Below are 144,179 nucleotides of genomic sequence, written 5' to 3' on the forward strand. Positions count from 1 at the left end.
TAAAGATAGTATCATAGAACTTCAAAACAGACACATTTAAGGATGCTAATCAGATTCATGTCATTGGAGAAAAACGAGTTCGTTTTATTACTTTTTGTGGCATTTAGTCATATTGCAATTTATAATATCTAAACATTTCCTTCTGGTTCTACGTCTCCCTAGCTAGACTGTAAGTTTCTGGAAAGCAGACCTCCTCCCTGTACCTAAAGTAGTCCCGTGGATTCTATCACCTACATGTCTACAGTCATCTTCTTTCTAGCCCCATCAGCACTGTCCTCCTTTATCTCCTCTATAAATGATTGCCAACAGCCTTTTTACTGGTCTCCAAAATCTTACAATATAGCTAGGGAGGCACGGAAAACCAAATGGAAATATTTAAATAATATAAAATGTTATACAAACATATAAAAATATAATATATAAAAATAACTGCTATTTTTCCCTTGAATACTGACATTTTCTTTATAGCTCTCCTCCCATCTCTACCTATATTTTGACTTTGAATTATAATTATTAAACTGCACACACAGACTGCCAACACAGAGGGCTGGAGGGGCCAATGTTGCATGAAAATGCAGGGTCTTAAGTTTTGTTTTGTTTTGCTTTGCTTTCTGAAATTACAGTGGACTACATGGAAGCTACAGCAAAATGCAAAGTTTTAAAGTCTCCTGAGTGACTCATGTAGACGCACCAGGCTTTACACATGCCTAATGAAGTGTGAAAAAGTCTGATTACAAAGTGTGACGTTGCAGTGGGAAGAGAAGGAAACCTTCAGGTAAGCTAGAGAATTGGGGTGAGGGGTGACTATTTTCTTTTAGAAAAGCAGGGAGATTTTAGAGAAAAGAGGGAAAGCAGGGAGCAGCTGTTTAGGCCACAGTCCCCTGCCAGGACTGCAGGGATCTAAGTGTGAGCAGTGGGCTTAATCCAGAGATGAGCAGAGAAAAGGTGCTGAGTGGTCCTAGTCACAGGCCAGGAAAAAGAGGCTAAAGGAAAACAGGAATAAAATTCTTGTTTCAGGGTGGGGAGCACAGAAAAGGGCTAGAAATGGTGATGGGATTATCTGACCTTTGTATACTTGAAGGCTGGACAAGCTTGAAGAACAAGGTTAGGAAGGGATACTATTAAAGATAAAGGAATTACTTACAATGGGGCTTCTTAAACTTTAATGCACAGATGAATCATATGGAGATATTGTTAAAATGCAGATTCTAATTCAGAAAGGCTGGAGTAGAGCACAAGAACCTGCATTTCTAACAAGCTTCTAGGTGAAGCTTTGCAGCTTTGAGTGGCAAGGATTTGCAATATTAAACATGAACACTTAAAGCATTTTTAGCCAAGTGCAGTGGCTCACGCCTATAATGCCAGCACTTTGGGAGGCCGAGGCGGGTGGATCACGAGGTCAAGAGATCGAGATCATCCTGGTCAACATGGTGAAACCCTGTCTCTACTAAAAATACAAAAATTAGCTGGGCATGGTGGCGCATGCCTGTATTCCCAGCTACTCGGGAGGCTGAGGCAGGAGAATTGCTTGAACCCAGGAGGCGGAGGTTGCGGTGAACCGAGATCGTGCCATTGCACTCCAGCCTGGGTAACAAGAGTGAAACTCTGTCTCAAAAAAAAAAAAAAAAAAAAAAACATTTTAAAATGCTGGGCATGATGGCTCACGCCTGTAATCCCAGCACTTTGGGAGGCCGATACAGGTGGATTGCTTGAGCTCAGGAGTTTGAGACCAGCCTGAGCAACATGACAAAACACCATCTCTATGAAAAATACAAAAATTAGCTGGGCGTGGTGATGTGTACCTGTAGTACCAGCTACCTGGAGGTGAGGTGGGATCGCTTGAGTCTGGAAAGTGGAGGTTGCAATGAGCTGAGATTGTACCACTGCACTCCAGCCTGGGCAACAGAGCAAGCAAAAACCACCACCACCAACAACAACAAAACAAACAAAAAGCATTTTTTATAAAATAAATCAGTCAATGAATTTGTGCTTCCCAGTATAGATATCTTCTGTGGGTTTATCAGAGACTTATATATCAAATATCAAAGATAGTTACAAAATTATCCTCCCTTTTACCCTTAGTTAATGGCAATGGAGAGAGAATCCGCAGTGCCCCAGTTCACACCAATAATATATTTGAGAGCATAATCATTGTTACTTGTCTACTTTAATAACGAGATAACTACTTTTGTTATTTATAGCAACACATTTGCCCATTAATGTGTCCAAGAAAACATCCTGTGATGACAGAAATGTTCTATATCTGGATGTTCAATATGATAGCCACTAACCACTTGTGGCTACTGAGCACTTGAAACATGGCTAGTATACCTAAGGAATAAACAGCCACATACAGCTAGTGGTTACCATGATCATCAATATCTGCTAGCATCACCCAAAGACAACCAGATGCAATTTGCTTCCAGATTGAAGTAGTCTTCCTACCAAGGCTCTAGATTTAGCAACCAATTTACAAAACAGACTCCAGATGTTCCCAGACCCTGCTCTAAAAATTGATGGTATAAGGGAACTTATGTACCTGAGGCCCACAAAAGGCAGCTGGTAACAGCCAAGGAATTTAATTCTTTATCTAAAAGCAGGATTCTCCTGTTAAATCATTTTCCAAAGTAGGAATGACTTGAAAGTCTATCCCACCAAATATCCCACCATTGAGAAATTATGTGTAACACACACACAGACACACACACACACCCATGCACACCCATGCACACAGAATTTTGAAGGAGAGGATGATATGGGTTTGAGCTCGAGCCATGTCTTTACTACTGTGTAACCTCTGGGACCTCTCTGATCTTGTTTACAAGTCACTTTGTAAATTGGAGTTAATCATAATACCTACTGGCCAAGGGTGTTAGGAAGGTTAGTTCCTGAAGGGCAATGTACATTTTAAATGTAATCCTGTTGTAATCCTATACAATGGTTAATTAGTAGTCATTAAAAGAGAAGGCAATGCCATACTTAAAGCAAAATCCAAGGAACCAACTTAGAATCTTTTGTTATACAAAATTTGTATTGCATGTGGCCTTGGATTCTTTTATGATGGGTATTTCAATCCTTCACATTTGTTGTAGTGGGATATAACCTTTAAAGAATGAGTATTCTAAAGCCATTTGGGAGAATAATGGTAAGTGCTTTATTTAGCAGTGTAGGGTCTGGTAAGCATCCTCCCTGCTAAGATTATACAGAAAATAAAGGAAATTGCAGACTGCTCATTTCCCTTGTACTCATCCTAATCTTGTGGAAACTTCCTGTAAAAGGCAGTTATAGCATTAAAAGTAAACTGATTTCACACTCACCGGATACTACCAAGCCAACAATTGCAGTCCTTAGGGATAAAAGGAAAATAGCATACTTATCCTTTATACTTTGTATTAGTTTGGAAGAACATGGAAATCCTAGTGATGGAGCAGCAGACTCATGCCAGAGGCAAGGAAACTATTTAGAAACATGGTTACCACTTAGTAATTCCACTGAGAGGCAGGGCTCATTAGCCATGAGACTGGTTAAACTAAAAAAAACACAAAACATTTATTAAACAAAGTACACCATGAAAGTAGGAAGTTCCCATTGATCTATGCACACATTAACTACAGTTTTAAAACACAAAGTTTTAATTACATCTGCTAAGGAGTAATGTTAAGGGTAACTTTAGAAATGGAAATGTGCACTTGTATTTAATGTACTTTTAGAACCTCACATGTTGGCCTGGCTGTCTTTTGGCTTCTCAAGAATACAAATATCTGCTGAGAGCTTATAGTACAAGGCACAGTGTATGTCAAATGCTAAACTGCAGTAGTATTAAATCCCAAAGGGAAGCCAGAGGGGATGCCTGAGTTCTACTCCAGTGTGAGTCAATACAGCTTCCTTTTTATACATAGTCAAGGCCTTGGCATAGTATTTCACCTAAAAAGCATCTATTACTTAAAACCACTGCTAAAAAGGATGCCAAAAATACGGGCAGCCTCTACCTTCCAGTCACTAAAATTTAACTGGGAAAACAAATATAAACTCATAAAAAAATGAATCAACAAAAAAAAAATAGTAATTAGCAACACAAGTGTAAACAGCAAAGGGAAAAATAAAAGAATCTGAGAAGACCAAGTCTGAATTCACAAGAAAAATGATTACTATGGCCTGAGCAATGTGAAGAAAAGAAAAGCAACTGATTTGGAGAAAGGCATGTCATCTGCCAGTGTCTCAGTGAGGACAGCCTACATTTTGCTGTCCTTGTGAAGAAACCCTCGTCTGATACCTACAAGGAACTCAGAATCCACTTGTACCTTTCTTAACTTGGATCATATCCTATACTGGTAATTACTTGGCAATTGTGTTCCTGTTCCTCCCTCTTTGGCCCATGGATGCTATTGATAATTAATTACCTCTAACAGGTCATTAAACGGTTGTGGCTAATTCCTAAAGCTGAGCACAATAATACAGATAGTCAGTTGTGATAACCAGCTTTTGTGACTAGCTTCCTTCCCACAGGTCCACCTAGAAAACACAACTGAGCATATGTAAGTATCTCTTTTCTTGCTGAACCCTAATGTGGCCATGGAATTCTTCTTGACTAGTACTAACTGAATGGAGTTGGAACTTAAGACAGAACTGTGATCTGTATTTAGCTTCTCACATAGCTTTTCAAGTTTGGCTAGATCTACCTTTCCTAACTGAACTAGCCCTCTGGGCTTGATCAGTATCTATCTAAGCTTATGATATACCATGGGCTACCCTTTTCTGTGTTGCTGGAACACAGCTTTCAATCAGGGATGTGCTGGGGGACAGGATGACAAAAATGGTTGTCAAGGAAATCAGGAGTAGACAATGAAAGACTAAAAAGGGCCAAGTACCTAGCATACTTACAAACGCATGGTTGGCCCCATTATAGACCTAGTAATTACAATTTTTGAGCTGAGGTCTAGGAATCTGCATTTTAAGTAAGTACTTGCAGTGTATTTTTAAAAAATTATTACAAAACATTTTAAATTATAAAATAGTAAACAGAATGTGTTCATCATTAATCTATTATCAATCTTGTTTCATCTATATCCTTACTCATTCTTCCTATGCCTCACCCCAGTGGATTATTCTGAAGCATAACACTTCATCTCTAAATATTTTAGGGTACATATTTCTGAAAGGTAAGGACTTAAAGAAAATGTAGCCATAAACCAATACTTAAAAAATAATTCCCTGTTCTCGTCAAATCTCCAGTTAATGTTCAAATTTCTCCCATTGTCCCAAATTTAAAAATATTTGTTCAAGTCATGATCCAAATAAGGTCTCACACATTGTCTTTGGTTGCCATGCCTCTTTACCTCCTAAGGTCCAGACACCCAGATAGATCAGTTGAGGCCTCTAGAGTATAGAGCAGCCAGTGATTGACAGTCAGACTAGAAGATCTCTTGGCTGTAAGCAGTAGCATCATTTCTGACTGCTTCAGCATAGGAGACTCTGAGCTCTGCCAAACCAAAGCAGTTAAATAAAAAAAGTTGGTAAGATCTTTAACAACTGGTTGAGAGAAAGGGTACAAAAGTATCCTAGAAATGGCATGGAACCACCAAAGTCTGAATGGTTTGGAGACTATGTCTTGGTTGTGGAGTTGAGAGAAATCTTTAAAGCATTAATTTGGGCTATTGGTCATATCTTGCTCCCTTTATGTAAGTAATGTGTGTGGAAGTAGCCAGCACAGTGCCTGGCTCATGACAACCAAGATGGTTTTCATATCTTCTCCCAAAGACTGTACTGGCAATTTCCTTGATACACTAGAACCTCGAACACAAGCAAATCTTCTAAAGAGAAAGGCCTTTGCAAATGACCAACTTTCCTTGTATTTACTTAATCATAATAACTGTGACAGTTTCATTTATTGGTGGCTTACTGAGGACCAGGTCATGTGTCTAGCAACTGACAGTTATTTGTTGAATGAATGAACAAGAATACTGAATGCTTTACATTTAATCCCCAAAGCACCTGCCACTATTTTGCCATGGAGTTTCTTACTATCTCTAACAAAATAATAGTTAGAGCTAAGACTTATAGAGCTCTTACTGTGAATTCTTAATCTGTTTTAAGTAACTATGTATATTATTATCTCGTTCATCAGCACAACAGCTCTATGAGTTAGGTACTATTATCCCCATTTTATGCAGGCCCGGAGTTTTAGTAACTCGCATAAGAACACAGATTATACCTGATGGGACTTGATTGAAACTTGAGCAGTCTAACTGGTTAACAGTAGTCCTGGAAGGGGAAGAGGCCAGTATCAACATTCTCACGTATAGGTTCTTCACAAGAATAAGTTCAAAAAGGCAGGTTTAGAGCTCATGTCTAGTATAGACCGCCGTTTCTCATCACCAACATTGCCCCTTTCTTTCTCAGAGTAAGGACAATGCCGCTGATGAAGCAGGAAGCAAGTTACATAATCAGACCTCAGAAATCAATGGGATGGTTTTGGGGCACACTGACTGGTTTAGTGCCTTTGTTAATTTGTCGAACATTTATTAAGCACCTGCTACGTGCAAAACACTGTTATCAGTGTGTGCACGCTCATTCTCAGAACAACAATCCTGCGTTTTCTAGAGGGATGGCAGAGTGCTGCCTTGTTGCCAGGTTCTCTCAACTTCATTTCTTCCTCGGGAATTGTTCTCTTCAATGTGGCACCAGCGGCAACCTTCATTCTTAGCTCGCACAAACCTGAGAAGGAAGAGAAAGACCTTGCACGCAGGGCTAGACTTAAATCTGGGAAGATGCATCAGGAACTTGGGAGCGCTTGGGATTCAGTCCCCTAGGCCGGTTCATGTAAAGGCTGGCTTTCTAAGTAGAGAAGAGATAACAGAATTTGCAGAGCCAGGAGCTCTGACTCCTGTGGCTGGGCTGACCTTAGGCTCCAGCCCACAACCCCAGTAGACTTCTGTGCAAAAACCTTTTGAGATGAATGCATACATTGTCCTCTAACGATGCATTCATGACAGCTGTCTATCCAATCGGTCCGCCTCCGTTCGGAGCAGTTCGTGCCATAGAAGCATCTCCTGCGGTATAGTTATGCAACCTCACTCGCAGCGGGAGTTATTTCCTCCGTTCTGGCTGCGCCAGATTCATGTAATACGCCTACCCTGGGCTTCAATGGAAGTCGTTCTCCATTAACAATCACTCCAGCTTTCGGAGATGAATGCCCTGACAGCATACCCCTTGCGCAGTAAGAATCCAGGCAGGGAGGCGAGGTGTTAAAACTAACACACATACATTCTCATATTCTCTCTCTCTCTCTCTCTCTCTCTCTCTCACACACACACACACACACACACACACTGTGCATGCAGCTAGGGAACTGCAGCAATGCAAACAGGGGGACAGCAGGAGGAGCTCTTTTTGCACAGACCCTGCTTCTAACCCCCACTAAAGATGAACTCATGCCAGTTCCATTCTTTGCTCTGCAAGGAACACACACACACACACACACACGCACACGGCAGAAGAGAGTGGTCTCCAGATTTCCCCTCTGAGCACACTGTCTTTCTAGCCTCTTCGTTCAAGCAACCCGGATATTCCAAGCCGAGTAACGGGGAGTAACGCGCCACAACAATGCAACCTCCCAAGCAGCTCCTCTCACAGCTCCCACCCCCGCCCCCTTTCGCGGCGTGCCAAGAGTTTGGAGGGCGCGCACGCACACCGAGCACAGTGCAGGGTGGATATCCCTCCGCCCCCCTCCCCCTCTTTCCCAGCTAAGTGGCTCGACTACGATTTGGGAAATGCAGGGAGGAGGGAACTACTTTCCTGAAACTTGCTATGCTGCACACGACTTCGAGTTGCAGTGATTCGCCCGGAGGCCGCGGCTTTTAGTCCTACCCACACACCCTCACGGCCCGGGCACCCAGCTCGGCAGCCCCACCCCGTGCCCGCTCTGGCCTCCGAGGGAAGCGGGCGGCCGGGAGAAGTCGCGAGGGACTACTTCGCCTCCTTCTCTCGCGGGCGCCCCCGGTTCGGGCAGCGGCGGCGGAAGGAGCGGGCGGCGTGAGCGCTTCCGCCACCCCCCTCGCAGCTCCCCTCTCTCGGGCGTGAGGAGCTGGCCCGCCGAGCTGCTGGTGGGCACCGGCTGGCGGGGGACCTGCGGCCGCTCTTCTCCTCTCCCGCTGCCTCTCGGGATCCTGCCCCCCGACCCCGGGCCCGTCCGCTCTTCTCCGGCCCGGTGGGAGCGATCGGCTCGCCTGCCCCTCGCCTCACACGCTCCCCGCCGTCCCCTCCTCCCCCCTCAGGAGGAGTCCCGGCTGGAGCGTGTCTGGAGGAATCCGCCGCCACGGGGCCCCAGCCCTGCTCTGCCCGCGCCTGAGGATCGACCCAGGCGTCGCCGGGGGTTGAGGGGCAGCCGGCGGCGAGGCGGGAGATGGTGGGGTGGACTCCGGCAGGACCGCGCCGCCGCTGCCCGGAGCCTGGGCTCGGCACCCCCCCGCCGGCCCCCACCAAGTGGAGCTCTGCTTCCTCCTCGCCGCATCCCTGAGGGAAGCGCCGCCTCTGCTCCCGGGTTCTCCGCCTGCCGGCTCCTTCCTGGCCGGACCCCGCTGCGCTCCACCCCAGTGGCCGGAGGAGCCGCTCTCCAGTCAGCCTTTGCAGCCCCCTGTCTTTTTCCCTTTCTACCGGGCCTCCTCGGATCCCTTGTTGGGCGCTGAGGCGGGGGAAGAGGCTGGGGTCGCCACGGCGGAGGTTGCTGCCGCCACCCCCCTGCGGGGGTGGCCGGGGTTCCCGGCTGGGGGGGCACCGTTCTGGGTGAGGCATCCACCATGGTGAGGCCCCTGTGCCGCTGCCCCCGCGCCCCCCCGGCCGCCGCTGCCGCCTGCCCCTCGGTGCTGCTGCTGCTCCCCCGCCTGCTGTTGCTCCTCCATCTCCAGATCGGATCACGGTGAGGGAAAGATGAGCGAGGAGACGGCGACTTCTGACAACGAGTAAGCGCCTCATTGATCTCGATTGCTAATCTCCCTCCCCCAGTCCGCCCTCGGCTCTCCCCCAGAGCCCTCCGAGACTTGGGTGCCGGAAAGCTTGGGACCCTAGAGAGTTCGGTGCATCTTGTTCTGGAGATAACTGATTTCGTTAGCCATTTTTATTGGCAGCACCCCTCCCCACCCTCCCACATTTAGTTGCTTTCTTTTGGGGAAGGGTATTAAGTGTTGGGAGAGGATGGCAATTGTACGTCCATGAGATGCAATAATGTGGATGGATGGAAGTGGAGTAGAAACTATCCCTTTGCCGTTAGACCCGTGTCCTGTCCGTTTTCAGTCACATACCAGTCACCATACCTTCAGTATCCATCCTGCTTCCTTTATAGCTTGTTTCACTTGGAAACTAATGTGTGGGAGCACCTCCTGCAGCAAACTGCTCTTGAATCTTAATTCGATGAGTCAGTGACTCTTAAATACCGTTTAAGCCTTCACCCTCTCCCCCTCCTCCTTTTAAACTTATGACCTATAAGATTCTTGTAAAAAATAGTTAGGGAAATATTTTTAGAATTTAATAGGATTAAGGGCACTTGGATTGTGGACGATGTTGAGCTAGTTTACCTTTATGAATACTGGACGTGTCTTCTGGAACGGAGAAGAATTTTGAATGCTAATTTTTACCTTTCAGCTATGTGAAAACACATCATTTACGTTGATTTAACCGAATTTACATTGCTGAATATGTTGGTGATTTCATCAGCTTCTAGAGCATTCCGGTTTAAGTTTTTGCCTATTTGGGCTTTCTCCTTGCTTTCCAAACGAAATACTTCGTCTTTTAAACGTTTAGCTTTAACCTAACAGCTGCGTGGAGAAATAATGGTTGGCAACACTTTTGTATTGAGAAGGGATTTAATTCCAAGCAGAATATTAGCATCCGTTTTCTTGTAATTAAGTTCAACTTTTGTTTATCTTTGGAGGGCTGGAAAGAGTTAAATGAGTTAGGACTTAGTCCTTCGGATGCATTCCTTTAAATACAGTGTACTACTGAAGTCAGACCTTTTTGAAAGAACTTTATATAAAGTCTAGTGCCGAGTCCTGTTTAACATAAAATAGCTAGAGAAAGGCCAAGCAACGTTTCCTACCCCCTTGCTCCCTCCCCACCCCAAAACGCATGCTTCTGCTTAGCGGGTGTAGAAGGAGGTACTTTGCTGCAGTGTCGGTGCAGTGTAGAAGCAGAAGTGGCAGCCATGTTCTCTCTCTTTTTGTGAATCGCCCTCATTTGCATAGCACACTCCTCATTCATAAAAAAAAAATAATTAAACATCCATCACCTTGGACATCTTGAAAGGATTTCCCAAAAAAAAAAAATCGCAGTTTGTTTGTCTGCGTGTAGATTTTTGAGTTCAGAAGGTAAGAAGAATGTGAAATTTTAGGTCACATTTAAAAAACATACGCACACACAAACAACTACCCCTGTTCTGAGACTGTTGACACAGTTATGTGGGAAATATCAGTTCGGGGAGGTGCTGGGATCACGTGATCGCCTCCATTCATAAAATACCTGGCTGTCCATTCACAGTGCAGTACAGTGTCTCCCTGCCTTCTGCAGATTAGACCTACTTTGAGGGAGATCAAGAAGTCTATCTCAGATAATGGTTCTTTAGGAGAAAAAGTGGTAAAAATGCTGAAAGAAATGACGATAACTTTTACTGGCATCTTTCAAACAAATAGTTTGGATCAAAAATGTTAAGTTTTCTTTTAGAGATGGGAAAAGATTTCTTACCAGCTTAATTTTTTTCTTAAAGTAGTGAATATCTCCTTGTTTCCTTGTTGCAGCTAATAAAACAGATGATGGAATGTGAATTAACACAAGCAAAATATATTTTTTCTAAATGGCTATTTTTAAAATACTTGCCATAAATAAATTGACAAAGCAGGTTTTTTTGTATAGTGGTAGTGCATTCTACTGCTGTTACAATAAATGAGAAAATACTCTGAGTGATTTAATTCCCAAGATACTGATATTTGAAACACCAAATCGCAATCTTCAGTGGGAGGATTGCTTTAAACATTTTTCTTTTTAAAATCCAGATGTACTTAGTATGGGACAGCATGAAAATTATCTCACTCACCCAGACTTTTAAAATCGTTTTTTCACAGAAATGTATCCTGCTTTATTAATTAATGCATCATTCCCCAGGAGCTTTGTAATCCTATTAATTTGGTAGGGCAATACTAATAAGCATAATATTTTGGTTAACTCTTCATAGGATCAAAATCTTGGGGGTTTTACTTTAAAAAACTCTTTTATATTAGAAAATAATGTGCTGTTCTGATAATCAGTTTTACTAGAGCCAGCACTGTTTGCTTGTGCTTTAGATAAACTACAAAGAGTGAACTTATTTGGAATGTAGCTTTTAATATGGTAATTTATTTTTCATCTTTAATAGGTGAACTAATGTTTTGAAATGGCAATTTATTATTTATAATCATATATTATGAAGAAAGAAATGTATCATGGCAGAAGCCATTAAGGCCTTAGTACAGTTTAAAACTGCCGTGTAATATGGTTTTTATTTAGGCCTTACATTTTTTTTCCTTTTCTTTTCTCTTTTTTTAAAGTCATTGCTCATAGGGATTTAATTACAGTAAGGACTATTCTTAACATTTTTTAGTTTCTTTTTCACCTAAGTTCAACCTTCAAGAAAAGTGAAAATCCTCAGTTTCTTGGGAAACCATTAACCTTTTCTAGATAGCCATTGTGGTAAAATCCTCTAGTACATGCTCTATTATTTGAAAGTAAAGCTCTGTGTAGTGAAATGGATAACTCCTAGGTTGATAGCGAGAATATATTTAATCAAGAATTAGTGGGGGATCTACTATATGTAAGGCTTTGCTTTAGTGACAAACCAAATAAGGAAGAAATAAATTAGACTAGAATAAAGCATTTCTTAGATTGTTTCACATTGACATTTAAAAATCATACATTTCAAAAATAGCAAATAAATGTACTCTAGAGCAAAATACTTTGTGTTGTAAATAGTAGAGGGAATAGCCACACGTATGTTTGTTTTGTAGGTAATTTGTAGAGGTTGTTTAACTTTCCAGTCAAATGTTTGTGATAGATACAACCGGACCATATTTTACATTGAATTAGCCTTCTAAATAGACTTTTAAACATTTAAAGGCATATTACATAATACTAAACAGTCTTTGTCCTTCTATATTTAGTGTGTATAACACTACATGTCCTTTTGTTAATTTGGCCAAAACATTTGGAGAAGTGAAGTAGCTAAAATGTAAGCATTTGTCTTATTAGGCTCACATTAGCCAGAAACACTTGCTGTGTCAGTATTAGGCTTTCTAATAGCAAGTTGGGATTATATTAGATTTTGGAATTAGGTTAGAATTAGACCACTTATGATAAACTTGCTGTGGTGTAATCTGAGTTTGAACTATGTTTCATAAATAGTAAGTAAATTTTTGTGGTAATATTATTTAGTGCCTCATAAAAATTATACCCAGTGGTGAGTTAAGTTTGACGATACATGTCAATAAACATATGTTCACCCCATACATTTTACATATGTATATGTATGTACACACACACATAATTGGAAATTGGAAAACATTCTAGAAACAAATGGAAGCATTGGAAAGCTGTGTAATATTAAGCCACCTAATGTTTATTTATATAGATGTGGTGTATATGTAATATAAAAATTTGCTTATTAGTCAATTGGCCTGTGTAAAAATTAGCTAAATGACTTCCTAGTTGCTTCAACTTAATTTCCCTCTGCTTTCTCACTTAAAAGTTTATGATCATGAATTACATATTTTTAACACATTATACCATGCCTAGAATTCCTCTCCTTACAAAACTTTTGTAAATTCTTCATTTTTCCCCAGAAGACCATCTCTCTTACCCTCATTCAACACTTTCCCTCTGTATTGCCTCAGTACTTCGTACATATGTATATCAGTTTTAAAATCATATACTATTGTGATTGTTTACTTATTTCTATGACTGCTATTATGTAATCCCCCACTTTTGTTTGTATGCCTAGCACAGTCCTTGATGGTAAAGGCTCTACAAATGTAGTTGGATTAATGAAGCTATATTACCTCATTTTTTTGTTTTCTCTGAATATATGCATTTGAGATCATTAGCTGTGTTAGAAAAATAGGTTAAAAAAAGTATGGGAGAAGTAAATTATTACCTGTTTAAGAAGGCTTACCCTATTTTTTTTAAGAAAAGACTAAAATTGACCTCATTTTTGACATGTTGTGTTTCTGCAAGTTTGAGAAATAACTTAGATCAGGTTTCAAACTGTCTGTTGTCATGTTTGGATATGCTTGGCCTCTGAGTTACGTGATGTGTCTGAAGACCCATGTTATAGCCACAAGGAAGTGGACATTTGTGTCTTTTCTTTTTTGGCATAGGAAGCTCAAAATTTAGAATATATATCTCCAGCTATTTATCAATTTTAAGTTCTTTAAATTGCTCTCCCTTTCCTCCATGGTTCCACATTAGTGCCAAGGGTGAGGAACTGACTAGGGATAAAGAAGTGAAACTGATCAGGAAAGGGTAAACAGCAGCAGATTCCATGATTTTAAAATGCAGCTGTTGGTGACTGAGAAGTGCCTAAGGGGAAAGTGTAACAATCTAGCCTTTTCTGTGGAGCTGTATAACTTGAACTTGACTAGTCTTACTCAGTTTGGGGAAATGATTGGTAAAGACAAGTCAGCTTTTCTTCTCCATCTTTCAGTAGGAACTGGAATGGCATTAAAAATGCCAGTTTAATAAATGCTTCACTTCATGTAAGACTCGTAGTTTATTTCAGATAATGTACAAAATGATTTCTAAAATGAATAATAATTTATTTGTAATTCTACTGTTAGATAACAGGTGTTAACATTTTGGTATACATGAAAACCTTTCTTATGATGTTGGTGATGAAGCATATTCATTTATTAGATTTTTACTATGTGCCAAGCACTTTTATAAATGCCTTATCCAAACATTATATAGTGTGTATGTGTGTGTACACACACACACACACACACACACACACACATTTATTCTCAATGGAATGCAATTGCACAGTGGATGCAATTGTAGCTTAATATATTGTGAATATTTTCTAATGTCATTAAATATTCTTGAATATAATTTTTAGTGGCTACGTTATGTTCAGTGTATGGTATACATTAGTTTTAATCTGCTGTTGTTGCATATTTTAGTTAGTTTTGAATAGTGTTGCATACCATCCTGGGTTCTGTCTTCATCCAAATCTCTTACTTTTATAGTCTTAGGAATGGAGTTAAAAGAGGTGCAAATACTTGATTTTATTCTTTCTGCCTAATTGTCCTCTAGAAAATAAGTATTTAGTATATGTGAGTGCTTGCACTTTGAAATATCTATACAGTTGTCAGTTTTTTGTTTTTTTTTTTTTTTTTTTTTGCCAATTTTGAAGGTGGAAAATGAAGTCTTATTTTCAAAATGTGGTTTATGGTAAAATAAAATGGATTAAAAACTTCTTAGGTTGTTTTGGGGTAACTAGAATGTTTTTAAATACTATATTATACATATAATTTAAATACTCATGAAAAGCCATTTGTACATTGTTTTACCATCTTCTGTGCAGTATGGTACAGTCTGAAGAACACTGGACTTGAAATTGGGAGATGCATTGTTTTGTAGCTATTTTTAATCAGTAATTCTGGGCTCTGTAGGCCTCAGTTTACTGATTTGTAAATCAAGGAATTTGGACTGAGGATCATTATGGGCCCTTCCTTTGTTGATGGCATATGATTTAGACTTTGTTAATTTTATTATATTGTTATTTTTGACATATTTAAGCAAACAAAAGACCTAGAGTAGAAATGGTAGGATAATGAGGTAAAAGCATGCATTTTGAACAATTAATATTCAAAATTTGGAAGCAGTTCATACGTTCATAATCTTTTAAGACTTTCTCTTATGTTGGGCTTAATAGCCATGTATCTTTGATGATGCAAAATTTTGTACTACTCAATTTTGATTTTTATTTATGTATTTTTTTTTTAAACGGCCAGGTCTTGCCATGTTCGGGTTGGAGCGCAGTACAGTAGTTTGATCATAGCTCACTGCAGACTTGAACTCCTGGACACAAGGGATCTCCTACCTGAGCCTCTTGAGTAGCTAGGACTACAGATGTGCCACCATACCTGGCTAATTTTTAAATTTTTTGTGGTGATGGGATCCTGCCCAGGCTGCCCTCAAATTCCTGGGCCCAGGTGAACCTCTTGTCTTGGCCTCCCAAAGGGCTGGGATTACTGGCATGAGCCACCATGCTCAGGCTTCGTTTTTTTTTTTTTTTTTTAAGGAAAAAAAAGCATGGCCTCCATCTGTGAATGAATAAGTGAACAAAAAGCTACTGGGCTTAAACACCAACTGGAGTAGTTCTACATGGAATATGCTAACAAGATACCAGTCTTTATGCTTTACTTACAGAAGTAAGTAAAGCATAGGTCACTTATACAAATCAGTAATCTAACACTACAGGATAATTATATATTAGTTTATGAAGTTAATTCAGGTAATGAATTTTGTTATTCTTGAATGTTTAGATTTATGATAAGTTTTGTGTCATAGCAGCATCTCAGAATCCAGAACCAAAATTATTACAAATCTGTGAGATTTTGTTTTTGCAATACTAGAATGAAAAACAGTTTATTAATAATGGATCTTATGCCAAGGTGTTATGTTGCTGTAGACAAAGGGTTCTTAAAATTCACAGTGTTAGTGAGATTGAAGGAAAATGAGACATTATTTATTCTTACTAATCTCTAACTGAAATTTGTTAACATTCATATTTGAAGGAAATGTTAACAAGCTATGACAGTATTAGAGATACTTGTGACAGCAAATATATTAGTTTATATGGCTGCTCTAACAAAGTGCTACAAATTGGGCAGCTTAAAACACCACCACCACCACCACCTAATGTATTGTGTCACAATTACCAAAGGTCCAAAATAAAGGAGTTAGCAGGGACATTTTCCCTCTAAAACCAGTAGGGGAATCCTTTCTTGTGTCTTCCCATCTTTTGGTGGTTGTTGGGAGTCTTTCACATTCCTTATGTTGCAGCTGCATAACTGCATGCCTTCATCATCACGGTGTTCTCCCTGTGTGTCTCTGTCTTCATTTGAATGATACCAGTCATTGGATTAGGAGCCCACCTTACTGTAGTATGACCTCATCTTAACTAATAAAGTCATGGGGCTAGGACTTCAACATATATTTTAGGGAGACACAGTTCAGCCCATAACACCAATAGAAACTACAGTTTTTTTTTCTTATAGGACAATTGGTGTTAGCTGTTACAGCTATCTTGTAAAACCATTTATAGTCATCACTAATTTGAAATTATAGTTATTTAACCCATTGCTAGAACGTATATTTTAATGTGTTAATAAAGAACCACATTATTACCATATCAAAATGAAAAATATTTTGATAACTATGTCAATATAATTAATTTCTTTTGTAATACTGTATATGTTGTTTTAGGCCCCTAATACTGTTCTGAGAAAGGGGTGGTAAGCTTTACCAGACTGCCAAAAACATCCATGACACAAAAGGTTAAAATTTCCTGGAGTGGACAGAAGCCCAGAAGCCTAAACCCAAAGACAGAGATATAAAATAGGAAGAGTAAGAAACCTGAGGATAAGATGAATAACTCCAACATATAGCTAACAGTTCCAAAAGAAGAGAATATAGGAGAGGAAATACTACAAAATAGTGGCTGCAGATTCTTAAGAAGTAGCAAATCAAACCCCATTCAGTGAGCTAAAATGAAAACAAAGCCTCATAGTCAAATGGGGTTTATCTTGAGGATGCAAAAATGGATGAATATGAGAAAACCAATGTATTTTGTCACATTTGAAGATTAATGGAGAGAAATGATATGATCTTAATAAATGCCAGAAATGTCATTTAATCTCTGCCCATAATAAAGTAAATGTTCATAAATACAGAAACAAATTATGACAAATTTCTGCTTTCTAGAATTTTAGATTGTTAATTTTTCTGATTTAAAATGAGAGTATGGGATTTACTTTAGGGTTTTAGTCCAAGAGTTCTAGAATTCTAAGTGTTTTTTTTTGTACTTCTGAAATACATATTTAATATATCATTTCTGTTACTCAGATGTAGGGTTGACTGGTGGAAATTTCCTTGTGTCTGAAATTTCTGAGTTACCTTGCAAGGCATTTCTTTCTGTTTTTGAAGAGCAAAGAATAACCTTTAGTAAATTCAAGAGTAATTGGAATTAAATTTCAGTCTAATATCAGTTTAGTAATTTTGTGTCTAAATTTTATCTGTATAACAGAAATTGTAATTTGGATAAAGGACATTATGAACTTGGAATGTGGAATGTAATTCTTTTTCCTGGTAGTATTTAGTGATACCATTGCATGATTAAACATATTTTGCTTGAGCTGTTCATGTGGTTAGAAATTACATTCATAAATACAGTGTTTTTTAATAACTTCCATGTATTAGCATCCTGTAGTAGGATTACCAAAAATTTAGGTAAAATTTAGTGAGTTGTGTCTTTTCTGTTGCCACTTTTTCAAAGTTACTGTAATTTTTACTGCTTCAGAGTGTTTTATTAATCTCAACACAGTCACCAAACTTTTTTTTAAACTGTTATTTATTTATTTATTTATTTATTTATTTTGAGATTGAGTTTTGCTGTTGTCACTCAGGCTGGAGTACAATGGCATGACCTTTGGTCACTGCAGCCTCTGCTTCCTGGGTTCAAGTGATTGTCCTGCCTCAGCCTCCCAAGTAGCTAAGATTACAGGTGCCAGCCACCACACCCAGCTAATTTTTTTATATTTTTAGTAGAGATGGGGTTTCACCATGTTGGCCAGGCCGACCTCGAACTTCTGACCTCAGGTTATCCGCCCACCTTTGCTTCCCAAAGTGCTGGGATTACAGGTGTGAGCCACTGTGCTTGGCCTTAACTGTTTTTATTTTTATACTGTGAGATTAGAATTGGGGAGTTCTCGGGTTTCCCCCTTAATATGTAAAAGCATTATTAAACATGTCAGAATTTTAGTTGCTGGATTATATATATTGACTTTTTACACTTTCAGGATAGATTTGAACAGGGACCATTAGTAACTTTTTCCTAAAGAAATTGAGTTCAAAAAAAAAAATTGAGTTCAGTGGCATTCAAGTGAGTGTTTACTAGGCACTAGACTTTTGCCTTAGCTTTGGAGATAAAAAGATAAGTAAAACTTTAAAGTTGATATCACAGTCCAACAAAAGGAAATAGATAACTTGTGAAATGTGACGGGTGTTCTGCTTATAAAGTTCTTCAAGGCTCAAGGAGGAAGTGATTCTACCTGGGAGCAGATAGCAGGATGGTGACTGTGTGTGAAGGAAGGCTTCAGAAAAGAAGTGGCATTTTAGGAGTCAGCCATGAATGAAAGCATGGAAAGTGGGGAAGGGTATTCCAACCAGGATGAGAGGGGGCAGAAGATAAGCATAGAAAGAAGAAAAAGTTGGAAGAAAGGCAACACCTTTTTGAATACACTTGTTTGGAGGAATTGTGAGGGCATAAGGAAAGTGTTGAGGGACTAGATTGTGAATAGTCTAGATTTGTGCTTATCACCAACTGTGGGGCAAGGGGTGGTGGCTAGGCCTAAAATGTGAGACACAAGATGAGCATGGCAGAAGCTCCTGGAAATCAGTTTTTCTTGAAAAGTTGAGGAATATTTATCTGACTGCTTAGTAATAACATTAATTTTGAACAGAGTTCCCATTAATTTTATAGATGAAACACTCAAGAGTTAGAAGAAAATTTGTTCTTTGACTACCTTCCCACCTCACCACTACTATCTTCAGTCAGTAAGAATACTTACGAGAGACACCAGGTGAAGTCTTCATCATGTAGGCAGTGGGGAATCAGGGTTTTAAGTGAGGGAATTATGAATCCAATTTGTGTAAAAAGCAGGGCTTGTTAGGACAGTTGATTGGAGGGAGAAGAAAATGAACTTCAGTTGATGAGGAAGATGTAATAAGGCAACAAAACATCTGGGAGTACAGCTATTGGGGACTCATGAGAAGAAATTCAAATGTCCAATGATTATTTGACTGAACATCAAGGAAGGAGTAGGAAGGTTGTGGAATGACTTGAACATTTTAAATTTGGGCTGCTGTAATGCTTTTAAATGAAGGTGAGAATAGAGGTGGACTCGGTTTTTTAAATGGAAAAATAAACCGGTTTTGATCTTTTTTGGTCTGGGTGCTTACTAGATGTCAAGGTAGAAAGTGTCCAACAAGGTGCTTTAACTATAGGTTGAGTTTTCAAAAAAGTTAAGAGGATAGAGTTATAGTGACATCTTCAGCATACGTAGTAGTTGAGGCCAGTGGAAAATTGCCTGTGGAGAATATTAAGTAATAATGGAAAGATGGCAAGTGAGAAACAGCAGTGTTTTTAAGGGAGAGCAGAGGAAAGAAGAGACACCAAAAGACAGAAGTGGCTTAAGTGGTAGGAGAGCTCTAACAGGAAAGTATTATAGAAGCCAAGGAAAAAGGAATATTAAGAAAGTGTTAGATGTGGCAGAAAGATTAGATTGGTGATTTCTAAGAAAAGGATTTAACTGTTAGGTTGTCATTGACCTTTGTGGGGGGACTAATGAGGACAGAAGTCAGGTTTTGCTATAAGTTGGGGATGTCCAATCTTTTGGCTTCCCTGGTCTGCTTTGGAAGAAGAATTGTCTTGGGCTACACATAAAATACACCAACACTATAAAGATAGCAGATGAGCTAAGAAATCACAAAAATACCTCATAATGTTTTAAGAAAGTTTACAAATTTGGGTTGGGCTGCATTCAAAGCCATCCTGCTGCATGCGTCCCGTGGGCCCCGTGGGCTGTGGGTTGGACAAGCTTGCTATATATTAAAGAGAAAATATGAAGTGATGAAGCAGAGAAGTCACAGAGTAGATGCTAGTCATTTAGGGCGAAGTTAGGAGTTGAAGTTATTTGTTGGCCGATGTCAGTAGTGGAGAGGAAGAGAAAGAAAGACTTAAGGGATGGTGTAATTGATGAAGCAAGGCCTAGGACAGAGGAGTCTATCAAATTGTTTTACTGGTTGTCAGTCAGTGTTAGATTTAATCCTTCTAAAGATCATGTGAGCTAAGTATTATCCCTAGTTTACAGATGAGATAACTGAGACTCATGAAAGATTTAGTAACTTGCCATGGCCACACGAGAGGGTAAAGTGGTAGAACTGAGATTCAAATTGTGCAGTATTTATACCACACTGTACGTCATACACTTTATTGACAGAGTAGAGATTTTAAAGAAAAAATTAGCTTGAAGTGGTAGATTGACACGTAGAATTGATAGCTGTTTTGAAGAGCTGAAAGTCTTGGTAAAGTTAAAGAGCATGTAGAGTGTAAGTGGGAGAAATGGAAAGACAAAAATTTTGATTGTAGAACAAGGACTCCAGAGTGATGACATGTGAGGGAAGATTAAAGCAGAAACAGGGATGAAGGTTGTTGGAGAAGCCAGGATCTGCTAAAATGTGTTTCTAAAGAGTCAGCAAATGGATGTTTGGATAGCTAGGGTGGTATCAGGAGTTGGGGTGGAGAGAAATCCTAAACCAGTGCCAGTGTATTTAAGGTGAGTATGGGTTGAGTGACTTAGAGTGCTAGTATCACTGTTGCCACCTGCCTCTGCAATTGAAAGAGATAGGGGTAAGGATTTTGGAATTGGAGGTTGAAGAAAAGGTTATTGGGGAAGAGGATAAGAAAAGGGAAGGGTTCAGCTGGCAAGGTTTGAGAGTATTAACAATTATAGGATGTCATGTAATAATGGTCCTCTCAGGAATGAGTGATGCTGAGAATTAGGAAGTAGAGGGGAAGAGAGACATGTAAATAAATTATCCAGAATAAGGTCTTACTAAGAACTTTACGTTTGTATGAGCGTCAAACCAAGATGTTGACTGATAATTGCAGGGTTTTATTCAAAAAAAAGTACTCCATTTTTAACGTGGTTAGAGAGGCCCTTTCATATCAAAATTTACTAATTTAAGTTCTACGGTTAACCTGGTGTTCACAATTAACATAATCCTGGGGTTACTGCTGACTGTAGCATTAAGACATTGGCAAATAACATAACCTGTCTTTGTCCTTGCTTTTTCATCTATAAACCCAGGATAATATGTCCCTACTTCAGAGGGATGCAACCTCTGAATGTAACCTCTCTCCCTACAGTAATATTTTTTTTATTAGACATAAAAGAATATTAAACAGAACTTTTAGTTCTTCAGAAGGAAGGTACTATGTTTATAAAATAATTGGTGCTAATTTTCATTTAGTCTGAAGGTGTGGTTGCTTTTTAAAAAGGATTATTAACCTGATTATAAAAATAGGGTTTCATTTTAAATGTTAGAAAGCAACTTTTCAGAAAAACTTAACATCTAAAAATTCCAACATCAGAAAAATAATTGAAATCTATACTGTGAAAATTTTTTTCCATGTTCTGGACAAGACCGAAGAGGTAGATGTGACTAGTCTGGAGTAGGTCAGTAAGACAAACAACTAGTTCTAGTGTTTTTTTTTTTTTTGACTTTTTAAAATACAACTAGTTATAAAAGGAGTATATTTATAGAACTTATTAAAATAATTTTAATACCTGAGCACAGTTTGGAAGTCTAAGTAGATTTGGTGTCTCGCCATCATTTTTAATGGAAAAGCCATCTTTCCTATAGTTCAATGCAAGAACTTTCAAATATTGTTGTAATGCAAGCAGAAATCTATTTTTGTGGAAAAGGAGAGGAAAATTTTTCAGCTTAGCAAAATTATTAAATCATTAAAGGTGTAGAATGTAATTTTTTGCAGCTGTAATTAAACTGGATTCCTATTAGATGGATGCACTAGATCTTCCAGCTAGAAATTAATTGTTCTTGATTTAGTCTGTTAACTTTAATTTGGACAGCTGATGGTCTGTAAGCTCATGTTTAGTTTAATAATGGATAATGACATAATTTACAAGTGTCATACACCTACCTCTACCCCTTAAATATGTATCTAGGGAAAAAGAGCCATAGTAAAAAAACAAAAACAAACAGCACAATGTCTCCTAGTACATATGCACATACTCAAATACCAGCAATGTCTGGCACATTGCCTTACTCATAGCAAGCATATAATAAATATTTCTGGCATTGGAATGACTATTTTTCTATTTTGAAATAGATATATCCATTATTAACAAATAATTTTCTTGAATCTATTTTAATTAGATTGTATCTTGTCCTTATCCAGCAAGACAAATGACAAAATAAATGGAAAAGCAAATGTAGAATGGAATACTACAGTAGCACAAAAGAGTAAGTGGAAAGAACCCAGATGCCACATTAAGAAGGCCCAAGTGTACATCCCAAGTAGATCACCTTACCTGGGTATTGTGAACAAGACTTTTAACTTCAGCTTAGTCTTCTCCAACTGTAAAGAGGGTTAATAATACAACCAGCCTCATCTCAAAGTCAATGAGCACATCTAGCACCCACAGAGCAGCTTCTAAACACAATTCTCCAGTAAAAGGAACAGAGCTCCTTTGAGTAATGGGATGGTTCCAAAGCTGGGCAAGAAAAGCATGAGATGAACCCGGAACATCTTGTGACACCAGAAAGGACATTCTGAAAAAATGAAGGGATATATCAAAAAGACACAGAAACAGACTTGACAGGGCTTCCCAATGGCCAAATCTGGGACAACAGAGCATAAAAATGATGACAGTGATGGATTATAATTGATACTAATACTTAAACGTGAGAAAAAGAAGGCTCTTCCATCAAATTCCAATTAATAAGTGGAAGAAACGATGGAAATAGAAAAATCACCATTTGGCAAACCTCACAGTAATTTTTGTAGGCAAGAATCATCAGTAGATGCTAAAAATAGTAACAAGTGAATGACAGAAAATAGGATATATACATAGTCTCAAACAATCTCTCCAGAAGATGGTTACTACAAACAGTAGCAAAACCTGGCAAAACAAACATCATCTTAACCAAATGATCAAAGTTTACCAGTAATGGGATATATCAACACCATCCATCTCCTGAATTGATGCATAAGGACATCATCACTCTACAAAATTATTGTCAAAAACATATTAAGTTGAATTTAGAAACATCCTACAAAATATCTGGCCAGTACTCTTAAAGTGTCAAGGTTATAAAAGACAGAAAGGCTGAAGAGCTATTTCACCTAAAAGGAGACTAAGGAGACATGACAACTTAATGCAACATAATTTATACCCTCAACTGGAAAAAGGACATTGGTGGAGCAACTGGTGAAATTTCAATAATATCAAGATACTAATATTGCCAGTTGATAATAATACTGTACAGATTCTAGTTTCCTAATCTGGCTATGTAAGACATTTTAGGAAGCTGCCTGAAGGATATGTGTGCATTCTTCGTATATTTTTTCTTACTTTTTTGTGGGTCTAATATTATTTCAAAGTGAGAATGAATAAATCTCACAACTGCTTTGAGAATCACATGAGATAATGCATGTAAAGACACTCAGCAGATTCTAAAGTAATATACAAATGTTAGCAGCTTTTCATGATCATTTCCAACTCTGGTGCTCCAAGATGCCTGACACTTCCTGTTGGCAATTCCCCCTTTCTGTTGGCAATTTCCCCCAGTATACCTTCAAGTCTGTGGGAAGAACCAGAATTGTTAACTGAGCCTACATGTAGAATTTTGGTTTAAACCAAGAGTATCTAAGGTACCCTTAATTTCTACTCTAAAGGGAAAAACTTTTTCTAAAAATGCAGTCTAACCATTTAAAAATGAATCCTCTCTCCCTGTCACTGTGATCTTAAAGTAGACTCTAAGCATAAGAATTTTCTGAATAAACAGCAATATGAGGAGGGCTCGCTCATAATCATCAGTAACGGCCACATATCTTTGAATAACTCTTTAACATATGATAGTGAAAAAGTTCTCAAGATTATCTAGGCTGTCAAAATAGAAGTAGTGATGAGATTATTTAAAAATGCTTGTCTGTCATTACGTGTCTGAGCAAGTTTTTAGTATAAATAATTGAAGGGAAGGGAGAAATAAACAGTTCAGTAGGTTCATGATGACTGTATTTAAGGAGTCAGGAACCATGTGCATGTTCTTCACCTAAAATCCTCCCCTGGTCTTCCAATCAAAAATCTGGGCTGTTTGGGCCATCTATATGATTTAGAGTGATACATCTCATACACTTACAGTGAAGCCTTACACAACTGGGCTATCATTTAGCTACAAATTATCCACTTCAAGGTTTTCCAAGTGAAGGGAATAATTTTTTTAAAAGACTAAAGTCCTATACATCCTATAGGAAAAAAAGATTGTTCATATATATAAAAATTTATAATATATAAAAGTAAAAATTAAGGCTGAGGTTAAAAAAACCCCTAAGTTCATGATATTCATTTAATCTTGAGCTGTATATTGTTAACAGACAATAAATCTTTAACCCTTCTTATACAATCTATCATGCCATACAAACTTCAAAGTGAATCAAAAACAGTTAAGACTGTAGCTACTTAGATCACAAGACTATCACTGAACTATAAAGTTAAGCATAACACATAAAGATGCTTCTTCAAAATGAGATAATTTACATACAGTGAAAGGTAAGGGTTCAGTTTAATTCCTCTGCTTATGGCTAGCCAGCTATCCCAGCCATATACAAAAATTAAGTCAAGATAGATTAAAGATTTAAATGTAACAGCACAAACTATAAGAACTGTAGAAGAAAACCTAGGAATCACCATTCTGGACATGGACCTTGGAAAAGAATTTACAACTAAGTCCTCCAAAGCAATTTTAGCAAAAAAATTGACAAGTGGGACCTAATTAAACTAACAGCTTTTCCACAGCAAAAGAAACTATCAACCGAGTAAACCTAGAGAATGGGAGAGAAAATAACAAACTATGCATCGAACAAAGGTATAATATCCAGAATCTATGAGAAACTTAGCTAATAAACAAGCAAAAAACAACCTCATTACAAAAAGGGCAAAAGACATAAACAGACACTGCTTAAAAGAAGACATATAAGTGGCCAACAAACATAAGGAAAAATACGCCACATCACTAATCATCAGAGAAATGCAAAACAAAATCACAATGAGATATACCATCTCACACTAGTCAGATGCTGTCAAGGTTGCAGAGAAAAAGGAACACTTACACAATGTTGGGAATGTAAATTAGTTCAGCCACTGTGGAGAGCAGTTTGGAGATTTCTCAAATAACTTAAAACCAAACTTAAAACCAAACTAAAGCACTTTGGGAGGCCGAGGCACGCAGATTACCTGAGGTCAGGAGTTTGAGACCAGCCTGGCCAACATGGTGAAACCCCCATGTCTAGTAAAAGTACAAAAATTAGCTGGGTGTGGTGGCAGATGCCTGTAATCCCAACTACTCGGGAGGCTGAGGCAGGAGAATGGCTTGAACCCAGGAAGCAGAGGTTGCAGTGAGTCAACATTGTGCCACTGCACTCCAGTCTGGGCAACAAAGCCAGACTAGTTTCAAAAAAAAAAGAAAAAAGATAAAAGAAAAAACTACCATTCGACTTTACAATCCCATTACTAGGTATATAACCAAAAGAAAATAAATCATTCTACCAAAAAGACACATGCACTCATATGATGACTGAAGCAAAGACACGGAATCAACCCAGATGCCCATTAACAGTGGGCTGGAGAGAAAATGTGGTACATATATACCATGGAATACCATGCAGCCACAAAGAACAACAAAATCATGTCCTTTGCAGCAACATGTATGCAGCTGGAGGCCATTATCTTAAGTGAATTACGGCAGGAAAAGAAAACCATTATTCTTACAAGGGGGAGCTAAATATTGGGTACTCCTGGATGTAAAGATGAGAACAACAGACACCGGGTACTACTATATGGCAGGAGGGACGGAGTGAGGGCTGAAAAACTATTGGGTACTATGTTTACTACCTGAGTGACAGGCTCAGCCATACCCCAAACCTCTGCATCATGAAATATGCCTTTGTAACAAACCTGCACATGTACTCCTTAAATCTAAAATAAAAAATGGAAAATGTTTTTAATGAAATCCCTTTTATTTTCAGCAGTTTTTATCACTCTTCTGGAAAAACTGTATTTCCCCTAGCAGGGAATCAATATGTCTAAATCCTTTTTACCAAAGAAGCAATCAATCAATCGTTTACCTCTAATATTAGGTTGAGAACTGCATGATGGAAAGGTCTAGATTTTATCCAACTACATCTCCAAAGCCTATTGCCCTAACACCTAGAACACTGTAAGCTTTAAAAATGTTAATTCTGCCGGGCGTGGTGAAATATTAGTTATCTTCAAATAATTGAAAACCTCATAAAATAATGTAAACTTAAACTCTTTTGTCCCTGAAAATAAAACTAGAATTAGTATATGGAAGTAAAAAAAAGGTGGGGGAATAAGTTTTGTTTCTGTACAAAAGAACTTCCTAGATGTGATTTGTTTGATAATGGAATGGTCAGTCTTGTGATGTCAGGAGCTTCCTATGGTTATTTTCAAATGGAGAGCAAAAGGATTGATCATCTGTGCATCTTAGCAAAAGGAGTAAGTATTGTGTAGTGTGTCAGATTAGTCTAGATCTTTTAGGTTCCTTACACCTGCCTAAGTTTTTTTTTTATGTTTCCCAGGCCGGTCTTGAAATCCTGGATGCAAGTGATCCTCCTCAGCCTCCCAAGGTGTAAGGATTATAGGCATAAGTTCCTGTGCCTGGCCTTTTTTTTTTATACATGTCATACACTGCTCTGTTTCTTACATTTCCACCCTGTGAGAAATGTACATTTTTGTATAAAAATAAATAAAATGCATAGATTTAGAGACATACTCTACAATTTGGGATTTATGGATGAAGAAGAAATTTTCGACCCCAATTTATCTTTTGGAATTTACTCAGTACATGTTCACTTACAGAAGTTCCTGAAACTTCTAGATGTAAAGTTGATACCTAGTTCAGTGTGAGCTCTTACAGGGTAAAGGTGATTTTATTGCTAAAGAACGTATGTTTCTCTGGTTACTAATGGAATGAAAAAGCTTTATCTCTTGTTTTGAGGAAAAATTTGATACTTTCTGAATTTGGCCTAGTCCAGTGGACACCAGCATTGCTGAGTTCATATACAGTCCATTATACTCCATGCATGTTCCATAAATACATCTTTTTGGGAATGAGTGTTGGTTTACATTCATTAAATTAACATTTCTTATTCTGGCCAGGCTCAGTGGCTCACGCCTGTAATCCCAGCACTTTGGGAGGCTAAGGCGGGTGGATCACTTGAGATTAGGAATTTGAGACCAGCCTGGCCAACATGGTGAAACCCCCTCTCTACTTAAAAAAAAAAAAAGAAGAGAGAGCCTGACATAGTGGCAGGCACCTGTAATTCCTGCTACTTGGGAGGCTGAGGCATGAGAATTGCTTGAGCCGAGAAGGCAGAGGTTGCAGTGAGCAGAGATTGTACCACTGCACTCCAACCTGGGCAACAGAGTGAGACCCCTTCTCAAAAAAAAAAAAAAAAAAAACCTTATTCCAGTCAAGAAGCCATTTGTAGTATGTTTGATTTATTCCAGCTGTGTCTGATGTAAACACCACTGATGTCCATGGATAAATAGTGGTAGGATAATTTGAGTTTAGAGATCTTGGAAGCACTTGAAAATTCTATGCCTATTTCCTAATAGCAATGGGAAATATCTCCTGTACATCTTTACTGTTTTTATTCAATTTAACTTTGCAGGTGAAAAGTTTATAGATTAAAATTTGTCTGATGATAGCTATTTTTATTTCTTAATTGTCTGCTTTTTCTTTAAGAACCTTGGTTTGTAGGTTTGTAAGGCCATCACTGTCATGTGGTTTTTTTTTAAACCACTGTTCTCTTGCTGCTTTGAGGACTGTGAACACTGATTTGAATCTAGTATTGCTTACAGTTGAAAAGGTTCTTGTGCCAGGCCTGGTGGCTCACGCCTGTGATCCTAGCACTTTGGGAGGCCGAGGTGGGTGGATCACCTGAGGTCAGGAGTTCAAGACCAGCCTGGCCATCATGGTGAAACCCTATCTTTAAAATAAAAATAAATTAAAAAAAAAAGAAAAAAAAAGAAAAGGTTCTTGTAAGTTCTAGTATATTTCCATTAGATACTGGATTGCTGAACATTTTGGGGTATAATGAGGTATATTAGTCTGTTCTCACACTGCTATGAAGAATACTACTTGAGACTGGGTAATTATAAAGGAAAGGGATTTAGTTGACTCACAGTTCCACAGGCTTAACCGGAAGCATGGCTAGGAGGTCACAGGAGACTTACGGTCATGACAGAAGGCAAAAGAGGAAGCAGGCACCTTTTTCACAAGGTGACAGGTGGGAGACAAGAGCGTGTTGAGGACGAACTATCAAACAGTTATATAACCATCAGATCTCATGAGAACTCATATCATGAGAACAGCGTGGGGGGAACCGCACCCATGAGCCAGTCACCTCCCATCTGGTTCCTCCCTTGACATGTGGGGATTAGAATTCAAGATGAGATTTGGGTGGGAACACCGAGCCAAACCGTATCTTGAGAGGTATAGGGAATAATGTGAAAGGATATGTAGACAAGATTAACGTGTTTGTGTTGTGAAATAGATTATAGATTTTGTGATTTGTTTCCTTGTAGGTGTCAGGGGCCTGCTGATGGAATCCAGTTTTTTCCATAGGTGCTATGAGCTTATATTTAGACATATAAAACTGTGGAAAATGAAAAATATAATTGATGGAGAATATTTACTCCAAATATTCTTACTTTAATGTAAGTGAAGCTGAGAGTATGATATGAGCAACTGTTTCCCTTTCTAGTCACAGCAGGACTAGAACAGCAGGGATTTAAATCCTTGCTCAGTGATGTGATCTTGTGCAATCACTTACCCTCTTGAAGCTTTAGTTTCTCTATCTGTGATTCGGAGATAATACCCCTCTCCAGGGTCATTGTCAGAATTAAAGATAAAGTCTTTACAAATAGATTAGGCAGATAGAGCTGCCTTACTATAGTGTAGCTGCCTTACTAATAGTATAAACCAGTAGTAAGAATTAGGTATTTACTATTAAATGTGTATCTAATAAGCTCAGATCACTTTGTTTTATTTTAGATAGTTTTCTTTGTCCATGTGATTATAAATGAAGAAAATAAAGATAATCTCTACTTTTGCTACTAAGGGATAGCCATTATGACATTATGTTGTAAATTTTTCCAGATTATTTTTTAAGGCATATTTGATACATTTTAAAATGTTTTCATTTCTCCAAAACTGAGTTTTTTATACCGTTTGGAAGTCTTTCTATTTACTGTGTCAGCTTATGAAAATTCACATCATAGTAGTGGCTGAAAATTTACTTTTAGCCAATTTCTTAGTGATCGGTCCTTAGCCAGTTTCAAGGTTGTTTTTTTTTTTTAAAACTATAATAAACAATGTTATGATATACAGTTTTGTGCATAAGCTCCTAAGTGCACGTCTCTGTTTCTTTAGAATATTCAGATGTTAAATATCTGGGTCTAGAGGTATATATATTTTTAATTTGCCAAATTGCTTTATAAGATTTTATTTTGTATTATGATACCAATCTTTGGCATATATGATAACATGTTTTTTCCTAGTCATTTTTTTCCTAATATTTTGGTGTTTTTTAGCAATACAGAGATTTTACATTTTTATATAGTTGAATGTGGTGGTCTTCTCTTATAATTTCTGACTTTGGTGGAAGTTTTGAACAGTATTGCTCACTGCAGAATTACAAAAATGTTTCTTTTAATAATTACATAGTCTTAATTTTAGTGTAATGTAGAGATTTATTTTTCTTTTTTCAGATGGATAGACTTAGTCCAATGCTATTCATTGAATAAACCTTATGTTTCAGCAGATTTGGTGTGCCTTGTTGTTATCACATACTAAATGTTTGTATGTGTTTGGGTGCTTTCTGAGTTCCACTCCTGTGGTTTTTAAATTGTATTGTGCATAAGGAGTTACTTCATCTGGGATAATTTTTAAAGCCTATTTGTGGGCCTTGCTTCCAGAAATTTTGATTCAAAAGTTTTGGTGAGATCTAGGAATCAGTTTTTAATTATTAAGATGCATGTGTTTTATGAACCACACATTGAGAAGCCTTTCCTGTTTCACCTGTACTATATCATTTTAAATACTAGATCTATTTTTTTTTTTTTTTTTTTTTTTTTTTTTAGTAATTTGTTTTGCTCCCAGCTGTTCCTTCTGCCTGACTGCTCCTCGCTCCTGGTCCCTCTCCCTCCTTTCAAGTACTATATTTTTACATTGCACTTGGATAACTACTAGGAAAACCACCATCCCAAAATTAAAGTATTTATTCAAGAGATATTTTCAGTGCTTATTTTGTGCCAAGCACCCTTCTAGTTTAAGGATATGTTGAAGAACAAAACAAAGATCTTTGAGATTTAAAGTAGTGTGAGAGAGATCACAGAAGATAACAGTGAAATTATAGTAATTAAATTATAGTGCTATGGTAGCATAGGCTAAAAGGGATGGATGGCAAATGGAGTGGAGATGATGGCAGGAGGAGCACCCCACTGAGAAGGTGAGACAGTTCAGTAAGGCAGAGAGCCTCTTGTGAGGGAATCTGGCATACAGAATATCTGGGAAGGGGTTTAGATAGTGAGCAGGATCAGAGTAAAGGCCCTAAATTAGGCATATGCTTGGCATCTTTCAGAAGGAGAAAGAACAGTATGGCTGGAACAGGGAATGGATGGGAGAATGACCAGAGATGAGATCACAAAGATTACAAGAGCCAATTTTTGTAGGGTCGTTAGAGTTTGAACTCTTTACATGCGTGAAATATGTGGCTCATGGAGGTTTTTGAGCAAGGCTCACATGACCTGATTCATGTTTAAAAGATCACTCAAATGTTCTTGACTTTAATGTATACTTAAGGCTCATGTTTTTCAAGTTACCTTTTCCCCAAAATAGTCCATCTGTATTTTAAACTCAATTTTCAACAAATGAACAGAGACAGAACTGTCATCCTTGAAATACTAAGTTTTGCTTCCAGAAAACATATAGTATCTTCTTACTCTTTTATGCCCTTTATACCCATATTAATGTTTTGCAGATTAGGTGGGTGTGGAGGCTTATGCCTATAATCCCAGCACTTTGGGAGGACAAGGAGGGAGGCTTGCTTGAGGCCAGGAGTTCAAGGCTAGTCTGGGAAACATAAAGATACACTGTCTTTACAAAAAGTTAAAAAATTTAACCAGATATGGTGGCAGGTGCCTGTTGTCACACCTACTGAACTGATGGGTTTGAGATGGGAGAATCACTTGAGCCCAGGAGTTTGAGGCTACAGTGGGCTATGATCATGCCAGCCACACTCCAGCCTTATAAAACAAACAAAAAGTTTTACAGATAGCTTCAGATTAGCTCTACATATTGTTATCCTATCAATTTTTTATTCTTTTTATTGTGAATTGACTCTTTGTTGTAATTTGTAAATCATAGGTAAGTAGGACAGTTTTTAAAAGTTCCTGTATCTAAGCACCATATTGCATTCTCTTATTTTTCTAATGGGAAATCTGCTTGTATATTCTAAGTAAACAGTCACATAATCTGCAAATAAGAATCATTTTTAAATGAAGATTTATATTTATATTTTTGACCATCTCCTCTAATCATTACTTATGCCTTTTTCTTTTAAGTCTCTGTGGTAATGTCCTAATTTTGACTTGGCACAAATATTACATTTTTAGGTATGGTACTAATTATTGAAATAAATTTTTATTGTTGTAAATTACATATTATTGAGTCTTTACAATGTTAATGAAGTATCTTATACTTCTTTACCATGAATATTTTTAAGAATGAATGCTGAATTTTTCAATTTTTTTAAACCTTCATGCAAGTAAGTAAAATTTTTCTGAAGCAGTGTCTTTTGATTGCCAGTTTAGTTCCCTTTCCAGTATTTGAATCATGGAATGCAAACTTTGTAAAAAAATAATGTCCCACTTACTCAAATTTATGTTTGAAATCTCGCTCCTCTTCTGCTTTTATGTATTTTTATTCATACTACACATTATCATATTGTTACTTGCATTGCATCTATAGTCCTGTTTAGATGGCAAACTCCTTGAGGGAAGGTATAGAGTCTTTTTTGTATTTGTTTCCCATCATGCATGTCTTATGTAGTAATGCAGCTGTTGTTATCTTAAGTTGAATTGCATTATCCCCTTAATTCTTTATTTAAAATGTGTAATAAGGCCTTTATTCTAGAGGTTAGAAATGATGGAAAAAAACAGAAAAATGCCAAAGAGGTAAGGTTTAGAAGCACACTGGCTAGCATAGTTTTACTTCCAAAAGACATCTTCAGTCTATTCGGTTTTCCCATTTATTTGCCTAGTTATCTCATTATTCTAGTCTCTATTTCTCACCTGGATTGCTAAGATACCATCTTCATCCACTGCCGACTCCCTTTCCCTCTACTATGTTTTCATTCTGTCTGCAAAACAGTGTGATTTTTTTCTTTAAACATGCATATCTTTCATTGTTTCTTTGCTCAAAATATGTTTTTTCTTAAAGAACAAAATCCTTTATATGGCCCTGTATGAGCTGTTCCATATATCCCATTACTACTCCCTCCCCCACTTAAAAAAAAAAAGTCTATTTGAATCTTGTAGAATATCATTTTCTCTAATGCTCTTTCTTGTCTGTGGCCTTTGCATCCATATGTATGTGTTTCCCATCTGTGAATTGAACCAGCTACAGATTGAAAATATTTGAAAAAAAAAAATTACGTATTTACTGAATATGTACACACTTTAAAATCTTATTATTCCCTGAACAATACAGCATATCCCTGTTTACAGATGACTTAAAGTATACAGGAGGATGTGCATAGGCTGTATGCAAGTATTTTGCCATTTTATATCAGGGACTTGAGCGTTAAGAATTTTGATATTCAAGGGATGTCCTGCAACTGGCTTCACACAAATACCAAGGAACAACTATAGCCTTCGATCAGGAAAGCCTTTCTTCTCCTTCCTGTATTTTTTCTTGTTTTTCTAATTTATCCTGTGCTTACCCTGATCTCTTAGGATCCAGAATACACCTGGTTCCTGAAAAAACTTGAATCATGAATCACTCTGAGATATGAGATGGTCTTCTCTGAATAATTCACAGCTGAGAAAGGTTGTATATTTTTTATGGTTTTCGCTTGGATTGTAAAAATGTACCCGTTTTCACCTCTCTGTCATTAAGAGTTGCTTGTAGAGTCATGTTTACCTACTGTAAGTCAAAATTACCTGATCACAAGGGTCAGGGGTAAATGAGTGGTGGAGGAAGGGAGCTCTGAGGAGGAAGGTACCGAAAATTGTCTACTTCAGGCTTGTTTACAACTAAAATTTCGTAACATTTTATTGTCTTCATAGAGTTTCGTGAATATGACATGTTAATAAGTTGAGAGGAAGGTTCAGAGTTTGTATGTTTTTCTGTTCCATTACTCAACGGTGATATATTAAGCACCTATTTTGGCCCAGGTAACAGTCTGTTAGATACAATAGTGAGCAAGGAAAAGAAGATTCCTACTCAAATGGAGTGTAAATCCTATTAATAGAGGACAGATAATAAATAAATAAATAAAATAATTTCAGATAGTCATAGGCGTTATGAGGAAAATAAAACCAGAAAAAGAAACAGTCGAGAGACGTTAGATGCTGGTGCTACTCCAGGATTCCTGTTAGCTGATAGCTTAGAAAGGGGCGACCAATAGAATATCTTAGGGGACTACCCAAGTAAAGGAAATAGCATCTAGAGGCCCTGCGGTAGAAGAGAACTATTATACTTAAGGAGTACAAAACTAATATTGTTGCAGTATAGTGAGTAAGCAGTAGGAGAGGTGGTCAGAGATTTATAGCCTTCTAAGTTATGTTAAGGAACTATTATAAGATTTTAGATTGTCAGGCTATGTTAAATCAGTATTTTTTTTTTTGCTTTGAATATTGTGTCCTTTTTTAGTACTTCGGAGCTCAAGATTTAAGATTATCCAAAGCCCAAAACTAGAGTAACTCTGTGGTTAGACTACATTAATTGCGGTGATATGAGAGAAATTATTCTGGATGGAATTTTATAGCAGCAAATTTTCAGTTAGAATTAAGATTAGTTTTCTAGTTCACTAATATTCCAAATATGACATCATAACTTCCTTAGAAATTTAAATTACAGGTTTCCTGTGCCTCATCCCATAGGAATCAGGGAGTGGATCTTGGGAATCTATGTTTTTAGTTACCTCTAAACCAATGGAATTTTTCGCTAAAACAAGTTGTGCCATGATTCCTAATTATTAGTGTGGTCATTATTAAATGAATTTGTTGGGGTTTTACAAATTTTGTATTCCATGTACAAGAAAAAGTGTATTCAGCACTTTGAAATGAAAAAAATGCATTAAAGCGACATTTAGTTTAAGTAATTAAGGATAGAGTACTAATTAGTTACTTTCCTATTGCTTGCATTGTTTGGTAGATCTCAAAACATACTTTATTTGTCTAATTTTTACTGTAAAGTTTTCCAGTTTAAAAAAGATACAGTGGTAAAAATGAATAAAAACAATTTATATCCCAGCACTTTGGGAGGCCGAGGCGGGTGGATCACGAGGTCAAGAGATCGAGACCATCCTGGTCAACATGGTGAAACCCCGTCTCTACTAATACAAAAAATTAGCTGGGCACGGTGGCGCGTGCCTGTAATCCCAGCTACTCAGGAGGCTGAGGCAGGAGAATTGCCTGAACCCCGGAGACGGAGGTTGTGGTGAGCCGAGATCGCGCCATTGTGCTCCAGCCTGGGTATCAAGAGCGAAACTCCGTCTCAAAAAAAAAAAAAAAAAAAAAAAAAACAATTTATATATTTTTCTTTTTTGTTTTCTTTTTTTTTTTTGAGACAGAGTCTCATTCTGTTGCACATGCTGGAGTGCAGTAGCATGATCGCAGCTCACTGCACCCTCTGCCTCCCGTTCAAGCAATTCTCGTGCTTCAGCCTCCCAAGTAGCTGAGATTACAGGTACCCGCCACCATGCCTGGCTAATTTGTTTTATTTTTAGTAGAGATGGGATTTTGCCGTGTTGCCCAGGCTGGTCTTGAACTTCCTGAGCTCGGGCAATCTGCCTTCCTCAGCCTCCCAAAGTACTAGGATTACAGGTGTGAGCCACTGCACCTGGCCTAAGATGGTTTATATTTCTATTAGATAAGAGTGTCATTATTTGTTAATTAAAATAGGAGATGAAAATTGGTGATGAAACCAGTCCACATTTAAATAAGTGAACATTTTAAAAATCAGGAGATTTCACATAGGCAGAATTTCCAGCTTCTCTAAAAAGATCAGCTCATTCCTATAAAGTCTGTTCTTGCCGAATGTAAGATGAAGAAACTGAGGCCAGCATGAAAATAATCCAATGCGAGGGAATTTATTCAGGCTCCCGGGTGAGGTTCTGCGGTCCGACAGGAGGGGCTGGAGAAGTCGTGCGGACTCCTCTCAGATGTGGGGTTTTATAGGGAGCGGAGGCGTTTGATTGGCTCTGCCCAAGGTGAGTGGGGCAAAATGGCGGGGAGTGGGGCCCGGATGGAACAAAATGGCAGGGAGTGGGGCCCAGATAGGACAAAATGATAGGTAGGGAGTGGGGCGCAGATAGGACAAAATGGTAGGCAGGGAGTGGAGCCCAGATAGGACAAAATGGTAGGTAGGGAGTGGGGCCTGGATGGGACAAAATGCTATCAGGTAGGTCCTGGCGGGACTTTTTTTCCTGGGCTCCCGGGGGTGGGGAGGGTGTGTGTCTGAACTCCCAGCAAGGGAAGGAGGTGTGTCCAAGCTCCCAGTGAGGGAAGGGGGTGTGTCCGAGCTCCCTGCGAGGGGAGGAGCTGTGTCCAAGCTCTCAGCGACACAACCAGCCTTACATTCTGACCTTTTGATGATAGATAGAGGGCGCCACTCTTCCTGACTACTTCCTGCTGAATAGGGGCAAAGTAAGGGGGACAGGTCAGTCAGCTGGCGCCTTGACTGAGAGTCGGACACGTCCAACTTCTCGCATATGAGCTTGTAGCGCTGTATTGGGTTCTAGTGGTGGAGCCTTGTTTCCAGGATTCCTGCAAGTAGAATTGCCAGGCATAGTAGGGGCTGGCTTTAGAGGGAGATATTAGAAGAAATGTTAGGAGGAGAATTCGAAAGATCAGGAGTTGACGGGCAGGGGCAGCGGGTGAGGCAAAAGCGAGTGGGGCCCAGGGATTTGGATTTCCACTGGTCATTTTGCGGTGCCGGTTTAAGGCGGGACACATGATACCACGGGGTGTGACCCAGGAGCTTGGCAGCCGTGGGGGTGGTCAGGATAACGATTTGTGGTCCTGACCACCTGGGCTGCAGAGATCCTGGCTGGAGCTCCCGGAGGAGAACACTGAAGGGGTGTTCACCCGAGTGAAGGGGTGCTGCCGGGTGCGAGTCTCCAGGCCCTGGAACAACAGGGAGAGCACGATCTATGTGCTCCCTGAGTAAGTGGTGGAGGAGAGATATATAGGGAAGGTAGGTGGCTAGGGGAGGTGGTTGCACCGGGAAATTATGAGAGACCAGGAAGGGTCAGCCATACAGCAACTCAAAGGGACTAAGGCCCGTTGGTTCCCGTGGGGTCGCTCGGATCCGGGCTAGAGCAAGAGGTAGGAGAGTAGGCCAAGAAAGTTTTACCTCAATGGTCAGTTTGGCCAAATGGTCTTTGAGAATGCTGTGGGCCCGTTCGACCTTACCCGATGACTGAGGGTGGTAGGGGATGGGTAGTTTCCAGGAGATGTTGAGAGACTTGACAACCAGCTGGACTACCTGGGCTATGAATGCTGGACCGTTGTCTGACTGGATGGTGGCAGGTAGGCCAAAGTGGGGGATAATCTCTTGAATAAGAATGGAGGCTACCATGTCTGCTGTTTCCCGAGAAGTGGGGAAGGCTTCAATCCAACCTGAAAAGGTATCTACAAAGGTTAGGAGGTAGCGAAGTTTTTTGTGAGTGGGCATATGGGTGAAATCAATTTGCCAATCCTGAGCCGGCAGGTTGCCACGCATTTGGTGGGTGGGAAACTGTAGTCTCAAGCTTCCCTGAGACGAGACCTTAGAGCAAGTAACGCATGTTTTGTGTACCTGCTCAATTGTCTGTTGCAAACCTGGTGAATAAAAGGGGTTGCACAAAGTGGTGTAACACTTTGGGCCCTATATTTAAGGATTGGTGGATTTTGACAATAATTTTAGGAGCCTGTTCCCGTGGAAGGGCGATCTTATTATTTAGGAAGATCCAACCCTGGTCAGACTCGGTTCCACCCCTTAACATAAGGTCCTGTCTTTCTGATGGTGTGTACACTGGTGACGTGGCTGTGGTAAGGAATAGGACCGGAGCAGGAGCCGGCCTAGTACTGGTTAGAGCCTTTGCTACCGCATCTGCCCTTGCATTGCCTCGAGAAACGGCATCCTGCTGGGCCCGGTGCCCCCGACAGTGGATGACAGCGACCTTTTGGGGAGTAACAGAGCCTGCAAGAGGCTTGAGATATGGGTGGCATTGATTATGGGGGTCCCTTTTATGGTAAGAAATCCTCGCTCTTTCCAAAGGGCAGAGTGACAGTGGGTAATAAGGAAAGCATACTTGGAGTCTGTAAAGATATTTGCCCATTTTCTCTTGCTAGTGCAAGAGCTCGGGTTAAGGCAATGAGCTCTGCCTTTTGGGATGTCATCCCATCAGGGAGTTGGCGTGCCTTGAGGGTGGCTGAATCTGTGACTACAGCATAGGCCGCTTTTCGCCGTCCCTCGGCCGTTATTACTGAACTCCCATCTACATGCAAGGTAAGGTCTGGGCTGGAGAGTGGAAGGCTAGACAGACCCTCTCGTGGTTTAGCAAATGCCTCTATTAGTTCAGGACAGGAATGAATTGGGGAAGGGGAGTGGGATGGAAGGGGAAGTAAAGTAGCCGGGTTGAGTGGAGAAGAGGGATGAAGACTGACTGAAGGATTTTCAATGAAGAGTAGATGAAACTCTTGTAACCGGGAAGGTCCTAGGTGTGCGAGAGACTTATGAGAGAGAAGGTCAGTGAGCCGATGGGGAGAAAATACCAAGATGGGCTGGCCTAAGGTAAGTTTTAGGGATTCCTTAGTGAGTTCTGTTGCCACCCCCGAGGCCCGCAGGCAAGGCTTCCATCCCCTGACCGTGGGGTCAAGTTCCTTTGATAAGTAGGCTACCGGACGATACACAGGGCCTAGGGACTGGATTAAGACTCCAACTGCAATTCCCGGTTTTTCGTCAGTGAACAAATGGAAGGGGTGGTTGAGATCGGGTAATTGGAGAGGAGGTGCCGTGGACAAGGCAGTTTGTAGGGTGTTAAAAGCCTGTTTTACTATCCCAGGGTGGGAGAGGGGTCCCGTGGGTGTGTCTTTAGCCACCACATACAAAGGTTTGGCCAGGGAGGCAAAATTAGGTATCCAATGGCAGAAAAATCCTACAAACCCTAAAAAGGAGAGAATTTGGTCTGCTGTCTCTGGAGGCTGTAGTGAAAGGAGTGCCTTTTTACGGTCTGTCGTCAGGCTCTTAGTTGTAGGGGTGAGGCGAATGCCTAAGTAAACTATTGAGGTGACTGACAACTGTGCCTTGGATGGGGATACTCGGTATCCTTTGGATCCCAAAAAGTTAAGAAGAGTGGCAGTATGCTGTTGAGACAGGGAGAGGGAGGAACTACAGAGTAAAAGGTCATCCACATATTGGAGGAGGAGACTGGGTTGGAGAGGGCAGGAGCTGAGATCAGCTGCTAAGGCCTGCACAAAAATATTAGGACTGTCTCTAAATCCCTGAGGCAAAACTGTCCAGGTAAGCTGTTGTGCCAAATTGGCGTCCGGATCAGTCCAGGTGAAGGCAAAGAGAAAGTACGACTCAGGGTGTAGAGAGATGGTAAAGAAGGCATCCTTGAGGTCCAGAACTGTGAAGTGGGAGGTATTGGAGGGAATGTTAGATAACAAGGTATATGAGTTGAGGACCACCGGGTGCAGGGGTACTACCGCCTCGTTGATAAGGCGTAGGTCCTGAAGCAAGCGATAGTCGCCGGACAGCTTTTGGGCTGGCAATATAGGAGTGTAACAAGGGGAACTGGTGGGTATAAGGAGTCCCTGGGCTAGGAGTCGAGTGATAATAGGCTTCAGGCCCTGACAGTGGGTCTTTGAAATAGGAAACTGAGGATGTGAGGGAAAACTAGTAGAATTTTTGAGAAATATTTTAACTGGTGTGTGATGTCTCGCCACTACAGGCTTAGATGTATCCCACACCATGGAATCAACTACATCCGGAGGGATAGCAAGTTGGGTCGTAGGGTTAGGACAGGGTGTAGCCTCCATTAGAAGAGACAGTAGGAGATGTGTATGTGAGGGGTTTGAATTTGAGTATGTGAGATTAGTGAGTTGGAGAGTGGCCCCCACAGTCTCTCTTCCTACCAAGGGAACTGGGCATGAGGGTATGATTAAAAAGGAGTGAGAGAAGGGGTGTCCCTCGAGGAGACAGGTTAGGGGAGGGGCTTGGTTGGGATAGGAAAGCCTTCCATTAACTCCCATGACTGAGACCTGGGAGGGTATGCTAGGGCCTGAGTAGGAAGGTAATACAGAGTAGGTAGCCCCCTTGTCCACTAAGAAGGAAATGGACTTACCCGCTACCTGCAGCGTTACCCTGGGCTCAGCAAGGGTGATGGGGGTCCTCGAGTCCGGGCTGCATCAGTCATCCAGAAGGCCAAGAAATTCAGGTGAAGGTCCTGCAGACCGGCCTGCTCCCCACATAGAGGTGCGGGGAGTGGGCCTTTGGTCCGGGACGGGCAATCAACCTTCCAGTGTCCAGTTTGTTTGCAATTTGGGCAAGGCCCAGGGGGTGGTCGAGGACAGGGGCACTCCCGGGCCCAATGTCCTTCTTGACCACATCTATAACAGGACCCGGGCGGGGCCCTTAAAACATTTCGGAAGGGTTTTGATGGACCTCCCTCACCAGATGTTCGGTGGGCTGCTGGCCTCAGGGCTGCTACAAGAGCTCGGGTTTGGAGGCCTACTTTCTGCCTTAAGTGGACCTGTCAGGTGGCCTCAGCCGTATCCTCTCGGCCGTTAAAATCTTTAAATGCCATGTTTACCAGGTCTCACATGGGAGGCTGGGGGCCCTCCTCAGCTTTTTTAAGTTTCCTCCTTATATCAGCTGCCGACTGGGAGATAAAGTGGGTGGCTAGGACTGTAGCTCCTACTGAGGAGGCCAGATCCAGCCATGTATAGAGGATCATAGCATTAGTTAAGCGGTCAAGGAAGACGGCTGGGTTTTCATCAGGTCCCTGAGTTATTTCCCTTAACTTATTGTAATTGACTACCTTTTGGGCTGCGTTTTGCATGCCCGCCAGGAGGCACCGTAGCATCTGGTCTCAGCGGCGGCGGCCATCTCGACTGTCCTGATAGTCCCAATTAGGGTCGGCCTCTGGGACTGCTGCTGCACCTACTGGCATCTGGTTATCAGTCAGATGTACCTGATTAGCGTGTTCCCGGGCTGCTGTAAAAATCCGGTCACGCTCGTCTGGGGTGAGAGTGGAGGATAGGATTACAAACGTGTCATGCCAGGTTAAATCATATGCCTGAGTAAGGTAACGGAATTCCTTGGTGTAGGCAGTAGGGTTGATGGAAAAAGAATCTAGGCGTTTCTCAATGGCTGATAGGTTGGAGAGGGAGAAGGGAACGTGCCCTTGGACAATGCCTTCTGCTCCGGCCACCTCGCAGAGGGGGCAAAGGAGGGAGGCCTTGTCGTTGGGAGCACCGTGTGAGTGGGTGTGAGCACTAACAGGAGAGGCCAGGTTGTAATTAGGAGGTGGAGGAGCTGAAGGGGGTTGAGGTTTATCATAAGGCGGAGGATTATTGGGTCGGGCCAGCGGAAAGGAGAGTTCTTCAGACACATCAGGGTCAAAAGGAAGAGAAGGAAGGTGGAGGGGCTAAGGGTGAAGAGGAGGTTTCTTTGGCTAGAAGCACCTGGGTGGTGGTGCAAGAGGAACAGAGGGTGGGTCGGGAACAAAGATACCAGAAAGCCTGCATGTTTATAATGATCATAATTAGGAAGAAAACAAAAAAAGACATGGCCAGGGCTATCTGCCACATGGCTACAATAAAGACAGTACCACATACAAGACTGACGAACAAAGGGTGGGTGCCCCCCCGGATGGGAGGCTAGTCTGATGCCTTCCCGGCCACGTCCCCATGGAACTGCAGGTTGAGGCCCACACAAGCCCCGTAGCTGTTAGGCCGTGGGACTACACATAAACTCACTCACTCACTCGCATCGGAGTTAGGAAAGGAGAGAAGGATAGAGTTAAAGGTAGAAAGCGGCCACCATCTTAAGGGTGCGGTCCAGCCACCATCTTAAGGCGTGGTACAGCCGCCATTTTAAAAGAGAAGGAGAGAGACGAGAGAGAAAGAGAGAAAAACAGAAAGAGAAAGAAAGAGAAACAGAAAAAGAAAAAAAAGATGAGAAGGAAACTGTATTTTCGTTTTCTTTCTAATGGGAGCCTTTATGCCAAATAGGCCAGTTTGAATTAAAGAATTCTGTATAAGCTGGGGGTTTGGCTCTGCCGTGAGGCAGGGCTGCTTAAACAGGGCTTCTGAGTACCCACACCTCGGTTGCTAGTGAGGGTTCAGGAAAGTGGGGACGTCTCCCTCAAATTCCTGACCCTAAAAAACCCCTCACGGGGAGACAACAAGAGTGTAGGGATGTCTCCTCTTACACTCAGGTCCTAAACTGGAGTCACGGACTCGTGGGGAAGGAAGCCGGAGTCACAGACTCGCGGCGGGAGGCCTTCCAGGGTCACGGACCCGTGGGGAAGGAAGGGAGGGAAGCCGGAGTCATGGACTCGCGGTGGGAGGCCTGCCAGGGTCATGGACTCATGGGGAAGGAAGCGGGGGGGTCACGGACCCCACGGTGGTGGGAATCCCTGACGCTGCGCAGCGGTTTTCAGACAGGGACTCCCTAAAAGCTGCATGCGGGGCAGTGGGTAACAGAAGTCTTACCTTGTGGTGAAACGGCAGCTGCCCAGTCTGGCTCTGCGTCGAGGAGTCAGTTTCTCCCAGGAGGGGTCTTACAACTCCTCCTGGGTTTCGGCACCATCTGTAAGGTCTGTTTTCGCCGAGTGTAAGATGAAGAAACTGAGGCCAGCACGAAAATAATCCAATGCGAGGGAATTTATTCAGGCTCCTGGGTGAGGTTCTGCGGTCCGACAGGAGGGGCCGGAGAAGTCGTGCAGACTCCTCTCAGATGTGGGGTTTTATAGGGAGCGGAGGTGTTTGATTGGCTGTGCCCAAGGTGAGTGGGGCAAAGTGGCGCGGAGTGGGGCCCGGATGGAACAAAATGGCAGGGAGTGGGGCCCAGATAGGACAAAATGGTAGGTAGGGAGTGGGGCCCAGATAGGACAAAATGGTAGGTAGGGAGTGGGGCCTGGATGGGACAAAATGCTATCAGGTAGGTCCTGGCGGGGCTTTTTTCCCCGGGCTCCCGGGGAGGGAGGGTGTGTGTCTGAACTCCCGGCAAGGGAAAGAGGTGTGTCCAAGTTCCCGGTGAGGGGAGGGGGTGTGTCCAAGCTCCCTGCGAGGGAGGGGGGTGTGTCCGAGCTCCCCGTGAGGGGATGGGGTGTGTCTGAGCTCTCGGCGACGCAACCAGCCTTACAATTCCCTTAGTACTGAGCCTGCGTTCCTAAAAGGTAGTGTTCCCTATAAATGGCCATAGCCTCCAGCACTGCAAATATTAATAAGCACTTAAAGTAGTTTTGTTCACTCATTTATGTTTGTTTTTGACTTCTGCTTTAAAACCCATGATAGATACTGTTACAGGTATCAGTATAGGCCAATTTGAGTCTTCTGTGAAGTGAGAAAATTTCAACACTTATTTATAGCTATTCTTTCTAAAAAGCAGACTATCTTAAAATGATTTGACTTAACAGATAACAATCTGAATTTAAACTTTGCTAATTATTCTCTATTACTGAAAATCAGTATTCTACATTTATTGTACTATCCATTAGTACTTTTGCATTCAAATTCTCTTTTGCATTTTAACACAAAACCATTGTCTTGACTTTCATTACATTTTAGACTTCAAATTTTCCCACTTGTCTTAAGTATTCTGATTTCAATCTCTAACTCCTGTCTTCCTTAAAATAAGGAGTATTTCTCCCAAAGTTCAGTCTCAGTCCCCTATTCTACTTTTCTTTTTTTTCTTTTTTTTTTTTTTGAGACGGAGTTTCGCCCTCATTACCCAGGCTGGAGTGCAATGGCGCGATCTTGGCTCACCGCAACCTCCGCCTCCTGGGTTCAGGCAATTCTCCTGCCTCAGCCTCCCGAGTAGCTGGGATTACAGGCACGCGCCACCATGCCCAGCTAATTTTTTGTATTTTTAGTAAAGACGGGGTTTCACCGTGTTGACCATGATGGTCTCGATCTCTTGACCTCATGATCCACTCGTCTCGGCCTCCCAAAGTGCTGGGATTACAGGCGTGAGCCACCGCGCCCGGCCTATTCTACTTTTCTTTTACACAGGCTTACTTTCAGAGCTTCCACTACCAAAATTAATCCCTTGTTCCTGTGAACTGCAGTGGTTATTTATAAATATTATTGCCCCCATATATTTTTATTCAAGTTAGTTGTATTATGAATACTTTGAGAAAGGCACCTTTGTCTTATTTGTCTGTGGATGCTTTCTGTTTAATGCGTTGTTTGGCTTATAAAAGATACCAAGTAAATTTATTGATTCATCTGTTTGATTTTTTTCTGAACATCCCTCATGTACTAGGTATTGTTCAGTTACTTAGGCTCTCCATGGCTTTTCAATTACTTGGTTTAAATCTTTCTACCATACATAACAACTGAACTCTTAGTCTAGGTTGACAACAACAGGTTTTCTATATCCTGTGCACTATATGCTGTACCACTGGGTTAAATCTTTACATGCAAATAGTCTTGGAGGTTATCTTGGGCTCTTGTGCTTTTTTTGTACTCCCTTTTTTTACTCATAATATTTGTTCTGCCTATGAGTTTTAATCAAAGCATAAATCTAGCATTCTACCTTCCAGTTCTGTCTGTAAACACACCACTGTATTCTCATTTCATTGTTAAAATAGCATCTGGATACAAATAACATCATCTTTATTGGCTCTCTGGCTATTCCAAGCTTTCCTAATCCTGTACCTCAATATGATTATTCTTAGATGCCAATTTAGTCATATCTCGACCAACCCCCGGAAGCCTAGAATAATCCCCTTTTTAATATGCAAGGCCTCCACGAGTAGGATTCCTATTTAGTCTTTCTTACTCAATTTTGTTGTCATTAATGATCTTTCAACTCAAGCAAACATGTATCTATTGCACACTCTTCTTCCATGATGTACCACCTACCTTAGTTTTTCAACCTTTACTTAAATCTACACCTGTGTTATCTCCTTCAACCTTGTAATGGCCATCTATTGTTTTAGTCTGCCCAGCATACCTTGACTTTTTATTAAGAACTCCCTACTTTTCTTTAGGAAATCATTCCTTTTTAACTTTCAGGCCTTTATGCTGAGTGGTTAACCCCTCAGGTATGTGATTAGTTCACGGATTAGTAGATAATACAAATCAGAGACAATGAGACTCAATTCTAGGACTTTTGAACTCTGAGAAGAGGCACTCTTTGTTGGGACTGTAAGGATTTTATGAACCAGAGCTAATGGGGAAAGATTAATGAGGAGCCCTAAACCGGAGTCAACTTTAAAATGAAGTTGATTTTACTTTTAAACCGCTTTTGGTTTGAAGCTTTTCAGTACACCTTAGAGAGCTCAATGGCAGAGAACCTTCTAAATTTCTCATGCTGGCAGTTGCATACTGTGTCCACCTTGCAGGCAGATATGTATGTGTGTATGTGTGTCCATGAATGAATGCAAGAGATTCCTTTTCACTTAACCCTGTAGGTATCCAGTAGCTGCTTGAAACCCTGAAGAATGAGATAAAAGAATTTATTTCTGATTAACTGGATACTATTTTTATACTACTTTAAAAAATATATTAACCATGCATTTACTTGGTTTTAACAGTGATAAAGTACAAAGAGCATAGGCTTTCTTCTCATACCTTCACTTGAATCCCTGCTGTATGACTTAATATCTGTGTAATTGAGTATGGAAATGGAGAAATGTTATCAGGAGGGAGGGTCTTCGTTTGGATTCCCCAAAGGAATCTCTATTCTTTTGGTTAATTAGCAGCTGCCAGACTTTCTCCTCATAAGACTTGATTCAGAGAAGTGTATGTCCTGACTTTATGCTCTTTAAACCTACTCTGTACCAGCACAAATTGATTGGCAGATCTTGTAAACTCCTTAACCTACTATCTGTCCCCAGATATGTATTTGATTTTATTTCAACATATTCTACCACAGTCCACTTTTATTGATTGATTGACTGGAGACAGGGTCTTGCTCTGTTGCCTAGGCTGGAGTAGCATGATCTTGCCTCACTGCAACTTCTGCCTCCCAGATGCAAGTGATCCTCCTACCTCTGTGCCGCTTCGCCTTCCCCAGAAGCTGGTACTAAAGGTGTCTTCCGCAACGCCTGGCTAATTTTCATATCTTTTTGTAGAGATGGGTTTTCGCCATGTTGCCCAGGCTGGTCTCAAACTCCTAAGCTGGAGTGATCTGTACTCTTTGGCCTCCCAAAGTGCTGGGATTCCAAAGTACAGGCATGTTCCACCACACCTGGCCCCCTTTTTTAAAAAATTAGGTGCTAGTACAAATTTTTTTCTACCTGTCAATGATATTTTTGATTAGGTGTTGTTGGAAAATATCATTTGTTGTAAATGTTACAACTCAGGTTATCTTTCTGTAAGAAATACTAGTCACTTCTTTCTGATTTCTGTTACTATATATAGAAGTAGTATATTAAGTTACATATAACCAGGCAGTGTTCATATTCTGATAACTGATGTTAATGAAGCGAATTACAGTGCACAAGTACATCTTTAAGGTGTGTGTGTAAATGTGTCCCCATCTATTTAGCAGGTACTATGTTTTAGATAGTAATGAAGAGCTAACCAAATCTGTTCTTCTGTATGGAAAAATGATTTTGGGTTATTTTAATTCTGGTCATCGAATCCTGATGAAGATGGAATGTCAGCTATGTTGTTAGGCAGCCATGTAGATTGATAACGGTATCTGGACCCGGAGGATTGTGAATGACTACCTGGTGGAAAGCCAGATTTTTGGTCTTCCTTTGCTGGAACTTCAAGAAGCTATGTTCATGGGGCTCTTATGAGATTACAGTTCCTGTATGGAGCTTGGGTCTTTGAAGCCAGGGCTCATTCAATTTATGTATGTACCCCTGGGGACTCATTACTCATAATGGTACCCTCATAACTGAACTCTCATTTAAGGACCAAGAGTAGCCCTCTGAATTGTGTCGACTTCTGCTGAAGAGAAGTCTTGAAGCTGTCCTTCTGTGTTTCTTGTCTTGTATTCAGGTGAGTTAAGGGTGCCAAGTGTGACCTATTCAGGTTGATGGATTTTGATTATTTGGTTCAGTTGAAAACAACCCATTGAGAGTGGATGTTGCAGATGACTTTTGGTATTATCATTGCCTGCATATGAAATGCTGTTCATTAGTTGTGAGGAGAGAGGGCTGTGATGGAAAAGGAAAATGTGGAATGTCAGATTTAGTCCTTACTATATATGAGGCGTGATGGGTGGCATAGGAAAGTTGAAAACATGGTAAATGAGAGAAGTTTGAAAAGTTAATTAATAATATTAGAGGACTAACAAGAGTAATAACTACCTAATGAAAGATATAGGTGATAAATACATTGAATTCACAGGAAGGAGAAGCCTTTATATTCCCCAGCAATGTAAGAAGTTCCAGTTCTCTACATCCTCATCGACACTTGTTATTTTTTTAATTAATCACATCTTAGTGGATGTGAAGTGGTATCTCATTGTGGTTTTGAGTTGTAGTTCCCTACTGATTAATGATGTTAACATCTTTTCAAGTGCTTGTTGGCCATTTGTGTATCTTCTTTGGAGAAATGTCTATTTAAGTCCTTTGCTCATCTTTTAATTAGGTTGTTTGTATTTTGTTGAATTGTAAGGGTTCTTTATATATTTTGATACTAGACTCTTAGATATATGATTTGCAAATATTTTCTCTCATTCTGTAGGTTTTTTCACTTTGTTGATGATATCCATTGATATTAAAGGATTTGGGTTATTTTATTCAAGTTACTATTTACTCATAATTACCTCAAAATTATAATAACTATTACAAAGTTATTTATCATGATAAAGTCTGACTTTTTTTGTTTGATGCTTATGCTTTGATGTCATCTAAGAATCCATTGTCAAATGAAGGTCATGAAGATTTACATTCATATTTTTTTCCTAAAGACTTTGTAGTTTAGCTGTTATATATAGGTCTTTGATCCATTTGGAATTTTTGTATACGTTATAAGGAAAAGTTTCAAGTTTTTTCTTTTGCCCATGGATATCTAGTTTTCCCAGTACCATTTGTTGAAGAGACTATTTCGCCTTTGAAAGGTCTTGTCACTCTTATCAAAATTCAGTTGACTGTAGATAAATGTGTTTATTTCTGGACACTGATTCTTGTATATGTCCATGCTTATGCCAGTACTGGAGTGTTTTTATTAGTGTAACTTTGTAGTAAGTCTTGAAATCTCTATTCCTTAGAGCTGTGGTCATCTAAGTTTGACAGATTTCCTTGAATACTAAGAGCTTAGAAAAGAAAAGAAATAAATTAAAACTCTCAGTCTTTGCATATTGTCTCTGTATGGTGTCACAGTCCATTTTTAATTCTGTTCTTACCCTTTACTTCCTGGTTATGCCTAGCTTAGAGATCAGCCAGAGATTAAAACTTAGTGTCTTCTCACAACTTCTCTGTGAATGTGCATCCTGTTTTTGGTATGCATGTGGGTTTCTAAATTCCTCAGAATGCAAGTCAGTTTTGATTGCCCTAACTTTTTAAAGAAATGTTCTCTCCAGTTTTTCCTCCCAGGGTTTTTGTGCATCTGTTGGCCTCAGGTAATATTTTGCCCTCTATGTGGCAACTGGTTGTCTATTTACCTTATCCTGTTTTTGAGGAATTGAAAGTTCCTTCTGTACCTCCCAGACAAGTTGAAACAGAAAAGACTGCATCCTTTCAGACTAAGATTTGTTCTGTTCTCCTGGAATCAGGGGCAAGGATCCCACACTGTGTATGGGCTGTCATCTTCAATGCAAAGTGAGAGTGGGGGCAGTTCGGCCAAGGGCAGGTTGCCTTTTTCTTGATTCAGCATTTGCTTGGTCACTTTAAACCTTTGATTATTTTCTAGACTTCTGAAAAGTTAATTCTGACAAACTTTACTCAGTCTTTCAGTGCTTGTGGCAAGAGATGGGCCCTTGGAGCTACCTAGTCAACATTTTCACTGTCATCCTCTTTTTACTTCTTAAAATGTAACTACTATAAAATTTAAAATTACATATGTGGCTTACATAATATTTCTATTGGACAGTGATGCTGTAGGGTATCACGTTTTCAGTGAAAATTGAATCAATTTATGTCGCATTTGAAAAGAAATCTCTAAAATGTTTTAAAGTCTCTAATTGGGATTAGCAATTTGTTGTTATACTTTTTATTTTCAGACTGCTGTGACCTTTTCAGAGGAAGTCTCTAAACTGTCTCTTATAAGATGAAATATTACTGACATTGTGTAATTATGTACCTACATTACTGAAGAATTGTACATTTTTATGGGATTCTTAATTTGAGTAAGTGTTTAAGTCATCTTGTGCTGTCTACTTCTTTCCAAAGCCACTCTTGATAGGTATTTAGAAGAAGAGTATTTCTGAGGCCTCTTCATCTGATTTTCCTTTGTTATTTCTGGATTCAACTATACAAATACAAATATTGATTGAATGCCTGTTTTGTGGGATGCTTCTAGGACTTCCAACTTTTGGCCATATTCAGAACACTCAGAGGTTGGTGACTTTTTAAATACTGTATGTGGAGATACTTCCATTGTTTTCAGATAATTCTGCTATTTAGTATGGGTCCCTGCCACTGACTGCATTTCTTTTTAGTATCTCTGTCTTGGCTGCCTGATCCCTGAAGAACTGACGTCTTTTATATTCAGGGTTGGTAGTTTACCCTTGTTTTTCCTCAGTTCCCTGCTATTAAATGACAAGATGTTATAGTCTGTCTCAGCATAGGTAAAAGTGAGCCTCTAGGCACATTTAGAAAAGTGAGTGCTCTTCACCTATACTAAATGAAGTTACATGTACAGAACCTTAGAGAAGTCTGCAACAGATAAAAAAGTTGTGGGTACTCAATTTAAGGAATTCTGCTGGCTTCCTTAGCAAAAGCCTTCTTCTAATATTGACAGCTCAAGGATTAAATCCACAAGAGGCTGAATCTCCCTGAATGGAGAAAATGGCAGTCTCTCACTGAATGCTCTTGTCATTGCCCTGATGCCATTGAGAGGATAGCACTTCTTTACAGTCATAAACCTATAGTTGTCATTAATATCCCTGACAGCACAGATAAGACCAAGCAATATAATGTTACCAAAGACACTGAGAAAAAAGAATAATAGATTCCTATTCCTTCTTCCTACTTGGTAAAAAGGAACTCCCCATATAGCTATATAAGTGATACACATAAGGATTTCATGTACCTAACCTAAATCAGAAAAATGGAAGTTTTCACTTTTTGCTTTAGACAAGATATGCCACTGCTAAACCATCAATATCAGTTTTCTTAGTCTTCCACTATCCCCTTACATGACGGAAACATTTATGAGAGATATCTAATCCAGTTACAGGCATCAGAAAAGACTTCCTAATGAATAAGAAATATAATGAGATAATGAATTACAAGTTAGATCATGTATGAAACATCAAACATGTTTCCATGTTTACGTGGGAGTCTATAGAAATACCTTTTTTTTTTTTTTTTTAAATATAGGGTCTCGTTCTGTCACCTAGTCAAGAGTAAAGTTTCATGATCTTGGCTCACTGCAGCCTCAACCTTCTGTGCTCAAGTGATCCTCCCATCTTAGCCCCCCCAAGTGGCTGAGACTACAGGCACATACTACCAAGTTCTGCTAATTTTTTTTATTGTAGAGACAGGGTTTTGCTGGGTTGACCAGGCTGGTTTTGAACTTGGCCGAAGTGATCTGCCTGCCTCAGTCTCCCTAAGTGCTGGGATTATGAGCATGAGCCATTGCACCTGGCCGTTACACCTCCTTTCAAAGGGTAGAAATTACATATCTCCAGAAACCCCACTCAAGCATATCCTTCCTGTTTGAAATCTCAGTTGAGGCACAGTAGAACTGTTCGGAATTCCCTCTCCCGCTTGTCCACCTTCTGAATTCACGTCTCCTCTCTTAGGACATGCCTATATTTTTTTATGTCCAACACGAGAATATCCAGCCTTTCTTCAGGCAAGTCCTTATTTGCTATCTATCCTATAATTTCTACAGAGCAACCACTTGAAGTTTAATAAGATGAGCCAACATCTTTAGAAGTAGTACCTGCATATGATGTGATTTGTGGGATATTCTGTTGATATATATATGGAAAGGTCTGGGATGCTAGGTGATATTTGAGCAAGTCTTTCTTACCGGGGGAACTATATACATTTTAAATAGGTATATGGTTGGTTATTTCAAACTGATGGAAAGGGTACATTGTGGAGGGTACAGCAGATTTTGACATTAAGAGGGGTACAAGGCTGTTAAAATCAGTCTGTCTTCCACTCAGAATTCATCTTTGTGTACTTTAAAGGGCAGACATACAAAATTACTAATTACTTTGACAGGGACTTGTACTATTTTGAGTTCATAGCTCTTCAGGGATTTTGTGTGTATGTATGTTTAAGTGTCTGGTAAATTGATTTTTGACTAGGTAATCATAAATGGTACAAAATTTAAAAAATAGAAAAGGGTATTTAATGAAAACATTTCTGGCTGGGCATAGTGGCTCATGCCTGTAATCCCAGCACTTTGGGAAGCCGAGGTGGGTGGATCACCTGAGATCAGAAGTTCAAGACCAGCCCAGTCAACATGGCGAAACCCCATCTCTACTAAAAATACAAAAATTTAGCCAGGCGTGGGGGCGGGTGCCTGTAATCCCCACTACTCGGGAGGCTGAGGCAGGAGAGTCACTTGCACCCAGAAGGTGGATGTTGCAGTGAGCTGAGATCATGCCACTGCATTCCAGCCCTGGCAACAGAGTGAGACATCGTTTCAGAAAAAAAGCATTTCCTTTGTACCTCTGTCCCTTTCCTTCAGAGCTCTGTCCCTTTCCTTCTCACTGGGAAGACAGTTACCAGTCTTACTGTGTAAAGATTCTATTCATATATAAACATACATGTCTATGTATTTTTTCCCCCAAAATGGTGGCATACTAAACATACTTATGTACCTTTAAACTGAATAAAACTTGATCAGTTCATTTGACAGTATAAGAGCTTCCTCATTTTTGTCATCACTACATAGTATTCCACTGACTAGATGTTTCATAATTTAACTAGTTCCCTGTTGATTCTGACTTAGGGTGCTTTTATTTTTTTTTCTACCGAAACAGTGCTTTTTTGTAAACTATGTTCATAGACATATGATTTCATACTTGTAAAAGAAAATGAATAGAAGTAGAATTTCCTGAGTCAGAGAATGTACATTTTAAATTTTGGTAGATATTCCCAAAAGACACTTCAAATATGTCATACTAATTTATGTTTCCATATGCTCACTGACTCCCATGTTAACAAATGTCTTGGTATTTGGTCATCTCTTTAATTTGCATTCTTTAAAGTTACTTTTTCTATATTTCATGGCATTTATATTTTTCTTCTGTGGATTTTATTCATGAATTTGGCCTCTTTTTCCTTTGTGGCGTTTGTCTTTTCTTACTGATTTTCAGAGTTACTTTTAAGGAAGTATCTTTCTTTTTTCAGTTATTTGTTATTTGTTGTAGACAGAATATGTCCTGCTCCTCCTCAAAGATGTCCTTGCCCTAATCTTCAGAACCTGTGAGTATGTTAGGATTTTGGAACTGTGATGAAGGTTGTAAGCTTTAATATAGGGAGATGATCTAGGTTATCTGGATGATCCTAGGCCAATCACATGAGCCCTTCACTGGAAAATCTTTCCTGACCATATAGGACTGTGGTCAGAGAAAGATATAACTACAGAAGAAGGTTCAGAGAGAAGCAGTGGTAGAAGGAGGGATCCACGAGCCAAGGAATGTGGATGGTCTCTAGGAACCAGAAAAGGCAAGGGAAAGTGTTTATCTTTTAGAGCTTCTTGAAAGGAGTGCTGCACTGCTGATACCTTGATTTTAGCCCAGTGTGAAACTCTTTGGACTTCCAACTTACAGAAGTGTATAAATTTGTGGTGTTGTAAGCAACTAAGTTTGTGGTAGTTTGTTAGGACAGCAATAGAAAGCTAATACATGTGTGTGTTATACGTTTTTTTCCCAATTTGTTATTTTTGTCTTTATTGTTTATGGTGTTTTTGCCATGCAGGAATGTGTTTAATATGGTTGAATTTATCTTTTTATATTTTAATGGCCTCTGGATCTTAGGCTTTCCCTACTTTAGGATTATTTTAAAATTTTTCATATTTTACTCTAATTCTTTTACCACATCATGAACTCTGATATTAATGTTGACTTCCTATCTTCCATGTTTTGATCTTTTGTGGAGAATGAATATTTTTATAGTTTACTTCTTCTGACATGGACCAAAAGAATTTCAAAATGAAAGCATAATATCAATGCTCGTAATTAAGGAGTCATGGGGAATGGACAATAGTAGTAGCAGAAGGCAGGGGACATTCAAAGTAGTTGTAGTTTGAACTATTTTCATAGGTTGATGATACAATCTAGCAGAATGTAAAATGATTGATTCCAAAGGTGTAACTTGTTAAAACCTCTTTTCATCCCTCATGTTTTCGTTTTATTTCTTCTGGAAGAATTCCCAGATGTCTGCATCATATAAACAGTTTATGGAAGACTTAGATGACTGATATTTGATACCATATTAGTTTGTTTTCATACTGCTGATAAAGGCATACCCAAGACTGGGAACCAAAAGAGGTTTAACTGGTTCCACATGGCTGGGGAGGTCTCAGAATCATGGCGGGAGGCAAAAGGCACTTCTTACATGGTGGCAGCAAAAGAAAAATGAGGAAGAAGTAAAAGCAGAAGCCCATGATAAACCCATCAGATCTTGTGGGACTTATTCATTGTCATAAGAACAGCATGGGAAAGACCAGCCCTGGTGATTCAATTACTTCCCTCTGGGTCCCTTCGACAACACTTGGGAATTTTGGGAGATACAATTTAAGTTGAGATTTGGGTGGGGAGACACAGCCAACCCTTATCATTCTGCCCCTGGCCCCTGCAGATCTCATATCCTCACATTTCAGAACTTATTATGCCTTCCCAACAGTCCCGCAAAGTCTTAACACATTTCACCATTAACCCAAAAGTCCACAGTTCAAAGTCTTCAAGCAAGTCCCTTCTGCCTGTGAGCCTGTAAAATCAGAAGCAAGTTAGTTACTTCCTGGATACAATGGAGGTACAGATATTAGATAAATACAGCCATTCCAAATGGGAGAAATTGGCCAAAACAAAGGGTATACAGGGCCCATGCTAATCCTAAATCCATCAGGGTTGTCAAATTTTGGAGCTCCAAAATTATCTCCTTTGACTCCACGTCTCACATCCGGGTCATGCTGATGCAAGAAGTACGTTCCAATGGTCTTGGGCATCTCCACCCCTGTGGCTTTGCAGGATACAGTGTCCCCACTAGCTGCTTTCACAGGCTGGTGTTGAATATCTGTGGCTTTTCCAGGTGCACAGTAGAAGCTGTCGGTGGATCTGTCATTCTGGGGTCTGGAAGAAGGTGGTTCTCTTCTCAAAGTTCCACTAGGCAGTGCCCTAGTGGGGATTCTCTGTGGGGGCTCTGATGCCATATTTCCCTTCCACACTTCCTTAGCAGAGGTTCTCCTTGAGGACCCTGCCCCTACAGCACTTTTGTCTGGGCATTTAGGCATTTCCATACATCTTGTGAAATCTAGGCAGAGGTTCCCAAACCTCAATTCTTGGCTTCTGTGCACCTGTGGGCTCAACACCACGTAGAAGCTGCCAAGGTTTGGGGCTTCCACCCTCTAAAGCCACAACTCAAGCTTTATGTTGGCCCCTTTCAGCTATGGCTGGAGCAGCTGAGACATGGGACACCATGTCCCTAGGCTACACACAGCACAGGGACCGTGGGCCCATCCCATGAGACCACTTTTTTTTACCTGGGCAACTGGGCCTGTGATGGGAGGGGCTGCCATGAAGAGGATAAATGTCCTCCATGGTCTTAGGGATTAACAGTAGACTCATTGCTACTTATGCACATTTCTGCAGCCAGCTTGAATTTCTCCTCAAAAAATAGATATTTTTTTTCCTACTGCATTGTCAGAATGCAAATTTTCCCTTTGAAAACAGCATGAAACAGCACCCAGGTCACCTTTTGATTGCTTTGCTGGTGAGAAATTTCTTCTGCCAGATACCCTAAATCATCTCTCAAGCTCAAAGTTCCACAAATCTCTAGGGTAAGGGCAAAATGCCACCAGTCTCTTTGCTAAACATAACAAGATTCAGCTTTGCTCCAGTTCCCAACAGGTTCCTTATCTCCGTGTGAGACCACCTCAGCCTGAATCTTATTGTTCATATCACTATCAGCATTTTTGTCAAAGCCATTCTCCCACATTTTCCTGTCTTCTTCTGAGCTCTCCAAACTGTTCCAATCTCTGCCTGTTACCCAGTTCTAAAGCCGCTTCTACATTTTCAGTTATCTCTTCAGTAGTGCCCCACTCCACTGGCACTAATTTGCTGTATTAGTTCATTTTCACATTGCTGATAAACACATACTTGAGACTGGGAAGAAAAAGTGGTTTAATTTGACTTACAGTTTCACATGGCTGCGGAGGCCTCAGAATCATGGCAGGAGATAAAAGGCACTTACATAGTGGCAGCAAGATAAAAATGGAGAAGCAAAAGTGGAAGCCCCTGATAAACCCATGAGATCTCATGAGACTTACTATCAAAAGAATAGCACAAGAAGGACCAGCCCCCATGATTTAGTTATGTCCCCCTGGGTCTCTCCCACAATATGTCGGAATTCTAGGAGATACAATTCAAGTTCAGATTTGGGTAGGGACACAGCCAAACCGTACCAGATACTTAGTTGTGATTAATAATTCTTAGAGTTAAAAGTTCTGAGAGGGGGCTTCACCTTGGTTTTTTATACAAGATCATCATAAATAAAGAATAAGACAAATTTAGACAATTTGATAATGTGGATGTACTAACATAAAGTTGATTTAATATATTAAGTAACCGTAATAACATTTATTGGGCACCTAACAAGGAGCCAGGCAAAGTGCTAAGAAATTTGCATGTATGACCTTATTTATTTCCTATAACACTTAGATAAATATTATTATCTTCATTTTACATACCAGGAAAAGGGATACAGAGCAGTTAATAACGTAATGGGCCCAAGATTATAACTTTTAAGTGGTGACATTGCCTTTGGCACCTAGATGTGACTTTTTTTTAAAACAGAGTGCCATGTTTGATATTTGCTCCAGGTTTTAGAGTTGACAGTGCGAAAGTAGTAATTCAGATCTTCACGTTTCTAATCAAACTCAGCCCTTCTTTGTAAGATGAAGAAATACCTCCGTTAGAGTTAATGCAATAATGTTCTCCTCCTCTTAGAGCTTTTAAAATACAAATCTGAACTTTCTCCTTTCTTGCTTATTGCATCCTGTGGTCTCTTTATTGTGATAAAACAGAGTACTAACCTACTGTTTTATTTCTTTTTCTCTATTGCTTATGTCTACCATCATCTTTTGAGCTTTGTATTGGTGCTTAAATATTATATACTTGTGTCATACTTTCTCCATTGAGTGTCCTTAGCCTTTTATCTACCTGATATATGTTATTAAAACCTACATCAAATATGAATACTAGTAATCTATATTCCCATTATATGTTAACATATCTTTGCCCAGTAGATTATGAGCTTCTACAGGGAGAGGATCACAACTTTAAAATTTTGTTTACGTAGCGTCTAATTCTCATGGGTTAAGTAAATAGATTATTGAGTAGTAATATTGTTATTTTCCATAGTTTAGAAAACCGTGAAGTACTATATCATCCTAACCTAATTCTATTAAATGCTTCCCTTTCCTCTTCTACTCAGTCGCTGTAATAATGTTTAATATTTAGATGGTTAATATTTACTTATAATAGAGACCAAAGAATGTTTTGTTAGTATCCTCATCCTGCAATGCATAAATAAGTCGTTGTTATACTGTACAAATCTTAAGGTATTCTAAGAACTTTCTCAATTTGGTGGTCTGTGGGGTGAGGCTCAGGATTTTGTTTTAATATGATTGTAGTTAAAAATGGAAAAAGTTGGAGAGACGATCCAAGATGGCCAAATAGGAACAGCTCTGGGGTGCAGTTCCCAGTGAGAACACAAGAGGGTGAGTGATCACCGCATGAAGGAAAACTGAAAAACAGAAAGAACTTCATCATCAGCAAACAGGATGTCCACTCAGAGACCCCATCTGAAAGTCACCAACTACAAAGACCACAAGTAGATAAATCCACAAAGATGGGAAGAAACCAGTGCAAAAAGAATGAAAACACCCAAAAACAGAACTCCTCTCCTCCTCCGAGGGATCACAACTCCTCACCAGCAAGGGAACAAGGCTGGATGGAGAATGAGTCTGATGAATTGACAGAATCGGGCTTCAGAAGGTAATAACAAACTTCTCAGAGCTAAAAGAACATGTTCTAACCCAACACAAAGAAACTAAGAGGCTTGAAAAAAGGATTGATGAAATGCTAACAAGAATAAACAGCTTAGAGAAGAATATAGATGAATTGATGGAGCTGAAAAACACAACATGAGAACTTCGTGAAGCATACACAAGCAATTTCAATAGCCAAATCAACCAAGCAGAAGAAAGGATACCAGAGATTGAAGATCAACTCAATGAAATAAAACGAGAAGGCAAGATTAGAGAAATAGTGAAAAGAAATGAACAAAGCCTCCAAGAAATACAGGATTATGTGAAAAGGCCTAATCTACTTTTGATAGGTGTACCTGAATGTGACAGAGAGAATGAATCCAATCTGGAAAACACACTTCAGGATATTATCCAGGAAAACTTCCCCAACCTAGCAAGGCAGACCAATATTCAAGTCCAGGAAATATAGAGAACATCACAAAGATATTCCTCAAGAAGAGCAACCCCAAAGTACGTAATCATCAGATTCACCAGGGTTGAAATTTGAAATAAAGGAAAAAATGGTAAGAGCAGCCAGAGAGAAAGGTTGGGTTACCCACAAAGGGAAGCCCATTAGACTCACAGTGGATCTCTCAGCAGAAACCCTGCAAGCCAGAAGAGACTGGGGGCCAGTATTTAACACCCTTAAAGAACTTTCAACCTAGAATTTCATATCCAGCCAAACTAAGCTTCATAAGTGAAGGAGAAATAAAATTCCTTACGAACAAGCAATTGCTCAGAAATTTCATCACCACCAGGCCTGCACTACAAGAGGTCCTGAAAGAACCATTAAACATAGAAAGAAACAACCAATACCAGCCACTCCAAAAACGTACCAAACGGTAAAGAGCATTGAAACAGCGAAGAAACTCTGCCAACTAATTGGCAGAGCAACCAGTTGGCATCAAAATGGCAGGATCAGATTCACACATAACAATGTTAACCTTAAATGTAAATGGGCTAAATGCCCCAATCAAAAGACACAGACTGGCAAATTGGATAAAAAGTCAAAACCCATCAGTGTGCTGTTTCTAGAAAACCATCTCATGTGCGAGGATACACATAGGCTCAAAATAAAGAAATGGAGGAAGATTCACAAAGCAAATAGAGAGCAAAAAAAGCAAGAGTTGCAATCCTAGTCTTCGATAAAATAGACTTTAAACCAACAAAGATCAAAAGAGACAAAGAAGGGCATTACATAATGGTAGAAGGATCAATGCAACAAGAAGAGCTAATGATCCTAAATATATACACAGCCAATACAGGAGCACACAGGTACATAAAGCAAGTTCTTAATGACCTACAAAGAGACTTAGATTCCCACACAGTAATAATGGGAGACTTTTACACTCCGCTGTCAATATTAGACAGATAAACAAGACAGAAAATTAACAAGGATATCCAGAACTTGAACTCCAGTCTGGACCAAGCAAACCTAATAGACATCTACAGAACTCTCCATCCCAAATCCACAGAATATACATTCTTCTCAGCACCACATCGCACTTACTCTAAAATTGACCACATAATTGGAAGTAAATCACTCCTCAGCAAATGCAAAAGAACAGAAATCATAACAGTCTCTCAGACTACAGTATAATCAAATTAGAACCCAGGATTAAGAAACCAACTCAGAACCGCACAACTTCATGGAAACTGAACAACTGGCTCTTGAGTGTTGACTGGATGAACCATGAAATGAAGGCAGAAATAAAGATATTCTTCTAAACCAATGAGAATGAAGACACAACATACCAGAATCTCTGGGACACATTTAAAGCAGGGTCTAGAGAAAAACTTATAGCAATAAATGCCCACATGAGAAGCAAGGAAAGATCTAAAATCGACACCCTATCATCAAAATTGGAAGAGCTAGAGGAGCAAGATCAAAAAAACTCAAAAGCTAGCAGAAGACAAGACATAACTAAGATCAGAGCAAAACTGAAGGAGGTAGAGACACAAAAAACTCTTCAAAAAATCAATAAATCCAGGAGCTGGTTTTCTGAAAACATCAACAAAATAGACCGACCACAAGCCAGGTTAATAAAAAGGAAAAGAGAGAATAATCAAATAGATGCAATAAAAAAAGCAATAAAGGAGATATCACCACAGATTCCACAGAAATACAAAGTACCATTAGAGATTAATACAAACAACTCTATGCATATAAACCAGTAAACCTGGAAGAAATGGATAAATTCCTGGACACTTACATCCTCCCACGCCTAAACCAGGAAGAAGTCAAAACCCTGAATAGACCAATAGCAAGGGCTGAAGTTGAAGCAGCAATTAATAGCCTACCAACCAAAAACAGCCCAGGTCCAGATGGGTTCACAGCTGAATTCTACCAGATGTACAAAGAGGAGCTGGTACCGCTCCTTCTGAAACTATTCCAAACAATCCAAAAAGACGAATCTTTCCCTGATCATTTTATGAGACCAACATTATCCTGACACCAAAACCCAGCAGACAAGAAGAAAAGAAAACTTCAAGCCAATATCCATGATGAACATAGATACAAAAATCTTCAATTAAATACTGGCAAACTGATTGCAACAGCACATCAAAAAGCTTATCCATCATGATCAAGTAGGCTTCATCCCAGGGATATGAAGCTGGTTCAACATACGCAAGTCTATAAATATAATTCAACACAAAAACAGAACCAAAGACAAAAACCACATGATTATCTCAATAGATGCAGAGAAGGCCTTCAACAAAATTCAGCAGCCCTTTTTGCTAAAAACTCTCAATAAACTAGGTATTGATGGAATGTATCTCAAAATAATAAAAGCTATTTATGACAAATGCACAGCTAATATCATACTAAAGGGGCAAAAACTGGAAACATTCCCTTTGAAATCTGACACTAGACAAGGATGCCCTCTCTCACCACTCCTATTCAATGTAGTATTGGAAGTTCTAGCCAGAGCAATCAGGCAAGAAAAAGAAAAGGTATTCAATTAGGAAAGGAGGAAGTCAAATTATCTCTACTTGCAGATGACATGATTGTATATTTATAAGACCCCATTGTCTCAGCCCAAAATCTCCTGAAACTGATAAGCAACTTCAGCAAAGTCTCAGGATACAAAATCAATGTGCAGAAATCACAAGCATTCCTATATACCGGTAACAGACTTGAAGAGAGCCAAATCAAGAACAAACTGCCATTCACAATTGCTAAAATGATAATAAAATACCTAGGAATACAGCTAACAAAGTATGTAAAGGATGTTTTCAGGGAGAACTACAAACCACTGCTCAAGGAAATAAGAGAGGACACAGGCCGGGCGCAGTGGCTCATGCCTATAATCCCAGCACTTTGGGAGGCCAAGGCGGGTGGATCACGAGGTCAAGAGATGGAGACCATCCTGGTCAACATGGTGAAACCCCGTCTCTACTAAAAATGCAAAAATTAGCTAGGCGTGGTGGCGCAGCCTGTAGTCCCAGCTACTCAGGAGGCTGAGGTAGGAGAATTGCTTGAACCCAGGAGGCGGAGTTTGCGGTGAGCCGAGATCGTGCCATTGCACTCCAGCCTGGGTAATAAGAGCGAAACTCCGTCTTAAAAAAAAAAAAAAAAGAGGACACAAACAGATGGTGAAACATTCCATGCTTATGATTAGGAAGAATCAATATTGTGAAAATGGCCATACTGCCCAAAGTAATTTATAGATTCAGTGCTTTCCCCATCAAGCTACCTATAACCCTCTTCACAGAACTGGAAAAAAACACCTTAAACTTCATATGGAACCAAAAGAGAGCCCGTATAGCCAAGTCTAAGCAAAAAGAATAAAGTTTGAGGCATCACGCTACCTGACTTCAAACTATACTACAAGGCTACAGTAATCACAACAGCATGGTACTGATACCAAAAGAGAGATATAGACCAATGGAACAGAACAGAGGCCTCAGAGGCAACACCACACTTCTACAACCATCTGATCTTTGACAAACCTCACAAAAACAAGCAATGGGGAAAGGATTCCCTGTTTAATAAATGGTGTTGGGAAGACTGGCTAGCCATGTGCAGAAAGCAGAAACTGGACCCCTTTCTGATACCTTACACTAAAATTAACTCCAGATGGATTAAAGACTTAAACATAAGACCTAACACCATAAAAACCCTAGAAAAAAACCTAGGCCAAACCATTCAGGACATAGGCATAGTCAAGCATTTCATGACTAAAACACCAAAAGCATCGACAAGAAAAGCCAAAATAGACAAATGGGATCTAATTAAATTTCAGAGCTTCTGCACAGCAAAAGAAACAATTATTAGAGCAAACCGGCAATCAACAGAATGGGGAAAAATTTTTGCAATCTACCCCTCTGACAAAGGGCTAATATCCAGAATCTACAAAGAACTAAAACAGAGTTACAAGAAAAAAAAAACCCATTCAAAAGTTGATGAAGGACATGAACAGACACTTTTCAAAAGAAGAAATATATGAGGCCAACAAACATTAAAAAATGCTCATCATCACTGGTCATTAGAGAAATGCAAATCAAAACCACATTGAGATACCATCTTAGGCCAGTTAAAATGACGATCATTAAATAATCTGGAGGCAACACATGCTGGAGAGGATGTGGAGAAATAGGAACACTTTTACACTGTTGATGGGGGTGAAAATTAGTTCAACCATTGTGGAAGACAATGTGGCGATTCCTCAAGTTCCTAGAAACAGAAATTCCATTTGACCGAGCAATCCCATTACTGCGTATATATCCAAAGGATGATAAATCGTTCTGTTATAAAGATACATGCACACGTATGTTCATTGCAGCACTGTTTACAATAGCAAAGACCTGGAACCAACCCAAATGCCCATCGATGATAGATTGGACAGGGAAAATATGGCACATATACACCAGGGAATACTATGCAGCCATAAAAAACAATGAGTTTATATTTTTTGTAGGGACATGAATGAATCTGGAAATCATTATTCTCAGCAAACTGACACAAGAACAGAAAATCAAACACCACATGTTCTCACTTATAGGTGCGTGTTGACCAGTGAGAACACATGGACACAGGGAGGGGAGCATCACACACTGTGATCTTTTAGGGGGTACTAGGGGAAGGACAGCAGCGGGTAGAGAGTTTGGGAGGGATAACATAGGGAGAAATGCCAGATACAGGTGACAGAGATGGAGGCAGCAAACCACATTGCCATATATGTACCTATGCAACAATCCTGCATGTTCTGCACGTGTACCCCAGAACCTAAAGTGCAATAAAACGCATATATATATGTGTATGTGTGTGTATTTGTGTTTGTGTATATATATATGTGTGTGTATGTGTGTGTGTGTGTAAAGGAAAAAGTTACCTTTTTCTCCTGTATATATATTACTATATCTTCAAGAAGGTGTTCCCTCCTTTGTATTAGTTTCCTGTTGCTGCTGTTGGCAAATTACCATAAATTTAGTGACTTAAAACATCAGAAATATATTGTAATTTGGCGTGGAGATCAGAAATCCATATAGGTCTCACTGGGCTAATATCAAGGTATCACTTGGGTATGTACTATAATAGAAAACAAAGGTATAGAGAGAGGAGAAAGGCAAAATACAGAATTTATTTTAGAAATATTAAGATTTAGAACTGTCATCCAAAACAATATAAAGGGCCAGCAGGCTAACAGAAGTGTATCCAAATTTAGTAAAATGATATGAGGAAGAGCCAGAGCTGTACTACTTGTCGTTTTGTTTGTATAGCAATGGTTCCTAAATTGGGCCAGGATGATCATGGATGCTGTTGTGATTAAAGCTATATACTGTCTCCCCTGAAGAAAATACCTATGTGGCAAAGAACATTTGGTTAGTTTTGGGGATCCATAATTCTTTCCAGGAGGTTCATAAAATTAATCTTTGGTATAAAAGGCAAAGTTGCTTTGCTACAGATTTATAGGTTCTATGAATTTTAGATTCATAGAAATAACATTTCCTTGCTCATTAGTTATTTGAGTGCCAGTTAAGTGGAGTTACAGCATCTTCTGTCAAGTAGATCGTAAAATTATTGTACTTCCAAGAGAATAAAAGTGTGCTAAGTAAAACAGTCAGGTGTTTTTGCAATAGGTATACGTTCTAAGAAGTACATTGTCGAGTTATTTCATCATTGTAAGAACATCGTGGAGTGTACCTGCACAAACCTAGATGGGAAAATACACTAATGCTAATGATAGTTGATGAGCTTTTAAAAAAATTACACAAAAATTTCATAATGTTTTAAGAAATTTAGGAATTTGTTTTGGGTCACATTCAAAGCCATCCTGGGCCACAGGTTGGACAGGCTTGCTGTATAGCATGTTAGTGTACTGAAAATTTTAGGCAGTTTTAGCACAATGGTAAGTATTTGTGTATCTAAACATATCTAAACATCGGAAAGATACAATAAAGATATCATATTGTAATCTTATGGGACTGTTGTATGTGGGGTCCGTTGTTGACGGAAACATTATTATGCAACACATGATTGTATTTAGAAAATGAAACCAATGTAAAATTAATTAGAATTCCATATAAGTCAGTATTGTGCTACAATGCTTAGTAACTTTGTTTTTGTGTTATTAAGTTGAATACATATTATGTTTAACATATTAACTGATAACAGTAAGAGGGATAGGGGATAGATAGAATTTTAATTTATGAACATCATGGACAATTATTTTATCTCATAATTGGACATCTGGTTAATATAAGTATTATAAGCTTGTAAAAATATTACAAAAACTTGCGTAATATTGTACTCTAGACTCTTACATGTGTTAGCTGATGAGCTAAAAAAAACACCAAAAAATTTCTTTCGTTAGCATGTATGAGTCTAGACTACAATATTATGGTCACTATTTGTTTCTTGATGGAGAGAAAAGGAAGAGTTGGGAACTTTCAGTTTTGACCAGGAAATGGGAAGAATGGGAATCAGTATTAAAACCATGTACATATTCTGTGTTCCAGGAAATGTCCCAATGTATGATTAGAGTCTTTATGTTCTCTAAACAGCTTGACTATCAAACACTTTAACTGTTTTAAGCTTGGTTTTTCCTTATAATGGACACATAAAACAAGGAGAAAACATGATAAAATCTCCGATCTCCAAACTGTCTTCCTTGAGCCTTCTACTTGTCTAACAGTTGAGTGGGGTATATAACAGGCTTGCTAATCTTAAAGCAAGATAGTTCTGTAAAGGAGAAAAGAAACTAAAAAGGCAGGTTACTATAGGTGAAGGACACTTTGCATTTCAGATAGTTAAAACTACTAGGGCTTGTAAAAATTTCTACAACTATACTCTTAATTTGATTGTTAAGAAATATTTTGCCAATATGTAAATTTGAAAATGCTACCATAATATACATTTACCCACAAAGTGCAATAAAGTATAACTTTAGAGTTATTCTGGTTCATATGTATTATTAGTACTGTCATTTCAAACAAAACTACATGGTTCAGTACAACTGAGGCAAAATTTGTCTTCGTGTTTGGTCATCTTCTTTTGCTTTTGACTTTATTGAAATACCAGCTGAAAATTTTAGGAAGTGAAGCTCATGGATGCTATTAAGAATTTTAGATTTGGAACACTCGTTTTGTAGTTACAATCTCATCAGCAGGTCCTCTTGGCTCCGCCTCCAAAATATACCCTAATCTCTCAATTCCTCTTCCTGTCCATTGTTATCACCCTAGTTCAATTCAATATTGCCTCTCACCTGGATTTCTACATTAGTAGTTGCTATGGATTTAATGTTTTTGTCCCTACAAATTCATATTGAAACTTAAACTGCAATGCAGCAGCGTTAGGAGGTGTAGCCTTTTGGAGGTGTTTAGCATCTACCATCATGAAAGTAAGAATGAGTTAATATCCTAACAGAAGAACTAAGGGTGCCCATCCCTTTTTGCCTGTCCACCTTCTGCCATGTAAGGACACAGCATTCCTCCCCTCCAGAGGTCACAGCATTCAAGGGGTACCATCTTGGAAGTGGATACTAACCTCTTTCCAGACAATGAACCTAACTAGTGCCTTGATCTTGGACTTCCCAGCCTCTGAACTTCCAAGCCTCTGAAACTGTGAGAAATAAATTTCTCTTTGTCAGTTACCCAGTCTGGTATTCTGTTAAAGCAGCACAAAATATACAAAGATAGTAGTTTAATTCTCCTGCTTTGTGTGAAAGGATATATTTGAAATTACTGTTCAAATATGATCAGAGATTAGAAATTGAGGTACAGTTTCAATTTTTAATAAAGAAGGAACATCTTATAAGATTCTCTTAATTTGCTTTAGAATGGAACCTAGCCCACAAATATGGTTATTATGTAGTCTGCTCTCATTGCCTCTTAAGATGCATATTGTGTTTATTTATAGTGGGGAAGTTTGCTCCAGCCCATCTCAGGAGGATTTAATATCTACATCAACCCAGGCTTTATGTACCCATCCTTTCTCTGACTATTTCTCTGCATTGAAGATTGGCAAGAATTGGGTCTAGATAAGAATCAGAGTTTCTGAATGACTAAATAATAAAAAGCTTCCACAAAAGAGTAAATTGTAAAGCCAAAACCTTTTAGAGTTTCTATATAAAGAATTATTTTGACTCCAATAATAGATAATTATGGTTGTTCATGAAAATTCAATTATTTCCCAGATCCTATATGACTTTGAATTACCAGGATGGCAGTGTCTTCAGTTTTCAGTGCTTTGTTGTCATAATGATAATAAAAAGTAATACTCTTACAGTGTTTGTTATGTGTCAGGTGTGGTTTACGTTTATTGTTAGTGAGTGCTGTTATTTTACAGATGAGATTGAGGAACAGAGGTTTAGTAACTTTCTCAAGGTCATACAGATAGTAAGTTTCTAAGCCAAGGTCCAACTTGTGGAATTTTGACTCTAGAATTCTCACTTTTAACCACAACCCAGTGCAACTTTAAAAGTATATTCTCTAAAGAAAATGCTTGTGTCCAGAAATATTTTTGAAAACTTATAAAAATCAAAATATAGACAATGTAATAAAAAATGTTCAAAGACTTAAAAACAAGATAAACAAATGGCCAAAAAGCACATGAAAGATGCTCAACATTTTGAGTCTTTACAGAACTAGAAATTTAAAACGCAGTGGAATTCCTATATATACTTGATAAAATGAGTAAAGTTAAGAGTGAAAACACCAAACACCATTAATGGGAATGTATAACAATACAACTACTTTGGAAGATAGTATTTTGTATATGTAAACGTGTACCTATCCTGTGACCCATTAATTCCACTCCTAGGTAATTATTTGAGAAATGAAAAAATGTCTACAAAAAGACATGTACGTTCATAATTGGCAACAACTAGAAAAATCCAAATGCCTATCCATGTAAGAAAGAATAAATTTGTGATATATTTATTCATTTAGAGGACTACTTAGTTAAAAAAAAAGGAAACTTCTGATACACACAAAAAAAAATGAGAGAAAGAAGTCAGACAAAAAGGGTACAAATGGTAATTCTGTCTTGATTCCACTAATTTGAAGGCCCTTAAACAGGCAAAATCTCTGTGTTTAGCATGAGGGTTTTTGGAGTGATGAAAATATTCAATATTTTGATTATCATGTTGATTATATATGTGTCTTATTCTCTTTGGACTGCTATAGAAAAATATTATAAACTGGTTAACTAATAACAGAAATTTATTTCTTAAAGTTTCTCTAGACTTAAGTAATTTAAGCAGAATACTTTTCTTTGTGTGATTTGTATAAATGATTGCGATTCCAAGTTGGTAGAAGAAATTAAAAATGTAGCATCTAAACTAAGCATGTTTGTTTCAGCATTTTATTTATAATATATTCTGGAACTGTTAGGAACTTGTAGTTGCTACAGTTAAATGTGCTGAAATAGAGCAATTTGTCCTGGTTATAATATTGCAGCAAATGGACATATATAGACAAGTTTTATGGTAGCTTGTGTAGTTTGACAGTATTTGTCTCTGGGACCGACTCTTCACAGCTGTTCCATGGCAGTCAGATGTGCTGGAACTACTGAAGTGATGAATTGAAGTAATAGTTCTGTAGTCTTTTATAATGAGATTAGTCTTCAAAATAAAGGATAACTTTTAAAGTATGTTTGCGGTTTTTGACTTGTTTCAAGTAGATTACTTTCTGTGGACTTTTATGGAAGTAGTAAACACCTTAGTTACCATGTATTACTAATGTGGTCTTTGGTTCTTCATACAAAACTGATGGCTTGGTTGTTTTTTGTTTATGGAAAAGCTAATTCCCGATCTTTGCATCTATTTTAGTAATAGTTATGCACGAGTGCGAGCTGTGGTGATGACCCGAGATGACTCAAGTGGTGGATGGTTACCACTTGGAGGGAGTGGACTAAGCAGCGTCACTGTCTTCAAAGTCCCTCATCAGGAAGAGAATGGCTGTGCTGACTTTTTTATCCGTGGAGAGCGACTCAGGGACAAAATGGTAATGAATAATGTATCTAATACTCTAATTTTAGGATACTTCTACAAATTGAATTGTCTGTTTAAAATTATAATTGGTATACGTTATTTATGAGATTTTTTTTACCTATGAATCAATGATTATGTTTCTGGAGCTGTTTCTGTGTTAAAGACAGTGAAATACACCATTTTTTTCATGCTGAGACTGATATTGATGCATACATGTTGGGGGGCGGGGTTGCTACTTTTCCATTTAGGTTTAATGCAGGAGCATTAATAAATAGTCCCCCTAGTTATTAAAGCAGTTACATCCTGCCTTCCCTTTTTTCTGCTATTTCCTAGACCAGAAATTGGTAAAATGTAATCCATAGGCCAAATGCAGTCCCACCACTTGTTTTTATATGGTCTGTGAGCTAATAATGGTTCATATATATATATTTATTGCATTTTAGGTTTTGAGGTGGTTTTTATATTTTTACATGGTTGGAAAAAATAATAATAATTTTGTGTAACGTAAGAATTATATGAAATTTACATTTCAGTATTCACGAATTTTTATTCAAACATAGCTAAGATGATTCCCTTATTAATTCACTTATTTTCTAGGCTCATAAGATTACCTGGTGGCCAACCTAATTTTTAACACTATTGTCTTCCATGCAGATGTTTGTTTTCTTACATGTATACATTTTAACATTTCGATTTAAATTTTGATAATGTTATTTGCTCTCTTTTAATTAACATGGAAAACTCTTTCACTTTATTTGTTTCATTTGTGGGCCAAAAACAACTGATTACATCTGAAAAGCTGAGTAATGTTGGTGTCATTTCTATATCAAGAGAAAGAAGAGCATACACTTAGAAGTAAAATAAAAATAAAGTGCCCAAATAGAGCCTTGAAGGTAGCAAGAATTCCCTTTAAATATATATTTGTGGATCTGTTTATTTAGCATCTTTGTTATTTCTGTTGGAGATAGGTTTTGGGCTTGAGGTAATTCTTCCATGCATGAACACTTTGAATACAACTTACTTTTAGTTTGGGAGCTTGGTTTCTTCATAGTTTTTACCACTGAATCATTGTAGTAATTCAGAAAGTTGCTTAACTTTCAGTTCCCCAATTTCTTCTCCAGTTAAGGGGAGAGTTATCCTAAATCATCTTGAAAGCCTTTCTACTCTAATGTTTTATGAGTTTATGATTCACCCATGCTATACATTGTATAATGTATCTCAGCCAGAATATGCTTAAGTAGGGAACCCCAGTTGAAGTCAAAAGTAAAATATAATACATTTAATATGTCGTCTTTAAAAAGTTAAATATTTAAAGGTGGTCTGGCCTTGGATAAAATGGTATCTGGCATATGCTAATGCTTTTTTAAGCCTGGAGGTATCTATGAAAGCACCTATGATGGTAGAGTGCTTCTGGTCAGAGCTAATGGTAACTGGGGAATGTTATGTTGGAGAAATTGTCTATTTTAGAAACTGAGTGAAATGGTAAAAATCTAAGGCATTTTTTCTAAAGTTTTTCTTAAGAACACAAGAGTAATAGAAAGTAAAATGTGGAGTAAGAGAGAAAAATGCTTGCTCGAAAAATAAGAACAAGGAAGAGATGACCTAGATGTGAAATAGAAAAAAATCAGTAAAATGGAATATTGGATATGATAGAGATGGACAGTTTAGGATAATAAGGAACCAAATCTGCATAACGTATGAGGCTGCTCAGATTGATGGACTGAGTGATTGTTCATAGTGTGTCTTTAACATAAAGCTAATGAAAATAAACCTGAGATTCAGAAAGAACACAAACTTTTATTACCTATGACAGAGCTTAAAAATCAAGAACACTTACCCAAGTCCCAGGGTATAGAATATTGACAGACTAAAGAGGAAATGGATTATTTTGCTAGAAATACTGACCAGGAATCAGAACACCTGTTGTTTCACGTAACCATTTTTCTTTGAGGAAGCTTGATACTTGTGAAACAGGGATAAGAAACATCTCTCCGTGTAGGCATAAAGGAAAAATTGCTTTTAGTCAGAAAGTTACCATGTTTCTTAGAGGGATTAGCTATAGTATAGCTTTCTAGGTTATGGGGACTTGAGTGATCAAAGGCAGACGCAATAACTCGTGGCTGTAGATTGAAAATAGCAAAGTCTTTTGAAATCTCAAGACAAATGAGACAGTGATACTGAACTAAGGTTAATTTCTACCCTCTGCTGGGTAATACACTCTGATCATGACTACTTCTGAAAAGTCCAGTAATAGAATTGACATATACGTGCATTAGGTTTCATTATCACTGCATTTTTTAGATCACTAATGTTCATTTCTATAGGTATTTTTTATTGATTGGTTTTATTTTAACCCATTTTTTCTGAATTCTAGTTTCTTGATTTTTTTTTAAAGAGGTACTGTGATTACTGAGTCTGTAAGTCTACAGGGTATCTCACAGGTTAATGGTAGCTTTCCTTTAAAAGCTTTCTCAGTGAATAAGCAGTGCACTTTAGTAGTAGTTCTTAGGTAATGGTTATCTGAAAGATAGTTGCTGAAAACTGTTCTGTAACCATTTTACCTGTGGATCACATCTTAGAATCCTCTACCTTAGATGAATTCTAGAAGTGAGATTCTTGCCCCTCATATCCCATGTGTAAATTCATGCCCTTGAAGAAAGAATAAATAATAAGAAGAGTATATGACCACTCTCGTGGCTAATAAATACAATATTTTAATGAGTGTTGATAAGTCGGAATACTGGTAACAATAGTGAAGAAGATGGCCCTTATCAGTTATGAGAGAACCACTTTAACAGAAGCCTTTTCTAGCCTTTGATTTACAATTACCTGTACTAAAAATAAGTCTTGTTACAATTCCTAAAAGGTTTTATACTTTCTTCTTTCTTTCTTTCTTTCTTTCAAGAAAGGGGGCACAAATAAAGAGCAGGCTGCCTGGGACTTGTTCAAGTAGATAACATTTTGTGTAATTGGGTCTGTATTTATTCATTCAGTCACTTACTCAGTGATCCTATGATGCTTGCCTATAAAGCATCTTTATGATGCCTACAAAAGGTGGAGTTTATTTCCTGGATTATCCTTTGATACTCTTAAATTGGAGCTTTCCAACTTGTGTGCCCTGAGTGTCTGGAGCCTCCAAGACTGGTTGATTTAAGTTTGTTTTCTATAGGTGTCTGAGGAGAAAAGGGTTGGAAAGCACTGCTTTGCATAATTGGCATTCATACTTTATGGATGATTGAGAAAAGAAAGAATTTGAAAGAAACACCCGGGGTTGGTGTTGTCACCTAAGAAAATGAGAGTACTACCTTTCTCTCACACACTTGAGGAAAGGATGATCATTGTCAAGCACAGATTCTGAAAAAGTCTTGGCCAAGCATGATGGCTCATGCCTATAATCCCAGCTCTTTGGGAGGCCAAGGCGAGTGGATCACAATGTCAGGAGATCAAGACCATCCTGGCTAACACGGTGAAACCCTATCTCTACTAAAAATACAAAACAAAAACAAAAAAATTAGCTGGATGTGGTAGCACATGCATATAGTCCCAGCTACTTGGGAGGGTGAGGCAGGAGAATCACTTGAGCTTGAACCCGGGAAGTGGGAGGTTGCAGTGAGCTGAGATCACACCACTGCACTCCAGCCTGGGCAACAGAGCAAAACTCTGTCCCCAAGAAACAGCCTTGATTTCTTCCTTTAATTCTTTAATACAAGTTAATATTACCTTGGATCACATATAACTTAAATTGTTAACTAAAATTTAACTGTTCATTTGTGTACATGATAGAGTTCCACATTGCCTATTTAGTTATTTGCTATAATGGTTCTTCTCTGTAAATAGGACACTTCTGTCTTAGAAATATTTTATCAAAATGTTTACCCTTTGTATAGATTATGTTATTTGACCATTTTTAGCTCATATATTATATGTGACATGTAAATTAAAAATACTGAATTATAATACAACTTAAGATTCTTTAAATTTTTGTATTAACTAGATCTTGGCTCATTGCAACCTCCACCTCTCGGGTTCAAGCAATTCTCCTGCCTCTGCTTCCCGGGTAGCTGGGACTATCAAGTGTGCATGCCACCACTCCCAGCTAATTTTTATATTTTTAGTAGATATGGGGTTTCACCATGTCAGCCAGGATAGTCTTGTTCTCTTGACCTCAGGTGATCCACCTACCTTGGCCTCCCAAAGTGCTGGGGTTATAGGTGTGAGCCACAGTGCCCCACCTAAAGTAGCTTTTCTTTAGTTTATTATAATAGATAATAAAATATTGTGAATTTGCTAATATTATTAAAGTTTGCTAAAGCTGTGCTATTTAAACCATATTATAGGCTAAGATATGACAAAAGAATAGGCTGAGTAGAATGATAGGAGTCTTTTAAAATGCCTGAATTACTTAAGATGCTCTGTGGGGTTAAGAAAAAGCAAGGTTATAAGACAGTTACCATTATAAGTTTAGAGTGACAAAGGTAATATCAAAATGAAGAAAGGAAAAGCTAGAAATATTTCCAGCTTAAGAAGCTGCCAAAGAGATTAAGGAATTGTTTTTAGGATTAGTAAGTAATTAGGTTGTGGATTAAATTGTTTATAGAAATTGAAGTGCCTTTAAGGTAATGGTTCTATTGTTTTAAAAGAGCCTGTTTTAAAAATAAGCTTTCTTTCCAATTACTGTAGCCTAAAATAAAATTAGAATATTTCTTTTCTAGGAAGAAAATAATATGGTTATAATATAGCAGCAGCTTTATCAAAATGATACTCACCCCTTTCTATCATGGGGAAATCTTAAAAGACCGGGGAAATAACTTTCTGCCTTGAGTTGAACTTTATGGAACTACAGAACAAGAATTTCCTGCTAAGCTTTTCCACTGTGCCTCTGAATTACTCCTTTGTGAAACTTCGGTCCTGCAAAAGTGCTCCTCCACTAAAAACCAATTGCCTTAAGTAACTTTTCTTTAGGATTCAGCCTTCCTAGCAGTTTTGTTTTTTGAAAGATACTAGTTCTCCTATTCACCATAATACCGCAGTTAGGAAAAGAATGGGAGTGGGAGTAGAGATAGTGGAATATTGTTATTGTTCGTTATTACCCTTACAAGTTACTACTCTGTCACCCAGATATAAAAATCCCATTGTTGACTCTATGTAGAATTCAGATCAGCATCTTAGCTTTCATTTTCATCTACTGATCTTAGCAATTTCTTCCGAACACCAGATTTTCTGCATCTGAGCTTCATCATCTTTCTTGGCTACTTTTCTTTGCAGTCTTGACCTTCTGGTCCTCATTTCAGCAGGCTACTTTCCTAGATCTGGTTGTTACCCGGAACTGTTCCACTTGAGGAATTTTATAATTTCCTGTCATTTCTTTTTTATTCCCCCTCCTGCTGCTCTTCAATTTCATATCTTCTCTATTACATTGTGTCCTCCAATTTTTTCCTTTTTTAACTAGATTTCCTCAGGCTTCAGTATTTTTTGTACTTTCTTTTAAAATCTAATCTAAATCTTTTCAGTCTCTCAAACAACCCTTTCATTTGTATTTCAGTAGACAATATGTTGCTAAGTTTTTTTTTTAACTTACTTGACACTAAAAGAACTTCACTGAATCCTACAGTATTCCCTTTTAATACTCTTATTAAATACAAGATCACGCCTGTAATCCCAGCACTTTGTGAGGTCGAGGTGGGTGGATTGCCTGAGGTCAGGAGTTGGAGACCAGCCTGGCCAACATGGTGAAACCCCATCTCTACAAAAAAAAAAAAAAAAAAAAAATAGCTGAGAGTGGTGGCGGACGCCTGTAATCCCAGCTACTCAGGAAGCTAAGGCAGGAGAATCATTTGAATCCTGGAGACAAAGGTTGCAGTAAGCCGAGATTGTGCCATTGCACTCCAGCCTAGGTAACAAGAGTGAAACTCCATCTAAAAAAAAAAAGAAAATAGTATCACTGTTTTTTTTTTTTAAGGTGAGTTTTTCATTTCCTTATTTAACTAGATTTCCTCAGGCTTCAGTATTTTTTGTACTTTCTTTTAAAATCTAATCTAAATCTTTTCAGTCTCTCAAACAACCCTTTCATTTGTATTTCAGTAGACAATATGTTGCTAAGTATTTTTTTTTAACTTACTTGACACTAAAAGAACTTCACTGAATCCTACAGTATTCCCTTTTAATACTCTTATTAAATACAAGATCACGCCTGTAATCCCAGCACTTTGTGAGGCCGAGGTGAATTTTTTGGATTTGGTGAATGTTATCAACATGTGCATCAACAGTAGTTAAAAACTTAGGAATTATCCCTCTATTCAAACAGATCTTCTTTATTCTTGATTCTGTTTCATTCTTTCAGTCTACCCTTCTCATATCTTTCCTCCAAATAAGCCTCCTATTTTTTTTTATTGCCCAGTTTTACCTAGCTCCTTCTAGCTTCTTTGTTGTTTACCATAATTAAATTTCTAAAACTTCGGTCTAATACTCCTTTAGGATTCCCCAGTAATTTCCTAGAGACAATTTCATCTCCTTATCTCAACGTAGAAAATGTTTACAATCTGGCCTTCTCCTCCTTTGCCTTTATTTTATCTGCCTTTTTTCTCAAAGGTAATCATTTCCATGGTATTGCCTTGCTGAGTTACTTGTAGTTCATCAGAAGTACCATGCATAAGAAAATGCCCTTCTCCCTTTTACATTAATAAATATGGCACTATAAAGATAGCATATTAAGAGATTATGTGGAGTAGAGAATGTTGATAAACATGTTGCTAATGCTCAGAAAATAATAATGACAGGGAACAGTAGTTTCATTTTTACTGTCATAGGTCAGTCACAGATGGAAAAATAGGAAAACTGGGTTAAAGTACCTTGGGCAAACCAATTTTGCTGTGAAGAATTGGAATTGAGAGAAATGGTAATAATAAGCAGTCCAGAATTGCCTGTTCATTTCAGGATTAACCCACTGAAAAGGTAATAAATTATGCTATTAATTACTTTCTGTACAACCATGAATTTTGTAGTTTTCTCCCAGTAGTTTTCTAACAGTTAATTCTTTGATGCTAGTGAAGAGGGGGAAAAATAGTCTGTCTGTTAGCATTTCTGTTCTCTTTTCCTGGAGCCTTGTGGGAACTGGTTCCTAAAAAGTAAGATTTAGAAAATGTCCCAAAGTATTATGCCTTACTAGTTGCCTTTATTTTCTCATTTAGCCTAACATTTTCACCTTCTTCAGCATACTGTTTATTATTACACTTCCTCTTTCTTCTTTCGAACCCTGCATTTGGCATCTGATATATTTTCTCCTTATAATTTATTTTAAACTAACATCATTCCATTCTCTAGTTATTGCTCTTCACTGGTTGATTTTGTCTGTCAGCCTCATTAATATTATCTTGGCTTCATCGTTCTCTTTTATACCTGATTGTGGTACATTTCATAATATATTTCACATCCTTTACATTATCTTCCAATTGCCATTAAACTGTAATAGCCTCCATCATAGCTAAATTAAAGCCCAAACTTTGACTTCAAATTATCGACTATACCTAATAGCTTTCCAAATGTTCCTACACTACTTTTGTTTTATTAGGTTCTAAATTATAATTTGAATGTGTCATGCTTTTATTTAATTGGTTGACTGTAGTATTCCTTTGTTTAATCAACCATTGAGTGCCTTCTATGTGCTTGACTTCCTCTGTTATAGTTTCCTTGGGCTTCCATAACAAAATAGCATAGACTGAATGGCTTAAACAACAATTTATTTTCTCACAGTCTGGAGGGTAGGAAGTCCAAGGTAGTGGCCAATTTTCTGTTTCTGGTGTTGGCTTTCTTCCTAGTTTTCAGACTGTCACTTTCTCAAGGTATCCTCACATGGCCTAGAGAAAGAGCTCTGGTGTTTCTTCCTCTTATGAAAGCCCTAGCCCTATCAGATGAGGGCCCCACCTTTATGACCTCATTTAACTGTTACCACTTCTTACAGGCCGTATCTCCACCTGTAGTCACCATGGATATTAGGGCTTCAACATAAGAATTTGAGGGGAGCACAATCCCTTTGGTCCATAGTACTTCCTATTCCATTCTACTGGTTTGTCTGTTGTTAGTTGTGTAGTATTCTATGATATGCATGTACATTCTTTAAATTATTGTAACTTTAATATGAAGTTTAGTATCTGCTAGTGCTTGTTTTCCTCATTAGACTTGTTTAACTTTTGTTGGAAGGGGTACATATTTGTTTATTCTTTCAGAACTCTAGATAATTTATGTTTTTTTGTATTCATATCTTTTAAAAATCATTTTTGGTATTTTTTGAAGCTCTTCATGTAGTTTCTAGAATAATGTTAGACAGTATTGGTGATACAACATCTTTTTATTTTTTTGTGAATTTAAAGAAATTTCTAATGTTGCACAGATAAGTATGATATCAGCTGTTGTCTTGAGATGTCCTTTGTCATAATAAGGAAGGGTTCTTATGTTCTCCACCCTGACCAGACTAGAATTTGGTACTAATTTTTATGAAATCTGGTTTTGCAAATGTCTCACAGATTTTTTTAAATTGAAATTTTTGTTGAGCTAATTGTAGATTATTAATTGTTGTTGTAAGAAATAATAAAATGCTGTGTACACGCTACCCCGGTTTACCCAGTGGCAACATTTTGCAAAACTATATTGTCATATTACAACCAGGATATTTCTGTTGATACAGTCTCTCAGATTTCCTTAGTTACTTATATTCATTTTTGTGTGTATTTAAGTCTTTACAGTTTTATCACATGTTCACTACTGCAGTCTAAATGCAGAACAGCTTAACAACCACAAGAATCTCTTCTTTCTGTTATTTTTATCACCACATCCATTTCCCTCTTTGCCAGGCAACCACTATTCTCTTCTCTCAATTATTTCTATAATTTTGTCTTTCAAAAAATGTTATAAAAGTGTAATCATAAGTATGTAAGCTTTCAGAATTGACCTTTTTTCTTTCATCATCATTCTCCGAGGGTTCATCCAGGTTAATGAGTATCTCTAGAGTTTGTTCCTTTTATTGTTGAGTAGTAGTCTGTGATATGTATGTATATGACTTATTGAAGGACATCTAGGCTGTTTCCAGTTTGGGACTAAATATAAGGTTGCTGTGAACATTCACATACGTGTTTTTTCTGTGAATGTAAATGTTTCTGGGATAAATGACAGGTATGCAGTTGCTGGGTTGTATGGTAGTTGCATATTTAGTTTTGTTAAGAAACTCCCGAACTTTTTTCCAGAGTAGCTTATCATGCTATATTGCCACCAGCGGTTTATGGGCAATCTGTTATGTAAGCATCCTCACCAGCATTTCAGGTAGTCACTATTTTTTGTTTTACTCATTTTGAGAGACGTGAAGTGATTATAACTTATTGTGGTTTTAATTTGCATTTTTCTGAGTGAATGATCATCTTTTCATTTGATTATTTGTACCTTCTTTGGTTAATGTCAATCTTTTTGCCCATTTTCTTATTGGATTGTTTGGTTTTTTACTATTGAGGGTTACCCCCACCCCCACCCCACCCCTCCTCAAGACGGAGTTTCCCTCTGTCGCCCAGGCTGGAGTGCAGTGGTGTGATCTCAGCTGGCCACAACCTCTGCCTCCCAGGTTCAAGTGATTCTCCTGCATCAGCCTCCCAAGTAGCTGGGACCACAGGCGTGTGTCATTACACCTGGCTAATTTTTGTATTTTTAGTAGAGATGGGGTTTCACCATGTTGGCCAGGCTGGTCTTGAACTTATGACCTCAACTGATCCGCACACCTTGGCCTCCCAAAGTGCTGAGATTACAGGCGAGAACCACTGTACCCAGCCTTGCTTTCTAACTATTGAGTTTGGAGTATTCTTTATATATTCTAGGTACTAGTCCTATGTTGGAATACATGGTTTGAAAATGTTCTCTCCCAGTCTGTAGCCTGTCTTTTCATCCTCTGAACATGGCCTTTTGCAGACCAAAGTTTTAAAATTTGATAAGACCCAATCTATCAAGTTTTTCTTTCATGGATCATGCTTTAGTGTCAAGTCTAAGAACTCTTGCCCTGGCCGTAGGTTATGAAGATTTATCCTGTGATTTTTTTCTAAAAGTTTTGTATAATAGTTTTACATTTTACATTTAAGTCCGTGGTCCATTTTAAGGTAACTTTTGTATAAGTTAATTTATATATTTTTTTCTATGAATGTCCAATTTTTCTTGTACCATTGTTGAAAAGATTGTCTGGATTCCTCCTTTGAATACTTTTGTACTGTCATTAAAAATCAGGTAAACATTTTTGTGTTCTTTAGTAAGTTCCATTTCTCTGTTTGTCCATCTCTCCACTGATACCATACACTGTATTATTGTAGCTATATAAGAAGCCCTAGCAGAGTAGAATGATTCCTCCCATTTTACTCTTTTTCAACATTGTTTTACTTATTCTGGGTCTGGGCCTTTCCATATAAATTTTAGAATATTGTTGTCTGTGTCTACAAAAAAACCTTACTGAGATTTTGATAGGACATGTATTAAACCTGTGGATCTGCTTGGGGAGCATGGACATCTTCACTGTGATGAATCTTCTGATTCATAAAAATGCTGTGTCTCTATTTAGGTCTTTGAACCCTTTCCTTAATATTTTGTGATTCTTTTTTTCAGCACACAGATACTATATGTTTTGTTAATTCTATACCTATATGTTTTGTTTGGAGCAATTGTAAATGCTGTTTTGTTTTTAATTTTGGTTACTGCATGCACATTGTATGTATCTAGACGTGCTATTAATTTTCATGTATTGATCTTGTATCCTGTTAAATAGACATTTTAAATTCTTTATGTAAATTCCCTGGACTTTTTAAATGTTAACATCATGTCATCTACAAATAGGAAGGATTTTATGTCTTCCTCTTCATCTGTATGTCTTTTCTTTTTCTTCCCTCATTGCTATTGCTGGAACTTCCAATTCTATATGGAATACAGTGGTAGTAGAGTATATCCTTGCCTTGTTTCAGATATTAACCAAAACACATACTCTTTCACCCTTTAGTATGTTGTTGGCTGGGGTTTCTTATAAGTATTTTTTATCAAATTGAGATAATTCTACTCTTGCTAATTTGGTGATAATTTTTCATCATGACTAGGTATTGGAGTATGTTAAATATTTTTTTCTGTGTCAATTTATGACTTTTTTTGTTTGTTGTTGAGACAGAGTCTCGATCTGTCACCCAGGCTAGACTGCAGAGGTGTAATCTTGGCTCACTGCAGCCTCTGCCTCCCAGGTTCAAGCTATTCTTCTGCCTCAGCCTCCTGAGTAGCTGGGATTACAGGTGCCTGCCACTACACCCGGCTGATTTTTGTATTTTTAGTAGAGACAGGGTTTCACCATCTTGGTCAGGCTGGTCTCAAACTCCTGACCTCGTGATGCACCTGCCTTAGCTTCCCAAAGTGCTGGCATGAGCCACTGCACCTGGCCAATTGATCACACTATTAACCTGTTGGTACGATAGATTATATTGATAGATTTTTAAATGTTGAACCAGCCTCGTTTCTGCAGTAAATCCCACTTAGTCTTGGTGTGTAATTTTTAATATGTTGCTGGACTTGATTTACTAATACTTTGTTGAGGAATTTTGCATTTAAGTTCATGAGAGATAATAGTCTGTTCATTGTGGGGAGTTTTTGGTGCTGTTTTTGTCTAATATAGATGTCTAGGTAATACTGGCCTCAATTAAAATAAGTTGGGGGTTACTCCTTATTCTGTTTTCTGGAAGAGATTGTAAAATTGGTGTTAGTTCATTTTTAGGTGGTAGAATTTTTCAGTGAAACTGTCTCAGTATGAATATCTCGTCAAAAGATTTTAAATTACAAATTCAGTTTCTTTAATTGTTACAGGACTATTCAGGTTATCTATTTCATCTTGGTTGAATTTTTATAATTTGCAATTTTTAAATAATTGGACCTTTTTTTTAAGTTGTCTAACTTATGAGCATAAAGTTCTTAGTAGCTTAGTTATTTTTTTATTAAAGGCTGCAGGAACTTTAGCAATATCCCATTTTATTCCTATAATTGGTGATTTGTAGCTTTGCTCTTTTGTCAGTCTTGCTAGAGATGCATCAGTTTTATTGATTTTTTGAAAAGTAGTTTTTGTTTCATTGATTTTTCTTCTGTTTTCAATTTTATTGATTTTTGTTGTCATCTTTTTTGCTTGTTTTGGGTTTATTTTGCTCTCCTTTTTTTAGGCTCTTAGGGTAGGAACTTCAGTTACTGATTTGAGGTTGTTTCTCCTTTGTAAAGTCCAGACTTTTGAAAATACTTCAGTTCACTGTAGTATAAAGTTTTGGCTTTGTAAAATTTAACATTATTTATTAAATTATTCAAATTTATACATCCTTTTTTGGTTAACTTTCAAAGGTCGAATATCTCCAACTATCATGGTTTTGGATATTTTTCTGTTTCTAAATTATTTCTGTGTTATAATAGGGTATTGCTGTATCAGTTGGTTAATAAGGTTCATAACTGTTAACACCTTAGATCATTGAGATTTATTTCATCAACACTATATGAGCACATCTCTTAATTACAGAGATCCATTGAGGGAAAAGAGAATTGCCTACGCTTATTTAGTTTTATTCTGGCTGTTTAGAAATCTAGCAGCCTGTGGGGACCTGGGAAAGAACTGGGTCAAGAAACCTGTGCCCTATTGTTTTGTTTTTTATTGTTTTTTAGTGTGCCTACCTAGGAGTCAGAGCCATATTAATCCCTAATTAGGAGTCAGTTTTGACAATGCCCTCCTCTTTTGCTTGTAGAATTCCCCTACAATGTAAGACATGGTGACATTCTTGTTCTTTGACCCCTAGTACTTGATATATTTCCAAGCGGTGCTGGTAGAACCCAGTGTATCTCACCTCACATTCCCTTATCCCGTTTCATCCTTGCTTTCTAGTCATTCAGTTTCTTTAATAGTCATAGGTCTCTAATGGTTTTCTGTTTTATTTTTCAGTGAGTTTGTAAGTTATAGTTTTTTAAGAAATTGACTTGTTTCACTTAAGTTTTCGTATTCGGGGCCATAAAACTTTCCATTGTAGTCTTTATTACATTTTAAATCTTTACTTTTAGTTTTGTCTTTCTTTTTCTTCCTAACGTAGTTTACTTGTACTTTTTTTTTTCTTGTCCATTTCACTGGTCTTTGCAAAGAATCAACTTTTGGCAAGAGTACTCTCAAGACCTCTTGTATGCCTTTTACCTAAATTTACCCATTTTTAACATTTGTCACATTGAATGTATCAGTTTCTCCCTTTCCCAACACACACACACACACACACACACACACACACACCCCACTTTTTTTTCTGAACTATGGGATGTAAGTTGCATTACAGCCTGCTTTTTACCCTAGTTGTACAGTGTATTTTTCTTAAGAACAAGGATATTCTCTTACAAAATTATAGTATATTTATCATATTTAGAAAATTAACATAAATACAGTACTTTAATCTACAGTCCTTATTTCAGTTTTTACAACTGTCCATGTAATGTTCTTATGACAGTTTTGTTTCTTCAATACAAGATTATGTAGCATTTAACTGCCATAGCTCTTTAGTCTTTTGTAAAATGGAGCAGTTCCTCAGTCTTTAATGACATATTTAAGGAATACTGGCCATTTATTTTATAGGATGTTTCTCAATTTGGATTTGTCTAATGTTTCCCCGTGATTAAATTCACGTTATTCATCCTTGCCCTGAATATCATGTGCCAGATATAAAGTTGTACTCAAACAAAGGATGAAATCTTGTTGAAAAGACACAAGTCAGCATGAAGGAGTTCCCCTTATCCAATAAAATTAGGATAAATGATAATAATGCATTGACTAAAATTGGAATGCATACTATCTTATTCTAAACAAGCAAGCAAGTGGGGGAAAAGGAGTTTTTCCCTTCTGTACATTTTTTTTTAGTGAATTTATATTCTTACCTTTATTTCTTAATACTTTCTTTGGGTTTATTATAATAATTCATTTTTAACATTCTAAATTGGACATTGAGTTTATTTTCAGATTTGTATTTTCAGTGTAAGCTTTTTAAACTACAAATTTCCTTTTTGGCTTATTGTTTTGGTCTGTTCCACTACACAAATTTTTATATGGAGTTAATTTTATTTTCTTTTGGTTCTAAGACTTTTCTAATTCTCATGCCAATTTCTTTGATTCACTTGTCATTTAGAAGTAGGTATAATTTTTTTCAAAAGAATGGGTATTTTAAACTTAATTTTAAATTGAATTGCATTATGTTTAGACAGTATAGCCTATGTGATAACAATTATATTTGTCAAGATATATGTTATGTTGTGGGTAAATGATTAATTTACCTAAGTGTTCCACATATTTTAGAAAAATATATTTTTCAGGTATTTTATACAGGTTTCTGTGTGTGTCCCATAGGTCAAACATTTTAATGTTGATATCAAATATGCTTTATCTTTACTAATTTTGTGTCTATTTCATCTGTCAATTATTGAGACATTTAGATATCTTACTGTGGTTGTAGATTGGCCGAGTTTTTCTTATGTTCTTTTGTTTTTGCATAAGAAAAATTTATGGATTATATTTCTACTAAGTGAACTTTATTCATTATACCTTTTAACCTAAGAGTCCATTTTGCTTATTACTCTCAGCATCCAGTACCTTTTCCCAATATTATGATGTCAAGTTAATTTCCAGCTGCACACTTTTTCATATACTTGTAGTCATGTGAGCCTCCAGTTAAATTTTATTCCTCTATTTGTTGTTTTTCTAATTTTTATTATGTGTACATGTACGTGTATACTTTCTCACCTCACTTATTTCAGTAGGAACTAGGTAGGAGTGTGGGTTTATTGACATATGGAAACTAGTTATTGGTGTTTCAGTTACTATCGTTTTTGAGTGAAAGTAAAATGTGTATGTATGGCTGTCAAATATTTGATGCCTTTTCTAACTTGCTGTTTTTTATATGAACTATTTAGTTGTACGAAAATAATATGTATTAAAATAATGTGACATCATTTGAAAATATGATACCATTTTCCTTCCTTCTTTCCTACCTTATTCCTTTTTTTCTCCCTCCTTTCCTTCCTTCTGGGATAGCTGAAGGTAACTGATCTACTGTTGTGTGAGAATCACTGCCATTGCTGCTTCTGTTACTTTTTTTTTTTCCTTTTCAATTTCTAAATTCCCACTGTACTCAGAACAAACAGATTTTCCTTCTTAACTTAAGATCTTATTCTTCAAAACACAAATTTATGTTAATAGACAATTCTGAAAACATGTATTTGATAACATAATTCTATGTAGAATGTCATAATATATTTCATAAAGGGTACCAGTTTTTATATCATTCAGAAACTTAAAATTCAAAGAGGTAACTATTTGAGATATCAGTTATTGACTTTGGTTATCAAGTAATGTAATTTGAATTTGAAATTATTGTTTTAAAACCAAAATTATTTTCCGTTGGATTCAAAGGTATTTCAAAAAGTTACTAGTCAAAATGTTTTTGTCTGGTTACCAAGCATACTACTTCTTGGATAACACTATTTGTGAACATGTAATTATCTACTTGTAAGGTAGCAACTATAATAAAGTACATAGTAGTTTAAAAGTATATACTTAATTGTGCTTTCTTCTTCCAAATTATTAGTTGTTATTAGTGAAACAAAAATACACTTATGCCCATTTTTGGCTTGGTCTATTTTAGATGCTTCTGGCAAGCAACACAGTTATTTTACGATGGGAGTTCTGCTCTATATTTCCCAAAATAACTTGGAATACATCTTCAGAAGTTGTAGTTATTTAGTAACCACAGTTTCTCTCCTTTTTTCCTCTGTAAATTCTTACCCTGGAACCTTTTTCAGATGAGGGAAAATAATTGGAGATTGAAGCATTTTTTTTAGCCTTTAAAATCCATTCATTTAAACTCTTCAGAATTTGTTCACATAAATTCTTTGAAGTGCTTAATACTTGTATCTGTCACTCAAACACCTGTCTCCATACTCAAAAATCATCTCTTTTCATAAGTAATCATCTCCCATCCCCACATAGCAAGTAAACTATTGTGGGGTAGTGGCATCACCTGGTCACCAGCATCATCATCACTACTAAGATTTATTGAAGATTTACTATGTGTCAGGCAGTATTTTGAATACCTTATGTATTATGTAATTCTCAGAAGTCAGCTGGATTGTGAATGGTAGAGACTGGATGGGACCCAGCAGGTTTTGGCTATAAAGCCCACAAGCTTAACTAATTACTACACTGAATTTCTCTTACACAGTAGTAACACTTTTCTTCTTCCTTGGGAAGTGTATGTGTCATGTTCCAGACCTATTCTATTTTTCATAGCTTAATCATTACTTTGAACATTTTTCATGTATATAAAAATTTATTTTCATTAATCACCTTTCTTCTTCCACTGTCTCTTAGCCTGGTGCAGTATAAGGAAACCATTTGTCTTCCCTCTCCCTTCATCTGTATCAGATTTTAATAAATTTATGTCAACAATAGTTTCAGTTTTCTTAAAGTCCAGAGTTCACCTGTTTATCTGTTTTTTCATAATTAACATCTGTTTAATGTTAACAGACGAAAGAATAAAAAATAAGAATAAATTTTAAAAGTTGTTTTTGTTACCACTGGATTGAAAGACTTTAAGATCTTCTTAAAATATCTGTGGTTCCAAAAGTATTTACCTTGCTAGTAAAGAATTTAAACTTGTATGTCTTAAGCAACTTAGATTTGCTTAGATCTGTGGTGGAATGGAAAGTTGAGCTACCAAGTACACCTACATAATTGTGTTTTCCTCCTTTATTTTTATAGTCACTTTTCTAAAGCTGGCTCTAGCCAGTCTATTTGCAGCAATTATATTGTACTCAAACCTGGTCAGATCTGTTTGTTTGTAAATGTCTGAATTTTTCTTCATGCAGTCAGTATAAACATTTAAGTGCTTTTCAATTTGTTGTGGCTTTTTCTAGTTTAAAATTTTACTTTATATATATAGCTATTTTTTGTTTAATGTCTTTATTTCTAATCCCGTTGCATTTGTAGATGATCAAAAGTTCAAAAAGTTCTAGTACTAATACTAAAACGTTACTCTAATTTGTTTGTCAGCCAGCCACATTTTTATTCATGTAACATTATTTTGGCAACATATTGTTTATAGTTATTCTTGTTGATTCAGTCTTACATTTAATATTTACTTTACGGTAGCTGTCTACACTTTTGATGTCTTTCCTATTTATTAATATAAACTATCTTTTGAGTAGAAAAGAGGGTGAGTCCGCTGGTTGACTTTTAAATTTATCTTTACTATCTAGTTTATGAATGTCCTTTGTTAATACGGTGGGGGGGGGGCCTAAAGAATTTACCCACAACTAATTAATCCTAGCAAGAAGTTTATTCACCTTTTAATTAGATTTAGGGATGTGTTCCAAGTTTAAAAACTGTAGACTGAATATTTTTAAGATTATGTTTTTAATAGCTTCTGGCAGTGGCCTTTAGGATAGTCTTAACAAGACATAGAATTATTTATTTCCTTTTGTGCCATGTCTTGTAAGAAGACAAGACATTAATTGCCATTGGTAATTAATAGGTCTAACTTCCTATTGGCCAAAAATAATGTATCCATTTACCTCATTTCTCCTTGAAAGTAAATAATGGATTGTCTGTTTATAATCTCTTGTCAAAGATGTAATTGCTGTTTTCTTTTTTTTTTTTTTTTTTGAGATGGAGTTTTGCTCTTGTTACCCAGGCTGGAGTGCAATGGTGCGATCTCGGCTCACCGCAACCTCCGCCTCCTGGGTTCAGGCGATTCTTCTGCCTCAGCCTCCTGAGGAGCTGGGATTACAGGCACGCGCCACCATGCCCAGCTAATTTTTTGTAATTTTAGTAGAGATGGGGTTTCACCTTGTTGACCAGGATGGTCTCGATCTCTTGACCTCGTGATCCACCCGCCTCGGCCTCCCAAAGTGCTGGGATTACAGGCGTGAGCCACCGCGCCCGGCCCGTAATTGCTGTTTTCTATAGTTTGTTTGCTAATTATGCCAATCTCAAATATGGTAAGCATTGAACTCTGCCTCCTGTATGACTATTGATATTAATATTCCTGTTATCTAAGATACAGAATTAATACAGTGAAAACCACATTGGGCTAAAGTCAGAACTTAGTGTTCTGAGGAGGGACAGTGAAAATAGGCAGCAAAATTCAGTAATTTTAAGAATCATCTAGCCTTTAAAATTATTTTTACTTTTCAGGAATGTAGATTTAGTTCTGATCACATGATGAGTAAACATGTTCTGAGGCATGCTTTTTCTTTGCTTTGTTTTTCTTTTCCTTTTTTTTTTAAGTTTCAGGTAGACAGTTGGTATCCATCTCTATTACCTAAACAAGGTGTACTATACATTATACATTGTCTTTAATGTGAGGAAAGTACGTTTTAAAAAATGCTGCTTAAAGTCAATAGCAAAACAACTTTCTAATATGTTACTTAGATTAATAAGAAAATATTGTACCTTGTATATGGAACCTGTGAGAATTATGTAAATGAGCAATAGACTGTTCTAGGAGGCATTTCCTAAAAATTATCTACAAAGATGTTGGGTGATTGTGACAATAGATTACCTTTTTCCAATTCCACTGCCTCTTCCTAAATTCATTTTAGCAACTACTATAGAAGTTTTTCCCTAAAGGATAATCAGTTTTATGCTACATTAAATATATAATACCAACAGTATTTTCTCGTATTTTATAGAGAGAAGTAAACAAGTTGAGATCTAGTTTATAATTAGTGTGTTTTTGTACTGGTGAGTATGATGTTTAAACTCAATATTTTCGTGACTTTTAGATGGAACACATTTCTACATAGGTATTTATGTGAATCAAAGAGCTAGTTGATTAGCCTTTTCATTTCCTCAGTGCATTTTAAGGCTGATTTTTATTTATTGTTTTATTTATAATTTCATCTTTTATTTCAGATTCAAGGGATACATGTGCAGGTTTTGTTACCTGGGTATATTGCATAATGCTGAGGTTTGGGGTATGACAGATTTTGTCACCCAAGTACTCAGTAGGTTTTCAACTCTTACCTCCCTCCTTCTCTCTCTCCTCTAGTAGTCCCCAGTGTCTATTATTGCCATTTTTGTGTCTGTGAGTATACATCAGTAGCTCCCACTTATAAGTAAGAACACACTGTGTTTGGTTTTCTGTTATTGCATTAATTTGCTTAGGATAATGGCCTCCAGCTATATCTGTGTTGCTGCAAAGGACATGATTTCATTCTTCTTTATGGCTGTTTAGTATCCCATGGTCTATGTTTTATAAGTGTGTATGTGCCACTTTTACTTTATTTAATCCACCATTGATGGACACCTAGGTTGATTCTGTGTCTTTGCTATTTTGAATAGTACTTAAAGCTTATTTTTAAAACTACTTTTTCTGTGAGTTTTGGGAGGCTCTAAACAATAGATGCCATTTGAAGACAAGATTTATCTGAGAGATAATAGTTGAAAATACTGATTTGGGAAAATAGAAGAGGGGGCTAATTCAGTAATATTTTCATGTATTAAAAATGAATTTAGTGCTATTATATATTGTAAACTAGAATCGAACTGTTTTTATGTCCTCCCCTTTTAAGCAATCCCAATTTAGCATTGTTTTACAAAATACTGCTTTTCCCACTGTTTATGAATATGTTAAAAATGTTGCAGTAATTTATGACACCAACATTTACTTCTCCTTGAATTCTAGAACTTAATCATGAATTGTTGTTGTTGTTGCTGCTGCAAAATGGTTGTAACAAGTGATCTGCATGCCTTGGCTTCCCAAAGTGCTGGGATTACAGGTGTGAGCCACTGCACCCAGCCAAAAATGACTTTAAAAAGTTAAATTTCTGTTACTGCCACCCCCCGGCTCTTTCTTGGAAGTACTTTCTGATATATTCCTCTGGAAATTTTGTATGCAATGGGAGTGTATATATGTGTATATTCTTTAAAATGGGAGTATAATAAGCATTCCATTTATAATGTGCATGTTTTTAAAATTCCATCTTAATCTATTGAGTAACTTTGTGAAGTAGACCACTTTATTAATTTATTTTAAATGTTTATTAAAATTATTCATTAAAAAGTAATAGCTTTTTATCACCTCAGTTTGTGTTTAAGAGCTACATTAGATGCATTTGATATATGTATAGTAATTTTTGACATTTGGCTTCTGTTAGGTGGTTTTGGAATGTATGCTTAAAAAAGACCTCATTTATAATAAGGTCACTCCAACATTTCACCACTGGAAGATTGATGACAAGAAGTTTGGTCTTACATTTCAAAGTCCTGCTGATGCTAGGGCTTTTGATAGAGGTATCCGAAGAGCTATAGAGGATATTTCTCAAGGTAGGTACTCTTGGCTATTTCCTTAATTTATTTATCAGTTATTTATAGTAGAGGTTATCTTTCTTAGAGTTGACCCAAAGTAGTTTTCACACTTTAAACATGTCAGCTTTTGTGATATGTGACCAGGCTTTGAACCTCACAATAAATGAAGATAAAATAATAGACTTCTTAACCTGTTTTGTATTTGTCACATCATAGTATATATCAATTGCATGTATTATCTTCAAGAGTCCATCAACAGCTGGCTTCAGATAATTCAAATGTTTTAAAATAAGCACTTGAAGGAAGGGGGAATAGAAAGGTACAGCTATGAGAATCCCAATTGGTGTTCTTCTTGTGTATGTATGACACCAGTCACATCCTTTTTTTGGGTAATTTTATAGAACTTGTAATATTCAAATATATGTAGACTGTAGTTATTCCATGACAGAAGTCTTTACTTGATTGATTTCATTATTGAGGATGAGCAGAAACCACAACCTCATCTATTTCTTTGTTATCTTGCCAGTCTGTTAAAATGATTAACTCAAAAGCCTGGCAATTAGAAACTGGCCACTTGTATTTGCCCCTGTCAGGATAGAGAATAATGTACTTATTTCCCTCTTCTACAGGTAAATTTCCAGTTGCTTACTAATGAGATTCCCTTGAAGGGAAGAATAATGTTTTTTCATGTAAGACTGGCTTATGCTTACTTAAACAAAAATCACTTTAAAAACCATTTCTTCCCATAAAGGATGACATATGTATAACTAAGACTTGATTTTTTTTTTAGTTAGAAAGGAAAATTATTTCAATTTTAATAATTTTCTGTATAAAGTAACTGAATGAAACTGTGCTAGACTACATTGTAATTTGTGCATTTTGAAGATGTCATTTTAATAAGAAAATTTGAAGACAAACTATGAGACCAATCACAGGCAAGAACATGGAAATACTAGTGTAGAAATCTGCTTTGATAATGCATGAAACCATAGTTAAATAATTTGTCTAGCTACTTTAAAAGATCAGAATTTAGTAAATGAGTAATTTTTTATTTCTGATCCAGAAAAAATTACTTTGAATTTATAGTAGCCATTCTGTCTTTATTATAAGAACCCGTAAATTCTCCCTAGATCAGTGTTCTTAACCTTGGCTACACATTACGATCACCTGAGAAGTGTGTGAAGCTTAACATGACTGATGTCCACTCCAGACCAATTGAATCTATCTGGGGAGTAGAGTCAAGTCATCCCTTATTATTCATAAACTCTAAGAAAGTTCAAATATGGTGAGGAATTGTTCTCTAGTCAAGTAATTGTAATTTGAATTTGAGAAAAGAAATAAACTTTAAAAAAAAATACATGATGCCCTGTCCCTCTTTCTGCAGAGATTCTCATACATTTTGGTTTGGTGGCATATTCTGGCATCAGTGTGTTTTTTAACTCCCCAGTTGAGTCTAACCTTTAGCCAGGTTTGAAGAACCAGTGCTTTAAAAAGAAAAATATTCATGGTCGCTGGAATTTATATGATTTATTTTAAAGTTTTGAATTACTTTTAAACTTATGCTCATATACTATAACAGTATACCTCTTTCACTAGGTTTAATGTTTTAAAAAATGATTTATAAGGAGTAGCTTACAAACTCCTAGGTAGAATGGACTATAATACTTAATCTGTCTTGTCATTTTTGAACATTAAAAAACATTAGCTAGCATTATTATCACCTGCTATATAGACTTTCAACAATCTCAGATTGCTTTTACTTGACCTCTTTGACAAAAAGTTAGTATGTTGCTCTTTCCAAAGGGCAAATTTCTCTTTCTCTCATGCCTACTCCATTCTGAGCTGTGTCTCTCAAGGGTATCATGAACTGAGAATATTTTACTAGGACAAATCCTTTCTTATTAATTTATTGGAGCTAAAGGTACTCTTAACAGCATGAAAACCTGTACAGAGAAGTTGAAGCACAAAAGTCAATAACAACAATTGGCCATTAACTATCAGTAGTGGATTAGGACTCATTCGTTTTCCATCTTAGCTAAAGCAACTAAAATCCTGCTTATGGGTACTAAATACTGTTTCCTGGGTAAAAACATTTGAAAAAACTGAATACATCTCATCTTAGCATCACCAGAGCAGTATAATTGTTATAATCTGCCTGGTAAATTTGAGTATTTGGGACAAACTAGGGATAGGGGTTGCTAGAGATAGTATACTTTAAGAGAAAACATCTCATTAGTAAGCAACTGGAAATTTACCTGTAGAAGAGGGAAATAAGTACATTATTCTCTATTCTAACAGGGGCAAATACAAGTGGCCAGTTTCTAATTGCCAGGCAGTCCAGAATGATCTCTGTCAGTTTTCTGAAGTATTATGATAACATAATCAATTATTCATTAATAGTGGACTCTAAGACAAAAATTCTGTGCTTGATTAACTTTTATCCATTTTCTTAGGATGCCCCGAATCAAAAAATGAAGCTGAAGGGGCAGATGACTTACAAGTAAGTAATGGCTTGGAAGGAATTCGTAAACATAAAGGATGTGAAAGAAGTCACTGACCTTAATAAATAAACTCATCAATTACTAAGAATATTTCTAAGACACTGTATTTGTCAGAATTCTCCAGAAAAAATATAACCAATACAGGTTGAGCATCTCTAATCTGAAAAGTTGAAATTTGAAATGTTCCAAAGTCTGAAACTATTTTATTTTTTGAGACGATGTCTTGCTGTGTTGCTCAGGCTGATCTTGAACTCCTGGGCTGAAGTGATCCACCCACTTCTCCAAACTGCTGGGATTACAGGCATGAGCCACCGTGCCTGGCCCCAAAATCTGAAGCTTTTTGAGATGGAAATGATACCTAAAGTAGAAAAAATTTACACTTGACCCCATGTTATAAATAACACTAAAAATGCAGTCAGAATTTTGTTTCATGCACAAAATTATTTAAAATCATGTGTAAAATTACCTTCGGCCTGTGTGTTATATAAACATAAATGAAACGTAAATGAATTTCATCTTTAAACTTGGGTACTATCCTTAAGATGTCTTATTATGCACTTATAAATATTCTGAAATTTGAAACAGTTCTGGTTCCAAGCAATTCAAATAAGGGATGAAAGGTAAATGATTTTCATCTTTAAACTTGGGTACTATCCTTAGGATGTCTTATTACGCACATACAAATATTCTGAAATTTGAAACAGTTCTGGTTCCAAGCAATTCAGATAAGGGATATCAATCTTTATATAGAAAGTAAAGTTTCTGTTTTTTTGTTGTTGTTGTTGTTTGTTTTGTTTTTAAGGAAGTGGTTCACAACATTGTGGGTTGGGTTGGCAGAGTGGGCAGGCATACTAGAATGTTGCAGTCATGATAAGGCAGAATTTTATTCTCTTTAGAGGACCTCAGTCTTTTCTCTTATGCCTTTTAACTAATTGCGTGAGGTCACCACATTGTGGAGGATGCCTCGCTGCCATATAATAAGGACATTCAAGCAACACTATGTAGATATCCATATGGTGAGGAACTGAAGCCTTCAGACTAGCCATATTAGTGAGCCACATTGGAAGCAGATTATTCAGTTCCAAGCCAGCCTTAAGATGACTGACCAGTTGTGGCACGTTTTCACTGCAACCTTATGAGGAACCCTGAGCCAGAACCATCTAGTTAAGCTGCTCTTGAATTCCTGACCAGCAGGAACTGTGAAATAATAAATGTTTGTTGTTTTAAGCAACTCAATTTGGGAATGAATTTTTGGCTAATGAAGATTCTGAAGACCTGTAAATGGAGTGCTACTGTAACAAATACTGAAACATGGGACTGACTTCAGACTCAGGACTCAGACAGTAAATAAAAGCTGGAAGGTCTTTGAGGCAAGTTTTAGTAAAGTTATGAAGAGACTGTCACTAGAAGCTTTAAGGTCTTTGGATAGACAGCCAGTGAGGGCTTAAATGAAAATGAAGACAACTATATTGGAAAATGGAAGAAAGGGAATGTTTGTTGTATAGTGGCTGAAAGCTTAGCAAGAATGTCACCTGAGTAATGTGGGAAGCAGAAAATATACCCAATGAACTGGGTGGTTAAGCTAAGGAGATTTTTCAAGCAAAAGGTTGAAGCTGTATGCCTGGTTTCTTCTTACTGCTTATGATAAACAGAAAATGAGAGAAGTAAGCTAAGGAAGGGCTCCTAAAGAGAAAGAAGCCAAGACTTTGCTGGTTTGAAAATTCTCAGTTTCTCAGTATGTCAAATGGCTAAGATTAAGAAATGGCTTTTAAGCAAATATCAAATCCAGGGCCTTCTCAGAAAAGCATTATCTAAGGATGTGAATGTAAATTCCTTTGTTAAGACCTCAGGAGGATTGAAGATGAACCTCAGAGAACCTTTCAATCAAAGCAATAGGTTCTATAAGAAGTGTAAAAGTATGTCACTTAGCAAAAGTTTAAAGTTGAGTTTTTCTCATTTATGAATGTGCTTTTTATGTAACGAAGTGGGCCTCTAGAAGATTCACATAGTTTTTCAAAGCCTTATATTGGCAGAAATACCACCATTGATTGAAGAGGGGACCTTTGGATCCCCAAAATTCCACTGGCAGGAAGCAAGTTGAAAACACTATGCAGATGCAAACTTGACCCATGTTTCAATGAAAATACAAGGAAATTAGAAATTAGAACCAAGGTCTCAAAAATCAGAGCCAAGAGTTATGAAAAACTATTCCCAGGTCCTAAGTTCCACACTAGAAAGTTCCAGTGTTGCCACCTTGATTTCAGAATTATGTGGACCATTAACTATGTGTTCCTCTCATTTTTTCCACTTTTGAACAAGAAGGTCATATGGCAGTTACCCTCTGCCTGTCCTACCATTGTATTTTGGTTATGTGTTAGGCAGATAATTTGTCTCTTTAGTTCCAGATCATCAGATTGAGAGAAGCTATATATTCAAGGAGCTACATTTAAGGAACTACACCCAGGGAGTTTTATCTGTACTTGCACCTGTTTAGAAGACAACATCCTAGCTTTGAAGTTGTTCTGTAAAAAAATGAGACTTTTAGGGAGTCATGGGAGGGGAGAGTGTATCTTGAATATGAGAAAAATGTAAATAATTGGTATCCAAAGAGCAGTGAATTATGGTCATTTTAAAATGACCATAAAATGGAACCATAAAATGGAAACAAATTATTTTATACTCCTCTGTTCATTGGAGCCTAATTCCCCTCTTGCTGAGTATAGGCTGTTCTCCTAGGGACTCACTTCTAACAAACGGGATGTGTTCAAAATGGAGTGTGACTTGAGGGTAGATCATAAGAAAATATCTGGCTTCCATCTTGCTTTCTCTCTTGGATCACTCTGGGAGAAGCCAGCTGCTGTGCATGCGGACACTTGAGGAGATCTGTGAAGAGATTCTTGTGAGGAATTGAGGTCATCTACCAACAACCAGTAACTAACTGGAGCCTTCTAGCAACAACCATGTGAAGTGAATCATGGTGAAAGCAAGTCCTCCAGCCACAAACAGGCCTTCAGATAGTTATAGCCACTGCTAATATCTTGACTAGAACTTCACAGGGACTATGAGCCAGAACCACCCAGCTAAATTGCTCCCACATTTCTGACTCACAGAAATTATGTGATAATAAATGTTCGTTGTTTGAAACTGCTAAGTTTTGTGGTCATTTTTAATACATCTATAGGTGAAGAATGCACAGGCAGAAAGGGAAGTTTAACTTTTTCTTAAGATAATTGGAGACTGGGTGCGGTGGCTCACGCCTATAATCCCAGCACTTTGGGAGGCCAAGGTGGTCAGATCATCTGAGGTCGGGAGTTCAAAGTAAGCCTGACCAACATGGTGAAACTCCATCTCCACTACAAATACAACAAATTAGCCAGGCATGGTGGTACATGCCTGTAATCCCAGCTACTCGGGAGGCTGAGACAGGAGAATCGCTTGAACCCAGGAAGTGGAGGTTGTGGTGAGCCAAGATCGCGCCATTGCACTCCAGCCTGGGCAGTGAGTGCAAAACTCCGTCTCCAAAAAAAAAAACAAAAAAAAAACAGGTAATTAGAATGATAGTTAATTTTTTCAGAGTTACAACTGCAAAAGAAAACTCTTAAATTCACCTTAGTTCCATTTATTTCATGAATGATATTCCAAAGGTTTAGAAGGTCATTCTTCTTTTAGAATGTATGGGAAGTTGCAGTGTGTTCTGATTTATCTAGCAACTTTATTAGGAATAAAATACATCATATTAAGTTTCATAGTTCATCTTAATTAGCTAAATAAATGTTTTGAATACAAATTATGGTTTAAGGTAGTGTTTATATTACGTTTACTTCATTGGCAATTGTTTGCAAAGACAACTAATATAGTTTAAAAGAATAACGCATCATCTAATTTTTTAACACAATAAAAGTAATGATAATGTTATATTTAAATAATACATGTTTTGAAGGCATTAAATGTCAGAGTGGAAATCCTCTCCATTTTGGATATTCATTAATTCAACAAATATTTTGAGTACCTATTCTGTGCCGATAACTGCTAGACATTTTCTTTATAAGCTGGTGGACAGCTTTCTGCTTTCAACAGTTCAGTGTCTTCATCAATTATCATAAGTCAAAGAAATTTACCTTTCTTTTTCATATCTTTCTTTGGAGGGTTTTATAACATCATCATTTGGATTTAAAAGCCTATCTTGCTCATCTTTTATTCCTGATGTGTAGTATAGTGCTAATCACATACATAGTTGGCACTCGAGAAAATTTTTTGCCGAAAAATATCTTAAAAATTAAGATTTGTAATAAACTAACCAATATTAAGGTATGAATATTCTATTTGGTTTCTGTCTTTGACAATTTTAATGAGACAAGTGAGAGCTTTTGGTTTTTAATTTATTTTGAGGCACGGTCTTACTCTGTTGCCTAGGCTAGAGTGCAGTGGCATGATCTCGGCTCACTGCAGCCTCTGCCTCCTGGGTTCAGGTGGTCCTCCCACCTCAGCCTCCCGAGTTGCTGAACTCCAGGGACGTACCCCCACTTCCGGCTAATTTTTGTATCTTTTTGGTTAGAGACAGGGTTTTGCCATGTTGCCCGGGCTGGTCTCAAACTCCTGGGCTCAAGTGATCCACCTGCCTCGATCTCTCAAATTGTTGGGATTATGGCATGAACCACTGTACCTGGTTTAGGTTTTTGGGTTTTTGTTGTTTTTTAATGCTAGCTGATGCTTATTTTAAGATCATTTTTAGTGCTGACAGAGTTGCCACTTAGAACATTTACTGCTCTAACTGTTGAGATACACTGAATTGACAAGAAAACCCACAAAATTTAACTCACAACAGGCTTGAGGTTATAAGAGGAAAAGATCTTAGATATCATGCTTTTGGGAAGAAGAAAGATGGGATCTGATTGCTATGAAGTAAAATATTGTCATGTTTTTTCTTAAAAATTACTGAGGCCGGGCGCGGTGGCTCAAGCCTGTAATCCCAGCACTTTGGGAGGCCGAGGCGGGTGGATCACGAGGTCGAGAGATCGAGACCATCCTGGTCAACATTGTGAAACCCCGTCTCTATTAATACAAAAAAATTAGCTGGGCATGGTGGCGCGTGCCTGTAATCCCAGCTACTCAGGAGGCTGAGGCAGGAGAATTGCCTGAACCCAGGAGGCGGAGGTTGCGGTGAGCCGAGATCGCGCCATTGCACTCCAGCCTGGGTAACAAGAGCGAGACTCCGTCTCAAAAAAAAAAAAAAAAAAAAAAAAAAAAAATTATTGAAAAGCTGTGATTTATGTTTGTATAATTTTGCTTTAGGTAGGGGTTATGAATTGTTCATGTAATGATTTTCAAAGGTGGTAATATTTTAATAAGGCTCTATATCTAAAAACTAAGTTAGTGGATGGGCTTTATTTAGGTAGTAAAGAGTATTTAATGGTACTGCCAGCTATCACAATCCTTTAGAAAGTGCTGTCCTACAGTTTTCATTAAGTCCTGATGTATCTTAGGGTGAGTTTTATTTATTCAGTAAGAGCAAAAAACCTCTCTGTATAACCTGTGGCATAATTTTTTGTTATTTAAATTTTTATTGATGCTTTGTTATTTAAATTTTTATTGAGTTTAAGACATATTTGCATATGATGAAAATTATAACGACAAAATTAGGAATCATTCATTCCTACCCAAAAGTAATTACTGTTCATTTGAGGGTGTTTCTGCTTAGATTTTTCTTTTTTCTTACATCTTGTATACAAATGCATACTTCTTTTAAAAAGCACCATTGAGATCATACTTCTAAAATGCAGTCAGCTTAAACTCTCTTGGCCATTTTCATTGTGTCAGTCTAATTTCAGAGTCTTTGTTCTTAGCCATCCATTATGTAGCTATACTAAAATTTAATCATTCACATCATGGAATATTTATTTCCAACGGCCTTTTTACATACATTTTTATTTGTATCTTTGAGTGTGACCTTAGGATAAAAATCCTAGAAACATATTTAACATTTAAAGGGTTGAAGATTTATGTGTTAGCAGGAAGTGTGTATCTACTACTCATTAACTCAAAAGTAGATCTACAGACAATAAACAATCTCTGCAAACTTAATACCACAGTAAGCCAAACTAACTCTTCATTAGAAAGGTACTTTAGTTCTTCTGTTGAATAAGCCAGGTTAGAGGTTTTCCTTAACTACTGTTGTCAGACATTGTGTCTTTGCTACATTTTTCATATTCCTTCTATATTACTTCATCACAAATTACTGTGTTCAGGTTGCTTAAAGAAAATGCTATATGCTGTTAATGTTTCCTATCAAAGCTCATAGATGAATAGAAAATGAAAAATTCAAGGACTGGTTTATTCTTATCCTTAAGCTAATCAAACTAAAGAAAGCTAATGAAAAGAATAGGAGACAATTGTGGCTAAATTTAAAATGAATTGCAACTAGAAACGCTACACCACAATGTTAATAATGGTTTTGTTGGGCTTGTGGAATTACAGTAATTTTTTTTCTCCTATTCTATGCTTCCTAAGCTAGTATAATTTGAGCATATAATTTTAAATACCCAAAGAATTGCTCTGGTAGCATTTTTAACACATGTAATGCTAAAATATGAGGACTCTTTACCAGAGAAAATCTTAAACCACTTCTGTCTTTTAAAAGCCAATAATGTAATTATTTAAAAACTTCTTTTAGTAGGATATGAGCCAGCCACACATTTTGCAAACCTGTAATTTGTGATGTACGATTATAAGAATGATGTTCTTGAGCAGTATGTTGATTGTGATACCCTTTTTTTCCACATTTGATTTATTTATTGGGAATCATACATTAACAAGGGTTTTCAAAACAGCACTAAATTTTCTCTGAGAACTAGTACTAGAAGAAGGGGTGCAAAGGGAGGAGAGAAGCAAAATCTGTTTTTGTTTTTTCTGCAGCTGTCATCTGGCTGTATGTTCTGATCAAGAGCTACAGCTGGAGTTATTTTATTGCTTTACACTGTATCCTTTTGCCTCCTCACGCAAAATTACTATAGCAGTCTTGGAAAAATAAAAAGCTAGGCAATCACTTATCAACCATAGGAGAATAATTATTATACCAGTAGCTGAGAGTAAAACAAATTTTCGTTGTTCATTAACTATTGGCATGGGTTACTTTGTAGACAATACACATTAGCCTGTGCCAGCATACAATACTAAAAGCATTGAATGTGGTGAGTATATATAACTGCTATAGATATTTTTTTTAAGATAGAGACCATGCCAGTGTATTTACAGTTTTTGTGCTTATTGTATATTAAACTCTTTGCTCTTGTGGAAAATTTTTGGCATTTCCCACCACCTAATTTTATGTTAAAAAAAAAAAACAGTAAAAAAAACATAGAAGTTTGTGTAAGTCTGAACACTTTATGCTTAATCATGTCCAAATTAAGAAAGTGTTTTGGTTATTACTACAGGTCGAGCATCCCTAATCCACAATTCGGAATGCTCCAAAATTCAGATTTTCTTAAGCACTGACGTGGCTCAAAAGAAAGCTCAGATTTTGAATTTTTATATTAGGGATATTAGGGTAGGTATATTATACCCATTTATACTTATGTTGAACATCCCTAATATAAAAGTTAGGTAAGTGATATGAGAGCAGAGATGTAAAGAAATGGTTCCTCTGTCTTAAACGATTAAGGAGTTTTCAGTTGATAGCATGTTTGCCAAAAGGTAGCTTGGTAATATAATTGAATATGTGTATATACTTTACTCAACAATTCTATTCATGGGAATTAGTACTAAAGAAGTAATACAATTGCACCAAGATACATATTAAAAGAAGTACATTACAACGCATATAACAAAAATTTGGATATAATCTAAATGCCCATAGAATATTAGCTAAGTAATATATGACATATGCAGAGAGTAGACTTCTTTGCAGCAGTTGCTAAGTGAAACCTGTATACTCGTATGGGGAAAGGTCCATGGAATGTTATGGAGTGAAGAAAAGCATTGTATGGATAGACTGTAATATAAATGGGATAAAATTATACATAGCATGTAAACATATTTGCATGCATTAGGAAGTTTAGAAAGATATATGTCAGATAGTAATAGGGTCTATTCCATGGGGATAGAATTATGGAAATAATTTTTATTGTTTTTATAATTTGAACTTTGAATGACAGTCATTCAAAGGTATTTTTTGCCAGGTGTGGATGCCTGTAATCCCAGCAGTTTGGGAGGATGAAACAGAAAGATTGCTTGAGCCTGGGAGTTCAAGCCTGAGCAACATAGTGAGACTCTGTCTCTACCAAAAGAAAAAAAGTTAGCCAGGCATGGTGGAGTGCACCTGTAGTCCCAGCTACTCGGGAGACTGAGGTGAGAGTATCATTTGAGCCTGGGAGGACAAGGTTACAGTGAGCTATGATCGTGCCACTGCATTTCATCTTGGGCAACAGAGCAAGACTTTGTCTTCCTAGCTACCTAGCTAGATAGAATGTTTAGATTTGTTGTTGCTTAAGGAGCTCTCTTTATACACTTTTTTTCTAATATGTCACATTTACTCCTGAGGTATACACTGTAATCTGATTATTGAGTATTTGCATGTCACAGATTATAGAATTCTCAGTGTGTGCTAGGTGTGTAGTTCTATGCTCTAGGGATAAAACTTAGGCAGAGTCCCTCCTTACAGGTTGTCCTAGTTCATTCTGGCTGCTACAGCAAAATGCCATACACCAGGTAGCTTATAAACAAAAGTAATTTGTCACCATTCTTGAATCTGGGAAGTCCACTCTTAAGGCACAGGCTATGCCTGGTGAGGGCCCACTTTCAAGCTCATAAGTGGTACTTTTTGGCTATATCGTTACATGGTGGAATGAACAGGACAGCTCTCTGGAGTCTCTTTTATAACTAATCACATTCATGAGGGCTCTACTTCCCTAATTGAATCATAGCCTCACCTCCTAAAACCATCACATGAGTGATTAAATTTCCACATGTGAATTTTGCCGGGGATACAAACATTTGGAGTATAGCACTGGTTCATGGGAAAATGTAAATAAAAGAATACTCAGAATATAAGGTAATAGAAACATATAATTTTAAGGTAATTCAAAGGAGGGAGTGATTAACTTGTGAGTGAATCAACAAAGGCTTTTTGAGGAGTTTGTGGCTGAGGTTAAGCATAAAACAGTTTTTTAGTAGAAAATTTGAAGTATGTCATTGTTGGACAGAGGAAGTAACGTGTACCAGAAAATCAGAAGTATGAAACATCAGATGCTAACAGAAAGAAACAGGTACATCAATTACATCAATATTTTTAAAGCAACAAATGAGGATGAAAACCAGTAGGAACAAGCCATATGAAGAAAGTATATTGACTTTTTTTTTTTTTTTTTTTTTGAGACGGAGTTTCGCTCTTGTTACCCAGGCTGGAGTGCAATGGCGCGATCTCGGCTCACCGCAACCTCCGCCTCCTGGGTTCAGACGATTCTCCTGCCTCAACCTCCTGAGTTGCTGGGATTACAGGCACCCGCCACCGTGCCCAGCTAATTTTTTGTATTTTTAGTAGGACGGGGTTTCACCATGTTGACCAGGATGGTCTTGATCTCTTGACCTCGTGATCCACCCGCCTCGGCCTCCCAAAGTGCTGGGATTACAGGCTTGAGCCACCGCTCCCAGCCTTGACTTTTTTTTTTTTAAAGTAACAGACTGTGCATTCATTTATTCTTTTGTTCATCCTTGGAGTTTCTTGTTCACATAAGAAAACCCACTATGTGGTTTTTAGTAAGATGGATCCATTATCATAGAAATTAAATAGCAGATACGAATATAAGAGTGAACACTATGACAGCACCTGTGGTAAGAATATGGAGCACTGATTGTGGATATATGAATTGTTTAAACCACATTCAAAAATCATTTTCATTATGAGAACTGGAATATATGTATATTCTGTGACCCAGCTTTTCTATTCTTAGATGTCTTCTAGGGAAACTCTCGTGCGTATATTCCATAAGGCCTAAACACTATTATTCCTAGCAACATTTATTGAAACAGCAAAAAATTAGAACCACCCCAACATCCATAGACAGAGAATAGATGAATAAATCATAATGTTCTTATCCAGGCTCTGCCATCTAGTAACTGTTTTATTTTAGGCAAGTTACTTAATCCTTTTGGTCTTTAGTTTCTTCATATGGAGTAGGATGATAATACTATGTACTTCAAAGGATTATTGTAAGGACTGAGTTAACCCATGTAAAGTGCTTGACACTGTCTGATACATAGAAAATGCTCAATATATTTTAGCTATCATTGCTACACAGAGGTCAGAATGGCTGACTATCACTACATATGACAGTGTGCATGAATTTCACTGAAAAAAAAAGCAAAAAAGTTTCAGAATGTCCCATGATATCAGTCAGTTCAAAGCATCTATAAATATTGTTCAGGGATATTTGTGGGGTAAAACTGTAAAGAAGATAAGAAAATGAAAAAAAAATGACTTGATGATAGGGTTTATCTGCTGAGGGTCCAAGTGGTAGAGGTAGGGGGATGCTAATGCAGAGAAACACAGAGGAGTAATTAGTTGTATTGCTTATGATCACTTTTCTTAAATTGAGTGACAAATGTACATGTTCTATTATTCTTTACATCATTATGTATATAGTCCTTTATACATGTAAAATAACTCCTTAGAGAACCCATGAGTCCCCTGGTTCTAGCCTTAACTCCCCAGAACTATATTAATAGTTTGGTGTGTAATTGTTTCTAATATGTTAAAAGTTATACTATAAATCCATCAATTCATCCTTCTATCAGTTAGGCAAATGTGATCATGCGATACTGACTGTTCTGTACCTAGCTTTTTTCATTTAACAATACTTTGAGAATACTGAAATTATTTTAATAGCTGCACAGAATTTTATCGTGTATGTCATAATTTTTAACCAGTTCTCTGCTGGTCGAGCCGTAAGATATTTTCATTCTTGTTTTATTTATTTTGTTAAAAAATAGTGCTACTTTGATTGTCTATGTCTGTATGTGTGTATCTATATATACAGTCAATTTCTCAAAGTTGAAATGCTAGGTCAAAAGGTACGGATTTTTTTTTTTCCAGTGGCATTGTCAAATTGCACTCTTACCAACAATACAAAAAAGTACTTCTATTTCTCCAAACCCTTGCCAACATGGTGTATTATTATCTATTTTTTAAATCTTTCCTAGTTAGTATATACAAATGACATTATATTTTTATCTGTCTTTAATTGCATTGTCAGTATGTTTTTGTATACTTACTATCCATTTCTTTTTCTTAGGAAAATAAAATTGGGCTTTATCTTGCAAGTCTCATGTTTCCCAGAGAGAGAGGGCCTATTCCAATGTACTGTGTAAATTATGTACCTTGCAAAAGAGTTCCTTAGGCAATACTCTCCTCCCTATCCTCTCCAGTATGTGCCCAGTCATCCAGCAAAGCTTTGGTAATTGGAAACCTTAAGGGGTTTTGAACAGAAAAACCAATTAGACTTTCCTGAAGAATAATGGTGCAAAGGCTGGAAACAAGGAAAACAGTTAGAAACCTACTGAAATAAGACAGGCAAAAAAAGATAATGAGGGCTTTGCATTAAGACAGTGAATAGTGGGTACTGAGAAGAGGAAATGGATTTGAAAGATATTCAGATTACCTTGTTTAGAAAATTATCAACATAAAGACATATTCTACATGAATTCAGAAGGGTTTGGGCAAAGGTATATCTCTCAGTTCATCATTTCAGATGAAGAGGGAAAATGTATTTAAGCTAAAAAGTGATTTCATTGATAAGAGTATTTTTTTTAAATATTATGATTCATCAGGCACAGTGGTGTGTACCTGTCTGTAAGTACCAGCTATGAGGGAGGACGACTTGAGGCCAGGAGTTTGAGGCCATCCTGGACAATATAGTAAGACCCTGCCTCTTGAAAAGAAAGGCAAAACAAGAATAGAATTGTTGGTAAACCTGTTTTATTCTAGGCATAATATTCATAAACATGTTAATTGGAAAAATAAATGATCAGTCTCATTGAGTTACACCTCCAATAAAGTTTAAAATAATAGGCTGGATGCGGTGGCTCACACCTATAATCCCAGCACTTTAGGAGGCTGAGGCAGGCGGATCACGAGACCACCTCAATCAAGAGGTTGTGACCATCCTGGCCAACATAATGAAACCCTGTCTCTACTAAAAATACAAAAATTAGCTAGGCCTGGTGGCACGTGCCTGTAATCCCAGCTACTTGAGACTGAGGCAGGAGAATTACTTGAACCCGGGAGGCAGAGGTTTCAGCGAGCCGAAATGGCGCCACTGCAGTGTAACCTGGGCTATAGAATGAGACTTAGTCTCAAAAAATAAAAATAAGTAAATTAAAAATTTAAAATATAAAATGATTCTATATCAAAAGTAAAGGAGAAAGTATATAGTACATTGATTTTAAAATTAACTATATAAAATTAAGCTTACAAAATTGGAAAATTACTCATATCATCAAGGAGTGTTAACATTCATTTTATTTCCTTCTAACTCTTTTATCTTTTTATGACCATGATAACACTGTAAATAAAATTTTATTTTATTTTATTTTATTTTTTTTATTGCATTTTAGGTTTTGGGGTACATGTGAAAAACTTGCAAGGTTGTTGCATAGGTACATATGTGGCAGTGTGATTTGCTGCCAATAAAATTTTATATACTGACTTTTTAACATTAAACCTTTCCTACATTGTATATTATTCACAAACCTAATTTCAAATGACCATACCATATTCACTTTATAGGCATATCATAATTTACTTCACCATTCCCTTATTATGGCATGTTTAAGTTGTTTCTTTCTTTTTACTATTAAAAATAGTTCTCTACCTAGAGGAGAAGAAGGCATTTTATGAAAACGATGCTTGCATGCGCATGTTTGTAGCAGCACAATTTGCAATTACAAAAATATGGAACCAGCCCAAATACCCATCAATCAACGAGTGGATAAAGAAAATACTCATCACTCAATGAGTTAATAAAGAAACACACATACACCCCCCCCACACACCCCGTGGAATACTACTCAGCCATAAAAAGAAAAGAAATAATGGCACTTGCAGCAACCTGGATGGACTTGGAAGCTATTATTCTAAGTGAAGCAACTGAGGAATGGAAAACCAAACATCATAGGTTCTCACTCATTCTCACTCATACGTGGGAGCTAAGCTATGAGGATGCAAAGGCGTGAGAATGATACATTGGACTTTGGGAACTTGGGAAAGGGTGGGAGTAGTGAGAGATAAAAGACTACACTTTGGGTATAGTGTACACTGGTTGGGTGACGGGTGACCTAAAAATCTCAGAAATCACCGCTAATGAACTTATTCATGTGACCAAACATCACCTGTTCCCCTAAAAAACTAGTGAAATAAAAAAATAAAAAAACTTAAAAACAACAACAAATAATACTTCTGAGAAAAATGCTTTGTGCCTAAAGCTTCTTCCATGTTAGTATTTCCTTTTCTTTGCCAGATTCAAGAAGTGGTCAAAATGCGTGAATGTTTTGCTTTCCAGAAAGAGTTGTTCCAGATTTTACTTCTGTGTGTGTAGAATTAGCAATGAATGAGAATGCCTGTTTCCTTATCACCACTTTTTAAAACACTTGTAAGTTTAATATGTGTTTAAACTTTTAACTTGCCCAAAGAGATAATTAGGTAGTCGGAAAATAATTTTTTCTTGTTTAGGATTCCCTAAAATGTTAATTTGATTCTTACCATTCCTGAATAACATGTACTTCGTTGTAGATTGTATACTTTGCATTTTCAAACAGTGTTTAGTTTACCATATCAGACACATGAAAGATGCTTTGGTTATTTGAGACCCATTTAGATATGTAGCTATAAATTCAGCATGCGATATGAACTATTCCTGCTTAATAGGTTAATTCCAGGTATTTTGGTAAATATTAAAGTTATTTCTTACTCAAATATTACAGTTTAATGAAGCAGCAAATGCTTGTGATATTTTCTTAAAAAATGTACTTACATTTAAAGTAAAATGTGTTAACGCTTAATTTACAGGATATAAATAGAAGTAACCCAACTCAGTACAGCTAAACACTCAGTTTGTTCATCTACAGATTTTTTAAGTCAGCTTTATTTTAATTTATAATTCTAACATGACTTCTCAGTTATTATAATTTAGTAAAAGATAACCTAATTCAAAACAATTCACAATTAGAAGCAATATCTTACAATTAACACTGATACTAGTACAACTTATGCTTGCTTATAGTTTTTTATTCCTTAAGTATTATGACACTGAGACTGTCGATGCAGATATTATATTCAACTTATAATAAAAAGAAATTGTGCACCTATAATCCCAGCACTTTGGGAGGCTGAGTTGGGTGGATCACTTGAGGTCAGGAGTTCGAGACCAGTCTGGCCAACATGGTGACACCCTGTTGCTACTAAAAATACAAAAATCAGCCAGGCATGGTGGCACACATCTGTAGTTCTAGCTACTTGGGAGACTGAGGCAGGAGAATCGCTTGAACCTCTGATGGGGAGGTTGCAGTGAGCCAAGATTGCATCACTGCACTACAGCCTGAGCGACAAGAGCAAGACTCCATCTCAAGAAAAAAAAAAAAGAAATTGTGACTTAGAGAAGCTACCAAAGTAAGACAAGATTCTAACTTCAGTCTTTTCTCACCCATTTTTTTCTCCCAGTATTTTTTCTATTCAGTTTATTTATGATTTTTGACAATTATTTGAGTCATTTATTTTCAGAAATCTCTGGAACAGATAAATACATTTCTTGTAGGTTTTTACTCTTCCCAATTTTGATTATGTATTTTGAAAGAATATTTACTGGATATCAGTGTTTAGCCAACATTTTTCCAATATTTTATCAGTAACTGTCACAACACATTGGGACAGCTGTTATGAAAATTGGGTAAAAATAGCAGCCAGTTTTGACATAGTTTTAAGTCACAACAGATTATCAGAAATATTTTTAATAGTTTAATTGCCTACTCCTTGATACAGTAGCTTTTAGTTTTAGGAGCATTTTCAGTTGCATTGTTATCTCATTAGATCCTTATGGTAACTCAGTGTCATAAAATAGCATTGGTATTACATTTATTTTGTAATTGAGAAAATTGAATGCCAAAGGAATTAAATGGGACAAGGCTATTTTTTTGTGGAGCAAAAACTAAAACTTGCATTTATAAATTTAAAATATCTCAGTCGTTTTTGAATTTTATTTGTTAATTTTGGATGTAGCACGAACAAAATCTTTTAAAAAGAAAAGCTTATGGAAGGTTTGAACCCTTAAAATTGTTAGCCCTATAGTGATTGCTCTGAATTATTTTAGAATAAGCCAGTGAAAGTATTTTGGCCACTTGTACTTGGGTATCACATTTTTTTTTCTTAAGTAATTATACAGTGATGGGAATAGTAATATCCCATTTCTTTAAAAAATTAAATGAAACAAAGCCTTTCCAGGACTTTGTGTTTTGTAGTGTGCTAAATTTTACTTAACAATTATTTTATAGAAATTATTGTTTATGACATTTTAAAAGCATGTCTTGAGTATCATTTATTGACCATATCTCCCAACCTAAGGCTAATAAAAGTACATGATTTAAATCCTGTGTAATCAGCAAGTTTAGGCTAATTTATTCATTCACTCATTCAACACAGTAATAGACTACTATTATCTTCTGACTTTTGACTCACTGTATCAACAGCACGGTACTTGGAGCATATTTTTTTAAACTTGCAAAATAAAGCATAGATTTGTGTTTTCCTTCCTAATAATTTTTGTATTTTCTATGCACATTTATCACTTTTATTATAGTTAAAAGCATTATTATAATTCGATAGCTCTTCTACATGACATGGTTAGCCTTTTAGATCTTCATATTATTTTTAATAAGAAAGCCCATTTTTCTCCTAAAGTTGAATTTTTCTAAAAGTTCATATTACTGTATTTTGACATAGCTTTCTAATCATGTACATTTGAGTTTTGGGAATTGCCATTCATAGCAATGTCAGTGATATATACTTACTGACTTGATAAGTACTTGTTAGAGTGAAAGTATCTTATTTCGTGGTGGTGGTGGTGGTGGTAGTGGTAGTGGTTTTTATTCTGGCAACTAATGAGTTGAGGGTTGTTCCCAATAGGCAACTGAAGAGGATTCTTCCAGTTCTCTAGTGAAGGCTCACCTTTTTCAGCAAGAGACAGTTGTTACCAGTGAGCCTTATAGAATCTCAAATATAAGACCTTCTCCCTTTGAAGATCTGAATGCCAGAAGAGTCTACATGCAAAGCCAAGCCAATCAGGTAAGAAGATAAAATATTTTTTCAGTGTTTTGTTTGTATGTGTAGAAATGGGATGATGTCTTAGATAAGGACATTGAAACCATCTGCCCTTTACCAGACACAGTAAACCAAAAACAAAACAAAACAAAAATACAAAACCAGGAGAATTTGATTTGTAATGAATCAAATCCAGAGTGAAACAATAAACATATATACCATAAAGTCTTATATGGGTATAGTGATTGAGCCGTAAATTTGACTTTACAGTTTTTGGTGGCAAAGGTGACAAGGGAAACGTGTTAGTTACATTTTCATTATCCAGAAGGAAGAAGTACTCCATCCTCTTGAGAAACAGAAGTTTCCCTAGCCTTACTCAATAATAAACTTCTTAGACCAGAGTTACTATTTTAAAATTCCTCTACAAACACATTTGTGGCAAATACATTTATATATTTCATAAGGTTTTTCTTATAACTTACCCCAAAAGCTGAAAATGCGCTTCACAATCAACTCAGTGAAAACATTTGCATTGGGCACTATACAATCTTCTAATTGTTCCCACTAAAATGATCTAAAAATGAAAATGTGATTGTAGAACATAACCCTATTTGCCATTCACAGGTGATATCAGAAGACCACATTCTTGACCTTAATTCACTTAGTGATATGAATAAATATTTTTGTTGTTGCTAAATAAATATTTGTAACTGTTAACGCTCTGTCTGCAAAAATCAAAGGCTTAAAATATCTATTCTTCTTGATAGATGTTATTTATAAGATGTAATAGTGTCCACTGGCCTAGTGGCTATGCTGAAAGCCCACCTGCTTCTTATTTAATGACTCATTTTGACCTGAGGAATTCAGACATTTAGTTTGTTAGGGAACACATTTGCATAGGTAGAACCTAGATAGACAAATCAGATGAATGTGATAAAGCATTCAGTTCAACAGGTTATCACCATTAATTATACCATATGCGTATAGCATATGTGATATCCTATGCTTAAAGTTGAGTGATTGAAATGAAAATAATCCATGGTTTCTTTCTAAAGGAGTTTCTGGTGAGGTAATAGATGCATGTTCCTGTTGCTCTGGGGGCGCAGGACTGGGGCATTGAACTCATGCTGGAAGTTGATGGATTTTTTTCTAGGTATACCTAAACATGTCAAGGATGAGATGAATTGTTAACCAGTTGAAGTGGGTTGGAATGAAAATGGTAGGAAAAGACACAGGAAGAGAAGAAGATGTATGTTTTAGAGAGTGTCATATCAGGCTGCCATAACAAAATATTGTAAACTGGGTGGCTTAAGCAACAGAATTTTGTTTGCCTTTAGTTCTGGGCAATTAAAAGTATAAAATCAGGGTGCCAGCATGGATGTGGTGTGGTGTGGTGAGGGGGTTCTTCCTGGCTTTTTTCTAGATGATTACCTACCCTCTGAGGGAGAGAGAAATAAAATTATTTGGTGTCTCCTCCTGTAAGGACACTGATCTCATCAGGCCAGTCCCTAACTTTATGACTTACCTCCCAAAGGATACATCTTCAGATACCCTTTGGGAGGTAAGGGACTGCAGCATATGAAGTCTAAAGGGACACAGACATTCAGTCCACAACAGGGAGCAACATGAGCAAAAGTGTACATGACATGGTGAAGAAAAAGAAACAGAAAAGGGCAAGGACCAGATTGTTGAATTTTTATATTGTGAAGACACCTTGGACTTGATCTTCTCTGTTGTTTCACAAACCTATTTAATTTGCCAGAAGTTACAAGAAACCACAGGCCAAAAGCACAGTGTATTTTTATGGAGTATCAGTTTTACTCAATTAAAAAAAATTCCCAAGTAGTCTTCCAGTTTATATTCCCACCAGTGATGGAAATTTTCATGAACACTTGGTACTGTGCATTTTCTTTTTTGATTTAGTCCTTAGATGAAAGTAATATTTTACTGTGATTTTAGCGTGCATGCACGCGCATGCGCATGCACACACACATATTTTTTTTTGAGACAGAATCTCACTGTGTCACCCATGTTGGAGTGCAGTGGTGCAATCTGGGCTCACTGTAACCTCTGCCTCCTGGGCTGAGCGATTCTTCTGCCTTAGTTTCCCTAGTAGGTAGGATTATATGCATGTGCCACCACACCTGGCTAATGTTTGTATTTTTAGTAGAGACAGGGTTTCACCATGTTGACCAGGCTGGTCTTGCACACCTGACCTCAACTGATCCACCCACCTCAACCTCCCAAAGTGCTGGGATTACAGGCATAAGCCACCTCACCCAGCCTTACCTTATATTTTTCTTAATTACGATATTGAGCAACATTTTTCCTATGCTTATTGCCTGTTTACAGATTGCTGTTTGCTAAATACCTGTTAAGTCTTTTACATATCTTATGTTGAGCTATGTTGCTCATTTATAGATGTTCTTTTTTTTTATTTTGAAAATAAGTCCTTTGTTGGAAATATGCATTACAGCTGTCTTCTCTTACCCTGAGGTTTATCTTTTCACTTTCTTAATGATGTCTTTTGCCAAACAAAGTTTCTTAATTTTAATGAAAGAGCAGTTCAACAATCTTTTCCTTTATGGTTGGTGCTTTTCTGTCTTGTTTAAGAACTCCCGTAAGTACCCACCAAATCATAAAGACATTCTTCTGTGTTATCTTTTAGAAGCCTTATTGTTTTTGCATTCACATTTGATTTTTCAGTGAGGAGAAATTAGGAGGCCAAGGCTTGTTTTACTTATTGTATATATTTTTTGCTTTCTTTTTTTTATAGCCAGTTGCTCCAACATCATCTAGTAAAAAGTCTGTCTTTCTGAAACTACTGCATTGCGTTTTTAGCTTTGTCATGTGATTATATATGTATGTTAGTCTATTTTCAAACTACAGATAAAGACAAGACTGGGTAATTTATAAAGAAAAAGAGGTTTAATGAACTGACAATTCCACATAGCTAGGGAGGCCTTATCATCATGGCAGAAGGTGAAAGGCATGTCTTACGTGGTTGCAGACAAGAGAGAATGAAAGCCAAGAGACAGGGTACCCCTTATAAAACCATCAGATCTTGTGAGACTTACTCACTACCATCAGACCAGTATGGGGGGAACTGGCCCCATGATTCAATTATCTCCCACTGGGTCCCTCAAACAACACTTGGGAATTATAGTAACTACTATTCAAGATGAGATTTGAGTAGGCACACAGCTGTACTGTTTCAATGTGTCTATCTGTTACTGATCTCTGTTCTTTTCCCTTGGCCTGTTTGTTTTTCTTCAGTGTCCTGCTGGTTTCATTACTGTAGCTTTATAATAAGTGTGATCTGGGAGTTATACCTTCCAACTTTGCCCTTCAAGATTTTCTTTGTTGTTCTTGAACTATATAAATTTTGTTCGGTTTATCAGTGTCCACAGAATACCTTCCTGTTCGTGATTGTATTGCATTCTTAAATTAATATGCTAGAAATTGAGATCTCTATGACATTGAATCTTCTAATCCAAGAAATGGTGTATACTTTCATTTATTTAGTTTTCCTCAGATTTTTCTAAATAATGTTTTGTGGTTTTCTATTTGGAAATTTTTCATATCTTTTGTTATGTTCACTCTTAAATTTGATTTTTTGTTATTGTAAGCATATTTTACATATTACCCTTGTATCCAGATACACTATTAAATAATGCTTCAATCTGTTGATTATTTGGATGTTGATTTCTTACCTTATTGCACTGGCTAAGAGTTATAATGCAAGGGGACATCATAGGCATTCTTGTTTTATCCATGATCTCACAGGAAAGCTTTTTAATATCTGTCATTAATTATGATGTGTTTACTATATGTTTTTATAGATCTCTTGAACAGATTAAGGATAACCTTGTATTCCTACAGAACTAAGTTTTTATTACATGCTTTTTCTGCAGTAATTGAGGTGATTCTATTTTTTTCTTCCTTTATTCTGTTTGTTAAATTGCAGTCATTGGTTTGCAACCTTGCAATCTTGGAATAAACTCATCTGGGTTGCCATGTGATATACTCATTATACATACACATACATATATACATATACATCATGCATACATAAGATTGGATTTGCATACATAAGATAAGTATTTCATCTTGGATTTTTATGTCTATGCTTATGAAAAAGAGCAACAGAATTTTCCTTTCTCATAATATTTTTATCAGGTGTTGCTATCAGGGTATGTTAGCTTCATAAAATAAGTTGAACAGTATTTCTTTTCACATGTATGGAAGAGTTTAAGATTGGTCGTTATTTCTTTCTTAAACGTTTGGTAGAATTCCCTAGTGAAGCCATCTGGGCTTAGATTTTTTTTTTTTAGATGGTTTTGAATTACAGAATCAATTTCCTTAACAGACACAGGACTATTCACAATTCCTAATTCTTATTGTGTCAGCTGTGACAAGTTACAGTTTACAGTACTTTGTCTATTTCATCCAGATTTTCAAGTTTATTGGCATAAATATATCCCATTTTTCATTGCAGATATTGAAAATATGTACCTTCTCTCCTTTGATTATTCTTCCTTAGAGGTGTATCATTTTTAGCCTTCTCGAAGACAGCTTTTAGATTTTTTACTTCTTTAAATGTTTGTTTTCTATTTCATTAATTTCTGCTTCTGACTTCTGTTTGCCTACACTATTAGGTTTTAGCTTTACTCTTCCTGGTTTTATATTGTAAAAGCTTAGTTTCTTGATTTTTTTTTTTTTTTTGGCTTTTTTCCTCTTTTTCTGTCTTTTTCTAACATACATATTTAAGGCTATAAATTTTCATTTAAGTGCTCCTCTATCCACATTTTACAGAATTTTCTAGTTTGTTCATTTTTAATGGAAAATTTTAGACATAGCAGAGGTAGAATGAATAAAGGAGTGAACTACCATATGCTACTCTGCTTCCAACACCTATCACTGGCAAAATGATGATATGCCCTGTTTTTACCATTATTCAGAAATGGGTTGTTTCATTTCTAAATATTTGAGATTTTCTAGTTTTCTCTTTAATGTTACAAATAAAGATGATTTTATGTATGATTTTATTTTATTGGCATTTGTTGGAACTTGGTTGATGGCCCAGCATATGGTCAGTGTTTAGTAGTGGGTATAGCAGCCTTTTTGTTGAATTGATCCTTTTGTCATTATCAGATATCTTTCTTTATCTCTAGTAATATTTCTTGCCTAAAAATACTTTTTTGATATCAGACTACATCAATTTTTTTCTGGTTTAGCACTTTCACAATAGTTTTTTTTTTTTCTTTTTACTTCCAGCATTTCTGTATCATTTATTTAAGGCTTCTGTTTTAAACCATATATAGTTGGGTTTAGGTCCCCCCCCTCCCCGCCCAAGAATGTCTTTATCTTTTAATTGGAGTATTTTGTTCATTTACTTTACAATTATTAATAAAAATCTACCATTTTATTCACTTTATTTGCCCCATTTGCTGTGTTTGTTTTTTTCTTTCACTTTGCTTATTCAAATATATTTAATTGCCTGATTATCATCCCTTTATTAGCTAATAGGTAATACAGTTGTTAAATATTTTTAGTGATTATCCTAGAGATATCTTGACTCCTTAAAATCTATTCTGTATTAGTGTTTTACCATTTTCAGGATAATGCACAGATCTACAGTATCTTAACTCCATTTACCTCTCTTTTACCTTTTTCTTAATCGTCATTACGAACTTTATAAAATTTAAAACCTTGCAAAATATTAAACAGTCAGCATTCATTGAGGTTTATTCACCTTTTTATGACTTTTGACATTCTTCAGTACCTTATGTATTATGCTTCCATCTAGGATCATTTGCTGTTTTTTGGTGCTTGCTAAGCCTCAGTTTTCATTTATCTGAAAAAAAAACTTTGATTTCCTTCATTTTTGAAGGATGTTTTGCTCTTTTGAATTCTAAGTTATAATTTATTTGCTTTCATCAATTTAAAAGATATAATACCATTGAGAGGAAGTTTCTACCCTTTCTATTAAGAAATAATACCTGTATTGTTTTCAGATGTTTTATTATGCTATATCTAGGTATTAGGTTATATATTTTGTTTTGGGTGTATAGAGCTCCTGGAATCTGTGACTTAATGTTTTTGAACAGATTTAGAAGTTTTTAACCAGTAGCTCTTTATTGTTTGAAGCTCAGGGAGAGTTAAAGACTGGAGATAAATTTTGGGAATCATTATCAGAGAATGAAAACTGAAACTATGAGGAGAAGTTAGAATTATTTTAGAAGACTATGTTCTATTTTAAAACTGTTACAGTAGGGAATCACTAAATATTGAGACTGTGAGTTAAAAAAGACCAGTCACATTACAAGAACCAGAAAAAGATGTCTCAGAAGCCTGGGGAGGAGGACAATGTAAAGGAAATGATGGAGTAGTTAATTAATGTTTTGCAGTAAAATGCCCCAATAAAATTCCAGTTCATCTCCATAAAGGTAATTGGTAACTGTACCACAATTTCAATGGGATTAAGAGGTATGCGTGACTGGAGAGGAAACAAAGATGATGTTTGCTAGCCACTTCTCTAGAAGCTTGACTGCAAAAGCCTTCCTTAACAAATAGATGGGGTTAGAAGGATGCAGGTTCAAGAAATGCATATGGTCATAAGATGAAGAAAGTGGAGAAGTTAAAAGACTCAGGACAGAGAAAAAAATTGATAGAGCAAAGGCAATGGAAACTGTAAAGACAGGAGAATTGCATGACAAGAGGTAGAATTACTTCATTTTCCAAGGTGGAAGTGAAGTTTAGGTGGAGCTACAGATTTATTATAGAGACAGAGAGTTCATGAAATTCAAACTTGATTAATTCAGCATTGTGGGCCCTGCTGTTCTTTTCCCAAAGTCTTAAAAGTGGGTAGAGAAAGAAAACAAAAAAACTTCTGTATCATCTAGGTGCTTTGCTTCCAGCAAGTCTCATGCCATAGCAAATACAGTGGGAATTATTCAAGGTAGACACAAATTGTAAAAGGCTCCAGGTCAGTCTCCCAGGCTCCCTGTAGCTTTAGTTTTCACTGATAATTATTATTAATGTTTATTATAGCTGGCGCCTACAACATGCTAGATACTATTTTAAGTGCTTTACTTACATACTCATTTTAATCCTCACAACAAACTGACAAACTACCTAATTTTAGTGATTAAAAATTAACTGTAGTTTATGTATGTTGTCCAAACTTATTATGAAATTTTATTAAAAAATAAGATATTTGTACAAGAAGGAAAACTTGCAAGCCAGTTTTACTTTGAGCAAAATGATTGTAAGAATAAAGACTGAAAGCAATATGCATACTCTCACTAGAGACTTTGGGATATTAAAATGAACTCACCAGGAGTCATATTTGCTTGTAAACTTGCAGGCATCCTATGAGACATTTGAATCTGGAGCTACTCAGTTTAACAGTTTCAAATACAAAATATTTTCCCACATCTTGAGTAGTGGGCAGAAAAACTCATCTCAACGTAGGAGAGAGTGGAAGTATGCATATCCTAAACTGAGTCACTGATTCATACAGTTGAGCAGGGAAAGGAAACCCAGTGAATGTAAACACAGGAAAGTTATAATATACCAATATTCCTCATCCCAGGCCCTGGGAATTTATTTGGCCTACCTTCTTTGGCTGAAAGAACCATAAATTTAAAGGTGTTCTTTTGATTGATGAGGAAAAAGAACTGAACTCTTCTCTCAGAATAGTAATGGTGGTCATGATGGGGTGGTTGAGGAATATAGTCATCAGATAGAAAGTATAAAAAGTGCTAAATACTAGAGAGAGAGAAGTGAAACAACATTTGGCAGACAGCTCTTAGCTTTGGGATTATGACATGGCCACTTGAGCCCATTCTGTTTGGGTCTGAATTCCTGCTGCTTTACTTACTAGCTGTGTGGCCTTGTGCAAGTTACTTAAGTTCTTTGTGCCTTAGTATCCTCATCTGTAAATTGGAATAATAACAGTATCTACCCCCTAGAGTTTGCTGATGTTATATTCAGTGAACTTCTCAGTTTAATAGGAATTAGAATGGAATGGTTTTTCTCTTCTAAAGCAGCACTAGACTATAGCTATACATATAGTAAAGAAATATTGTAGAAGTTTCTTAATAGGAACAAAACAGAGTTCCATTCAGCACAGTGCTCTTAAGATGGTGTACCAGTTGTCCATTTGTATGTGACCCAGAAGACCTCACAGGATGAATTTTCCATAGTAGAGTCTGGCTCTTAGCTTGCAGACCAGACACCTTATTTTCTTAGGATACTAGGACTAAAGTCATCTTCAGAGATTCAAATAATTGAGTTTAAGAAAATGGTATATAAAAATTATAACACAATTTGATTTCAGCCATCATGAGGGCTGTTGCTACTAGTAGTAGCTTGATTAATATATTCTTTACCAAAAATAGGTCTTTATGAGATCATCACTAAAAGCTAGAGCTTGGTGAGTGTAAATGCTCAACAAAATAATTATGTCCTTTGAATGTTTAATTGCATTCAACTGGGGTAAGTTGATGGATCCTTTTCTACGACAGAGGAACAACCTTGCCAAAAGGACAAGACAGTTGCCTTGGCTGAACTATAAAGAGTCTAAGGTAGCAAGTTAACTTACTAGTTTTATGAATGCTGCTTAGAAGACATGGCTGCTGGGTCAGCATATAACAAAGGACTTTATTATTCACAGTACAGTAGTAGCATGAGCTTCATGTTTGTGTTGGTTTTTGTTGCTCTTCCAAATCCCATGGGAATGATGCTCAGAAATACTTGGTAAACTCAGGGGGTTTGCATCCCAGCATTGGAATCCTGAACTTAGGAAAGCCAAGTCTTTTATAATGACTTTTAATGCAGTTGAATAGCCTGCCTGAATTGCTGAGGAAGGAGATACTATCTTTGTTATACCAGACAGCAAACAAGCCTGTCTCCAATGAGGAAATACTATGTCTTTAAAGTGTTTCACTCTTTTGACATCCTTGAAAAGATAGTCCAAAACAAAATACAGATAGTGCATATGCTCACTAGATCTGCAGAGATAGGACTCATAAAGAATTATCAACTAATGCTACCTTAGGTTTCTCCCTTAGTAATGCTTAAATAGGCATTGCCAGTGTTTGTCTTTGACTCATTTTTTAATGCTTTGAAGAGCTAGTAAATCCTTTGAGGCGAGGCTTGGTTGCTCACACTTGTGATCACAGCACTTTGGGAGGTTGAGGTAGGAGGATCACTTGAGTCTAGTCATTTGAGACCACCTGGGAAGGAGGATCACTCGAGTCTAGGCATTTGAGACCACCTGGGAAACATAGCAAGACCCCATTTCTACAAAATATGTATATATATTTAAATTAGCTGGGTCTGGTGGTATGCACCCATAGTCTCAGCTACTCAGGAGTCTAAAGCAGGAGGATTGCTTGAGCCAGGGAGGTCAAGGTGGCAGTGAGCCATGCACGCCATTGCACTCAACCTGGGTGATGGAGTGAAACCTTGTCTCAAAAAAAAAAATCCTTTGGATTGATATATATATATTATTTCAAAGTCTTATAGGCCTGGAAGCCATCATAGCTCTTTAGCTTATTTTCTCTTTCACGTTCCTGGGGTTCATTTCACTGTAGACAAATATGGCAACATATATCAAAAATTTATGACATGTTTAATACATAGAAAAGAATGTATTCACTGAATACTTGAGAAAGCACAAAACAAAAAAGGAACACCCCCAGTCTATCCCTTTGCCTTCATCCTAGAGGTAACCATTACCTGGAATTATATTTGTCTAACATTCTCATCCACTTTGTGGATTTGCTGCATTTTGTTTATCCATTCATTAGTTAATGGATATTTGTGTTGTTTGTACTTTTTTGACCATTTATTACTTGTTAATGTTTAAATGTATAAAAGGAGACCTAGGGTTTTGTTTTTGTTTTATTATGGGGAATCATTCTGTATTTATTCTTAAAACCATTTTTGAAAGACTTTACTGCTAATAGGTTAGGAGGTTTTGGAACATACACTGTACGTAGTTTAATTAAAAGTAAGATTATTATGTCATTTAAGTAGAAATTGTTTGTATTTTAGATAACATTTGGTCAGCCAGGCTTGGACATTCAGAGCAGAAGTATGGAATATGTACAGCGGCAAATACCCAAGGAGTGTGGAAGTCTAAAGTCCCAAAATAGGGTAAATAATGTTAATTTATCTTCTGATATGGAATTTAACTAATTAGTATATAGGTTAAGTTTTATAGTCTAATTCTCTATATAGTTGAATTGTACTAAAAATTTTTTCATTGTATAAATTTGCTATATATGTACTTATAAATGCTGTTAGTTAAAAACTCCAAACTTCTCATTTGAGTCTGAAGGATTGCCACAACTGCGTTTATCACCAGATGAGATCAAAAGGGATTATATATTGTTAATTTAATAAACTGTATCCATCATCCCATCTTTAGCTCAGATCTAGATTTTTTTTTTATCCTAAATTCCATATATCTAGGGAATAGAATTTAGTTAAGGTTTTCCAGAGAAATAGAACATCATGGATGGGTGGGTGGGTAGATGGATGGATGGACAGATGGATAGATAGATGGATGGACAGATAGATAAGAACATTTTAAGGAAATAGCTCATGCAGTGGTAGAGGTACAGATCCAAAATCTGCAGATTAGGCTGTCTGGAGACCCAGGAAACTGTTGTCGTCTGAGTCCAAAGGCAGCCGACTGGCAGAATTTCTTCTTGCTCAGGGGGAGATCAGTCTTAGTTCGGTTAAAGCCTTCAGCTGATTGTATGAGTTCCACCTACATCACAGAAGGTACTGTGCTTTGCTTATAGTCCACGAGTTGCAATGTTGATCTCATCCCAAAAACATATCACGGAAATATCCAGAATAATATTTGAATGACTGTCTGGACACTGTGGCTTGCACCAAGGTGACACATAAAATTAACCTTCACAGCCCTTATTGGAGTTTTTATCTGTTTCTTTTTTAGGTCCCTTTGAAATCAATCAGACATGTCAGCTTTCAAGATGAGGATGAGATTGTCAGAATAAACCCTCGGGATATCTTAATACGTCGCTATGCAGACTACAGACATCCTGACATGTGGAAAAATGACTTGGAAAGAGATGATGCTGATTCCAGTATTCACTTTTCTAAACCAGACAGTAAAAAATCAGACTATCTGTACTCTTGTGGGGATGAGACTAAGTTAAGTTCACCCAAAGACTCTGTGGTATTTAAGACGCAGCCTTCCTCATTAAAATTTAAGAAGTCAAAACGAAGAAAAGAGGATGGTGAACGTTCTCGCTGCGTATACTGCCAGGAAAGGTTTAATCATGAAGAAAATGTCAGGGGAAAATGTCAGGATGCTCCAGACCCTATTAAAAGATGCATATATCAAGTTAGTTGCATGCTCTGTGCAGAGAGCATGTTGTATCATTGTATGTCAGACTCGGAGGGAGATTTTTCTGATCCCTGTTCATGTGACACTAGTGACGACAAGTTCTGCTTGCGATGGTTAGCCCTGGTAGCTTTGTCTTTCATTGTACCATGTATGTGCTGCTACGTCCCTTTGAGAATGTGCCATCGCTGTGGTGAGGCATGTGGTTGCTGTGGTGGGAAACATAAAGCTGCTGGATGAAATGATCCAGTGCCAAAATGAGCTTAAAATCTTGTTTCCAGGAATTAGCTAACTTGGATTTATGGAAGCTTTTGGCAAGCAATATGGAATCTTGCCTGATATCATTGGGGCCACACGTGGAGGAAGCAGAACTCATCAGTTCTTGGTGTTTCACAAATGCCAGCCATGCCTAACTTTTCCCTTGGGTGCATGGCATGTTTTGTTACAGGTTGTAGAGTATTTGCAGAAGGAAACCATTTCTGGTTATTGGCTATAAAAAGTCAGCATAAAATATCCAACTAAAAGGGATTAATTTTTGGCATTTTTTGTATATTTATGCATTAGGTGATGGGCTTTTAAAGGTTTGAATTTATTAGAACATGGACTAAAAATAAAAGTGCACTAGGGGACAGTTGATCTCAATCTAAGAAAAGTTAACACTTGGGAATTACAAGAAGTAAAACAAGTGCAACTAAATCATTTATTAGTTGTTTTTTGAAAGCAATTTTATGTATAAATAACATGTTTATATTTAACTAAATGTAAGGTACGAATTATTACATATTAAACTTTGCTTCCCTTCCTAGTTCTGAAGTAGATATATACATATATATGTATCTACTGTCACATTCCATATATTTTGAATATTTAACTCATCTAGTTAATAATGTTTTTATTCCATGTGAATGATTTGATATTTTCATCCTTATTTCTCTTTGGCTACAATTTATATTGAGTTATATCTGTACATTCTGGTAATCTAAAATCCTTAAAAATATTCTAATAGCCTTCAGTGACCAACTTTTTTTTAAAGCACAGATGTAATTGTCTAATGTTCTGATGGGAACGTAACACTTATTTTTATATAAAAAGAGACTGAGTAAACAAACATAGAAAAAAAGTGAAGTTTTTTAGTTGTTTTGTTTTTTGTGGTATTCAACCAGCAAGTTGTTTTCTTTCAGAGTTTCCTCCTTCAAAAAGTTATATTGCATTTACAAATGTTTTACAAGACAAAAAGTTTGACTGGATAGTTAGTGTAAAAGCTTCCTCTTGAGATCTTCATTTATCATTCTGCTAAACCAGAATAGGTTCAGCTTATTTTTAGCTTAATCCTCAGTGCTTATTATTTGCATAACAATGATAACTTTTTATCAGTTACATTTTATTTTTATTTAAACTGGCCAAAAGCAAAATTATTTTGTTAAAATGTGTGCTAAACTCTCCCAGCAAAGTATTTAATCCAACATTGTAAATGAAGTATCTTGTACATATAAATTAATGTCTTTTACAGAGCATTATATTACTGGATGTTTAATTTACAAAATAGTTGGATAAATGTTCCAACAAACTTTATAGTACCTTGAGGTCAAATTGTCTGTCTTTTTTGTTATTGTTGTTGTTGTTGTTGTTGTTTTAAATATTACATTAAAACTCTAACCAAGGAAAGGGTTCTTTAAGAACATTCCCTTAGAGGGATAAAGTTGAGAAGTGTGCCTTTTTTTTAATGGCTTGAAGTTTCAGAGGTGATAAAAATTAAAATCACACTACCATTTGAAGCTCATTTTCTATGCAGGTTTTTAAACGTCCTTTATATATTGTTCTTTTTATATATCACACTAAACTTGTGTTAGCTTTTTTCTTTAGCCCCAGATCAAACTGAACAATGTATATAACACTTATCTGTCTGTAAAATACTTTTTTTAAGAAAGCATTTATATTTATATGACAGCTTGAACTGACAACATTGTGTATATAGATCATCTTGAAGTATTATTTCACATTGAAAAGAAGAAAAATATATTGATAACTATAGACGTTATGAAGAAGAGGGTATTTCTAGTTTTGTACTAAAAATCAATTGGGTGAACTAAATCTGAAACATGACACTGTAGCAGCAGTTTTAAGTCTTATTTTTACTGTTTATATATTTGAATGCTGCTACAATACATGATCTTCATCCCTGAAGTTTTCAACTAAACTTGGTTTCCTAGAATAGACTGTTAACTTTCAAAATTTTTATTGGTGAAATGGAAATACTGGTTTTCCTTGTGAATGAATTTTCATAATTTTAAGTGTTGAGTTTATAATTCAGGTTTGATCAAGGTGTGAATAACTGAAGAAAATAACTTGCTGGCTATATAGGAAAATGCTGTGGAAATGAACTGTGTATATACTTCTGGGAGGAACAAATTTAATCATTTCTTCTGTTAAGCACTAATCAGTATAGTGCAACTCCTGGTTCTGTACTGTATTTTATATGCAACATATATGCTTTAATATTTTAATGTTTGTGCATTAATATTTTCAATTTGTTTAACCACTTTGCTGCTAAGATTTTGCCGTCCCATTCCCGTTTTTTCCTTTACAATTTTAAACAAGTTTCTTCATTAAAAGCTATGGTGATGAAATGGTTTTTATTTTACCTTGGATCTTTATAGTTAACATACCCAGTTTCTAAATCAGTCTACAAGACTAACTGATGATATAATGTTCTCTGAATCCCTGTATGGAAATTTTCTTTTGAGTAAATTAGAATTCCTTTGTAAAAGCAAATGGGTAGTTTAAATCACTGATTTTTAAACGTGTGTATAGGCACCTTCAGGAACATATTCTCTGTACAGATTTGGCACTGCCAATTGGCTTTTCCTCTCAAATGTTTGTTTTTATCTGATATTATTAGCAGATGGCTCAACACAACTGCTTAAGTAATAGTCTTGAAAATGGAATCATCTAGATGGTATGACAAGCGAGACTGGTCTGATGAACTTGTTTTGTTCAAAATTGATCATTCTTAAATGATATTTCTAGCTTGAAAAGGGACCTCATTTGATTTCTGAAGAAATATGTCATGTGGAGCTTCAGCACCACCTACTGGTTGATTTCCAGGCCAGAGACAAGAGATGGCAATAGGGATCTGACTTGTCACTACTACCTATTTGAGTGGTGACCTCCTACCAGGGAAACCAGGAGTAAGAACTATCTCAGAGGAATTGTAAAAGGGTTATTTTCCTAATGTGTCTTGTTGGCTTGCTGAAATATTTTAAGCACTTTTTTCTTACATATCCTGTTTTAAAATATTTGTTGATATTTGAGACTGGCAATCAAACAATGGATGTACTGAGGCATTTATAGAACCAGTTGCTTTAACTCTCAAAAGCCATTACCAAAATGGTGTTTTTTCTCTCATTCCGCCAGTCGGGGAGAATTTTTAAAAAATAATACTCAAAACACGAGAAAACGTAATCACACATGTATTTTATCATGACAACTTCAGAGAGTGTGTGTGTATGTTTCTTTTTTTTTTTTTTTTGAGACGGGAGTTTCACTCTTGTTCCCCAGGCCGGACTACTATGGCATGATCTCAGCTCACTGCAACCTCTGCCTCCCAGGTTCAAGCTGTTCTCCTGCCTCAGCCTCCTGAGTAGCTGGGATTATAGGCAGCCGCCACCACGCCCAGCTAATTTTTTGCATTTTTAGTAGAGATGGGGTTTCACCATGTTGGCCAGGCAGATCTCAAACTCCTAACTTTAGGTGATCCACCCGCCTCATCCTCCCAAAGTGCTGGGATTACAGGCGTGAGCCACTGTACCCAGATGTGTGTATGCTTCTGAAATGATGATGGGGTGGGGTTAAAATTTCAAGGGAAAATCTTGAAACTACCTATTTTCATTGGTTATTCAGCAGTGCCTAAAACGAGCTTTTGAAGTAATGCAAATGCACTTTCAATTCATGTGTATAGTGCCATCTGATACCTTGGGTAAGTCTCACTTTTTCTTTTTCCTCTCCCCTGCCCCTTTAGTTAAATGGCACAGAAATGTTTCTTAATATGCATGTAAGTCCCCAAAGTCCAGGAAGTGTGCTTTCCTCTAAATGGTCAATGTAAAGAATTTTAAGGATATTTCTTGTGTTGAAATTTACTTTAGATTTTGTGATTACAGTTGAAAATATGTGTTAAATTGGGTTTTTAATTGTAGCCCAAAGGTGCATTAAGCAAGTGTAATATTTTTCCACATAAAACTTAGAAAACTTTACTTACCTTAGATTCTTTACTAATTATTATGCTTATTCTTGATTTGACTTCCATGATCACATTTCAAGTATTAGAGAAAGCACCAGAAACTGGCATTCTTGTTGCACTAAAAAAGTCTGTAAATCATGATAATAATAGCACCATGAGGTATTTTTCAGTGAGACAAACATAAAGAATGAATTTCTTTAAAAAAAGAAATGCAACTTGAGGTGATTTATATAAACCAAAAGAAAAAGAAAAGGGCTTTAAGGTATTAGGTACTGTTTGCCTAGCAGCCAGGTGGTTATAAAACGTTCATATACTTTGGTACACTGATAAATGTTAGCCATTATTCCTGAAAGCTTCTTAAATTGCGTAAGTTGTTTTGAAATTTTTCAAGAATAATCTAGTTGAAAAGTCTTTGTATTAACAATACACATAGATTTTCTGTGAACATTTCCAGTGTGTAGTGTCATTTGCTTCCTATTCCTGACCTCAAAAGTGCCTCACTTGTATATTATTTCCATTAAAAGCTTGACTGCATTCTTTCTAATAAGCAATGAACATCTGTTTAACTCGTGTTTTAATGTATCTCCTCAGATATAGTTAACTAGCTTGATAATTTTGAGTATATAATGTAAATATGCATATATAAGTTTGTAACCATTTTTGTTACATCATACCCATGTAATTGGACATACCAGATGATTATCATCAGATTTTGTTTTAATGGATTTTTTCCCTCCTGGAATTACCTGATTAAACCTATCATGAAATATGAAAGGACTTTTTCTTATTCTCCTAGAGCATAAATTTTATCACATAAGAGATAATTACTGGAGGAAAAAGTAGTAAAAATGGAAGCTTTAGATAATTTTCTTAGTTCTATTTCTTTAAAAGTATACTTTTAAACTGAAAGTTCACATACAGTTCATTTTAATAACATATTTATTCATCCTTAATTGTATTCAGGTTTTTTTTAAGCCTCTTACCTAATAATGTTATATTTATTGGTTTGGTAACATGTTGCAGCTAAGCTAATGACTTTAAGTGACAAATGTTTAACCCATGACTACTGATTTTTTTTATATTCAAGTCAGTTTCACAGTTTTACTTAACTTGCAATATAAACAAAAAATAATAATCTAAATGAAAGGTTATTAGGACAGGAATAAAAAAAAATGTTTATCTCAACACCAGAATAACTTGGATTACTACATTATGGTTGTTTATTTGAAAAATCAAGGAGTAACTGTATTTTTACCATTAATTATGAAATGTAGTCTCATGTGCTTATTTACAGGTTTTTCTGAATTTGCTTTACATTCTTCACATCAAGTTAACACCCACAAGTAAGTAGAATAGCTTTTATAACAGGAAAATTGAAACTAGGGTTCCAGCTTGACTGTCAGTATCAGTATCAATGCACATAGTGCTCCTTAAAGAAAAAGACATCAACGTCAATGGTATGAAAGCTGTAGTCAATCTCTTTAAAATTAACTGCTCTAAGATTTGCAGCTTTAGTGAAAGCTGAAATGATGGTTCAGAAAATACATTCATAATAAAAGTCTAACAATCACAGTTGAAAAGGTGTTTCTTTTGTCTTTATTTTTGTTACATAATGTATTTCATACATGATCACTTTTAATCCTCAAATAACCTTGTAAGTATTATCTTCCTCAGTTTTCTAAGGAAGAGATTTGGGCTTCAAAGGGTCAAAATATCAGATTACAAAGAGGCACTAGGTCTGAACCAAACTGACTCCAAAGCATAGGCTTTTCTTCCTGATGCAGTTTCGCCTTTCTGTTTCAGGAGTTATAGACATACTTTATAAAATAATCATATTTTGTTAAAATGAAATTCTATTATAAGCTGGAGTAATTTTGTTTTATAAAGGAATAATTTCTTAATTTCTACTCCCCCTTGTCCATTTCTGGGCCCCTGTCTCACTAAGTTGTAGTCTGTAATCCACAGTATGGCATGGGAATTTTTAAAATTTGGGAATAATTGTGATAATGCTTCAAGGTACGTCAGTTATGAGGTGATCCAATGGGAAATAGTAAAAACCTACATAGTTCAGTTTGTGGAATGAGTGTTCATTTTGCTCAATTGGTGGTATTTCCTTGAAGGATTCATTTTCACCAAAGCAGCAATACTTCTTGAGGCAGTAGGAAACAGTGTTCTAAAATGAGCCATGTATATGGTACTCTTCCCACCCACCCCTTACCCCCAACCTCCAAATGGTGAGCCATTCATCTGTCAGTTATTCCACAGAGACTGTTTTGGGAACCAAAGCTGCATTTATTGTCAGGACTATTTTTGAGGGGCAGGGTGGGTGGAGACACCATATGGCTTTGTGCTGAGGCTGGAGTGCAGTGAGCAATCACAGTACACTGCAAACTTGACCTTCCAGGCTCAAGCAATCTTTCCACCTCAGCCTTCCAAGTAGCCGGGACCACAGTAATTGCCAGCATGCCCAGCTAATTTTTGTGTTACTTGTAGAGACGATGTTGCTGTGTTACCCAAGCTAGTCTCAAACTCCTGGGCAAAGTGCTGAGATTACTGGCATGAGCCACTGCACCTGGCCAGGACTATTTCTTAAACTTGTTTCAGACAGTGAGATTAGTATCCTCTCTTTCCTTAAAATTACTGGTTCTATTAACCTGGAAATAATTTATAATAACAAAGATGCTATGTGCAATTAAGAAGAAAGGAGGACAAAGAATTCCAGAATATTCAGTATTGAAATGTCAAGACTATTATCTCAACAATGAAACCCAAAGAGACCTGTCTTTGATTACTATCACTGAATTTTGCATTGCCAATTGCAAGGCACCAATTTAAATCTGGGTTTTTTATTTTTAAAATGTATTTTGATACATCTTGTAGATTTATTTTTCTTGCCAAACATAAACCTCATTTTTTGTGCTCTCCACATTTTCCTCTCCCCTTTTTTTTCTATTAATAGAAGTAATGTTTCTTCAACTTCTCCAAATCTATGAGATAATTCATGAAGAAGAAATTTTCATCAGTATATTTTACATTTTCTTTAAAAATTCTTGTATTCATCCCAAGAAAGTCCAGCAAGCTTGAATATATGTCTTTTGTTGGTAGGGGAAGCAAATGTTTCATAATCCCTTAAAATTTAAGAGAAAACAAAGTTGTATGAATTCACAAGCTTCTATCTGGTTAATAGTTTAAAAAAAACAAAACTACTGAACCAAAGTGCTAAGAATAACATGATACTCTGTAAGAAGAAAATGGGGATCCAAACCAAATTGCTAAATAAACAAATGATAAAGTTTAATTTAGTGATGTTTTAGCGCTGGGAAGCACCTTAAAGATAAGTACGGCACCCACATTTTGTAAATGTAGTAACAAATCCCCAAAGGTTTAGATATTAGTTCAAGGTTGTCATTCACTTACAGATGCAGTAACACAACCTGCATAAACTCCATATCCAACTGCTGGAAATACATTTCTTGCAAGTACCTCAAATTCAATATGCCTAAAACTGACTACATGTTTTCCCCCGTTCTTCAAACCTTTTTTGTCTTCTCTACCTTGATAGATCATGACACCACTGTCTATCCAGTCGGCTAAGCCAGAAACCAGGTCATGAATTTTTTTTTTTTTTTTTTTTTTTTTTTTTTTTAGTAGAAACAAAGTCTTACCATGTTGCCCAAGCTGGTCTCGAATTCCTGAGCTCAAGTGGTCCACCTGCCTTGGCCTTCCCAAGTACTGGGATTACAGGCATGAGCCACTGTACCTGGCCTTCATCTTTATTTTCTCATTTTCCCTTACTTTTCACTATTGGTTCTTCATTTCCTTCAGTTCTATTTCTTAAGTATCCCTCAGATCCATCAATGTTCTTCTATCCCCACTGTAACTATCTCAGTAAAAGTCATTTCACTACTGACATTAGAAAGTAGACATTGAATGAATCACTTGGATGCCATTTTTAATAAGAAATAGTCTGTATTTTAAATGTTATTAAGGAGGTGAAAGTACTTCATGCTATAACTAAAAAGTGATCTTTGGATCAAGATATTCCCAGATCTGGACAACATTTTAAAATGGTTTATAGTGGGATTGCAGAATCAAATGACGGTGACTTGAAAGAACACTTCAGGACCTAGGATCAAATAGAGAATTATAGAGTACAAACTTAGAGAAATGGTAAATTTTAAACTTTATTTTCACTTTTCCTCAAGCCCATTATTTTTTCTAAGTAATCTAAGCTTATTATCTTATTTGTTCTTGTGGGTTTTTTTCTTAGAGTGTAGTGAAAGAAGAGTCCCTTATGGAAATCATTGGAATCGTTTCTCTGGTAGCATTATAAGTAAGTCAGTAGCTCTATAATCAGGTGAGCCTGTGTTCAAAAGATTTTCTTTTCCTTTTCCAACTCACTTTTTGCCAAAGCAAGATCAGAAATAGCCTACCTAGTGTAAATTTCTTTCATAGGAAAAAGAAATCTCCAGGTAAGAGATTGACTTAGGATTTACAGAAATAGCCTACCTAGTGTAAATTTCTTACATAGGAAAAAGAAATCTCCAGGTAAGAGTTGACTACCTAAAGAATGTGGGAGAGGTTTGGTTTGTCTGATTTTTTTGTTTTGTTTTGTTTTGTTTTGAGACGGAGTTTCGCTTTTGTTGCCTGGGCTGGAGTGGAATGGCATGATCTCAGCTCACTGCAACCTCTGCCTCCTGGGTTCAAGCGATTCTTCTGCCTCAGCCCCCCGAGTAGCTGAGATTACAGGCATGTGCCACCATGCCTGGCTAATTTTGTATTTTTAGTAGAGATGGGGTTTCTCCATGTTGGTCAGGCTGATTTCGAACTCCCAACCTCAGGTGATATGCTCGCCTCAGCCTCCCAAGGACGTTTGGTTATATGTACAGTAGTCAGGGAAGGCTATGCATGTAAGTGGGGAAGGACCCATGCAGGTTAGAGAAGAGTGAATGCAAAGACTCTTAATAGAAGCAAATTTGGCTTCTAAATGAAGAGCAAGAAGCTAGTAGAGCTGAAAGGGCTGGGTGAGGCCGCTCTTGGTCGGAGGTAAGACAGCAAGTGCCAGATCTTCTGGGAACTTGGAAGTCATGGTAAAGAGTTCATCTTTTATTCTGAGGGTAATAGGAATCCACTGGAAGGTTTTGAACTGAGAAATTTCATGATCCATTATGTGGCCTTTTAAAAGAAAGAAACCCCAATTCTGGTTTCAGATCTTGTTGGGGTGGTATTGTATTACCTGAGGCTTTGTCTTAAGCATTCCACTGAAATGCTCTCAATGGAGCCCCCCACTGCCTCCACCTGTCTAAACGTGATGGATGTTTTTTAGACCTCACCTCACTGAGCAACTTTTGGCACATTCTTGATGCTACACTGTCCTTGTTTCCTCAAATTTCACTGGTCCCTCCTCTCTTCTCTTAGCTCTATAAGTAGGAATCTTCAGGGTGCAGCAATAAACTCTTTCTAGCAATACTCCCTGCTTAGAGTTAAATGCCATATTTATGCTTGTAGTATCCACATTTAGATCTACTTGACATGCCTACTGGATGTCTCATTGGCATTTCCGTTTTAATGAGGCCAAAACGGGGCTCCTCTCCAAACCTGCTCTACCTCCAGTATGTCTTATTTTAAGAAATGATCATAATTCACCCAGTTGTTCAGAGAGTTCATCTTTTTGCTTCATGCTTTAAATACAGACAGTCAACAAGAGATTCAACTTAAAAATAGATTACAGTCCTGAATAGTTCTCACCATGGGCACCACTACCATCTCAGTCCACGGTTTAATGATCTCTTGCCTATACTTCTGTAACAGCTTTCCTACTTTTACTTACTCACTTCAGGGGCTTTTATTTTTAGAAAGATGTATTACTTTATGTTCACTGAATATTGGTCTTCCATTATCATAGTTTTAGGATTAATTGTTACTATGTTTTTTCTTAAGTGGACAATTATTTTCCTTATTTTCCTCCCTTCCTTCCTACTTGTACTTTGTGCACAAGTAATGAGGAAAGAGAATTTAACATTGTATGCCTGTTGGGTACCAGACAATGTGTTGAACACATTCACATATATTATTACTCAATACTTTTGTAATGTAGGCATGATTACTTCGACTTCACAGATGGAACAAGGCATTCAAAAATTGAGAAAATTGGCTATGTTCTTAAGTGTGACAGCTAAAATTCAAACCCTGGTCTTTCTGCTTCCCATTCTTTCCTGGCTTTCATTCTACCCCTGTGGGGATTTTCTCCATTGTCCCCTTCTTAAGTCCCTGGTCTGTCCTCTTATTTCTACTTATTGTTTTTGTTCAACCTGCATTGTCTCTTTTTTCCCTTCAAATTTCTGCCTTTGTATTTCCTCTCATTCTATATTTTCTGTTTTGCTCACTGATGTATCTTACCCATAAATGACTCTCAAGTATACAAAATTTTTGAAGGACAGTCTGTGAGATTAGTTTCATGACTCTCATCAATAACCAAACTCACTTAAAGATGGTAAGTCTTTGCTTAGAATTTTTTAGAAAAAAAATGACTAACTAGGAGGTCAGAATGAGCCTCTGTAGCATGTTTCTGTAATGCCTTATATTCTTACAAAGAGGCCTTTATTTGCTTCCTCCTAATGGAGCAGCGTTAAGTCCATTGTGCTTAGCAAATGCTAGCACTTATCCATTACTCCCTGTAGTTAGATCTACAGGTGATTAAAGTCATCTCTACTTCTGATGACATAGGTTTAACCTTTGTGTATCTTATTAGAAACTTTTTCTTAAGCATTTAAAAACCATCCTTTTTAATACGAATACTTTTCTTAGTCTTTTAATTTTCTCCACTTAATTTTCAGTAAAAGCAAACCTAATAATGCATGATGTTTTTAACCAGGAATAAATTGCTGTCTATTTTATTTCTATCTTTTAATTTAACTTTTTTAAGATCAGGGGTACATGTGCAGGTTTGTTATGTAGGTAAATTAGTGTCATGGGGTTTTGTTTACAGATTATTTTGTCGCCTAGGTATTAAGCTTAGTATGCATTAGTTAATTTTCCTGATTCTCTTTTTCCTTCCACCCTCCACTCTGATAGGCCCCATTATCTGTTGTTCCCCTTTTTGTGTTCATGTATTCTCATCATTTAGCTCCCAATTGTAAGGGAAACATGCACCATTTGTTTTTCTGTTTCTGTGTTAGTCTGCTAAGGATAATGTCCTCCAGCTCCATCTATGTTCCTGCAAAGGACATGATCTCATTCTTTTTAATGGCAGTGTAGTATTCCATGTTGTATATGTACCACATTTCCTTTATCCAGTCTACCACTAGTGGGCATTTAGATTAACTCCATGTCTTTGCTATTGTAAACAGTGCTGCAGTGAACATATATGCGTGCACCCGTCACTATAACAACAATTTACTTTTTGGTATATATCCAGTAACAGGATTGCTGGATTAATGGTACTTCTGTTTTTAGGTTTTTAAGGAATCACCACACTGTTTTCCAAAATGTTTGAATTAATTTACATTCTCACCAACAGTGTATAAGTATTCCTTTTTCTCTGCACCCTCACCAGCATCTGGTGTTTTAGTTTTTGTTTTAGTCTTTATTTTTTTTGACTTTTTAAGAATAACCATCCTGACTGGGTGTGAGATGATATTTCATTGTGGGTTTGAGTTGCCTTTTTTTTTTTTTCTTTGAGACAGAGTCTCGCTCTGTTGCCAAGGGTAGAGTGCAGTGGCATGATCTCTGCTCACTGCAACCTCCACCTCCTGGATTCAAGCGATTCTCCTGACTCAGCCTCCTGAGTAGCTGGGATTACAGGCACCTGCCACCACACCCAGCTATCTTTTGTGTTTCTAATAGAGATGGGGTTTCACCATGTTGGTCAGCTGGTCTCGAACTCTTGACCTTGTGATCTGCCTGCCTCAGCTTCCCAAAGTGCTGGGATTATAGGCATGAACTACTGTACCTGGCCTGATTTGCATTTCTCTAATGATCAGTGATGTAGAGCTTTTTTTTCATGTGCTTGTTGTCACATGTGTGTCTTCTTTGGAAAAATGTCTGTTCATATACTTTGCCCACTTTTAATGGGGTTGTTTTTTCTTGTAAATTTGCTTAAGTTCCTTATAGATATTGGATATTAGACCTTTGTTAGGTGTGTAGTATGCAAAAATGTTCTCCCATTCTGTAAGCAGTTTACTCTGTTGTTAGTTTATTTTGCTGTGCAGCTCTTCAGTTAGATCCCATTGTGAATTTTTGCTCTTGTTGCAATTGCTTTTGGTGTCTTCATCATGAAATCCTTTGCCCAATATACAAAGAATGGCATTGCCTAGGTTGTCTACCATTTCTATGTCCAGTATGGTATTGCCTAGGTTGCTTTCCAAGATTTTATAGTTTTGGGTTTTACATTTAAGTCTTTAATCCATCTTGAGTTAATTTTTGTGTATGGTGCAAAGAAGGGGTCCAGGCTCAATCTTCTGTATATGGCTTGCCAGTTATCTCAGCATCATTTATTGAATAGAGAGTCCTTTCTCATTGCTTGTTTTTGTCAGATTTGTTGAAGATCAGATAGTCATAGGTGTGCAGCCTTATTTTTGGGCTCTCTATTCTGTTCCATTGGTCTGTCTGTTTTTATACCAGTACCATGCTGTTTTGGTTACTGTAGCCCTGTAGTGTACTTTGAAGTTGGGTAGCATGTTATCTCCTGCTTTCTTCTTTTTCCTTAAAATTGCCTTGGCTATTTGAAATTATTGTTTATTAACAGTAGTTTTATCTAATTTTCAGACTTACCTTTGTGTCCCAAGAAGTTGTCTGATTTAGAAAATTACAAAACAAAGTGGAGTCAAGAACAAGAACTCTGGAAAAGTGATGTTCAAGGCATAAGACCAACCCTGGATCACTAAACTTCCTCCAGTAAGAAGCAGGCTGAGGAAGCTGTACATTCTCCAAAGGCTCAGTTCAGATAGTTACTGAGGATAAGAAAAAAGGAATAAGCTCCTGTAGTAGGGTGAATAATGGCCCCCAAAGATAGCAGTCCTAATCCCTGTAACTTGTAGAGTGACCTTATATCAGAAAGTAGCCTTTGCAGGTGTGACCAAGGATCCTGAGTTGGAGAGATTATCCTGAAGTTTTCAGGTGGACCCTAAAGACAATAATTTCATATGTCCTTGTGAGAAAGAGTAGACACACCTTACAAGAATGAGGTGACACACACAGAAAGCAATATAAAGACAGAACAGGGAGATTTGAAGATGCTGACCTTGAAGACGAGGGTTGTAGTCACAAGCCAAGGAATGCTGGTCACCACCAGAATCTGAAAGAGGAAAGAACAGATTATCTCCTACCTAGAGTTTCCAGAAGGAGCACAGTCTTGCTGATACCTTGATTTCAGCCCAATGTATTCAAATTTCAAACTTTAAACCTTTAGAAGTGTAAGTTAAAATTTTGGTAATTTGTTCCAACAGCTACATAAAAACTAATATACCCCTCAGAAGCCAAAGCAGTGGGCCACAGGAATGGACAAAGGAATTTTTCTGAGCAGAATTAGGGAGTAATCAAGGATTCTTTCTCACTTTCAGGGTAAGAGACCTTCCTGTTGTCACCTGAGTGGAATTTTAGAATTGCTATGGATGATTAATTGCTTTATATCTACTATTTTTCCTTTTTTTGAATGAGAATTTTTTATTGCAGTTATCCTGTTCTTGCTTTAGCAATGTATGTGGGATATGTTGGAGAAGTGGCCAGTAAGTTGACTCTTGGCTCATAAACCTATGGAGAAGAACCGTGTCTCAAAGAAGAGAAATACACAGGTCCAGGCTGTTAAGCTGGCTGCAACAATAGGATGGTACTTTAGGTTGTCTCCCTTGGGAATGGATCGAATGTGTTCCTTGTATGGTGCTAAAGAAAAATTCAGATGCTTGTTAAAATGGTAAGGCAGACTTCATTCAGAACTATTGTATAGAGATAGGAACTATAGCAATGGGGATTTTGCAGTAAGAAAGAGAAATTGGACTCAGTTCTGATTGCATCAAGGACAAGTAGGGATTAATAGCCAATGAGTAGCATGGGAGCCAGTGGACAAAAAATTTCTATAAGGAAACATCAGGAGTAAGGGAGATCATGACTAAACCAACTTGACAAGATCCTTGCTGAAGGCAGACCAAAGAGATAAGATATCAAGGGTGAGGTATGAGAAAATGATCATATATCAGAAGGGGATTTTCATTAAACTGTTCCAGCAGGATTCTTGCCAAAACTCAACTAAGTGGGCTAAGGACAGAACCCAAGATTAGGGTCTAGTCCGATGAGCCTGACTCAAGTCAAGAAGTCTTTGTTAGTAGATGGAAAGAATCAAAGGAATCGTCGATGGCCTGATTAAGGCAGAGATTGCTAGTGCTTTTCTAGTATCCATATGCTTCTCTACCTCTCCAAGCTTCCTCTAGAATATATTGAGGCTACATGACTACTTTTAGCCAATGTAATTTAAAGGGTAGTGTTGGGTCACATCTGAGGAAAGGCAGTGAAGAACTAGTATGCCTTTGTCTCTTTTGCCCTCTGCAGGAATCTTAGTGGTCATGAATAGCTGGTGTAGCTACAAGATGAAGGAGGACAACCTGAATTTCATTGAACTTTGCCTGAATAAGAAATATACCCTTGTTATGTTAAACTCATGGTACTTTGGAATTTTGTTGTTTTTTTTCAGCAATTCAATCTAGCACTATCCAAATACACATGATAAGCACTTAACTGAATTATTTTAGAACACTGATTTGGCTTTAGCCAGTGAAGGCAAATTAGAACATGAATCTCTTTTTTTGTACATTTTTTATTAATCTGCCTCCATCCTCACTGAATAAATTTAAAAAGGATCTGTCTGAAGAAGGAGGAATTTGTTGGCTGCCTTACATTGTTTATATGACTTTAACTCTGAGTACTGGGAAGAGAAAGGCAGGATATGAAGCTGGAGATTCTGTGCTACCATATCCCCAAGCACCAGCCCCTGGGGATCAAATGAAAGGTAACCTGTCATTACATTATGAAGATTTGTATTTCACATCAGAAAGGTTAAACTTTATCCTGAAGATTATAAAAATTCATTAAGGAGCGGGAGGGAGAAACGAAGGAAGGAAGGAGAGGGAAAGGATAATCATATTTGCATTTCTGAGTGATTATTTCATTAAATTATTTAACGAATACTTATTGGAAGTCTGGGACTTCAGAGTAAGCAAAACAAGTTATGTGCTTTCATAGGGCTTACATTCTAGATGAGGGAGAGGATATTCAATAAACAAAAAAATAAAACCAAATCAGAATGTTGTCAATAAGGAGCCAGCCATATGAAAATTAGAGGGAAGTTCATTCCAGGAACAGGAAACCGTTCTGTGGTGGAGACTTGGACTCGTATCTGACTCGGCTGTCCTTATTGGCATACAGAAGGATTATACTTTCCTACCTGTGGGGTTACAGGTAGTTACTTCAGGAAAATGGGTTCTGGAGAATGGGTTATGAGACAAAGTGATGTCAATAATTTGCAGGCTGTTGTAAGACCTGCTAGTACTTTCTTCTACCGCCAACAATCACAGAGGAAGGCCTTATACTGAGATGGTGAAACCACAAGACTGAGGCAGCCTGAATTACTGGGGCCCCTTATGGACAGCAGTCATGCTGGAGAGCTGCCTGGTCCCACTGGATACTTTGTGGGATTTGAGGATCATATTACAATAGCATAACCTACCCTATTTTGTCTAATACAGGCCTCAGATGGAAACAAGCTTTATGGGTTAGAAGAAGAGATAGAAGACTAGAATAGGAGCAGAGTGAACATGGGAGAGATTGTCAGAAGCCAGTTTATATAGGCATCATACACCAAGGTAAGGAGTTTTGATTTTATTCTAGGTACAAAGAGAAAATAATTGAAGTGTTTTAGCTATGGAGTGGTATTTTATAATTCACAATTGTAAAAGATTACTCTGGCAACTATATGGAGAATTGATTGAGAAAGAGGGAGACAAAACGAAAAAGCAAGAAGGCCAATGATGAGGATATTATAGTAGTCTTAGGGGTTTTTTTGGTTTGGATCAGATGATGAAAAGAAAGGGACAGATTCTACATATGTTTTGAAGGCCACTTCAACAGGACTTCATAATGGATTTACCTTAATAAGGTAAATTATTACCTTCATAATCCATTATTACCTTCATAATCCTTTACCTTAAATCTGGGGAGATGTTGTTGTAAGTGAGCCCGGGAAAGGAGAAAGTCTTAGTGGGGATAGGAATGGTGAGGCCATAACACACCTGAGGGGACTATTAGACACCCAAGTGGGGATGTTGAATAGGGACTTCAGTATATAAATACAAAGTCTTGAGAAGCAGTCAGGTTTGGAGATGTAAAATTAGTGCATAAATGATTTTGCCTTGATCTTTGGTTTTCATTTTGTGGGTTCATAGAATTATTAATTATTTAATTAATAAGCTTGATCTAATGATCACATATAGTATCCCCAAATTGCAGAATATGCTTTATTTTTAAACACTCTTAGAAAATTTACAAAAATTGAGCATATATTGGGACATAAAACAAATTTCAATAAATTTTAAAAGATTAATTACAGACATATCTCTGATCTGAATGATGTTAAGGAACAAAAAGGGAATTTGAAAAAATATATAAGGAACATTAGAAACACACTGTTAAATAACTCGTGGTTCACAGGAGGACTTATAATAAAAATTAGTGATTATTTAGACTGGAACAATAATAAAAATCACAGATATAGAATATCAAAACATGTAAGAGCAGCCAAAACAGTACTTAGATAAAAATTTATAGCTTTATTAATATTAGAAAAAAAGAATGTATTGAAGCCACTGAAGAACCAACATGAGAAGTTAGAAAAAAAATAGCATAATAAAGTCAAAGAAAGTAAAGGAAGGAAATAAGGGTAGAATTTAATAAACTAGAAAATAAACACAGAATGTAGAAAACCAACCAAATCAAATGGTGGTTTTGAAAAGACAAGTTAAAGTGATAAACCTCTGGCAGGACTAATCAAATAAACAATGAAAAAAATAAACCAGATCATTGTTCTGTATCCAGCCAAAATATATTTTGAAAACAAAGATAAAATAAAGACTTGTTCAGATATACAAAAGCTGAAAGAATCATTACCATCAGATCTTCACTGGAATAAATGTTAAAAAAAAAAAAAATGTATTTTAGCCAGAACTAAATGACACCAGGTAGAAATCTGGATTTAAACAAAGGAATGAAGAACTCTGGAGGTAGTAACTATATGATCAAATAAATACTCATATTTAATTCTTTTAAAAAGAATATTGACGTTTTAAAAATAAAAACAAAGTCATATGTGCTTTGTAACATATGTAGAAATAAAATTCATGACAGTAATAGCCCAAAGACTGGGAGGGGAGAAATGGAATTATAATGTTCTTAGGCTGTATGTGAAATGTTATAATAGCGCTTGAAGATAGGCTGATAAATATTCATACTGCAAACTCTAAAGTAACCACTAACATAGCAAAACAGAGTTAAGCAAAGATTTTTTTCTGTCTATAAAAGAGATAGCCTCTTACATTAGACTGGGAAACCATTCTCCTTGCTTGACCTTAGGACCTCCTTTGGATAACAACAACAAAAAACCCATTAAGATGTTTTCTTAAGCAAAGATACCAACCTCTTGATCCTTGGCTATCATCACTACAAGCAAACCAGGTTTTGAAATGATGGTTTCCTTAGGCAGGACTTCGACCTCGACTCATCTCAGTAAAAAGAAAGAGGTCAACAGAAAATTTTGTATTTCCAGTCCAGAGCAGCCTATTCATGTATATATTGAATCTTCCCTAAAAAGTATAATTTTCCTTTGGGTAGGGACAGAATGTTATTTAAATAGTGTTTATCTTTCAGTCCCACAGAGTACTCCTCATTTTGATTTGTATCTTTGCTCACTAAATATTTGCCGAATAATTGAATGATTGGCTACATGTTATTTAAAGACTTGTGGAAACAGTATAAATGAAACAGAGATGGGAGGGTCCCCCATCCCTGCCACATTCCAAGGTAGTTAGAAGTCCATCTTCTTAGAATGCGTCACGTGACTGGGCTCATTCTGCCTTGCTTCTTTTGAGCTATGTCATGACACTTGCTACTTTCGTTTTTTTTTTTTTTTTTTTTGTCCTTTTTATCCTGGACTCAATTCGCAAAATCGTCTGTACTTCTAATTATCTTACTCATCAAATATTACTGCCTATTCTGCACAGACCTATGTGTGAAGAGAACTATCATTCCCTACCTTCAATACTGAATTAAAAAATACATTACTTAAATTATTTACCTAGTGTTAGGGTCTCTACTCTGAAGAATTTCAAAACAGATTTTTAAGGGACTAAAGAAGTAGAGAAAATATAGTTGAGCAACTTTTGGTGTCTTTCTGTTTCCCCTAGAAACATTTATTTTCCTTCTTAGTAAGGTACAAATAATAATGTTTTCAAATGCTAGGTTATATGGTTAAATTCATTGCTCTTTTTTTCATGTGATAAATAATTATGACTTATAAATAAATATTATGCCAATACTCTTTAAGAAAAATTTTAACATGCAATAATGTCATATAATATTTAAATGACATATGATTTTACAAATAAAGTTATTGTGGTTTTTGTATGAATGAATGGGATAGAAAAGAGTGTGAAGAATGTCTTCTACATGTTTCAAATGGGACATGCCTTGTTCTCTACCCATGACTTTGGATATAGTGTCTGAGGGTGGAAGGTTGGGGTTGGGGGACAGAGAAAGGAAGTAGGATTAAGAAGATCAAGATTAAAATGGACAAAGAAGGTGGGAGGGGCTGCGCTGTGGGCCCTTCTGACCTTTCTTCATTGGCTCCTTAACTAGCCACTTCTTGAATACTGGAGTCCTGAAGATTCTGTCCTAGGATATCTCTGCTGCCTACTCAGTGCATGTGGGGAAATATTCATTGGCTTTGGGGTCTTCAACCAGCATTGAAATGCAGTGACACCACCTCTATAATTCTGGCCCAGATACTTTTCATGAGCATAAAATCTATATTCCCAGTTGCCAGTGGATATACCCAATCTGATTTCTCTCCCATAGAGCAGGGGTTGGCAAACTACAGTATATGGGCCAATTCATGCCTGCCACCTGTTCTTATACAGCCTTCAAGCTAAGAATGGTTTTTATATTTTTAGTTGTTGAAAAAAATCAAAAGAATATTTCATGGCATGTGAAAATTATGTGAAATTCAAATTTCATTGTCCACAAATTAAATATTCTTGGAACACAGCCATGCTTGTTCATAGGGACTCGTGGCTGCTTTTGAGCTACAATGGCAGAGTTGAGTAGTTTCAAGAGTTATAACAGTCCGTATGGCTCACAAAGCCTAAAATGTTTACTGTCTAGGTCTTTATAGAAAAAGTTTATCTATCTTTGCTCTACAGTACAACTCAAATGATGCTGTGTAATTTCCTTTTTTTTTTCTTTTCCACCCCCCGCCACTTTCCAAGCATAGATCTTAAGAAGTGATGCAGCTTCAACCCTGTTGAGTAGAATCCTCCATGTTGAAGCCTTCAGCCACCATAGAAGCAGTCTGAATGCCTTGGGGCCACCATGTTGTAAAAATGCTCAAACCAGCTGACATAGAAAGTCCCTAAGACTACCAAAGAGCGCTTCCCCATTCCCCTGCCCCGGCCCCAGCACATCCACACTGCAAGTATGTTATAAACTCCTCAGCCAGAACTGCCCAGCTAAGCCTCTCCTGAATTCCAGACCCACAGAAACCATGGGCAACAATGAAATGAATGTTGTTGCTTTAAGCTGCTACATTTTAGGGTGATTTGTTATGCAGCAAGAGGTAAATCAAACACTGTCACTCTTTTCATCTTGGCTACTGCAACATCCTCTTCCTTGCTCCCCCTTAGTTTATTTGTACATTGTGTTGTCATTTCCAATCATCTTTTCCTTCCTTTGAAAGAATATTTTGCATCCCTGTCCTTGCTATGCCTTCCTGTAGGTGAAGTAGACTTCCTTATTCCTTTGTTTATCTTGGCCACATGGCTTACATGGGCCCATGGAAATGTGAGTGGATGTAAATTCTAAGCAGGTGCTTTTAGAGATATAGGAAATTTACTTCATGCCCTCTGCCATGAGAATGATGCATCTCCAAGAGGGGCTGATCCTTCAGCCTGAGTACCAGGATGAGGAGAAATGTGGGACTGGTGCACAGTCTACCTGTAACCTAATGCAGATCTTCAATTGATCCATTACTGACATGTAGCGCCAATGAAAAATAACCTTTATTGTTGCCAACAGCTAAGATTTTTGAAATTACTTATTCCTCAGCATGACTGTAGCATAATGAGCTTCTACTACCTGCCAAGAGCCTGGGCATATATAGAATACATTGCACTGCATTGCTTCTGTTCTTTAGCATGGCTTAGGAGCCGTTTGTGATCTGGTCTCTCATCTCCTGCCATGACCTGAATCCCTTCCCAGCAGTTAAATGTTTATGTGTCCTTTGCACACACTATTTCTTCTGCCTGGAATGCTCTTGGTTGCCTATCAAATTATGTGTATTTCTTTAAAACTTCCCTGAAGAGACCATCTCTTTGGTCTCTCCCTAGACGCACCTCCCCACCCCCACAATGGTCTCTCCTAGTATCTTTAGCACTTGCTCACATGCCAATGAGCACCTATCCTTATATGGTGATATTTGTTTACCAGTCTGACTCCCCTCCTGGATTATAATCCCCTTGACAACCGAAGAATGTCTTTTTTGTGTTTGTTTTACATCCCTAACATTGATGAGTACTCAAAGTATGTTTGTTGAATGAGTGACTGAGGCAGAGGGAGCCTTGAGGGTGAGGGATAAGATTTAAGTTTAGGGCAAATCCGGTTTACAGCCTCTGTCACTTCTTACCTCTAGCATTTTTCTGTAGAACAAATCAGATTAAAGTAAACATTAAAGGCAAGCTTGAAGGATAAAAGAATCACAAAAATTTATTCTGAAGACTATTATGGTCTTAGGAATTTTGAGGTTGATTTTATGTATATAAAGCTCAGTTGGTTGGTTGGTTGGTTGGTCGGTTGATTTATTTGGCCACCACCCATTATCTTTTCCTCTCCCTTTGGCAGTCTTCTTATTCTCAGATTCCATAATCATTAAATTCCACACAGTCACCCCACTTGCACACCTTCAAAGAACTGTCCTGGGTTCTTGCCAGGGCAGGCATTTCTAATTCACCTACTCACTTAAACCCTTTGGTTGTCTCTATCAGAGTCTTGGGTACAACTTTCTGAGAGAAGGCAGTTCAGAGGAATGCCTAGTGAGGATCAGATCCGACTCAGGAAGAGCAGAGGTGAGGGGGCTGAGCCTCTTCCATCTTTTCATGCCCACGGCTCATTGTGTTGAGCCATATGCCATGTGCTGATTGATGAGTACTGCTTTTCTAGGAGAACGGGCTTATCATATTAGCACCACGGGGACACGCTGAGCAACCTTAGGTGAGTCTTAAATTTTCTTTTAAAACTGTATATGAAAATAACATAGTAACCATCAGAGATTGTGAGTATTAATTGGATATGTACTTGTTTTATTTGACCCTAATCCTGGCTCTGCCTCTAGCTAGTTCTTTGGGCTTCAGTAAAATAAAGTGATTTGGAAGAAACTGAGAGTTAATGTTCCCTTAAACCTTCGAGAGTCTAAGATTCATAATGGATTTAGCAGCTGCAGGATTTTGATGATGTTCCCAGAAATACACATCACAATTGGATCAAGATTGTGAATGCACTTATCTTTAAATAAGGATGGATGGGGGGATCTGATGAAATTTTGGTGAGAATAAAATAAAATGCTGGATATGAACATGCTTTGAAAATGTTTATGTATTTTATACAAAGTCCTGCTCAATATTGAAGAATAAAATATCACATCCAGTAACTTCCTGTCATCTTAATAAAATTGATAATTATTTTTACCCAAAGAGAAATAGCTGAAAACAGGTTCTATTGAGAGATACTATTAAAAACACAGTGTTCCTCACATTATTCATAGTCTCCCACTCCTTCCTTGCTTTATGAATCAGTAATTGTCCTCCCCCTCTGACCAGTCTACAAGCTGCAAACCCAGAGTCCCTCCAGACACACCCTCTCCTGCACTCCCATTCCCGAACCACTGCTCAGCACCTCCCCCTTAGTCCAAGCTTCCATCAGCTCTTGCCTGGACTTAGCTTAGTGCCCCAGCCCACCTCCCTCAGTCCCTTCTCCATACTTCAAAACACTTCTGATCCCTTTTGAGGTTCCTCATTGGCCTTAGGGCAAAAGCACAACCCTTTAGCACTACTGGGTGGACTCCACAGTCCCGTCAGCCTTCAGGGTTCTGGCCACGCTGGCCTTCTTTCAGTCTTTCCGTCCATGCTTCCTCCCACTGCAGGGCCTTCCTTCATGCAATTTCCAAGCCTGACAGCTTCCATAGCATCTCCCCTCCTAACTAACTCCTACTCATCTTTCAAGCAGGCCCAGTGTCATTTCCTCAGGAAAGCTTTTTCTTGGACTTCCTGATGGGTTATGACCTCTCTCACAACCCATATATGTATCTAACATTTATTTGTGTGATTAATAAATTAAAAATGATAATTTTCATGAGACCAGTCACCATGTTTATTTTTGTTTATCATTTAAATCCCTGACATCTAACAGAGTAGTTCAATACACACACACGTGCACGTGTGTGTGTGTGTATATATATATATTTTTTTTAAGAATGAAAACTGTTAAGCATTGTTCTTTTCCCTAGTCCTCCTTTGACTCACAAGTACCCTAGGACCAGAATACCCGAAGTTCTCAGGTCTGTTTCCTCAGTGGAAATAATCACCGAGACAGGGAGTGAAATCATTTGATACCTAGAATTATAGGAAAGTCAGAGTGCAAAGTGAATACTGAGAGGAGATATGAAAAGTGTGGATGATTAGTGATATGCACCTACTTCTCCAGTGCCTAGGACAAGTTCTGCATCTTGGTTTATCTGATGAGAAATCCTGTGTGGAAAAAGGGCATTCTCCCATTGGTCCCTAAGCTATAAGGGCCCTTCCAGTCCTGAAAACTGAAAGGAAGAAAATTCACATAGCTGTGGAATAATTAAAATAATTACCTGAGGGTGACCAGAATAATGATGAGCCTGCTCTAACTTTCACCCATGTGAGTAAGGCAAAATTAGCCCACTAAAATTGTGAGACAGGGATTAAAGTTGATTTCTCTTTGATTTTCCTTGTGCCCTTAAGTTCTGAGTAAGTCCTGCATATCCAGTGAAATTGTTACATTTGTGCATGGTATTTCTTACCCTTACATCTCTCCTCAAAAGATACTTCTATTTAATCTCCTAGCTTCATTCAGGACCTGGACCAACCTTCCACCCTTCTTTCTTTCAGCTCTAGGAATTTCACTTTCTGATTTTCTTTCAAACTCACCGACTGCTTTTTTCAAATCCCTTTACTACCTTCTCCTTCTCTACTAAACTGCTAAATTATGCCCCAGGGCTCAGGTCTCAGCTCTTTTATCTTCTCAGAGTGATTTCATTTGGAAACATGGCTTTAATTATCATTTATTAACTGAATAGCTTCCAAATTTATGTGTCTAATTTTGGCTTCCCTTTTGACTCCCAGACTTGCATAACCAAAAAAAAAAAAAAAAAAAAAAAATTCTTAACATCTCCACTTGGGTGTGGTGCTGGGTATTTTCCATTTTCCCTTCCAGGTCTACTCTGCATCCATCTCTTTACTGTTCTGTGCTTTGGGAGGCTGGCTCATATGGGCTGCCTCACCAAGCTCTCTTGTCCTCTGGCTTCCTGTTGGGTTTGCCCCATGGGAGTCATTAGCAATAGACTGGAAGGCAGGGGACAGTGAGGTTGTGTATGCCTTCCCTTGTCTTTCTTTTTGCCTGCTCACTGTGGGATAGATGTTTCCCTCTCTTGAACTTAGCTCTCTTCAAAAGCTACAGATACTCTCTCTGGCTTCTGGTTAGCCCACTTTTTCCCCTCATTGTCTCAGAAACCTAGTGATGGTAACTGTTTTGTGCTGTGGCCTGTCCCACAGTACTTCACCACCCATGGTTGGGGTTTTAGGGTGTTGTTTTTTGGTCCATGGTCTTATAATAGTTACTTCATTAAACTCTGTCCCTTTATCTAGTGTACATCTGTTTCCTGCCTGATTCTGACTGATATGGACAGCTATTAGACATCTCAAATTCACCATAGCCAAAGTAGGATTCATATTCTCCTGAATCTCCTAGTTTTCCCCAGCATCGGACACAGAACCAGCTTGTATAACTCCTTGTTCATGCCATGAACAGGCTTAATTCTATTATATCAGCATTTGTCTTGGTCCTCGGTTTTTGTTTTGCTTTTTTTGGAGACAGAGTTGTCTTGTTCTGTCTCCAAGGGTGGAGTGCAGTGGCACAAATACAATTCACTATAGCTTCAAACTCCTGGGCTCAAGCACGGAATCCTCTCACTTTAGCCTCCCCAGTAGCTGGGACTACAGGCATATGCCACCATGCCTGGCTAATTTTTTTTTTTTTTTTTTGGTAGAGAAAAGGTCTTGCTATGTTACCCTGGCTGGTCTTGAACTTCTAAGCTCAAGTGATCTACTTGCCTTGGCCCCCCAAAATGCTGGAATTTTGGGCATGAGCCACCACACCCAGCCACTCTCAAGGCTTTTATACAGAGGTTGATCATCCGTTGACTCTCCATCTGTAACAATGACAGTGTATAATTAGAAGATTGGGGTTTTTCTTGAATACTGTTTGGTCTACCTGCAATGAGAATTTCCTTACATTTCTTACTATCCCTCAATGGCATAACCTTATTCATCTTTGTATCATTATGTAGCTTAGTATTTGAAATATAATAGATATCCCAAAAAGTGTATGTCATATTTATGAATTAAGGTTTGTTAAGTATTGATCTAGTTAATTGGGACCCTTTTTGTTCTTATGCATTTAAACTTTTAATAAAAGGCTACAACTTTTATCTGATAGTGCTGTGCATTTACCACAATCTTAACTTACCTAGTGGTAATTCCATCTCAGCCTTAGTATTCTATAGCTTTTAGTTTGGTTTCTTTTAAAGTGCAAGGAATAAGAATTCAGTAGGAATGTTTTTGGCTTTTGAGTTGTTTCTGAGCGGAATGAAGTTTACAAAACTACTGGGAGACTTCTACATGAACAGCTGTTGTGTGACCCTGTGGAAGGAAATGTGCATTTAAAAAAAGGCAAACTATAAACAATAAACATGCTGGGAGGTCAAACTGAGAAGAGGAAAAGGAAGGCTGGGAATAGGAGAACTGAGACCAGGGAATATTTCACACTAGATCTGAAGGAGCTAAGCATTTTTCCTGATGTCTTTAAAAGAAGTTTTAGCCATTTATGGCGAAGAGATGATTGTGGCTATTTATGAACATCACGTTGCTACGTGACACCATGGGATGAGCACCATGCTAATCTATCACTCACTGATTTCCAGAACTAGCAATAAGGGGCTATATGGGGGCGGGGATAGAATTCAGAAAGGAGCATACTGGCATTGGAATGAGAAGTGTCTGTGGTTGAATGAATCAGCTTTAGGAAAGCCTTCATTTTTCTCTCTCCATTCTAGTAAAATGATCCGTTTAGAATCTTAGGTCCAACCTTTCCCCCGCTCTCTCATTTGGGCCCCATTGTTGCTAGCAGCCCTTTTTTTTCTCTATTATGACATTTAGCCTCCTCTGGGAGAAAAGCAGATTTGCTTCCTGCAGAAGTCAAGTCGGGAAGTCACCAGGGAGGAAGCCGAGAAGTCAGGCTCTCGACCCAGCAAGTCTGAGAACAGGCATTTTCTTCTAAGTCTTCCACACACAGCGTGGGAATGTGTGGGAGGCCGGGCGTCTGTGCTTGAGTGTAAGTCGGGGCGTCAAGAGAATGATGCTGTGCGTGATATGGCTGA

The 144,179-nt window shown here is 37.3% G+C and overlaps 1 protein-coding gene across 1 annotated transcript; it reads left to right on the forward strand.

Moving 5' to 3' along the window:
- Positions 1–8,575: 8,575 nt before the first annotated feature.
- SPRED1 (sprouty related EVH1 domain containing 1) lies at positions 8,576–120,581 on the forward strand. The gene is made up of 7 exons (XM_012465033.3): positions 8,576–8,957; positions 67,241–67,415; positions 87,614–87,782; positions 90,218–90,264; positions 106,431–106,589; positions 116,631–116,732; positions 117,544–120,581. Exons 1-7 carry the CDS (start codon positions 8,926–8,928, stop codon positions 118,192–118,194), a joined length of 1,335 nt encoding a protein of 444 aa, XP_012320456.1. The 5' UTR covers positions 8,576–8,925; the 3' UTR covers positions 118,195–120,581.
- Positions 120,582–144,179: the final 23,598 nt, after the last annotated feature.

The sequence above is a fragment of the Aotus nancymaae genome, unplaced genomic scaffold (genome assembly GCF_030222135.1).
Source record: "Aotus nancymaae isolate 86718 unplaced genomic scaffold, 86718_ANA_hifiasm-v0.15.2.pri h1tg000011l, whole genome shotgun sequence".
NCBI classification, from domain to species: Eukaryota; Metazoa; Chordata; class Mammalia; order Primates; family Aotidae; genus Aotus; species Aotus nancymaae.

Bases quoted from the DNA above. Each gene is read 5' to 3' on its own strand.
- SPRED1 (XM_012465033.3), top strand. From the start codon at position 8,926: ATGAGCGAGGAGACGGCGACTTCTGACAACGA. The intron at 8,958-67,240 runs GTAAGCGCCTCA...CATCTATTTTAG, and splicing joins ACGGCGACTTCTGACAACGA to TAATAGTTATGCACGAGTGC. The intron at 67,416-87,613 runs GTAATGAATAAT...GGCTTCTGTTAG, and splicing joins AGCGACTCAGGGACAAAATG to GTGGTTTTGGAATGTATGCT.